This window comes from Protopterus annectens, chromosome 17.part0 (genome assembly GCF_019279795.1).
Source record: "Protopterus annectens isolate FY-2018-M chromosome 17.part0, PAN1.0, whole genome shotgun sequence".
NCBI lineage: Eukaryota > Metazoa > Chordata > Ceratodontiformes > Protopteridae > Protopterus > Protopterus annectens.
In genome coordinates this window covers 597,180,831-597,325,009 of record NC_056751.1, presented here as the reverse complement: position 1 = coordinate 597,325,009, position 144,179 = coordinate 597,180,831, and the positions used below count along the sequence as shown (strand labels likewise).

Here is a 144,179-nt window from a genome sequence, read left to right as displayed (position 1 = left end):
TCTTAACACAGACAAGGCATTTGGCAGAGTAAGATAGGATTTTATGAGTAGGGTAATGGAAGCATTTGGATTCCCTGATACAATAATAAGATTAATTAGGAAGATATATGAAGGATAGTGGCAAAAATCAAAGTGGGAGGGTTCTTCTCTAATATCTGAAAAGAGAAACCAGGAAAGGGTGTCCTTTTTCCCCTTTGTTATTTCAGTTACATTTAGAACCACTGGCAAATGAAATAAGGAACTCAGAAATTCAAGGATATCATTGGTATAGTAATCAAGAAACATTAGCTTTATTTGTAGTCAATATTTGTACCTGATAAAACCAGAAGAGGACATCTCAGTTTTGTGGAATGTTCTGAAACAGTTCCAAGTTTTTTCAGGATATAAAATTAATGAAGATAAAACAAAAGCTATAGCTGTAAACTATGTGCCCACATATTAATTGGTTCAGCAATACCCATATTTATGGGGACACAATAAAATTAAGTATTGAGGAGTATGGATTAAAAATGATTCTGTTATGGCAGCTAAGGATATGTGGGAAGAGATTAAACAAAAGATGATACAAAAACTGTATATGCCAACAAACCAAACAAGCACTCCTCAGCACAAAAATGTATAATGGAAAAAAAGCAGTGCTGTATTGACAGAACCTTTTAATAGTAAAACTGTAAGTGCTTTTGGAGAATCTCCACTTTTTCAGACCATAAAAAACTAAATTAAAAATTGCACATTATATATATCTAAACCAAATACAAAATAACCAATCAAAACATAAATAAAAAGTCACATGTAACATTATATCATCATCTCCTGCACAACCCTCTCTATTTCAATCTAGGTCTTAAAGAGACCTTACCATTTAACTCACCTTCCTTGTCAGCTTGTAAATGTAAAATCCAATATTGCTCCCTACTCTCAGTAGTAGTGCTAACATCACCTAATTTATCATTTGGTTTAACAATCTCCACCACTTTAAACTTAAACTGATGATCCACAACCATACCAAGGGCATGCTTAGCCAGATAATTCTTTATATTCCCTTGTTTTATATCCTTGACATGCTCTCTCCTTCTTTCCTTAAGACAGCAGTCTGTCTTACCAATATAACATTTCATACAAAATATGCACTGGGTTAAAACCTTACCAATATGAAATTTTATACAAAGTATGCACTGGGCTGAAAAAAACAAATGTTTGGTTAAACTATTAGCCTCTATCTTAAAGAAATATATCTTATTAGTGCAAGAATGTATAAAATAGCAGTCACTGTCTATAAGATGGCAGAAATTGCATTCACCACATGGAAATGTACCTATCAGATAAAGCTGATGGTCCTTGCCATTCTTACAACAAAGTAAACGTTCAAGGGATTTTTTATTCTTAAACCTAAAAGTTGGGCAAGTACCTAGCAAGCTATTGATCTGATTGTCAAAAAGTGAGAATTTGCCAATTCTTCCTGACAATATCACAAGTAGAGCCAATATTGCTTGAGTACGTCAAAGAGACAGGTATACTCCTTAATTCAAAACCATCCTCAACCATAGGATGACTATGTCTTCCCAAAGAACTTCTCTCAGAGAAGTAGGGTCTACCCCTCCCTGTCTGAAGAGCATTTAGATCTGATATGCCTCAGCTATCTTACAGGTGGAGTACCCCCTTTCTAGCAGCTCACAGCACATGGTGTCAATTTCAACATAAACCCTATCATCCCTGTTATTAAGTCTAAAGAGTCGCATGCCTTGGCCTCTAAATATGTTTTTATATACACGCAATGGATGAAGGCTCTGGTGATGTAGACTACAATTTCGATGACAAATCTTCCTATGCCTACCAGTGACAACTCGATTTAAAGAATCTCCTTCTAATTTAATGTCAAGGAATTCAATGATAGATTCTGAAGCTCTTACTTCAAACTTAAGAAAAGTACTTGTCTGATGTAGACATAAAACAAACTGATCCAACTCCCTACGATCGCTTGCCTACAGGATAAAGATGTCATCAACAAACCTACAATAGAACCTGATATGGGGAGTGAATCTATTACCATGTAGCACATATGATTCCCATTGTGCCATTATGCTGTTAGAGTAACTGCTGGCACATGGGGTTCCCATTGCTATCACAGATTTTTGATAATAGTAACTACCTAAAAAAGTAAAAAATATTGTTCTCCAAAGTAAGTTCAATGAACAAACCAATCAGATCTATCAGTTTGGTACTGTATTCACTATGAGTGGACAGAAATTCCTTAACATAATATATTCCTACTGAGTTGGGGATAACTGTAAATAACAATCAAACATCCATAGTGACAAATAAAAGACATCTTTATCCAAGAGAACATTCACTATATGTTCATATAACTGTGTCAGAAATTGTTCAGTATCCTGTAAAATTATGTCTACCCCTTTTAGTACTGCTTGAAGATGTTTTTCCACATATATAGATAAGCGTTCAGTCATTCATCCATGACCAGACACTATAGGTCTGAATTGTGGATGGTTAAACATCTCTGTGAATCTTCGGTAACCCTTGGAAGGTAGGAACTAAAGGAGAGTCAACTACACAATATTTGTACAAGTCTGATGTGATAGTGCAACTAAGCAAGGAATCATATAAAACAGAACAAACATCATTCCACATATTACTGCAAACATCCATGTCACATAGCATCTTTACAATACTATTGTTATAAAATTCAACATCCATCAAAAACTGTGCTCCTCCTTTATCTGCTGGCTTAATTAATATATTATCATCCTCACGGAGAGCCCTCAGAGCTGCTGACTCACCTGTAGACAAATTGAAAAACTTCTTCCCCCTCATGTCACTAGAATTGCAGTTAAAGCATTCAAGTCTCGCTCACACACACTGCAAAACACTTTGAGTGCAGGATTTAAAACAGGAGAAAAAGTACTGCTTTTCTATAAAGTACTTATGGGACCATAGTCTAAAACATTGTTTGTAACATAACTGTAGGAATCAGTCAGAGGTTAGAAAAGACTGGTAAGAGATATTATATAAGCAATTCACAAAGAAACAATGAGAGGACATACATTTGTATGGCTCCCACATATGCAACAAAGTCTAGTAGATTTAGGAGTTTTGCTTGGAGATATTTGCATATGTATTTTACATATCTCAAGAAGACTTCAAAGAATTTTTCTTCAGGTAGGTGGCAAATGTTGGAAGTGTGATGGAGACGAAGGAGGTAGCTGAGAACATATATGTTTTGGTAGTGTAGTGAGTTGGCAGACTTTAGACATTCCCTACAGAGTGTAACTAAGGAAATTATGCTCTTGACCTGGTGATCTGAATTGCCTAAACATAGTAAGGCCTCGTTAAGTTTAATTTTTTGTGGCTGCCAAAAATGCTGTTACTAGAAAATGGAAATTAAAGTCTAAACCAACTGTATTTAAAGTAAAGAATATTGTAACAGATACAACAAAATGGAAGTGGGATCTTTAGAAAAATGTAGGAATAAATTACATAGAAAAAATTAAAATCGTGGGAACAATACATGCAAAAAATATTTTGGAGGCAGAATGATTTTTAAGAGAAGGTAGGAGCTGAACAATCTATGTAATGTTGGAGTGATTACATTATATAAAATAATATATGTGATATATAATGTTTATAAATTTGAATTTGTTAATTTTTCCTTTAGCTTTATATAAATGTGCATTTGCCTATATTCCAAGTGATAATTCTATCTTCTTCTTCTTTCGGCTTTTCCCGGTTAGGGGTCGCCACAGCAGATCACTTAACCGCTCATGATTGGCAGTGGAGTTTTACGGTGTTGAGTTGCCAACCCAGCGCCCAACCTTCCACAGAAGGCACACACACGCACACACATGCCTAGGGCCAATTTAAAGTGTCCAATTCACCTACAGCATGTCTTTGGGATGTGGGAGGAAACCCAAGTGATAATTCAATAAAGGTGTTAAAAACATCATTTCCTCACTGTCCTTTTATTATACAGTAACTCTTCATAAAGTCACTTTCACAAACAACATATTGTCATAAATAAAACCGTATCCCATTTATCTGTTTCTCTTAGGGCCAGATTCAGGAAGGCTTACACGGAGTTTAAGAGTAGTGTAAGCCTCCGTGTAAGCCTCCTGATTCAGCAACAGCCCAAATCTCCGTGTAAGAGACAGCTAACACGTCTCTTACACGGAGTGGGCGTGGAAATGCTCAATACCTCATTTGCAGCTCCAAGATATGCAAATGAGGTATGTGAGCGATCCACGAAGCCCAAACCAGTCCGTGTAACGGACGTGTTAGCTGCAGAAATGTACTCAGCTGACAACTGAGTACATTTCTGCAAAATTAAAACGGAGCTATGTCAGCTCCAAATAAAGGGTGCATTTGTTACATTAAGCATGCCAATGGCCAAATATGTGGCCATTGGCATGAAAATGTTGCAAAAAAAGTTATATAACTTTTTTTTCACGGATTTATGTGTTTAACTGTAGCGCACACCAGCAAGCAAACGGGTGCGCTACCTAAAACTGAAAACCGAAGCTTATAAGCCCACAATTGTGGGATTTATATATTACATGAAATGTCAATGGAGGGACTTGCAGAGCAAAAACAATATGGCCTCCGTTTAGTGGTTGTCAAGGGGGGGAAGCTCCGTGTAAGATATGTAACTAAGCATTACTAGGCAATCCTATGTAAATGAGGGTTACAATACTGAATCACACTGCCACATAAGTAATGAGCACTTTCTGAGTAGTGTAAGAGTTAGAGAAGGGGAGGAACAGAGTAAGAGGTAGGTGACATCATGGGGGGGGAAGGATAGAAAGAAATGTACCAGATTGGAGGGCAATGTAAGGTAAGAGATGACAGACAGACATCAGGGAGGGAGGTGTGTCCCAACAGAACACTAGGAATGTCAAGAAATTGAGGGCATACGCTATCCCTACACTCTAAGTTTCTTGATATACGTGCATGCGCGCGTGTGCACGCGTGTAAGGCGGGTTCAACATGTGGGGCGTGTTGCAAACTGTTTACAATGGCTTGCGCTGGCGCACGTGTGTAAGGCAGTGTCTGCGTTTTAGCATGAATCAGCCTAGCTAACACCGTGTAAGGATGTGTGCGCGTGTAACACCGTGTAGGAATGTGTACACGCGTTTAAGTTACTGTGAGCGTGTTTAAGCCGGTGTGCCCCTCAGGAAACAGAGAGGAAATAGGAAACAACCAAAATACAGGGAAACTGCCAGAAGATACTACTAAAGTTAATTGGTGGAAACAATTAGAAGCAGGCAATTACACAGGCAGACTAGAAGCCCAACCCAGCACTTAAAACACAACAAAGAGCAGTGCAGGCTGTTTCTCACAAGAGATACTGCCAGAAACTAAGCTATCAGAGTTGAAACCTGAAAAAAGCTGAACTCAGAGCAGAAATGCTAGGGGCTGCCATAGCTGTTATAATCAGACATAGGCAAATTGCTGAGGGTGGTGATAATGCAGATGCTGACAGACAACCCAGAGTGAGGAGAAGGAGAAGAGTATACAGGCCTAGGGTCACCTACCATGGGTTACATGAGCTGGAGATAGTAGAGCGCTATAGAGTGGACAGAGAGCTCCTGCAGCAGATTGTTGAGCTGTGCAGGCCACGCCTCACACACAGAACCAACAGAGGGGAACCCATCCCAGTGGAAACCAAGGTATGTGTTGGCCTAAGAATACTAGCAACAGGTACCTTTCAGAGACCAACTGGCGATATGATGGGGATATCACAGGCATCAGCCTCCAGGGTACTGCACCAGTTCCTGGATGCCATGTCACCACATGTCAGTGATCATATATATGTCCCTAGTGACCGTGAGGTTGTGTCCAGCAATATGCGTCTCTTCCAGCAAATAGCGGGATACCCTGAGGTGCTGGGTGCAATAGACTGCACGCACATACGCATCAAGGCACCAGCCGGTGAGCGGGCTAGAGTCTACATTAACCGCAAGGGATACCCTCCATCAACTGCCAGGTCATGTGTGATGCCCAGGGCATAATAATGAATGTGTGTGCTGGCTGCCCTGGGAGCTACCACGATTCCCACATCTGGCATCTGACGCAGCTGTACCAATCATTTGCCAATGGGGACTTCCCACACGGACACCTAGTGGGGATGCTGGTTATGCACTTGAGCCGTGGCTGATGACACCCATCAGAAATGCACACACACCGAACAGGAACGCCATAATGAGGCACACGCACAAACACGTAATATCATAGAGCGTGTGTTTGGGCTGCTCAAGTCACGGTTCCGTGTCTGGACACGCCTGGTGGAGCTTTGCAGTACACACCAACTACATGTACCCAAATGATCATGATATGTGCTATGCTACATAATATGATCCTGCGGAAACAGCTGCAGCAGGACCAGCACAGGGCTGGGCCAAACATCCCCACCATTGCCAAGGCCACCACAGGCAGGGGTGACTTGGAGGAGGAACAACCTGACCTTGTCCCAGTAGGCAGAAGGAGGCGTGCCCAGTATGCCCTGGCCTTGGCAAAGAGGCAACGATAGCACATATGCTTGGTCAGTAGGAACACTGGGACCGATACCCACTCTGACTCACTCATACAGTAACAGGGATGCCTAACATGACACAACCTGCTTCCAAATGTACAGGGAGTGTAGTATGTGCATCCGACAGAGGCAGCCCTGCAGCACCACCCGAGGCATGAATGCCATGTGTTAAGTAATGTAATACCATGTATCATATGCACACCTGAGGACCATGACTAACATCCACCCTCACCAATCATAAACCACAAAACACAAACCCACCTCATAGCTATCACAAGGGATAGGAACCTAGATGTAATGCTACCCAAGGCCAAAGGTATAAACAGCAAGATGTGTGCAGTGTAAATGCACACAGTATAGGGAATGCACATATCAGTGCTGTAATAGAAAACAGGGTCAAAGCGCACATCAGCACCCTGACACTACCAGGGTCACACCTCATACAGTGATGTACATGTGCAAAGACATGGAACAAGATACAAAATGAGGGTGACTACCAATAAATGGCATGGATAACCACACACACCTGTTGTTACCACAACAAGAAGCAACATGCATTAGCCATGGTCAAACACCAATGGCTAAAACTGACTACTACTATATAGCTTGCTGCAGACCACTGTCCTAATAGCAGCAACTGCCCCAGGCCTATGTTCACAGGTTCACAGGTTCATACTAGGCTATCTGCCCTAGGGCATTTATAAGCCTAGACCAGAGTTCCGTGGAGTCTGCCGCACCTTCACTCTGACGGATAATTTGCCCATTATATTGCTGTGCCTCTGACAAGCTGTGATACTGAGGTTATCCCTGGGGCATACCTGCAATCCCCCATCCATTGATTAAGATCTCACTTGAATAAAGCCAGTGAGGTACTCAGCCTCACATGTACCAGGATGTTGTTCCACAGCCTAGGGACTCTCTGGTTGAAGAATCTGTCCCTCCAGCACATCCTATTAATATCTGTGTTGAGGTTTAAATCTCCTGCCACTGTAGTTCTGATGGATGTAGAGGTCTTGAGGTGAAGTGTGTACATTAACTCAGGTTTGGACATGGCCTTGGATGTCAGGCACAGGTCACCTCTGAGCAGACGGTAAGTCACGGAATCAAGCTGGAATTCCTCCAGTCGGGCAGCATAAGAAATATGTTTGAGACCCTTTCTCCTCCTGTCGAGGAATTTGTGGGCCCATCCAATTGCCATAGGTGTCAGGTCATATACATGCTGAATGGGGCATTGCACTCAATCAATGGTCCGATGAGTGAAGAGTACAGGGGAACAATGACCTCCCTGGATCTAGATGTGAATCCCTGCATGATAAGGTGGGCAATGTAGAAGTTCTACCTAACTACCCTGGCAACGTGAGTGTCAAACAAAAGGTTACTCTCAACCTGGGTGCCCAGGTCCCTGATAACCTCCTGTGTGCTTAGAGGATTGCCACCTACATGGGAACTAGTGGTAACCTTGTTTTTCCCAAAGGGTATGGCTATGCATTGTTTAGTGTGTAATGTAAGGCCATGGCTCTGGCACCAGTTATCCGTGTCTATGACACCCTTCTGAAGGATGTCTGTGTCAGATGGGTGTCCAACTATGGTTCCCAGTCTGCAGTCATCTTCAAACTTTGTCAGCCATAATCCTGCTGTGTTTGCTTGTACTTCTGAAAAGTAGATGCTGAGCAATAGTGGGCCCAGGACTGAGCCCTGTGGGACACCACTTGTGACAGTTGTGGAGTGTGACATGGCACCAGCAAGTCTGAACCTGTCTGTTCTGTCACGTAGCCGGTTTGCAACCCATCTTGTGATGTATGGGTTCACATTTAAGCTGGTGATGTTTTCAATGATACCCGAGTGGGGTATTGTGTTGAAAGCCTTTGCCAGGTCAAGGTAGGCTGTGTGGAGTGCCTTGCCCTTGTCAATGGCCTTGGTGTCTGTTATGAAACAGTCAACCAAGTTTAAAAGGCATGATCTGCCCTCAACAAAGCCTAACTGGGTTGGATCTAATGTCTGCAAGTCCCCTATGTCCTCATCTATGACTTCCATTATGATCTTCTCCATAGCTTAGCAGACCCTGCTTGTCAAGCTGATGGGATGGTAGTTTCCGTGGTCGGTGGAGGCACCCCCATGTGAAGTGGGTCCACCATTGACATATGCCACTCCTTGGGAACATATCCTGAGTTGAGGCTAAGATCATACAGCTGCCCTGACTGCGGGTTTAATTCTTGAGTGAGTTCATGGAGCACAAAACCAGGGACACCATCTGGTCCCATGGATGCTGCGTCCTTTCCCTTGGATAGAGCAGTTCCCACCTGAGCATTTGAGATGTTTGGGGTCTACAATCCTCTTTCATACATATCTCTCCAGTTGTGGTGGAGGGGTGGGGAGAAATCTGCACTGAACCTGTCAGCCAGTATGTTGGCAATGTCTGTAGGTTCAGTGATATTTACAGCATTCTGAGCCTATTCTGAGCATATCTGGGAGTTTCCTCCCAGGTGTGTAACGATGTATAAAAGGCCTCATTGTTGTCCCGTGAGCCCTTAGTGGGCTTACTACCAATATTCGCCTTGGATGATTTCATGGAGAAACTCAGTGTTTCACCTATATTGAGCAGGGGTGTCTACCCTTCCACGGATATCGCTCTATCTTGTAGTACCTCCTTCCTTGTGTTGTAGTGCTTGTTTATGGCTGAGGTCCACCACACTGGACGCTTGCCTCTGGTACAACGAGTCTGTGTTTTGTTTGGGATTGCCTCATCCATGCAGTCTTGAAGGTGCTGGTAGAAGGCAGTTGTAAGTGATACAGTGGCTTGGGTAATGGTGTCTGCTGGCTTGGGTCTTTGAAAGAGACCACAACAGTCATTAGAAGTGTGTAGTCGGCTTCTGAGAGGTTCTGCACTGTGGTCTTTTCTATCTGGGGTGGGGTGGGATGTGGACTTCCACTGAGAGTAGGTCATGATCTGATCTCACCAATGATGGGTATACCTCTGGTGTTGAACATTGTGAGCCCATGTTTGTGATGATGAGATCTACTATGTTGTCTCCTCTTGTGGGGATGGTGACTAGTTCTTCCATGGCATGTGAGTGTATGAACTCTAGGAACCTGTGGGCTAGAGTGTTGTGGCTGTAGTACTGATCCCAGTCTATATTTGGATAGTTGGGATCACCCAGTGTGATGGTGTTTGCAGGTACATGTATCCCGCCACTGTTTTCATGAAAGCTCTGTGAGGTACCTGAGTTTCAGAGGATGGCCTGTAACATGCTACAAACTTCAGAGCAGTCTTGCCTATGGTTAATTGCACCCGGATGGTGTCCAATGCATCGTGTGTTGCCACCAACCATGAGGTGAGGGTGTCCTTGATGAATATTGCTATTGCCACCCCTCATAGTGGTAATATGTGTACTGCATAGATACGAAATATTGTGCCTCTGACTTAGTAGTGACACATTATGACCACCTTACATAATTGAATAATGTGACTATGCCTCTGTCCAGTCTGTGCCCCTGTCCAAATGCAGCTGTCCAGATGTCTCTTGAAGAGAGTCAGTGAGGTACTCTGTCTAACATGAACTGGGATACTCTGCTAGAGTTTGAGATGCCTCTGAGTTATGACTCTGTCCCTTCAGCATGTCCTATACATGTATGTGCTGAGGTTCAAATCTTTAGCTCCCATGTTTCTGGTGGATGTGGATTGCTTGCAGTGGAGCATGTCTACCAAATCCTGATCGGACATGGTCTTGTATGTCAGGCATAGGTCACCTGTACGTATGTGGTATGACACTGAAATACAAGCTTGTTTTTAGTTATTCTGGAAGTATATGACATGTGTTGTAGATCCCTGATCTTCATGGTAAGGTACTTGTGGGGTCTCTCCAGCTGCTGCAAGTGCTGGTTGAGGTACATACCAAATGGGGCGTTGTATTCAAGCATGGGCCTGATAAGGGAGAAGTATAGTGGTACAATGACCTCCTATGGTCTGGATGGAATACCCTCCATGATAAGGTGGCCAAGATAGAAAGTCTGTCAAACAACTTTGGCAACATGGGTGTCACATGAGATGTCACTATCTACATGTGTCCCCAGCTGTCTGATTTGTTTCCTGTACTCATTGGGTTGCTGTCTATGTACAGATCTGTGGGTACTGTGTTCCTCCCAAAGGGGATGGCTACACATCAGTCGCAGTCAGTTTTAGGCCATGAGTCCAGCACCAGCTATCTGTCTGTGTGACGGCAGTCTGTAGGATGTGTGTGCTGGCTGATGTATTCACTATGGTGCCCAGGTTGCAGTCATCTGTAAACTTTGTCGGCCACAACCCTCCTATGTTTGCTTTCACATCTGAAAAGTAAATACCAAATAAGAGAGGTCCCAGGACACAACCTTGTGGGACACCACTTGTGACTGGCTTCAACCTGACAAGGCACCTGCAATGTTGACATTATGGGTTCTGTTTCTGAGCCATTTTGCAACCTATGCTGTGACATATGGTGTTATATTTCAGCTGTTGAGCTTGTCTATGAGGCCTGAATGGGGTATTGTGTCAAAGGCCTTAGCCAAGCGCAGGTAGGTTGTGTGGACTGTGTAGCCCTCATCAACGGCTCTACTGACAGTTTCAAAGTAGTCAACTTGGTGCAAAATGCAGGATCTGCACTGTACAAAGCTGAATTGGGTGTGATCAAGGGTCTGTAGGACACCAATGTCTCTGTGTGGAAGCTCCATAATGACCCTTCACAAAGCTTTGCAGACAAGGCTGTTTAAGCTTGTGTGGTGGTAGCTGCCAGGGTCTGTGGAGGCATCTCCTTTGTGGAGTGGGACCACTGTTGCCGTCGCCAGTGTTCAGGTACAGATCCTGTAGCAAGGCTAAGGTTAAATAGCATCTGCATATACAGGTTTATCTCCATCTGTAGTTCACATAGCATGCAACTGGGGATACCATCAGGTCCCATTGATGCTGTGTACTGCCTTTGCTGACTGCGGCTCTCACATGGACATCCAGGATGACAGTGAGGTTACATACAGCTGTGATAACTATCATGTCTTGGGGGTGAGGGAGGCGGTACATTGCACTGAACTGGTCTGCCAGGGTGTCAGTAATATCTGTCAGGTCCCTGGGATATAAGTTGTTGTGTACCAAATCTGAGCATATATGAGGGTTCCCACCCAGGCGTCAGACATAACTGAAGAAAGCAGTGTGGTTACCTTCATCGCCTGTGGTGATTTATGTCCCCAAGTTGAACTTGGGTGTCTTTATGTGAGAATGTAGCTTTCTACTACTGCTGATCACAGCTGCCTTACATTCTGGAGATGTAGCTCTGTCTTGCATTAGTATCCTTCATCTGTTATACAGTTCGTTTATGGCTGGGGTCCACCAGACAGGCCACTTTCCCTTGGTGGTGAAGGTCTCATTCTCATTTGTGATTGCATGGTCCATGCTTACTCGGAGATGTCCGTGAAAGTGTCTGTGCAGGAGTCACCATTGTGTGTTGTGGTTTCCACTGGCCCAGTGGGCTTAATGGATACCATCTCAGTCCGAAGAAGTGTGAAGTCAGCTTCTGAGCTGTTTGTCACTATACCCTGGTATCATACTAGCACTGACACAGGTGTAAACAATTCCCCAGAATCCATCAAACAAAATGGACATGCAGGCTTACAGATGCCCTAGGGGTAGCCTAGTATGAACCCATTATGATACAGATTGTACAGGACACTACAGATAACCCCAAGGCTGTTGCAAATGATGGTAGTAAGCATGTTGTTGATTCCTGGATATGCTCCGGATCACACAGATATTACAAACAACATACCAGACACACACAGGTATGGCCAACATACATCCTGACATGTGCAGTGCAAACCCCCCCCCATAATGCCAAATACCTTCCCCAGCAGACTGCCGCCTCCCTGACATTATGTCACCCTTACCACAGGGTACGCACTCCAAAGAGCAGTGTACAACAACAGTGGGTGTTCTCAACAAAGGTGTCTCCTGAATGGATAGGAAAACAACCACCACAGAATCATGAGAGGTTTGGTCTGCACAGCTATGGAAAGGACCAGCATGTACCACAGACATAATGATATTGTGGATCTATTGACACCCGACCCTACCCAGTGTGGGTTTACAAAGTGCAGACCCCACCCCTAAACATGTGTGACTCAGTTGAAACAGTACTTGAAGTCAGTGATGAGGGCAATGTGGTCCACACAGTGTAGCCGTACCTTGCAAAGCCTTCTGTACAATACCCTATGTGTTCCGTATAGATTTGCTCACCAGCTGATATATACACCCCAATGTCATGGGAGGGGTTGCAAACCAGACCAACGACAGAACTGACATGGTCAGACATGCAGCAGCCATGTCAGACTACAAACCACATATAACAGGCATCCCACAAAGCTTGGTCCTGGGACCTTCACCATCTGGTATATATGCCCCATAGGTACAGGCCAACAAGTAAGGACTGTGCTGGAACATGTTTGTAGAGGACAACAAGCCGCCTGACATATCTGATACACCAGCTGACACAAGCATCCCATAAAAGGGCCACATAGAAACAGACAGCTGGTGCCATAGCCATGTCAGCATGTTAAATGGTGAAAACAGTATAGTCAGCCTCTGTGGATAATCCAGTAAGTGACCACCAATTCCCACATAGGTGTCGACCCATGACATACCTAACATGTAATGCCAGAATGGGGACACAAGGTGATAGATATCCTGCATTGGACAAAAATGTGGCTGTAGGGTTAACAGCAACAATCCATATACCAACCTAATCATGAGGGTTATGACATCTAGCTAAGGGGAGGTCATTGTGGTTTTGCAGTTATCTTTCAGCAGCATTACAAATGACCACAACAGCGCCTGTGTGGTGTACCTCAGCAGATACATTCAGCAACTGTAAAGTCCACAACAGTACCTCACCAGGAGTATTAAAGAGCTGGAACACATGTAATGTGTCGCCTGATTAAACAGAATGCAGCTCCACACACTGCCATGCTGGCCACCCAGACACAAGCTGTGCCTGATGTAGAAAGCCATGTCCAAGCTGTCAGCAATGCACATGCCGTACCTTGTACAATGTGAATGGCAGGGAGATATGCACATGAGGGACCTGAACCCCAGCACTGACATACATAGGACAAGCTGTACTGCATTATCCATAACACAGAAGCCACCACCACGCATGAGTAAACTACCAGTACAGGTTATCCATAGAGTCACTCATTGATTCTACTCAACAGGGATCCTAACGAGTGGATGGGAGATGGTAGGTATACCCTGGGTATCAATGTTGTGTCACAGGTAGACAGAGGCACAGTATACAAAACAAGACATATGTCATGCCAAACTGCACTTATGATGTGTTGATGGACAAACACACTATCCAATAACCATTAGAAATGGCCTTGGGCACATCGGTAGTGTTTGCCAATGTACACCCATGTTGTGGAATACACTACTGCAGTTGGTTGAGGCCGTTGTAAGTAGTTCACATCTGAACATAATGCAACATGGTCAGATAGGTTCATAGGTTCATACTAGGCTATCTGCCCCAAGGCAGTTCTAAGCCTAGCCCAGAGTCTGGTTGCGTACGCCACCCCTTATATGGAAACAGTACTGTGCCCATTAGTTTGACGTGCCTGTCTCCAGCAGTGACACAGTGACGATCCCCTGGGTAAACCTATGATTTCCCATCCACAGGTCAGGATACCTCTTGAACAGAGCCAGCAAGGTGCTGTGACTCACATGGACCGTGATTGTATTCCACAGCATAGGGAGTCTCCGAATGATAAATCCACCCCTCCAACATGTCCAATGTACATCCCTGCTACGGTGTAAGTCACTTGCACTAGTGGTTCAGGTGGATCTGACGATTCTGAGGTGGAGCATGTCCATTAATCCCTGGTTGGACATGCTTGCATGTCATGCACATGTCACCTCTAAGCAGACAGTATGTGACTGAATAGAGCTGTAGTGTCTTCAATCTGGCAGCATATGACAGATGTTGGAGACCCTTCATCCTTTGTTGGGGACATTCAGGGTCTCCCCACTTGCTGGAGATGTCAGGTGAGATACATCCAGATAAGGCAGTGTACCAGATCACCGGTCCGATAAGTGAAGAGTACAGGGGAACAATGACCCACTAGATCTGGATGTGGATCCCTTCCTGATCATGTGGACAATGTAGAAGGTCCTACTAGCCACTTTAGCAATGTGAGTGTCATCAGAACAGTGACTGTCAACCTGGGTCCCCAGGTCCATGATAACCTTCCTGTGCTTAGAGGATTGCCACCTATATGGTAGCTTGGGGTTACCTTGCTTTCCCTGAAGGGTATGACTACACATGTTTTGCAAGTTGACTTCAGGCCATGGCTCTGGCACCAGCTATCAGTGTCCGTGAGCCCCTTCTGAAGGATATCCGTGTCTGATGCACTGTCCACTATGGCACCCAGTGTGCAGTCATCTGCAAACTTTGTCAGCCAAAGTCCTCCCATGTTGGACTGTACTTCTGAGAAGTAGATAACAAACAATAGGGGCCAAGGACTGAGCCCTGTGTGAGACCACATGTGACTGGCCTGGTGTCTGACATAGTGCCAGCAACTCTAACCCTGTGGGTCCTGTCCGTAAGACAGTTTGAAACCTGATCTTGTGACATATGGGTGTACATTTCTGTTGGTAGGGTTTCCTACAATACCTGAGTGGGGTATTGTGTTGAAAGTGTTTTCAAGGGCAAGGTAGGCTCTATGGACTGCCTTTCCCTCATCAATGGCCTTAGTTACTGTTTTGATAATGTCAACCAAGTACAAAAGGCATGACTTGCCCTTGATCAACACAAACTGGGACAGGTACAATGTCTGCATGTCCTCCATATCTTTCTTCATGAGCTCCAGTATGATCCTCTCCATAGCTTTGCAGACTACACTTGTTAAGCTTATGGGGCAGTAATTACCAGAGTCCATAGAGGCACTGCCTTTGTGCAGACATGCACAACTGGACCCTAAAGAGGCTGTTGTGCACAGTATGGAAATGTAAATCAGTGATAGGACTAAAGCCCAGGATAATGTCCACCACAGTGAAAGTACTGAACCACTACACTATACAGTACAACAGTGCTAGGTCAGTATGAATGGATGTTAACAATTGTATGTAAAGTATCCCATGCAAAACCTGCAGGCACAGTATAATCCCTGTTGTGTTCACAGGAAGCATCTGGACAGTAACTACACAACATGTCACAGAACACACAACCTTAAACAGGAGTTATTTTATGGAGTTCACACTCATCCACAACTGTGATGGGCTGCATAGTTCAACATATGGAAAGCTCACACTGGGCATGCTCACACACTTTGATAAATGAGACATCATTCACACAACATGCCATGGGAAGGCTGAAGTGGGCATGCTCACACACTTAGTTCAAATGTTCCTCTTAACAACTGTGAAAACACACCACAGGATGCACATTCCCCATTCCAAACAATGAAGATGTCAGCACCCTATAAGTAGATCAGTAGAAATGCTACCTCCCAGTAATCCGAATAGCGCACTCTGCTAATGCGTCTGTCTCTAGTGTCATAACATAGTTAGGTAGGGGTTTGAATCCAGCAAGTGGCATGTGTGTGTGTGAATGGGGGTAAGTGTCTGTATAAGTGTGTATGAGAAGCACATCCCTTTTGGCAACTGTGGAAACACACCACAGGGAGCTCATTCCACTTTCTAAACACTGATGATGTCAGCACCCTATAAGTAGATCAACTGAAATGAAATCCCCTAGTAATGTGAATAGCGCGCTCTGCTAATGCGTCCGTCTCTAGTATCATAACATAGTTAGGTAGGGGTTTGAATCCTGCTACGGGAATGTATGTGTGTTAGTATGAGTGGGGTTTGTGTGTGTGCATAACGCTGTGGAGGGAAGGTGCCTTTTGCCAACTGGGAGAACACACTACAGGGTGCACATCCCTCTTCGTAAACACAGATGATGTCAGCACCCTCTAAGTACAGCATTGGAAAAGATTGCTCCTACTAATGCAAATAGCACACTCTGCTAATGTGTCTGCCTTTAGAGCCATAACACATCTAGGTAGGGGTTTGGATCTTGCAAATGGAAAGTATGCATTTTACTGTGGGTGGGGTTGGTGTGTGTGCACAATGGTGGGGTGGGATGTCTCTTTTGCCAAATGGGGCTATGCACTGCAGGGTGCACATTTCCTTAACAAACAGTGATGTTGACAGCACCCTGTACAAACAGAACAACAACACAGAAGGTGTTGGTACCAATGATGCATGTAAGGTTACACTTCAACTAATGTCCACAAAACAAAGTAGGATAAACAAATGCTCCTTTTACTCTATCCAAACAACATGGCAACAGACAACTGCCACTACTCAGTATAGTGCTACATGCTACTGTAACATGCAGATGTACCAGAATATACCTAGATAGTGTTTTGAAGCCTGAATGTGGCAAGTGTGTGGATGTGGGATGTTACTGTGTGTGCATTTCCGTATGGAAAACATGTTTGAGATATTGGCAATATTGTTGCAGACAGTTTAGGTGCAGATATCCCCGATTCTCCTACACAAGTGGAATTAGTTATCACAGATGACTGTAACCTCCCTATCCTCTCACATGTCCAGGTGAGGGCCACCCTCAACATTGCAGGACACATAGCATCACTGTTACAGAATGGTATCCCTGGATGTGTGCTACATTCACCCCTGGAGGACATGGCACCACATTACAGACTAATATTACTCCCTGGCCATACTACAGGATGTGTACCTGAAGAGTGCCATACAGACACAGTGGTCCCACACCAATGAGGAGTAACCTCTACTGACCCTGGTATCTACTGCATCATATGCACAACTGGCCTTCTGTTCTAAGCTACGGAAGTTTCACGTATGGGCAACATGTACAGCAATGTTACATATGTATATATTTCAGGACTATGCACACAAAACCTATCTCATGGACAGAGCTAAAGATAGTGAACTATGATACATTTGGAGGTGTCACAGTAAACACAGTATTAACCTGCTACTTTGCATTACCTGTGTTTGTGGCAGCTGTTGCTGTGTCAGTGGTGCTTGCTTGCTGCTTGCTGTTTGCTACTCATGGTTCTGCTGCTGGCTGTCTGTATATTTTCTCTTCTCTCTCTGTCTCTCTCTCTCTCTCTCTCTTTCTCATTAGGTTTGTGCAATGACTGTATTGCATGAGTGGAGTGTGGGTACTGAATGCTTTTGTAGGTATCTGCATAGGTCCATGTGATGGCCCCTGCACCAATTGTAAGGCAGCATTTGCTAATTGCATGCAGCCAGGTGTGTGTTGATTGCATGTCTCACTGTGATTTCAGGACACTGCTATAAAAAGGTATGTGAGATAGGCGTTGCCCTTTCAGATTGTAGGGCGTGGACGATGCTGGTATGCTGTTGACAGTGTTCTGTGAGTGTGAAGGTTAGTATGGGAATCCAGTGATTTGGCCATTAAAACTTTACCTCACATGCTTTGGATGGTACATCTCCTATATTGCCTTTATACTAATTCCTACTATTGACTGTTATATTTATTTTAGCAGAGTGATTTTGTATGGCTGTCATGGCTTAGTGGTAGGTCAATAAGACTAATGTTACCAAGGTCCTGGGTTCGAGACTGGCAGTGGGAATTTATTTTTGTCTCCAGACTTTCAAAATGAGTACAAGACCTGTCAATCAAAGTGCCATAAAGGCACTTTTAAGCACTTTAAACCAGGTCTGCACTCATTAGCAGAAGGAGGCGTGTCCAGTATGACCTGGCCTTGGCAAAGAGGCAACGCATAGCACATATGCTTGGTCAGTAGGAACACTGGGACTGATACCTGCTCTGACTCACTCATACAGTAACAGGGATGCCTAACATGACACAACCTGCTTCCAAACGTACAGGGAGTGTAGTATGTGTATCCGACAGAGGTGGCCCTGCAGCACCACCTGAGGCATGAATGCCATGTGTTAAGTAATGTAATAACATGTACAATATGCACACCTGAGGACCCCAACTAACATCCATATCCACGATATGACCCTGCGGAAACAGCTGCACATCATACAGTGATGTACATGTGCAAAAACATGGAACAAGATACAAAATGAGGGTGACTAGCAATAAATAGCATGGATAACCACACACCCATGTTTGTACCACAACAAGAAGCAACATGGAATAGCCATGGTCAAAAACCAATGGCTAAAACCGACTACTACTATATAGCTTGCTGCAGACCACTGTCCTAATAGCAGGAACTGCCCCAGGCCTATGTCCATAGGTCCATAGGTTCATACTAGGCTATCTGCCCTAGGGCATTAATAAGCCTAGCCCAGAGAGTTTTGTGGCTTCTGCCACCCCTGCAAGTTGATGGATAATATGCCCATTATTTTGCTGTGCCTCTGTCAAGCAGTGATACTGAGGTTATCCCTGGGGTATACCTGCAATCTCCCATCCATTGGTCACGATCTCACTTGAACAAAGCCAGTGAGGTGCTCATCCTCACATGTACCAGGATGTTGTTCCACAGCATATGGACTCTCTGGGTGAGGAATCTGTCCCTTCAGCACATCCTATTAATATCTGTGTTGAGGATTAGGTCTCCTGCCCTTGTAGTTCTGATGGATGTAGAGGTCTTGAGGTGAAGCATGTTCATTAATCCTGGGTTGGACATAGCCTTGTATGTCAGGCACAGGTCACCTCTGAGCAGACAGTAAGCGACTGAATACAGCTGGAATTCCTTCAGTCGGGCAGCATAAGAAATGTTTGACACCCTTTCACCTCCTGTCGAGGAATATGTGGGCCCATCCAATCTGAATGGGGCATTGTATGCAATCATTGGTCTGATGAGTGATGAGTACAGGGGAACAATGACCTCCCTTGACCTAGATGTGAATCACTGCATGATGAGGTGGCCAATGTAGAAGGCCTTCCAAACTACCCTGGCAATGTGAGTGTCAAACAAAAGGTCACTGTCAATCTGGGTGCCCAGGTCCCTGATAACGACATTGTGCATAGAGGATTGCCACCTAGATGGGAAGTAGTGGTAACCTTGTTCTTCCTGAAGGGTATGGCTATGCATTGTTTAGTGTGTAATGCAAGGCCATGGCTGTGGCACCAGTTAGCCATCTCTATGAGACCCTTCTGAAGGATGTCTGTGTCAGATGGGTTTCCAACTATGCTTCCCAGTTTGCAGTCATCTTCAAACTTTGTCAGCCATAATCCTCCTGTGCTTGCTCGTACTTCTGAAAAGTAGATACTGAACAAATGTGTGCCCAGGACTGAGCCCTGTGGGACACCACTTGTGACAGCTCTGGAGTGTGAACTGGCACCAGCAACTTTGACCCTGTGTGTTCTGTCACTTAGCCAGTTTGCAACACATGCTGTGATGTATGGGTTCACAATTAAGCTGGTGATGTTTTCAATGATACCTGAGTGGGGTATTGTGTCGAAAGCCTTTGCCAGGTCAAGGTAGGCTGTGTGGACTGCCTTGCCCACGTCAATGGCCTGGGTGAGTGTTTTTAAAACGTCAACCAAGTTTAAAAGGCATGATCTGCCCTTGACAAAGCCAAACTGGATTGGACCCAATGTCTGCAAGTCCCCTATGTCTTCATTTAGAATTCCCATTATGATCCTCTCCATAGCCTAGCAGAACAGGCTTGTCAAGGTGATGGGATGGTAGTTTCTGGGGTTGGTGGAGGCACGCGCTTTGTGAAGTTGGTCCACCATTGCTGTATGCCACTCCTTGGGAACATATCCTGAGGTGAGGCTAAGATTAAACAGCTGCCCTAACTGCGGGTGTAATTACTCATTGAGTTCATGGAGCACACAACTGGGGACACCATCTGGTCCCATGGATAAAGTGTTTTCTGCCTTGGATTGAGCAGTTCCCACCCCAGCAGTGGAGATGTTTGGGCTACAATCCTCTGGTACATACCCCCCCAGTTGGTGGGAGGGGGGGGAGAAATCTGCACTGAACCTGTCAGCCAGTATGTTGCCAATGTCTGTAGGTGCAGTGATATCAACATCATTCTGAAATAAGTCTGAGCATATCTGGGAGTTTCCTCCCAGGTTTCAAACATAGGTAAGAAAAGGCCTCATGATTGTCCCTGGAGTCCTGAGTGGGTTTACTCTCTAAACATGCCTTGGATGATTGTATGGGGGAACCCAGTGTTTTACTCACAATGAGCAGGGTGTCTTCCCCACGGATTACACTCTATCTTGTAGTAGCTCCTTCCTTGTGTTGTACAGCTTGTTTATGGCTAGGGTCCACCAGACTGGATGCTTGCCTGTGGTACAAAGAGTCATTATTATTTGGGATTGCCTGAACCATGCAGTCCTGGAGGTGCTGGTAGAAGGCATATCTAAGTGATACAGTGGCTTGGGTAATGGTGTCCGCTGGCCTGGGGGCCTTGAAAGAGACCACACCAGTGCTCAGAAATGTGAAGTCGGCATTTGACAAGGTCTTCACCGGTTCTATTCCCATCTGGGGTGTGGATGGGATGTGGACTCCCACTGAGAGTAGTCCATGATCTGATCTCAGCAATGATGGGTATACGTCTGGTGTTGAAGAGTGTGACCCCATGTTTGTGATGATGTGTTCTAGTAAGTTGCCTCCACTTGAGGGGATTGGGACCAGTTGTTCCATGGCATTTCAGTGTATGAACCCTTGGAACCTTTGTGTTAGAGTGTTGTGGCATGATTAGTGATCCCAGTCTATATGTGGATAGTTGGAATCATCCAGTAGGATGGTGTTTGGAGATACATTTATCCCCTTCAGTGTTTGCAGGATAGCTGTGTGAGGTACCTGAGTTTGAGCGGGTGGCATGTAACATGCTACAAACTGCAGAGCAGTCTTGCTCTACGGTCACTGGCACCTGGATGGTCTCCAATGCATCGTGTGTTGCCACCAACCATGAGGTGAGGGTGTCCTTGATGAATATGGAGACCCACCATCCTTCTTGGTGTTGTCGGGATGCTGGTGCCGGAATGCATGAGATGAGGTAACACCCGATAGTGCCGGGGTGCTGTCAGAAACTGTGAACCAGGTTTCAGGCACAGCACAGACATCAATGTGCTACATACTGAGAAGGGCATAGAGTGTGTGCAGCTTGAGGTAGAGACCTTGGGCATTGAGCAGCATTAGCCTTAGTGTCTTTCCTTTACTGTGTTCTAGGGTGGTAGGTGTAGAATCTGAATCTTGCATAAAAAAGGCACAATGGGGTGGCAAGAGCATCATCTCAACCGAAGCCCAGGGGTGACAGGTGCAAGCCATCCCTTGCAAATCACCATGGCCTGTCCAGCATCTCATCCCAGGCAGACCGACATTGGACCCCCTTAGAATGACACCATAGTCTAAGCAAAATACTGCAGCTGATCATCTTGTCTCTGTTTATGTGGCATCATACTTGGTGAAGGTAGGATACTGCCAAGGTCAGGGTCATACCTGCCTGGCCTACATAATCAGAGGGATCCTCTATGTCTCTTTCCATGTAGTCCAGGGAGGTACATCTCAGGTCGTTCACACCAGCATGGATTATGACTGGGTCAGACCTGTACTTGCAGTTTAGTGACCTGAGTGCTTGCATTATGGTGGATTCCAGTACCCGATAGGCAGCTTACTGTGACCTCCTCTGTACCTGATCTGGTGAGTGGGACATCAGTGTGTCTGACTATGGAGTCACCCATGACAAGTGTGTCTGGCATTGTGTTTGGCCTTAAGGGCTGTGACTCTTTGGCACACCGACTCTGTGGTCAATGTGTTGCATGTGCTGTGCCCTGTGGAGGCAGTTGTGTGAGTGTCTGCTGTGGTGGCCACCGCCATTGGTAGACCTCTGATCAGAGCCTCCGAGAGTGTCTCTGTGTGTCTATGTGTATGATCTTAAGTTGTGACAGTGCCATGTGAGACTGGATTAAAGATGTGTGTGTGGTTACCTTCACCCTCTCTCCAGTCTTCCTAGTCCTATGCTGAGAGAGCTCAGCCTCCACTTTGGCTATATAGTTGCATCTCTCACATGTATGTGTGTTTTATGGCAGAAGGAGAGGGTTGTCAGTGTACATGAGGCAACTGTAACAGTGCCTCAATATTCCCAGGTTCACCAGCTGAGCAGGACAGGACACTAGCAACTGATTCCTAGACATGCTAGAAGGAATAGACAAAACAATGTTGGAATACAGGGAGATATCAAGACCCCCAAGCCACATCATACTGTTTGATTGACAATAGCTACACATACACTGGTGTTTCATAGTGTCATAGTGTACTACTAGGCTATCTGCCCTAGTGCATGTATAAGCCTAGCCATAGTGATGTGGCTATTGCCACCCCTTATAGTGGTAATAAGTGTACAGAATAGATTCTGACTATTGTGCCTCTGACTTAGTAGTGACACATTATGACCCCTTACGTCATTGAATAACATGACTGTGTCTCTGACTAGTCTGTGCCTCCGTCTCATATGCAGTTGTCCAGATGTCTCCTGAAGAGAGTCAGTGAGGGACTCTGTCAAACATGAACTGGGATACTCTGCTAGAGTGTGAGATGCCTCTGAGTTATGGCTCTGTCCCTCCAGCATGTCCTATACATGTATGTGCTGAGGTTCAAATACTCAGCTTTCATGGCTCTGGTGGATTTGGATTGCTTGCAGTGGAGCATCTCTACCAAATCCTGATTGGACATGGGCTTGTATGTCAGGCATAGGTCACCTGTAAGTATGCGGTATCACACTGAACAAAGCTGGACTTCCTCTATTCCGAAGCATATGACATGTGTTGAAGAACCCTGATCTTCATGGTAGGTACTTTACGGGTGCAAAGGTGCAAAAGGCAGGATCTGCCCTGTACAAAGCTGAACTAGGTGGGAACAAGGGTCTGTAGGTCAGTAATGTGTCTGTGTAAGAGCTCCATGACTCCTCCCATATCTTTGCAGACAAGGCTGGTTAAGCCTGTGTGGTGGTAGTTGCCATGGTCTGTGGAGGCATCTCCCTTGTGGAGTGGGACCACTGTTGCCGTATGCCAGTGTTCAGGTACATATCCTGTAGCAAGACTAAGGTTAACTAGCAGTTGTATATATGGGTCCAGCCCTTCTGGAGTTCACATAGCATGCAACCGGAGACACCAGCAGGTCCCATGGATGCTGTGTACTTGTCTTTGCTGAGTGTGGCTCTCACATGGACATCCAAGATGACAGTGAGGTTACATACAGCAGTGATAACTATCTTGTTTTTGGGGGTGAGGGAGGGGGTACATCGCACTGAAGCTGTCCGCCAGAATGTTGCCAATATCTGTCAGGTCACTGGAATATATGTTGTTGTGTACCAACTCTGAGCATATCCGAAGGTTCACAACCAGGTGTCTGACATAACTGAAGAAAGCAGTGTGGTTACCTTCATTGTCTTTGGTGATTTATGTCCCCAAGTTGACCTTGCAAGTCTTTATGAGATACTGTAGCTTTCTACTAGTGCTGATCACAGCTGTCTTCCCTTTTGGAGATGTAGCTCTGTCTTGCATTAGTAACCCTCATCTCTCATACAGTTTGTTTATGGCTGGGGTCCAAAAGACAGGACACTTTCCCTTTGTGGAGAGGGTCCTGTTTTCATTTGTGATTGTATGGTCCATGCTGTCTGACATCTAGCTAAGGGGAGGTCATTGTGGTTCTGCAGTTATCTTTCATCAGCATTAGAAATGACCACAACAGCCCCTGTGGTGTGTACCTCATGCACACACATCCAGCACCTGTAAAGTCCACAACAGTACCTCACCAGGAGTATGACAGAGCTGGAACACATGTAATGTGTAGTCTGATTAAACAGAGTGCAGCTCCACACACTGCCATGCTGTCCACCCAGATGCAAGCTGTGCCTGATGTAGAAAGCCATGTCCAAGCTGGAATCAATGCACATGCTGCACCTTGTACAATCTGAATGGCAGGGAGCTATGCACATCAGGGACCTGAACCCCAGCACTGACATATATAGGACAGGCCGTACTGCATTATCCAAAACACAGAAGCCACCACCACACATGAGTAAACTACCAGTACAGGTTGTCCATAAAGACACTGGTTGAGTCCCCTCAACAGGAATCCTAATGAGTGGATGGGAGATGGGAGGTTTACCCTGGGTATCAATGTTATGTCACAGGTAGACAGAGGCACAGTATACTAAACAAGACATATGACATGTCAAACTACGCTTACAATGTGTTGATGGACAAACACATTCTCCGACTAGCATTAGGTCAAGATACCTCTTGAACACAGCCAGCAAGGTGATCTGCCTCAAATGGACCAGGATTGTATTCCACAGCATAGGGAGTCTCCGAGTGATAACTCCATCCCTCCAACATGTCCAACATACATCCCTGCTAAGGTGTCAGTCACCTGCACTAGTGGTTCAGGTGGATCTTCTGAGTCTGAGGTGGAGCATGTCCATTAATCCCTGTTTGGACATGGCCTCGCATGTCAGGCACATGTCACCTCTAAGCAGACAGTATGTGAGTGAATAGAGTGTGAGTGTCTTCAATCTGGCAGCATATGACAGCTGTTGTGGTTCCTTGATCCTTTAGGTGGGGGACAGTCAGGGTGTCTCCAATTGCTGCAGATGTTGGGTGAGATACAGCCAGAATAGGGCATTTGACTTGATCACCGGTCTGATAACTGAAGAGTACAGGGGAACAATGACCCACTAGAGCTGGATGTGAATCCCATCCTTATCAGGTGGGCAATGTAGAAGGTCTTCCTAGCCACTTTAGCAATGTGAGTCACAGAAGAATGGCGAATGTCAACCTGGGTCCCCAGGTCCATGATAACCTCCTCTGTGCTTACAGGATTGCCACCTATATGGTAGCTTGGGGTCACCTTGCTTTTCCTGAAGGGTATGTCTACACATGTTGTGCACTCTGACTTCAGGCCATGGCCCTGGCACCAGCTATCAGTTACTGTGAGTCCCTTCTGAATGATATCTGTGTGTGATGCACTGTCCACTATGGTGCCCAGTGTGCAGTCATCTGCTAACATTGTCATCCAAAGCCCTCCCATGTTGGCCTGTACTCCTGGGAAGTACATGACAAACAATGGTGGCCAAGGACTGAGCCCTGTGTGACACCACCTGTGACCAGCCTGGAGTCTAACATAGTGCCAGCAACTCTAACCCTGTGGGTCCCGTCCTTAAGCCAGTTTGCAACCCATCTTGTGACATATGGGTTTACATTTCAGTTGTTAGGGTTTTCCACAATACCTGAGTGGGGTATTGTGTTGAAAGTGTTAGCAAGGCCAAGGTAGGCTGTATGGACTGCCTTTCCCCAACAATCATTCGGACAGTAACTACACAACATGGCACAGAACACACAACCATAAACCGGAGGTATTTGTTGAAGGTCACACTCATCCACAAATGTGATGGGCTGCAGAGTTCAACATATGTAAAGGCCACACTGGGCATGCTCACACTTAGATAAATGAGACATGTTTCACACAACATGCCACAGGAAGGCTGAACTGGGCATGCTCACACACTTGGTCCAAATGTTACCTCTAGCAAATGTGAAAACACACCAGAGGATGCTCATCCCCCTTTCTAGACACTGATCATGTAAGCACCCTATAAGTATCTTGGAGAAAAGGATTCTCTCAGTAATCCGAATAGCTACCGTGCTAATGCGCCGTCTCTAGTATCATAACATAGTTAGGTAGAGGTTTGAATCCAGCAGGTGGCAAGTGTGTGTGAAGCGGTAAGTGTGTGTGTAAGGGTGTATGAAAGAAACATCCCTTTGGCAACTGGGAAAACACACCACAGGATGATCATTCCACTTTCTAAACTCTGATGATGTCAGCACCCTACAAGTATATCAGGGGAAAGGACATTCCCCAGTAATCCGAATAGCGCTACGCGCCCCGTCTCTAGTATCATAAGATAGTTAGGTAGGGGATTGAAGCCAGCAGGTGTGAAAGGCGGTAAGTGTGTGTGTAAGTGTGTATGAAAGAAACATCCCTTTGGGCAACTGGGAAAACACACCACAGGATGATCATTCCACTTTCTAAACTCTGATGATGTCAGCACCCTACAAGTATATCAGGGAAAGGACATTCCCCAGTAATCCGAATAGCTACCGTGCACGCGTCCGCCTCTAGTATCATAACATAGTTAAGTAGGAGTTTGAATACAGCAGATGGCAAGTGTGTGTGAAGCGGGTAAGGGTGTATGACAGGAACATCGGCTTTGGCGACTGGGAAAACACACCACAGGATGATCATTCCACTTTCTAAACTCTGATGATGTCAGCACCCTACAAGTATATCAGGGAAAGGACATTCCCCAGTAATGCGAATAGCGCTGCTAATGCGTCCGTCTCTAGTGTCATAACATAGTTAGGTAGGGGTTTGAATCCAGCAGGTGGCAAGTGTGTGTGAAGGAGGTAAGTGTGCATGAAAAAAACATCCCTTTTGGCAACTGGGAAAACACACCACAGGATGATCATTCCACTTTCTAAACTCTGATGATGTCAGCACCCTACAAGTATATCAGGGAAAGGACATTCCCCAGTAATGCTAATAGCGCTGTGCTAATGCGTCTGTCTCTAGTGTCATAACATAGTTAGGTAGGGGTTTGAATCCAGCAGGTGGCAAGTGTGTGTGAAGGGGGGTAAGTGTGTATGAAAAAACATCCCTTTTGGCAACTGGGAAAACACACCACAGGATGATCATTCCACTTTCTAAACTCTGATGATGTCAGCACCCTACAAGTATATCAGGGGAAAGAACATTCCCAAGTAATGCGAATAGCGCGCTGTGCTAATGCGTCTGTCTCTAGTGTCATAACATAGTTAGGTAGGGGTTTGAATCCAGCAGGTGGCAAGTGTGTGTGAAGGGGGGTAAGTGTGTATGAAAGAAACATCCCTTTTGGTAACTGGGAAAACACACTACAGGATGCACATACCCATTTCTAAATGATATCACAATTATGTATGGCTTTTGATTACAGACATCCCATGTGTGTGGGTTGTCCCTCACAATAATGCATGACATTGATTACACCGGTTATGGCAATGAACACATGATGTATGTGTGTGCCAAATACACATATGTACCTGAGACTTTCAATATTTACCATGTGTGATGCCTGCCACATGTGAATACATGGTATTTGCACAGGGTAACATTATGACCGTGGTCTTCTGTGCAGATGCTGCATGTGGGATGTGTATATACAGTGTGAGATGTAGATGCTATCAGCCTAGTAGTGAGGGATGCACACCTGGTCTGGGGCATAAAGTCTACATGTTGTTAATGTACAGGAGCTGCATGTTCTCACCTTTTGTGGGAGTGGTAAGACAGTATTCCATAGCAATGCAGTGACTGCATGCTAAGAACCATTCAGCTATGGTGTTGTAGATACACTTATTCATTAGCATTCAGTAATTTGTCGGAATCCCTGGTGAGGGTCTGATGCCAACCAAGGTCTGGGTCTACCAGCCTGTGTCACTTGCTCAGTGATCCCTTCCATGTTCCCTATCACGTATCCCAGTGAGCGACATCCCACATCAGCTGTGGTGGCATGGACAATGACTGAGTCATATGTGTCCATGCATCAGACTGACTTGTATGTTGCTGTTACAGTTTGGCCATGTGTTTCCATCTCATACATGTGATGTACATCAATGGGTAGGGGATAGGGTTGACTGTGTACATGTGGCAGCTGTGACATTACTACATGACACACATATTCCACAACTGTGCCATAGAGTTGACTGACAACTGACCTTTGCACATGCTACCGGAGTATTGAGATTACATTGGTGATTGACAGCACATAGGGCCAATGGTGAAAAAGAGACATAGGTCCATAGGTTCGTGACAGGGATATCTGCCCAGGCATGTATCCACCTAGCCAGAATAATGCGTGCCTTTCAACATGCATTGTGAATGTGTCTTGCTATGCCCTTTTCCAAGGTTAGTATACTGTGCCTCTTTCTCACAGTGACACATAAGTGATACCCAGCGTAACCCTACAATGTCACATCCAGTCATTAATATCGCTCTTGAAGATAGTCACTGAGTCAGTCCACCTAACCTCTATTGGGATAATAATCAGCAATGAAGGGTGCCTCTGAGTTGTGAATGTGGCCCTCCACCATGTCCTATGTATATCACTCCTGAAGTTCAAGTATTTCCAGTGTGTATCCTGGTGGGATCTGGATATTCTGGGATGCAGCATGGCCATTACATGAGGGTATGACCTGGCCTTCTATGTCAGGCACAGATTGCCTATGAAGAGGCAGTATGTCACTGAGTACAGCTGCTGCTACTTTAACCAGTCAGTATGTGGCATCTGTTTGAGCACTTTGATCCCCTTGTCGAGGTAGATATGTGGTAGCCCCAGTTGCTGCAGGTGTCTGTTAAGGTGCATGCCGACAGGTTCATCATAGTCAATTATGGGCATGATGAGGGATGAGTAAAGGGGCACAATGTCCTCCCCTGGCCTACATGTGGATCCCATGATGATGTGGCCCATATCACATGCTTACCTAACCACTTTGTCCATGTTGTTGTCAAATGGTAGAATGCTATCAACCTGTGTACCACAAGGTCCATAATTCCTTGGTCTGCACTTACTGGATTAACACATATGTGGTACATTGTGGTCATTTAGTGTTTGACAAAGGGGATGACTAGACTCTTTCTGTCATTCACATTAAGGCCATGGCTGTGGCACAAGTCATGTGTTTGCAAGAGTCCCTTTTGGAGGATGCGTGTGTTAGCTGTTGAGTTGATTATGGTGTTGAGTCTGCAGTCACCTGTGACTTGCTGAGCCACAGTACTTCCATGTTGGCCTGTACCTATGACAAATATATAATGAACATGACAGCCCCTAGGGCTTTGCCTTGTGGAACACCACTTGTACCAGGTTGGAGGCTGACATGGCTCCAGCAATTCTACCATGTGTGTTCTGCCCTTGAGCCACTGTGCAACACCCATAGTGACATAGGGGTTAATATGTACACTGGTGAGCTTCTCTAGAATGCACAAGTGGGGTATTGTAGCCAAGGCTTATGCAAGGTCCAGGTAGGCTGTGTGGACCTCCTACCCCTTGACAGTGGCCTTGGTGACTGTTTCAAACAAGCAAACAGGTTTGATAGGCAGGATTTGCCATTGACAAAGCCAAACTGTGTATGGTGACATGTCTGTAGGTCCACAATATCTAGATATGTGAGGTTCTTGATGATTCTTGCCATAGCTTTGCAGACAAAGCTAGTCAGACATATGGGGCGAGTAGTGTCCAGGATCCCGTGGACGGCACCACGTGCATGTTGAGGGACCACTGTTGCTGTATGGCACTCTCTGGCCACATATCATGTATTAAGGCTGGGATTGAACAGTGGTGTTATGTCTGGGTGTAGCTCTTCTTGTGGTTCATGTAGGACACAGCCTGGGACACTGTCTGTGCCCATTGATGCAGTGTTTACTGCTTTGGGAAGGGCATCTCTTACCTGAGCATCTGTGATGTCAGGGGAAGCACTGTGATGCAGACATATGTTCCCTTTTTGTGTGGTGGGGAGAGAAGGCAGCATTGAACCTGTCCACTAGGATGATGGCAATGTCTGTGTGTTTTATATTTTGTGTGACATATTGTATTACCTCTGAGCATATCTGGGTAGTACCACCCAGGTTACTAACATAACTACAGGCAGCCTTGTGATTATCCTCAGTGGCTTGTGGAATCCTCTCTCAAAGATGGCCTTAGACAATCATATGGGTGCTCAGAAGTTGTCTTCCAATACTCATCAGTGGTGCCTTCACATTTTGGGAGGTTGTTGTATCATGTAGTGGCGCCATCCTTCTATTGTATAGTGTGTTTATGGCTGGTGTCTGGTGCCCAGGACATCTGCCTTTGGAGGAATTGGGCCCATGCGCTCATATGTGGCTTCATGATCCATGCATTCCTGAATGTGTCCACCACTGGGAATGCCTCTATACAGGTATCTGCAGTCTGGTCCATATTTTCAACAGGCCTAGGGCCTTTGAAGGTTTCCACATCATTTATGAGGGGTGTGCAGTTGCTTGACATGAGCTGTTGACAGACGTGCCGCCTCCAGACAGAGCAAGGGAGGGTCACAGTCAGCTACCTGTTGGGACTACCTCCTGGACCACATGGAAAGAGACACAGAGAGAGCTCTACAGCACCCTCTCAAACTCAGGTCTCCCACACAGCCTTCATGCTGACACAGGAGAGTTTAGATTACTCTGCAAACACCATCATACTGGGTGATGCCAGCTACCCAAACAGACTGTGTACATTACACAGCCCACAATACCCAAGCTCGAAGATTCCCATTGATCAGACATTCTTTGGCTATGGAACAGGTAACCAACCTTCCACAGAAGGGGCAGATATACTAGAGCTGATCTTTACAAACATGAGTAAAACTAATCACCATTGGGAGTATATCCCTCATTGTTGCAATGAAACCATATACTAATCACAGTGGTGTTCTGGATCGCCCACATATGCAAACCTCCAACACATCGATGTGTGTGTGTGGAAATGTCCCTATTAGCAACCGTGATAGTATCACACAGGATGCAGATCCCCTTTGAAATAGTGATGATGTCAGGACTGTATAACTATATCACCTGTAGTAAAGTCCTCCAGTAATTTGCATAGCTGCCTGCTAATGTGTCTTTCTTCAGTGTCATAACGAGTTAGGTGGGGTTTGAATCCTGCAAAGGAAATGTATGAGTGTGGTTTATGTGTGTGCACTATGCTGGGAGGGTTAACTGCCTTTGCCAACTGGGAGAACACACTACAGGGTGCACATCCCTCCTCCTACACACAGATGATGTCAGCACCTCTAAGTACAGCATTAGTAAAGGTTTCTCCAACTACTGCAAATAGCACACTCTGCTAATGTGTCTGTTTCTACTGTCATTGCACAGTTAGGTGTGGGTTTGAACCTTGCAAATGGAAAGTATGTGTTTTACTGTTGGTGGGGTTAGTGTGTGTGCACAATGATGGGGTGGGATGTGGCTTTTGCCACATGGGGCTATGCACTGCAGGGTGGTCATTACCCTCAACAAGCAGTGATGTTGATAGCACCCTATACAAACAAAACTACAAAACAGAAGGTGTTGGTACTGATAACACATGTAAGGTAACACTTGTTCAAGTAATGTCCACAAAACGAGTAGGATAATAAAACATTTCTTTATTCTATACAGACAACATGACTACAGACAACTAAGTGCCAGTACTCAGTATAGTGTTACATGCTACTTGAACATGCACATGCACCAATATACCTAGATAGTGTTCTGAAGCTTCCTGAATGTGTAAGGGGGCAAGTGTGTGGATGTGGGATGTGTCTGTGTGTGCATTTCCTGCATGGGAAGCATGTTTGCTGTGGCAATCAGGGTACTACAGTACCTGATGCACATTACATCTTCCAACTGATGAGGTTGCCTGCACCCTGTGAGTACAGGTAGAGAAGGGGATGCCAGTAGTAAACAACATAGTGCACTTCTGAAATGTGTACCTGTCATGTATCAACAGCCACCATGTAGGGTGATAAATAATGGGAATGGCAGGTGAGCTGCAGTGCATGTGTGTGGGTAGCAGGTGTGTATAAATGCATGTGTGACAGAACAGATACATGTAGCTGAATCTACATAACAGCACAAGATGCACATTGCCATAGTCAATGTTAGCATGTGATGGTGTGCAGCAGGTACACCCTTTGTTAAGTAGTATGGGTGCAGATAACAATTGAGGACATTCATACAGTTACTGCAGCAGGACTGATGGGATATACACAGATTTATACCGCAACACACAACAGCCACCAACATACGTTACCACTCTATACACATCTATAGTAGTCACCCTGTGCATCAGCAACGGTTTACCTTTACCCGCACCATGTTGTAGTATGCAGGAGGTGGCACAGTGTCATCATCCATGCACAGGGTGGGTTAGATATGCCCAAGCCGCCACTGGTAACACCAATTGACCGATGTGTGTGTATGTGTGTTTGTGAGGGCAGCAGTACAGGGTGGACCCGCTGTTGGTGCAGTGTGTGTGTGCGTTTGCCCTAGGTGTTAGGTTTCTGCATGTAAGCACCACACAGTCCCACATAATGGCTGCTACATGTACAGGGTTTTGTGGACAGCCAGCAGACTGCACCCGTCAGGTCATCCAAATCAGTGCGTTCTGTGGGCACGGACACGGCACCTGTGCCTGGTAGGGTGCAAGCACGGGTCGTATCCCGCACTTGTACTAACCCAGACTGGGTACCGTCATCGAAGCAGAGGTGTGTTGACTGGACACAGTTCCCTGTTGGGACTGTCCAGAGCCACGCACTGGTCTCCTGGGGCGCCTGATGATGACAGCACAGACCCAGCATTGCTGTGGGGCTGGTGCTGGCACTTGAGGCACGCCGAGGGCCTGCTCGTTCGCCCGCGCCACTGCCAGCTGGTGCTCTTGCTGCATACGCCACGCCGACGCCGCGAACGCGACACCATCGCCTCTGGCCCATGGACATCTGGTTGTGGAGCAGCTGTTGTATGCCCCCACAACGCCTGTCAACGCACATCTGTGAAGTTACGGATAGCATTCGCAACATCATGCATGCCGCCCGTCATGGCTATGCGACATGCTCTCATCTCCCCAGACCCCGTCTGCGTACCTTTCCATACGTGCCTGTGCCTGCATGACAGTTCTAAACATAGTGGAGGTTGACATACCTCCCTGGGCACGCCGCCAGAGGCAGTAACGCCACGGATGCCCCCGAGAACCCATGGGCTTACTGTCCGCGGTACCATTCGAGGCCTCTGCACATGGCTGCCGTGAGGATGCATGTGCCACAGGTACCACATTACCCTGATCTATGCCCACTGCTGACTGTCCATCACCTAGGACAATGGTGATAAAGGATGTAACGGCAGGATGACTGTGCGCATTGACGGGTTGAAAGCTGTGTACCGTCAATTGGCTGACCAATGGCGACCCAGACACACCTTCCTGCACCATTACAGACATTTCATCATCATCAGTACCTGGGGCACAAGATTCAGGTTCCCTGCTGCAGGTCACCAGAGCAGCACCAGAACCTACGGGAGGAAAACATGGAACACAGATTACAGTCTCAATACATATTTGAAAGAGATGAACTTCAATACTAATGCACACATTCAGAAATGGACACATGCACTCATGGACACTAACACACATGCACACTTGGGCACAGGCACACTTGCACACATGCACACCCCACAGTAAACACACACATCAATACCGGGTTACACTACTCAATTTACTACCTGTCAATTACAGTTATTGTGGACACAGTCACCAGCATGTCTACTACAGAGTTACACTACTCTTCCTAGTTTTATAAATTGTTTTACAGATACTGTTAAAAGACTCACCAGCATGTATGGCCTGCCTCGTGATACATGGGAGGGACCTGGAAGTGTGAAGAGAGTAATGTCAGTGGGCACATGTGTGCCATTTGTTTTGCACATGATACAGTACAGTAGTACACTAGTTCCCTTTATACACATCAGCTGCACATCATGTCTGTATATATATCATGATGACAGATACATACCACATGCACACCTTATGCTGCATGAAGTAACAGCGCACAGAACAGTCATATGTACATACCAGGAGTTAACTCTAATCTCACCCGTACCTCTCTTCAAACGCCAACTCAAATTGTACTTCCAAAACCACTGGCTTTGTTCTTCTTGGAGTCCAGGCTAATGTCCCTCTCCCTATGCTCTTTCACCTTTTAACCCTCATTGTGCATAGAAACTAGCTTCTACCCTGTTTCTTTCACCTTGATGTCCTTCTATGCTCTGACCTACTTCTCCCATCCCTCCCACCTCCTCTTGACTGTCTTCCTTCTTTTCCTCACTTCCCTTCTTGACTCCTGCCTCTTCCATATCATTGTATCTGTCATACTCCTCTACTTCTCTACCCTTCTGAGCCCTAACTATTATGTATATGGCTTTTTGCCTTATTGCATACCCATTATGCTTTAGGTAGGGTTGTTTTGAAACCAACGGTACATTGTGTATGACTATAAACTGTTTGACTTCCTTACATGTATGTTTATTTAATTAACAGGCTGGTGTACAATTCTATTATGTTGGCTGTCTGTATTGACAACTTGTCTGTCTGCCTTTATTACGCTATGTGTGGAGCTTTTCTCCACATGCCTCTACCTCGAAAATGAACCCTCTTCATATCCAGCTAGACTATATGGGTCAACAAATGTAAAAGCACAACAAATAAATGAATATGACATCTTACCTGGGCATCACGCCAGCTGTCTTGTTGATGTGTGGATCCAACCTCCATCATGATGCATGATGGCAGATGTTGTTCTGGGGGCTGGATCCACAACACTTAGCAGTAGCCCTCCTGTTCTGGTGAGGGGGATGTGGCCACCTCCACCTGTGGCAGCCTGTTGCTCGCGGATATCTGGCAGCACGCTGCATGACATTTCTTATCAAATCACTGCAGTGATAAAATCTCTACCTGCTTCATATGTCCTATCATGCATGCCAAACATCATTTATCCTGCTAACAAGGCTTTAAGCCACAGTTATGCAGACCTCCTGCTGGTTCTGGGTGGCAGCGTGAAAACAGGATGGGCATAGTCAATGCGCACTCAGGCTCTGGTGGATCACGCCATCCTCTGCAGCAGAGTACGCAGGATTTCTCTTAGGTGCCATGTCTATCTGGAAAGGTACACAAACAGGTTATCAGCATACACAGTCATAATGTGTACAGCTATTTTTGGAAGATGTATACCAATGCCACTACATCATGGATGTGGAAATGCTACATAGAACAAACATGATGTAATGTACTGTGAAAGAATGTGTAATCTGTAATATTGTGTACAGATTATCATTACACTGCTGTCTGATGCAGTCAGAAAAGGACTGCACATAGACAGGCTATATCTATATATGATATCACATGGCATCAGTATTGCCAAACCATGACACAATATCACAAACATCATGACAAATGTCAACAAAAATCATGCAGAATGACTTATCAGTATGTTGCACATACCTGATATGGCAAAACAGAAATGCAAGGCATATGACACTGTTAGTGATAGACTATGGACAACATATGTTGTCTGTCAGTTGTCCAAGTAAGACAGATGTTTACAAATTGCCTGTTGCAGCACTAGCAACAGGTTAACTGCCACAATGCATGGACAGTTGAATGTGTGTGGACAGTGTAATATGTTAATGTGTGTCATGCATACAACGAAACACAAGCATGACAGATAGATGTTATGTATTCACAAGGGACTGACATCCATTATGGACAGAGTTACCTATGGCCCTATCCTGAAAAAGACAACAGTATTCTTTCCTGAACAATTATATAGGCTTAGACACACACACACACACACACACACACACACACGCACACACGCACACACGCACACACACACACACACACACACACACACACACACACACACACACACACACACACACACACACACACACACACACACACACACACACACACACACACACACACACACACACACACACAGGTCATTGGCTTTGTAAAAATGTTTGTTCAAAAAACATATTTTACTGCCTGCATTCAATGATTTATATGAAAAACCACAACACAATTGTAAAAATGAAGTGAAAGGTATCGGATAGTATTGTAGACAATAGGCAAACCATATGACAACCTTCTGAGACAGGCAGCATGATATTTGTCTGAACACACAAAAATATAATTAGTACAACACTGAAAACAATGTGATATATCCAATCAACACAACTTTAGACATATTGAAATGTAATATATCTGCTAATAGCAGTATTGTATGTGTACAACTACATGCATTATCTTCAACAACAATCAGAAATCAGAAGGCTGAAAAAAATAACTTTGTGAATACGCTTGCTGATTATGAACTGCTACTATCAAATGGATATCTGCTGAAATGTCAGTCAACCTAGGCTATAACATTGTTTTTAAAAAGCAACCAAGGGGTTGGAGACAGAAACAATAGCAATGTTGACCTGCAAGCTGTGCTGATTATGAATTACTAGTGTCAAATGGGTACCTGCTCAAGTGTTTGTCAACCTAGGCTATAACAGTGTTTTTACAAACATACCAATGGTGTCTGAAGCAGATGCAATACCAATGTTGAACTGAAGGTCATGCCACACAGTCTATAAACAGCAGTGCTAACACTGACACAGCAGGCTATGCATCAATCATCAGAAAACACAGCCAACCATACATATATACCAAACCATGCATTATACACAATAGTAATAATAGCACTTACACTTGTATATAAAACATTCACCTTAAAACCTGTGTGACAGATACAAACAAAACAAAATGTCACTTAGGTAGTGCATGTATTGTTTAAAATGTATGCTGACAAAATGGATCAAAAATACATAATATATCAACACTATAAGTTTTATGCACAGCTGTAATGACAGATACCATTTGTTGATTTCACTTACCTTACTGATGCATGATGGATATTCCTGCATTCTAATCAATACACATTAATCAGTAGAATATGCATTTCAGTTCACAATATATGTAAAATAATCAACATACCTCTCTCCCTCCACTGCTTTTAAGCCTGTGCATCTGCTCGATGCATATCGTTCTGTTCCAACTGCAGTCCTCATTGTCTGAAATAAAAAAAAAATATTTAAAAAATGTATTCCTCAAATAACAATGACATGCATTTCTCAACACTTTTGGAGGCTGTTTTGCTGAAGAAGATTAGATAAGCACAATACTCAGTTGACATTTTTACATTCAGATGTTAACATCCTTGAGCACAGAGTGGAGGAAATGAGATCATGAGATTCAGACCTGCAACCACAATCTGCATCCAAACTCTAACCTTGAGACTTGCAAGCCTACCCTACACAACATAACTGAGAAATCATGTTTTCCTGGCAGTGAAAAGAGTTAATGTTATGGCAGACCTTCATAGCATTTTTAAATAGTATACAATATTAACCTAGTGACTGCTCAGACAAGTAAAAGGATTTATCAGGATGGAGTAGTACCACTCTTAAATAGCTCATATTAATGGAATGATACTGATTACAAAGATATCTGTAGGAATTTGACAAATAGTTATTTGTAACAACGGTCAAAATATATGTAATATAAATAAGTGTAATATGCTTTGGTAAATGAATGCTATGGGTATATGATATCAATATAACAGTTTAACATATGTGTGTCCCTTTTCAAGATTTGAACATACAGCACACAATATGGAGACATGCTGGCTTGTTTCTTTATAAGCTGAGCTAAAACTCAGTACATGCTACTCATAAACAAACAGGTACTGCTCTACAAACACTGTCGCTCAAAAACTGCTATTATTAGACCATTATGGATTACGGTGGTATTCATAGGCCAATGTGTTGTCACCAAGCACAGCATAAAACTTAATATAAAGTATTGCAAAACGTTTTTTGAAAAAATGATTTAGGTGAATTTAAGCAGGATAACATTTTCCCCTATGTGGTTTTGTGCCCACAACATGCCAAAATATAGACATGCTGGCTAGTTGCTTTACAAGCTGAACTAACATTCAACAAGCTTTTCATTGTAGAAAACAGGTACTGCAGATGTTTATTAGAAATCCTGCAATAAGCGTCACTGGAAATTTTCTCCATTTGTTAAACATCTGTTTGTTCTGATTTCCTGCCAAAGAATGTATCATATAACTGATTTTTTTTTGCAGTTAAAAGCATTCTCTAGAGTCTCCTTGCTCCTTTATCCATTTACAACTTTTATTTAGTGGCCCACTGCTGTTTTTCTGCTGTGATAAACATTTCTGTAGTGGTTTCTGCCTAAAATAGTGTAGCTAATAGCTGTAATAGTTATACTTGGTGGCTTTGCATTTGCCCTCCCCTACTGTAAATTTGATCTGGGACACTCCTCCCAGACTAGTGTCATTAGCTCATTTTACCTAATACAGAGAGAACATTTGAGAAGGACAACCCATTTAGGTTCTTTACCTTGAATTATCTTTTGTTCCTCCTTTCTCACTTTCCACTTTACTAAAAAAAAAAAAAAAAAAAAAAAAAATTTGCTAGACTCTCCTTGTGTTCTGACTGTGCTTCTTAGCTAATAAGTATATTTTATGGCACTTTTTAACTGTTCAGAGTTGAATAAAACAATAATTGAATTCAGTTCAGAATACAGTTTGAATAAATTCAATTTATTTAAGCTGTATTTGCTTTAATATTGCTACACACTCAAATGTGCTAGCTTGCACTGCACTTGAATTGTTTTTAGTGCTCTATTAGCTGCTTTTCTGTAAAAAAAACTATAAGCTTGTTTCCTGCCTTTCCTGTAATTAGTCTACTCCATATATATATTTGCTGTATCCAGGAGTGTTTGTAAGCTTCTGAGACCCCAAGCCTTTCTGTGTTGGAAGGAAGCCTTCTAGTTTATCAGTGGGAGTGGTAAGCACTAGGTAGCCTATCTACCACACGAAGAGTGGTTTTTGGCCCAGAAATTGTAGTTTATTGGTTGGTTGGGCCGTTTTTCGATCTCTTTCAACTTTTTGGTTTAACAGCCCACGTTTGCTCTTGTTTCCCACCTTTTCTGTAACTAGTTTAATCCAGATACAGATTTGCTGTATCCAGGACTGTTTGTAAGCTTCTGAGTGGTGCCAACGTCTGCTCTTCAATTTTTCCCTTAGATCTACTAGTTCTCTCCTCTCCTGAACTTTTACTAGCTTATTAGTCTCTAGCACTTTACCGGACTTCTTGTAGCAATTATTGTAGCACACAAAAGTGCTACCAGCACTAAACATTCGACAAGGAAACAGTTCCAGTACTTATTATTAATGTCCACCCCTCCAGGCATATCTAAAGGTCAGGTCCCTGTGCTTTCTCCTGTTAGCCCAGTGAACTTGGGCATCCTGAGGTAATGTAGCAACTGCCTCATGTACACTGACAACCCTCTACTCTTACCTCCCAACACACAGACTTGCAAGAGATGCACTTATATATCCAAATTGGAAGCCACACACTCTCCAGCCAAGAACGGAATAGCTGGTCAAGACGAGAAGGTCAACACTTGCAACACACCACATGGAACACACAGCCCTCCAGAACACACACCAGCACTACCATCACATAAAAACACAAAGCACACACCCACCCTCATGGTGGCTCTCAATAGAAATCTACCCAAACAGCAGAGACCTCCAAGGCAGAAATGCACTTGACCACCACAACACAACACTAATCACAAGACACATAACTCTTCTAAACAGTGTGCCACTCAGTCAAAGCTCCTAAGGCAAAACAGCATACCCAACACACTAGTCATAGGTGACTCGATAGTGAGGCACACAGATGTCCCACTCATTAGGTTGAATAAGGCGAAAGTAACAGTCAGCTGCCTGTCAGGTGCCAGGATCCACCACATAATGCATGCACTCAGATCCCTCAACAACAGGTACAAATATGACTCTGTCATTGTACATGTGGGTGTGAATGACCTGAGACGTACCTCCCTGGACTACATGAAAAGAGACATAGAGGAGCTCTCAGATTATGTAGCCCAGGTGGGTATGACCCTAGCCCTGAGCAGCATCCTACCATCACCCAGAATGATACCACAGTACAAGCAGAAAATGATTGATTTCAACAATTGGCTAAGTTTCTGGTGTCATTCTAAGGGGATCCAGTATCTGCCTGGGATGACATGATTGACAGACCTTGATGCTTTTCCAGAGATGGCCTGCATTTGTCACCCCTGGGCTTCCAGATACTGGCCAAGGCTCTTGCCACCCCTATAGTGCCTTTTTTAGGTGGTGTTCCAAAGACCAAATTACCACCGTAACAGCTACAAACAAATGCAATCTGAGGGTCCTTATGCTCAATGCTAGATGTCTAAATCTCAAAATGCACTCACTGAAAGCACTCATTAAAATAGAGAACATCGACATTGGTGCTGTAACAGAGACCTGGTTCAAGGCAGCAGAAAGCACCCCTGCACTACCAGGCTATAACTCATTCCACACCTTTTGGCCACAGAACTTGGACTGAAGCTCAAAAGGTGGTGGTGTTTCCATATTCATAAAGGATGCACATACCTCCAGAATGGTAGCCCAACATAATGCACCAGAGATACTTCAGGTGCACCTAACATTGGGTAAGATAGCGATTCAGGTCATAGCCTGCTATAGGTCCCCAACCATGTCCCAAGACTCACACTCCACATTCCTAAGCACCTTGGAGAATATTAGGGTCCAATCTAACACTCTCATACTGGGCGACTTCAACTACCCCTCCATTAACTGGAAAAACTACTCATGTACCAATACATTTGCCAAATGTTTCCTGGAATTCATTAATTCCAATGCCCTGGACCAGCTCATTCTTATCCCTCCACTAGAGGTAGCAACATCCTTAACCTGGTCGTTACTAACATGGGTGATCATTACTCTACACCAGTAGTCAACTCCTCCCTGGTTAGATCCGACCACAAACTAATCACCTTGGAAATCCACACCCCACCCCACCCCGCAAAGGTAACCACCATGAAAAACCTCTCCAAAGCTAACTTTGGGCTCCTAAAAACAGAGATGGCTAACTTCACAGCACCCATGCAAATGGGAATAGTTGCATGGCTGCCGAATCATACACCAATGTGCTGTACAAACATGTACACAAATGCATGGATCTTACCATACCCAACAGAACCAAGACGCTTTCCTCCAAAAAAAGGAAGCCAATCTGGTGATCCCCTGTAATAAACAAACTCTACAACAGAAGGAGGAAACTGATATGGAATAAGTTGAAGTCCCAAGGCTGGAAAAACTCCCTTATCAGCTTCAACAAAAAGATGAGATACCTCATCAAATCCTCTAAAGCTAGCTATGAAAACAGAATTGCAGCAGATAGTAAAGACACCCGCAAGGCCTTCTATAGCTATGTAAAGAATCTCCACGGCAATACCCAGATTTGCTCTGAGCTACTGCACAATGGTACCACCTACACCGAGCCAACAGATATTGCCAAATTTACCCCTCTCTTCCCCCCCCAAAAGGGCAATCACAATACCAGTAGATTGCCAGGCACCCAGTATTACTGCTGCACAGGTTAAAACAGCACTGTCCAAGGCCAAGAATACAGCTTCTATGGGACCTGACAAAATCTCTGGCTGTGTTCTACATGAATTACAGCGTGAACTGGGACCTCACCTGTGTGCCTTATTCAATCACAGTCTCACCTCAGGCTTTCTCCCTAATGAACGGTGCACTGCTACAGTCATCCCTCTTCAGAAAGGAGGAGTTACTACAGACCCTGGGAAATATCGCCCCATTAGCCTGACGAGTCTGATATGCAAAGCTATGGAATGCATCATCATAGACCTAATAAACAAGGATATAAGGAATCTCTAAACTCTGGATCCCACAGAGTTTGGCTTTGTGAAGAGTAGATCATGCCTGCTCAACCTGGTCGACTTCTTTGAGTCAGTCACCAGAGCTGTGGATGAAGGCAAGGTGGTTCAAACAGCCTACCTTGATCTGGCCAAGGCCTTTGATACCATTCCCCACTCAGGAATCATAGAAATACTCACTAAGCTAGGCATCAACCCCTATATCACTAGGTGGGTTGCAAACTGGCTCACAGATAGAACCCACAGTGTGAACGTAGCTGACTCCAAGACAGACTGCTAACTAGTCATGAGTGGAGTCCCACAGGATTCGGCCCTGGGTCCTCTCCTGTTTGGTATCTACTTCTCTGAAGTCCAGACCAACACAAAGGGACTCTGGCTGACAAAGTTTGCAGACAATTGCAAGTTGGGAGCTATTATTAACTCCCCAAGTGATGTTGACATCCTACAGAAAGGCCTCACTGAGACCAATGACTGGTGTCAGAACCATGGCCTTAAGCTCATTGCCAAAAGATGTGTCATCATCCCCTTTGGGAAAAACCTGGTTCCTATGAATTACAAATCAGATAACAGATGCTCGTGAAACCCTCTTGCACGGCAACAAGGACCAATAGTACAAAACAAAGCCAGCAAGATGAGAAGGTGGAAAAACTATTTAATTCAACCCAAAGTACAAATCCTGTGGGTTATAAAAATACAATACATCCAAACCGGTTTTGGCTCAACAGAGCCTTCTTCGGTGGATACAAGTAGAAATGAGAACAATGCATTTGGAGAACATCTCATTATATATGTATATGCACACCTGATACATGACAATGTAACCAATCACAATAAGACACAATAATCAATTAAACATAGCATTAAAATTGGTCATTAAGACCTGGTGGAAACAAAGCTCCCAGTTTAACTATCCATTTTCTTTCTAGGAAGTTAAGTAACTCATGCCAACCATCTTTATCTTTACAAATCCCATTAATGTGATCAATGACCACAAATTTGAAATTAGCAGTAGTATGCTTTAAAGTGTGTTTGAATAACGCATTATTGGGACGTTTATTTTTAATAGCACTTAGATGTTCACATATTCTCAAGTGAAAAGCTCGAGAAGTTTGTCCCACATAAAATGCTGAACACATGCAGGTCACCAAATAAACGACCCACTTGGTACTGCAGTTGGCCCACAGCTTAATTTCAAAAACCTCAGAAGTATTTTGCTGGTAAATTCCACAGTATTAGAGACCCGCATGCAGTATGCACAATGGCCACAAGCAAAGCACCCCACTATGGGACCTCCTGTCAGGGAAATTTGATGGCTAACTGCAAGACTGCAAACACATATCCTGAATACAACTCCCTATTACATGCTTCCAGCCTCCACCCACAACATATCATCCAAAATATACACAAATCACAATTTTTAAGAGCAAAGAGGATCTGTTCTAACCAGGCATCTTATATCAAAACACGTGATGATTTGGCTTGCAGATTTTTAGAGAGGGGCTATCGTCCAGGGATTATTAACCAGGCGAAACAATGGGCTGCTAATTTCAATAGACCAGACCTATTACGATATAAACACCACAATAATAATGTGGATATACAGCCTTTACACCTTGTTACAACCTATGGACGCAATACTCAAGGTTTCATGAATATTATTCAGAGACATTGGAATGTCCTGTTGGCTGAAGACAGATTGCATCCCTTTCTTAGGGATAGATGTTTTTTCTCCTTCAGAAAGGGAAGATCTATAGGTTCTACACTTAGCCATTATAAAAAGTGTGTTTGCAGTCCTGCAGTTAGCCATCAAATTTCCCTGACAGGAGGTCCCATAGTGGGGTGCTTTGCTTGTGGCCATTGTGCATACTGCATGCGGGTCTCTAATACTCTGGAATTTACCAGCAAAAATACTTCTGAGGTTTTTGAAATTAAGCTGTGGGCCAACTGCAGTACCAAGTGGGTCATTTATTTGGTGACCTGCACGTGTTCAGCATTTTATGTGGGACAAACTTCTCGAGCTTTTCGCTTGAGAATATGTGAACATCTAAGTGCTATTAAAAATAAATGTCCCAATAATGCGTTATTCAAACACACTTTAAAGCATACTACTGCTAATTTCAAATTTGTGGTCATTGATCACATTAGTGGGATTTGTAAAGATAAAGATGGTTGGCATGAGTTACTTAACTTCCTAGAAAGAAAATGGATAGTTAAACTGGGAGCTTTGTTTCCACCAGGTCTTAATGACCAATTTTAATGCTATGTTTAATTGATTATTGCGTCTTATTGTGATTGGTTACATTGTCATGTATCAGGTGTGCATATACATATATAATGAGATGTTCTCCAAATGCATTGTTCTCATTTCTACTTGTATCCACTGAAGAAGGCTCTGTTGAGCCGAAACCGGTTTGGATGTATTGTATTTTTATAACCCACAGGATTTGTACTTTGGGTTGAATTAAATAGTTTTTCTACCTTCTCATCTTGCTGGCTTTGTTTTGTCCTATGAATTACCACATCGATGGTAGTCCACTGAACACAGAAGGCTTTATAAGAGATCTGGGAACACAGGTTGACAGCAACCTCTCTTTTGACCACCACATTGCTACTGTGGTCAGAAAGTCTTTCTATGCGGCACATCTCATTACCAAGGGTTTTGCATCCAGGAAGAAAGAGGTCATTGTCTCCCTCTACTCTTCCCTTATTAGGCCAATCATCGAGTACAATGCCCCATTTGGCATGTACCTCACTAGACACCTGCAACAACTAGAGAGGCCGCAAAAGTACCTCACAAAGAAGATCCTAGGCCTTAAACACTTGTCCTATATGGCCAGCTTAAAAAGCTCCAACTATTCTCTGTCTCATATTGCCTACTTAGACGTGATCTCTGCTTGACTTACAAGGCCTTGTCTGACCCAGCTCTGTTAGAAATGCTACATCTAAAGCAATCCCAATCCCTCCGCACCACATGTTCCAGAGACCTCAACCTCACTACCACAATCAACAGAACATGCTGGAGGGACAGGTTCATAACCCAGAGACTGCCCATGCTATGGAATAGATTTCCCATACATGTCAAACAGAGCACCTCACTGGCCCTCTTCAAAAGAAACCTTGATGAGTGGATGGGAAATAGAAAATTCACCCCAATCCAGTGGCTGTACTTGACAGAGGCACTGGGAACTAAGGTCGAGTGGTATGATGCCAGGTTAATCCTATGGGCTAGGCTTGTAAAGGCTCCAAGGCCATTAGCTTAGTACACACCTATGAATACAGAAAATGCATATAATTTTCACACCTCTCAAAGTGATGACAGAACAGTTATAAACACATAAATAAAAAAATAAGTTTAAGTTATGGTACGGCCATTAATGTTTACATTAAATAAATGTGTCTGTGCACCTCTTTAGGAAGAATGGTGTAAGTAAGTTTTATATGCATTTGTCTTCCAACTTGTAACAGTCTAATAAGTGATACAGTGGGACTATAATGGAAAACTACAAAATGCGCAGTCATCCGAGGCCTAGGCTCTGTAGGCATCTGTGATTCATGAGAACAGAAGCTATGTGAAATTATGTACTTAGATGTTGTAAAACATATGTACATCTATGACAGGTATGGATATTATTCAGTTATTAAATAAAATAACAACATGGGTATCAAACCCATAGTTAATAGGCAGCATTTACAAAGTTCACGGCTTTAGCCCTGTGAGCTAATTCTCTCAGCAGCTAATACATGGTTTTAAGAACATCTATATGATATATACGTTCCAAACAAACAGCTGTAAAATCCATAGCAATGCTAAGGTATAAGTAGAATATTGCTACTTACTGTAGGTATCTACGGGCTTCCTCCACACCTCGTTGACCCTCTTACAAAGCTCCACAGAATTACTCTGATGCAGGTCATCATACTGGTAACAAACCTGCATTCCAGTGTAGTAGATCCCTTTCCTTTGTCAATGTTGCCTCACAATTCAGTTTCACATTTCAATCAAAATGAAGTTCCTGGGCCAGGCTACCATTCTCTGCTCCAATCTGGCAAATACGTTCAACATCTTGACTGTCTTCTTGTCAGTCCAGTTGGGTCCATGGACACATCTCTGCCTCCTCAAAGTAGCCATCATGATCCTCAAGAAGAAGAAATCTGAAAAACACAGAAATGCTCATTGAGATACCACTCAGTTCGCAGTTAACAATGGTCTGATCAGTAAGTGTATGAAGAATTAAAACACAATTGGCGTAACAACGACAAAACAAGTTCCAAACAGTAGGCATGCCAAAAACAGACTCAGCTGAAGGAAATGCACTTCCTCAAATGTGTATGACTCCACAATCCTTTATTGTACAAAAGATTTAGCTCTTTCATCCACTAATATACGTGGACTTCATCAGAATAACAACAGTCATTTACACATCCCTTATATAAGCCAAACTGGCACCAAAAATCTGCAATAAAATTACTTTAGTATTAAAGAATTATGCATTAATAAATTAAAAACTTCGTAATAACATTTGCACATACATAAAATATATGAAGCGTCTATATGAAAGACGTAATGAATGAATAAAAATGTTTACTATTCTATTATATTTGATCGCATTTGTAAAATAGGTTTGATAGTTATGTAATCATTGAGACCAGGAAAGTTTAAAGCATCAGTAAGTAATTGCCATTTGGTCTCCTTATACCCTAACAATGTCTTAAAATTGCCTCCTCTTGGACCTATTCTAATCTGCTCGAGAATGGTAAATTTAAATGTATGATCATCCCCTTTTGTGTCAATATGCCTAAATAATGCATTTGTCTTGTCTTTCTTAGTGATGTTATATAGGTGGTCATAAATCCTGTTCCTCAAGCAGACCATACATTTGGCCATATATACAACACATTTGGAATTACAGTTCCCATATGCAAAAGTGACCTTAGTGTTGCTAACATTTTCTAACACTAGTCCTTCATCCTCTAAAATAGTAGGACATTGTCTGCAACTCCCACACTTCCTAGTGTGTCTGTTGTTGTACTTAATGCCAGCCCTATTGTGTTCCAATACACTCTTTAGATTACTACCCATTTTGTATACAAAAGAGGGTGCTGAACCAACAATTGTGTTTCTTTCGCTATCTGCCATCAATATATTCCAATTTTTCACCATAATGTGTTTAACCCTGTTCACATATGGTGAATATTCCAAGACATTAGCTCTGTTGTAATTCATATCATCTTTTCTCCCTTCCGAAGGAATAGTTTTCACTAAAGGTTTTCCTACTATGGGGGGTATTCCCTTCCCCATTCACTTATAACGTACCTTTTCACATCTTCTAACGCTGGAATGGGGTATCCTCTCACCTTGAAAAAATAAATTCTCAGTAGTATCCATTTCCCCAATCATATCATCATATTGGGAAGTCATCCAGGCAGCTCGTATACATTGCCCCTTAAAATGTTTCTCATAAGTTTCCTAGGATGATTACTACTATATTCAAGATAACTATTTGAAAAGGTGTCTTTTCTATATATTTTGGACCTGAATCCAGAAGTCGTATTGGAAATATACATATCCAAATACGCTATACCGCTGGTATTACATGTGTATGAAAATCGTAAAAATGTGATAGTATTATTGATGTAGGTCATGAATTCCTCAAAAATATTGTACGAGCCTTCCCACAAGATAAAAATATCATCCAAAAATCTCGAGTAGTGTCTAATGTGCTTGTAAAATCTACTTTGAAACACATGTTGAGTTTCCCAGTCTAGCATAACCAGGTTAGCAAACATGGGGGCACATGCTGCCCCCATCGCCACACCCCTGGTCTGCCTGTAATACTCACCTCAAAGTAGATAAAGCTGTTGTCAAGTACAGTGGACATCAACTCCAATATAAGGGGAACAATATCCCAGTTTAAAGTGGTGTGTTGTCTAATACTGTTTCAAAACCCTTCCAAGCCTGCTTCCTTAGGGATGCATGAAAAATGGTCAATAACATCAATGGTGATGTAATATAATCCTTGCTTCCAAATGTCAGGAGTAAGGCTACTAAGAAAGGCCCATGAATCTTTAACCATATGAGGGATAGTACCATATATATGTTTAAGCCAATAGTCAATAGCCATACCTAAGGGGAATGTTTTAGAACAACTCCCTGAAATGACGGGACTAAAGGGTGGGTTGGTGATACTCTTATGTATTTTCGGTATGCCCACTATAGTGGCCAACACAGGATGTTCCACTTTTAAAAACTTATATACCTCATTATTAATGCAGTTGTCAATCAAAAATTCCTCAATATACATGTCAATACGCCTATATGCAACCTGTATCTCATTAACAGAAACTGTTTCATAGTTACCAGAGGTCTGTAAGATCTCAAAAATTTTTCTATGTATTCTGAATTGTCATATAGCACCACCCCTCCATCCTTGTCAGGTTTCTTAACTCTGATGTTCTAATCTTCCTTAAGTTGTCCCAAAATCTCTGCCTCTTCATGTGATAAATTGTGCTTCCTGTTCATATGTTTTATATTGTTCTGCATGTTGTAAATGTCCTTCATAACCATTCTCTCATATACTGCAACATTAGGGTGTGTCATAGGAACATATGTTGATTTCCTCTTTAAGATGTCATTTTCTACATGTCTATGGTCATTTTAATACTGAATAGCTAAATTTACTTTTCTCAAATATAATTTAATCTCTTCCAAACAATATACAATATGAAAACCAGTGTTAGGGATAAATTTCATTCCCCTAGCAAATAATTGAAAATGTTCCTTTTTCAAAACTAATTCTGTACAATTGCATATTTTAAAAATCGTCTAAACTACTAACAATTCCATCATGTACTATAATGTCCTGAACGTTCTTATCATCCTTGTCCATTAATGTCACCAATGGCTGTCTCCCCATTGGTAATGCATCTGTTCCGTTTGCCCTCAATATGATCTCTCCTGCTTCCATTTCCAATCTTTCCTCCAATTCTTGTGTTGTTGCTGCTTCCACCCCCCCCTGAAAATGTTGATTATTGTTGCTACATTGATTGTAATTAATCTCCACTGTATCCCTATCATAGTCTCCGTCTCTGTCCATATTACCTTTAAAACCATTGTTTCCTTCCTCAATTTCCATGGATACATAGTGCCTTTCTTAAAATGCACATCTCTCGTAATTTTCCTACACTTTTTGTTGTACATAATGTGTGCTTTTTTCTCTGCAACTTCATACTGCTTAATATACAATTTCTCCCATTGACCATACAATAAATAATTTGTAATAATATTGTTTAACCTTTCAACCTCATTCATTGTTATACATAATCGTTCGTCATTTTTCTTAATTAAAAGTTTCATAAAAATCGAAGCCAAATTGGTTAAACAACTGATTAAACTCACTACATAGTGTTTCATTTATGTCAATACCTATAGGTGTTTTAAAAAATCTTAGACCCATAGGTACTATTTTCAAACTAAGACATTGATTTAAGTAAGCATTGTCAATTTTCAAACCCTTGATTATACTCAATTTTTTGCCAAAAAGGTAAATTAAATCTTTTAGTGAACCATTATTAACAATATCAGTCTCATCCACATTATTAGCTGTTCGATTAGAGTTCTTAAAATCATATTCATTGTTAAAAAATGCATTTAATTTAGTGCTGATGTCATGTTCTAAGACTATTGGAAGATAATGGGCACATGCCACACATGATATCATTTATTAATAACTATTGGGTGCTTACACCTGTGTGTTTTGGTGCATAATTGCGCGCAAATGGGATTCCAAAAACTTGAACTTTAATTAATGGTAGTTAAAGCTACGTACACACAAGATGCATTTTGATTCTGTGAGTCTGAATGACAGATACATTGGCAACTGGAAGAAGTTCTTTAATGGCAATTAGTAAATCTGTTAAAGCTAATAATTTCAAAAGATACATGTTTAAAATCATATTTACTCAAAATGTTAAGTTTAACAAAAGTTATTATAAGTTCCTGGAGTCATGTTGTCTAGAAATTTATGCATACGGGTGTTATTCTTGTAAATATTTTATTTCAGTCCCATATGCATTTGTATAGACAGACTTCCAATGCAAATAGCATATGGAGAAGGATTTATGGACCATCCACAATTCTTAATGGTAATTCCTTGCACTCTGTGCTCTAACTACAGAAAGCTATGGATTACAACAGTATACACATATAGTATGTGATGCTGATATTATATATATTTCTTAAATCATGTTTCCTAAAACAGTGTTAAAAGATGTGCAAGTGCTGTTACGGATATTTCTTCAATGGTGCTTCTTAACGAACATGTTATCAGTACTGTCTCAATATACTATGGATCTGTACTGGCTACAGTTCCTGCTGTACTCTGACATTTTCTGTAAGTTGTGTAAATGTTAAGTGATGTAGTATTTTCATGTGAAATCCAAGAAGATTTTGGTGGCATGATGCTGTTGTCTTTGGACCTCCCTTCAACTTATATGAAGTGTCAGGGATTCTAATCCCAGTCACAAACTATATGGATATTACAAGTTATGTTGATTTCACAGATGTACAAAGGAATTGTTGATAAATATTAACATGACATGTAAAAAAGTATCACAAATAAACAGATCTTTGCATTGCTCTGAAATGCATAGTGTTTAGTTTGACATATGCTGCTCACGGAATTAAATGTATACATGTGCTCAACCATGAATATTGTCATGTGCGTATCAATGCTTTTCAGATGGCCAATCATCCTAGAGGTAACAATTTTTCCCACCAGGGAAATGACATAACTATTGATGCTCTCTGCCAACATGGAAGGAGACTCCTAGGCCATTCAGGGGATACTGTTTGAAGAAACAAAATCTGGATGGACCTTACCAACATAATCAATGCTATTGGAGGATACAACCGATCCTGTAAGGCCTGTAAATGATGCTACTTGGACATGATTCTTCATGCTATGCTTAGGTTATGTGTGATGCTCAGTGTTTACATCTAGTGGATACTTGCCATTAGATACAATCTGTGTGGCTGTAGTGGGGCAACACCCAGACATCAATGCTCAGTCTGTGTACTCGTACATATGGCTTGTCATGACTCAAATGTTTGGGTCAGATGCTGCCATGTAGCCTGGGCCTGCACTTGTAGTTGCACCCTACATTGGCTACAGCTGTGACTTCTGTCCCCTATGTCCTCCTGCTCCTCCTCCTCCTCCAATAACTGTGGGATGCCCTCTCCAGACATTTGTGGTTCTTGGGGTAGTTCACCCACACCTGCAGCTGGAAGAAGACCATGTGCTTGGGTTAGCATGTTGTGCAACATGGCGCACACTGTTATCAACTTTGCTGCCTTCTCAGGTATGTACTACAGTGCACCCTTGGATGAGTCCAGACATTTGAATCTAGCTTTCTTACACCAAACATACACTCTAATGTATTTCTGGTTGTTGCATATGCTCTGTTGTAGGCCTTCTGTACAGGGTTGGATGGTTCACAATATGGGTTCATTAGCCATGCCTCAAGTTGATAATCACAGTCACCTGTTGTGAGGAATAAAAACATTTTTGGTCAGAACAGATATTATTGAATTCCTTAAACTGCATCCTAGCTATGTTTCTGTACTTACCCAGTAGCAATCCCTCAGGTATTTCATCTTGCTGGAATGCAGCCCTGAGTCCACTTTCGCTCCAAATGGCAGCATCATGGACACTTCCTTGGTGTGTTGTCATGATGTCTGTTATGCTGCCATCTGCTGCACACATAATTTGGCAGTTGATGGAAGGCCATCCCTTTCTGTTTGTGTCAGTCTGCTACTGGAAGTACTGGTGTCTTGACAGGTATGTGTGTACAATCTATTGCACGAAGTACATGGGGGAAGTTTGGCATTTAGTTTCAGTCCATGATTTTGGTAGCAGTTATTTATTTGGGACAAACCTTCCTACAGGATGGCTAAGTCATTTGAAGATTCAATGACTGCTCCTAGCTTACAGTCATTTGCAAACATAGTCATCCAGAACTCTGTGGTATTAACTTTTACTTCAGAAATGTAGATGCCAAACAGGAGAGATCCCACCACTGAACCCCACAGGAATCCACTGGTGACTGGTATCTTTGTAGAGGTAACGTCCCCTATTTTGACTTCCTGCATTCTATTTTTGAGCCAGTTGTCAATCCAGTGGAGGACATAGGGGTTCATTCCCAGTTTATTTAGCTTTTATACTGTGCCTGAATGGAGAATTGTGTCAAAAGCTTTAGCCAGGTCAAGGTATGCGGTGTGTACCATTTTGCCTTCATCCATTGTTTTGGCGACCTTTTTCAAGCACATATATTCAAAATCAGTAGCTTAGAAAATGTTATCATTATTCTAAAATTAGAGTATGTTAAAGAAAATACATTTTGCTGTATGAAAAGTAGGCGTTGCCCCTGTAAAACCTGTGTGCTGTAGATCTAGCTGTCTAGTATGTGACACTTCACATAACCGTCACATCTTACACTGTCAGACACTTCACATTTAGCAGCCAAGGCATCATTCAACAATTCATGTGACTGTAGTGGGAAGCCAGGATTCTATTTTCCAAAAAGGCTTCACCAAGTAAGTGCTCAAGCGTTTGTGTTTTAAACTGTGAGTAGTTCAAATGCATCTACACACCAATGTTCCCCCACCAGCAAATTAATATTTATGCAATGCATGATGTTATCAATACCAGTGAATCTCTCAAACTAAGCATGCTTCTTCTAGGCAGCACTGCCACATCAGGAAATGGCCAAACCACACTCTAAATCAAAGAAGTCTGTCGATCAATAACAATTCAAACTGGAAATCTAATTTCATCCATCAACTGCATAGCTGCACTCTCCCTTTCATCAACAAACAACCACACACCTATCATTCTACACCCATCCAAACCAAATGAGCAAAGCAAAACATCTCTCTTGCAGCTTGCATGTCCACCAAAACCATCAAACCATCCAAATCAATTAAAAAAGGGGGAGAGACAAGCAAACAATCCACCATCACAACCACCACTGTCACACTACAGTCAACCACTCAACTTTAAAATTTACCACAAAGTCTTTCTCTCTCCTCTCCGATCTCAGCCATCCAACAAAGAAATCCATAGCTACATTTCAAATTGCAACCCTATCTAAATAACAAACCCCAAATAATACACAAAATATAAATGATAAAAAGATAGAGCAACAGAAAAGGAAATTATAGCAGAGCAAAACAGGAAGTCTTGTACAGAAAGAAGCCAGACCCAGACAAGCACACAAGAAACATAAAATTCACCTTGCAGCTCTACACAAAAATTATAAGAAATATAACTCTTTTCCTCTCTTTTTTCTCTTCCTTTTTCCTTTCCTATAGCTTTCTAAAATCATTTCACTCCCAGACAGATCACTATATAATTATTTTGCCAACCATGGGAAACCTGTATGCAGTCCAGTCTACATTAATGTTAATATATAATTCTATATATATGATTTTATATGTTATTTAACCCAATCTTACTAATATTTTCTAATAGGCATATAAACAAACATCAAAACACATATTCATGCATGCATACATACATACCTGCATATATTATTAATTTTATACTAGAGACATAAATAGAAAACATAGAAAATTAAATTAAATTAAGTTACCTTATTCAGAATGCATCCAGGTCTCCTATATGTTTACTAGAATAAATCATTTGTATTTAATATTTATCTGTTTATAGATTTCATAAACAACTATTAAAATACTTATATTAAAGTCATTTTTCTTTTAGTTTCTTTTTCCTTTCATTGTTTATCCATTTACTTCTTTCCACCTGTCTTTTCAGAGAGCTATTATTCCATTCCATATCTTCCACATGCTCTATAATTTTTTTTTTTGTTAAAGATCACAGCATTGTTAAGGTCATCAAAAATTGTAATGTCGTCTGATATGAATATCTTAAGCCTGGATGGAAATAGCAATGAACTTTGATTTGTCTCTTCTTTAATTCTTTAATTAACAGAAGAAAGCTTTTTCTCCTAGACATTACTGTGGTTGAATAATCATTGTCGAATCTGATTATTTTGTCCTCTATTTTGATAGGAGATTTTGTTCAAGCTGTTTTCAAGATTAATTCATTGTCTTGAGAAGAAAATAATCTCACAATGAGAGATCTTGGTGATTTAGGATTTTTAGATGAAGATGGTATAAAGATCTATAGGCTCTTTCAATTCTTTATGGCATTGCCTCTGGTAGAACAAGAATCTTAGGAGGCCAGAATATTAAGAAATGTGTCATACTTCCACCTTCTATCTTATCAGGTAACCCAAATATTCAGATGTTGCTCCTCTGAGATCTGTTTTCTAAATCATACAATTTGTTCAGAAGTAAAATGTTTTGTTTCAATAAAAATTCATTATTGTTTTCTTCTTCTGCTAATCTCCCTTCCATGTCATTTAAAGCAATGTCTATTTCTGATATATGAGCTTTCTGTTGATCAAGAGACTCCTGTATTCATTCCATTTGTTTTGAATATTTTCTCTAAAATTGTCCAGCTTGTTGTCTATTTTGCCCATTTTCAATGAAAGCTCTTGAATGTTAGCTAAAACTACCCAGAAATGTTTCCTCATCATAGTCTCTTGAGAATTATTTTTTGTGAGATCTTTTGAACAAAAGTTTGACAGGAAAGTGATATAGAATATTAATATTTTGTCGATGTTATCTTTCTGTATAGTCCAAAGTAATAGGTTTTGATAAAAAATTCAAATAACATAACTTAGAAATACATTTTCTGGTCCAAAAATAAAATAGCAGAGATCAAAAAGTGCTGCTAGCCTGTCAGCATTCCGGACGGAACTCCGACTTCAGAGTTTTATTAAAGCATTCCACTGACCCATTAATTCATTAGTGGTACACTGAAGTTCTAAACTGTTTTACTTTAAAACACCTGTAATGTTGGTGCATTACTCTAGATATAATGGGGCTTCTTGTTCCATGAGTATTTCTTTGGATATTACTACACAGGAAAAATTAAATACTAGGTCTTTTGCTATTGACTTGGTGTGGGCTTTTTGCAGGGGTACTGCTTCCTGAAATGTAATGCTATAATCAATAATTACTAGAATGTATTAATAGTCATTACTAAATGTTACTAATAGATATAAAAGATCCATGTCTATCCAGTTGAATAGCACTTCTGTAAAAGGTATATGCATTAGCACATTTCTGAAACTGGGATTTAGTGCCATCTTTTGATATTCTAGAGAAGCTGTAGAAAAGAGCTCAATGTATGGAATCAGCCATAGACATATCTTCTCATTGTTTCTTTGTGAATTGCATATCTAATCACTCTTTCCAATCTTTTCTGACCTATTCTGATTGATTCCTATAGTTATAGTGCAATATTTTATAAGTCCTTATAATTATCTCTTTTTAACAGGAGCTTCTGTTCCAGATTTAATTAAAAACTCAACCAGTCCAGATCTTTCACTTAGGATTCCACTATCACTTTTTATTTGTCTATATTCTGATACCAATCCCTGATAGGGAAGTTAAACATTAGCCTGCAATCCAAATGTCTTCTTTGCTTCTTCCCATTCTATTACCTTTCCCTTTCTAATTATTTGTTCCCAATACATTGGTTCCTTTGCCAGCTTCACCCAGTAAATTACAGCCCCTTCTCCCTATTTTCTGTACCGCTAATTGCAGTCATCCCGCCTTTCTCTATTCCCATGTTGGCTTAGTTCCTAGTATAATTTCTGCTACTTTATGAATGAATATACTGTGTGACTGCTGTTATTCTCCTTAAGGATATGCATCCAAAATCCCATTATTTTATTTCTTGAGTTACCCCAGTGTCATTATCACCCCTTTCTACTTTGAATTGTAGCCTTCTGTTTGTGTTTTATGTAAGAACTTTAACTGTGTAGCTTTAAGATATCCCTTCAAATTAGGTAATTCTGTGGAAGATGGGGAGGGGGTGTTAAAGATCTGGAAAACAGCTGTGGTGGGTGTAATACCAAAAGATGGTTGCTGAGCCTCATCTACCTGTAACCTTGGCATATTTAAGTCTTCCATAAATATTTCTTTAAGAAAATTTCTACTAATGTAACATATTTTCTTCTTTTATTGGGTGGATCAACTCATCCCACGTGACTCTTCACCTCTTCTCCTCACAAATAAAATCCTTCAACTCTTTATTAATTACTATTCACAACTTCAGTTCTAGTTGATAAAAATGTGCCTGACCTGTGCATACAACGGGACTAAAAACATTTTACTGCTTGTATCTTATCTATATCAGTAGGCAAGAGCTTACAGTTTCTCAGTTGTTTGTATTATCTTTTGTTTAGTCTCTTACCAAATATCCTTAGTTGCCGTAACAGAATCCTTTTTAATCCATACTCCTAAATACTTCATTTTATCATGTCCCCATAAATATGGCGATTGCTGAACCAATTCATGGATGTGTACAGAGTTGATAGCTATAGTCCTTGTTTCATCTTCATTAATTTTATATCCTGAAAAAACATGGAACTGTTTCAGAATGTTCCACGACAATGAGATGCCCTTTTCAGGTTCTGTTGGGTACAACATAATATCTGCAAAGAAAGCCAGCTTTTCTTGAATACTATACCAATTATATCTTTGAATTTCTGAGTCCCTTATTTTCTTTGTCAATGGTTCTAAATATAACACAAGCAACAAAGGGGAAAGAGGACACCCCTGCCTGATTTTCTGATCAGACACAAATTAACAGACAGGAACCCTCCCACTTTGACTTTGGTCTCGGATCCCTCATACATCCTTTTAATTAACCTTATAATTGTATCAGGAAATGCAAATCCTTCCATTGTCCTACTCATAAAATTTCAGCTTACTCTGTGTATTTTCATACAATCTGCTTCCTTCTGGATTATCACTGTTCTATTAATGTTATCATATATTTCCCTCCCCTCCACAAAATGACATTGGTCTAGATCTATCAATTTTGGCATCACTTTTGCTATTCTTTTAGCCATTATAGACATAAATACTTTATAATCATGATTTAAAAACTTACATGTTACTATATGAAGATGGATCAGATGGGTCTTTACCTTCTTTATGGATTACAGCCATCACAGCTCTTTTCCAGATCTTTATCCCTTTCTGCCCCCCCCCCAGCTTCCATCAGAATACCATCTATTCCTGGAGGCTTTCCTGCAGATTGGTTATAATTCACCATTTTTATCTCATCTCCTCCTATATTAAGTGTTAGTTGTTGACCCTCATTTACCTGTAACCTTGATATATTTAAGTCTTTCATACATATTTATAAGAAAAGTTTTATTATTTTAACATATTTACAATATATATATATATATATATATATATATATATATACACACACACACACACACACACACACACACACACACACACACACACACACACACACACACACACAAAAGGGAAGGAAGGAATTCAACATCACATACTGTTATACAATGTAAGGACTACACTGAATCATCAAGATAATCGTATACGATTAGCACATTAATAGTCTTGGTATTTTAAAAGTAACATTTCAAGGCTATTCTCAACCACTAAAAGTCTTAGTATGATTTATAGATCTTATTCTGATCACTTCTTTATCAGTTTTACATAGTATTGCTGTTAAATTCAAAAAATATTTAAATGTAGGCACTGACTTTGATTTCCAATGTTTTGTAATAGCTTTGCTAGCTACTGCCAGTAAAAAATAGAAGATATTTTGTTGTTTGGCTTTAACAGATAAAGGAAGTGGAATATTCATTAGTATTATTGATCTAACTTAAAGAAAAATTATCAGACCATAACCCCTTAAAAACATACTTATCTCTTCTCAATATACATTTAATTTTTCACAATCCATAAACATGTGCATCCAATCAGCTTTTAAACTTAGAGATTTTATATGAGTAAAAAACATTCCATATATATATTTTCACATAAAACCTTTCCTGTATAAACTTGAAGAAGTTTGACTAACTGATTTAAGTAACAAAGTTTTCTTACGACCTATTGGGTCACTCAATCTACTACTATCTAAAATGTTCCAGAATTTTGTATCAAAATTATTATTATTATTATTCATAATTAACTTATATCACTCAGACAAGCATCTTTCTTTTGTAGGTCAATTTACCTTTGATGATAGCATTCATATATTCATATGGTGGAATAGTGTTCTGTTCTTCTTCAATCATATTATCTGCAACTTTGTTTAATTTCTTACTGATGGATAATATTAACTGGTTAACAAATTCATCCAACTTACAATCTTTCATTAAATATTCTGGTAACTTAGCCTTTCCTTTTTCAAAGCAATCAGACCACAATACTAATCAATTCCTTTTTAATAAATTCATTTTAACATTGTTCTGAGTTTCCTTAAATCTAGAAGAGTGTGCAATGGGAAAACATAAACATTTTTTTTTATTTTAATGGAGTTTTAAAAACATATTTCTTAACTGATTTAAGAACTGATTTCATATATGCAGAGTCTAAAGATTGAAATGAGTTTCCTTCTAAGGTAAATTGTATTACCTAGATGAAAGGATGGTTACATACTTCTAATTTATCATATTTGATAAACTTAAAAGAATTTAATATAATCTGCTCCTGAATGGTTTTCAGTTGACTAGTATAGGTTGGGTCTATCCAAAGTATAACTGCATTAAAATTTGCAGCAATAGAATAAGATTCTACATCTAGGAAGCTCATATAATCTTATATGATTTCTATAAGTAATTCACAGCTTTTTTTAGGATACCATAAGAATGAAGTTGACATTTTTTCCATTTTCTTTCAATTTTTTTGGTCAGGTATTAAAGCTATGGAATTATATATACTCTGATGGACCTCCTGCATAACTGCAAAACAAACAGTAAAAGAATTACCAATTCTAAAGACTTAAATCTTGCCTATGATATAAATAGGACCTGCTAGAGAGATAGGTATGTATCCCAGAGACTACCCTGTCTATGGAACAGGCTCCCCATCCATGTGAAGCACAGTTCCTCCCTAATCCAATTCAAGTGCAACTTAGACAATTGGATGGGAAACCAAAAATTCATCCCTGGTTTGGCACCTATGTCTCTGATACAAACAGGTAACCTGTAAATGGTTCATCTCCCAGGCCCATGCTTACACTTATCAAGGGTATCGGAACTCATCAGAGATTTGGGATGCATGGCTAGGCTTAAAAAAAAAAAAAAAGGTCCTTCTGGTTGTTAGCCTAGTAAACACCTGTGAACCTATAAATACCTATACACACACACACACACACACACACATATACATATATATATATATATATATATATATATATATATATATATATATATGTATGGGTCTACTTCATAAGATTGACAGACCATTTGATCGACATTAATTTGGTCGAAAGACCATTTGGTCGACAGCCAGGATTCAAGGCAAAAACCTGGGAATTGCCCCCCTCCCCAATGTTGTGCAACCCTGGAGTTGATATATATAGTTTGAGGGGACAGAGCCCCCCAAATTGGGGGGGGGGGTGCTGGGCAAAGGCCCCCACCTATTTTTGCTTAAAATGTGTAGTTTTTGTTGTATTTTCATGTTTTAAATGGAAACAGGTGCTTTTCCCCCCACATCCCCCAATATGGGGGCTGTGCCCCCCACATCCCCCCAACTATATATATCAACTCCAGGGTCACACAGCATTGGGGAGGGGACAAATCCCTGTTAAGTGCATTGAATTCTGGTTGTTGACCAAATGGTCTGTCGACCAAATGAATGTCGATCAAATGGTCTGTCGCTCTTATGAAGTAGACCCATATATATATATATATATATATATATATATATATATATATATACACACACACACACACACACACACACACACACACACACACACACACACACACACACACGCATATATATATATATATATATATATATATATATATATATATATATATATATTTAGGGTCCCTATCAGTTCACCAAAAAATCAGTTCAGCAAATGGCATTTTCAGTGCAATTGCATCAAGCATGCTGTTTGTCGAATTGTTCATACTGAGATCGCAGTACAGTGAGAATTGGCAAATTTGCAATTAATACCCACTGTAGTGTGAACCCAGAGTTGGTATATATGATTAGTGGGGGGGGGGAGGCACAGCCCCCTACAAGAGGGGAATTTAATGAATGGCATTTCTGATGAAATGTCGTTCGTTGAAGTGACGGTTCGATGTACTGATATAGACCCTATATATACATATATATGTATCCTCAAAAGTAAAAAACACTCACTCCATTTTTAATAAGAAGTAACACTTCAATTATTTTTTCACAATTATTACTAATAATATTATTCACATCTTGATATATTTTTATTCCTAAATATTTTAGTTCTTTCTTTCCAAATTGTATTTATATTTATCTTAAAACGTACTATCCGGTAGTTGATTTTACACTAAAGTTTCAGTTTTATTATTATTAAATTTCAGCAGCAATAATCTTGAAACTTTTCCATTTTCTCATCTATATCTTTGAATAATTAAAAACTCTTATAGTTAGTAAAATAACATCTGGAAAAGCTGTGTTTTAGTTTGACAATCATTGATTATTGAGAATCCATCATTTTTTTCATTGCTTCTTATACTATTAGCTAATTGTTCAATAACTAATGCAAATAGTAAAGGGGACAAGAGACACCTTTGTGTTGTCTTTGTTTAAGGTGAATCCTTGGGAAATGTAAGATCCAATTTTAACATATGCTTTGGAGTATCTATACAAGTTTTTTTGATATTCCAATAAATTGTCCCAGAAATGCAAATGCTTCCAAAGTTTTAAACAAGTAGTTCCACTCTACAGAATCAAAAGTTCTCTCAATGTCTAAGCTAATTAGGGCTAGTTTCTTGTTCATTATTTTGCTAAATCTAAGACAGTTACTAATCTTTTTATATTATCATACATTAATCTACTGACTATAAATTCTATTTGAGCTTTATCAATTAATCTAGTATATCTCTTAATCTTGTAGCAGAAATGGAAGTAAATATTTTATAGTTTACACTTAATAATGAAATAGGTCTATATGAGGAAACAAACTTATTATTGTTTCCTTTTTTTAAGTATAGGTGAGATTACAAAAAAATTTCCACGAGGGAGGAATTATTTTGTCACTTTGAATTATGCTCAAAATGTTACTCAGTTATTCTATTAAGGTAATAGGCTTATTGAACAGAGATATTTGTTGGTTATTACATTTATTAGCAACACTTTTTTCTTTAAATACTTGTCAATTTTGTAATCATCAGAATTATTTTTATCTTTATTATGATCCTTATTGAATTTTTTAAAAAAATATTAAGCATTTCTTTTATGTCTCAAGTAAGCGTATTAGCGTAAGGATTCAGATATTATTCATCTGTGCCTTTTTTGCTTAACATCTTACTTCTATTAGTTAATCTATGTAGATTTTTAAGTCATAGCATAACTGTGCAATTTTAAATTTCCACTTTATGCATTAAAACTTTGATATTTTGTCATTAATTTTTAATGACTTCAGAAATATGTAATTTATTTGTTTTTCAAACCTCACTTTGTGTATTTCTAAAAACTCTTTATCCCACTCTTTCCTTTTATTATTAGCCCATTTTTCCATTCTGTCTTTAATAAGCATTTTTAAGGAGTCCCATAGTATGACTTTACTAATCTGATCATTATCATTCAAAGATAAAAAAAAAAATTCTTCATTTGTTCCTTACGGTAGCACTTAAATTTTTTAAATTTTATCATATATACTGGGATTCTATAAGTAATCTGAAATCTTCTTATATCTATTAATATATTAATACTTAGTGCATTACGATCAGATAAAGGACAAGGAGTAATTTTAAAATAATTCACTTTATTAAGTAAATCTATACAGGCATAAATCCTATCAATTCTACTTTGTGCCCCATGTGCATAAGAATAATGAGTGAAGAACAATGATTTACTGTCTCATTTACTATTAAATCAACTAAATTATTATTACTAATCCATCTGTGTAGTGCTTTAGCTGATGCCAATATTTTAGCTTTCTTCTGTTCACTTATATCTTCTATACTAGATATGCAGTTGAAATCCCCTGCTAAAATTAAAATACCCTTCCAATGACTCTGTAGTAAGTTTAAGTGATCTTTAACCACTCTTGCACCTATTTCAGGGATTAAGCAAAAATTAGCTAGTGTATAGAGTTTACCATTATATTTAATTATTACAAATGTATACATTCCTTTGGGATTGTTAATGGATTTCATGACCTCAGGCATTCCAGTAGATTTTCTTCAAACTATAGCAGTCCCTCTCCTCTTTTTGATAAAAGAAGCAGATGACAACATTTTGTAACCTACGTTATTTAAATATTGTATATTTTTATCTAACAAGTGAATCTCCTGAAAGAATATAATGTCTCCTCTATTTAATGTTAGCTATCTCAATAATGATTTCCTTTTTACCATTATTTAATCCATTTACATTAATAGATAAATGAAAACTGTTCATACTATGTATTTAAAAAAGATTTATTTTAAAAGATAATATGAAACATTTATCCACAATATTAATTTAATTATACATAAGACTCTAATACATTCCTCCAACACTATGTTAACATTTCACATTTTCTGAATTCCTCCTTTCTGCAAGCTAAACTACTAAAACTTGTAAAAAAAAAGACAGGTCTACAACTATAACTGCATATATTCTTAGTAACACACCTATCATGGATACCAAAGTTCCTAGTTTGCCTACTAAATAGACAAACTGTTATATTGTATCTCTACCTACCAGTACCTAAAAAATCATCAAAAAGCTATCCAAAAGCTAATGTGACTTACAAATAACTAATATAATATTATATATAAGTACAAAAATAATGAGATTGTTAATTTAGTTATATATTTTGCCATTTAAAACCATTCCTCCCATTACTACACAAAACTTTAATAATCCCCTTCTATTATTCACAGATATTAAATAATCAAACAAATAGTGCACTGTATACCTAGTCATAGAATAGTAGTATAAATTATCCATTAAATATTGCTAAATTATTTGCTCATTCAACATTATTATAACTAAATCTCTAAATAAATAAGTAGAACAGAGTGGGACCTGAAGAGATAATGACATCTGTAAACCTACAGGTGATGGGTATTATACAAAAGGGAAGTCAACCAATGCACATATATATTTATTATGTTAAAGGATACATACATATCGTATAGATCTAACAAAAGCTCTGAATTATTTTTAAAGTACAAGTGTCTGTATCTCAAACTTGTGCAACACTCAACATGACACTATCAAAATATTTAAAATACTTTAGCTTATTAAATTATTTCATAAAAATGTGCACATTACTGAGGTCAAAGAAAATGTGTTGTTATTTATATGGAGTCAAAAAATATTTGCAGTCTATATTGTACTCAGAAATTACAATGTGCTTAATTCAAATCCTATTCTTTCACAAGTTCAAACATATTGAACAAATCTGTTTTACTTTCTATCAAAATAGATATACTGATTCAGCAAAATATCACTCAAATTTCAGCTCTGACTTATGAAATTAATTATTTCAGGTAGTCTTAGTGAATCTCATAACATATAATATGTAAAACCTTCAAAGTTCACATGACCAAGCTTTATATTTCAGCTTTCAGATTACTTTCAAATATTTTTATATGATTTTCTATGTAAACTATATGAGATCTACATTTACATTTCATCCACATGCAGATATATGTAATACATACCTTGTGTCTATATTACTTCATTGACAAGTCATTTCAATGAAGCTGATTTCATCAACCCCAAATCAGAGAACTGAATTTCCATGAACAAGCTCATTGAAAAAAAAAATTCAACAGGGAATGTAATCACCTGGCCAACATGACATCATAACACAAACCACAGTATATCAAACCCATCCAAGTGAGGGGGCTTCACCCCCACATCCCCCCAATGTAGGTGCACCACCACACCTCCCCTAAATATATATATACCAACTTCAGGATTACACTATGGTGGGAAAAAGTGCAAAGTTGTGTGGTTGGCCAAGTGCTTCCTTTCCCTGGTGAAATCTTTCATGGTAGTGACCGTTCATGGAAATTCAGTTTGCTGATTTGGGGTTGATGAATTCAGCTTCATTGAAATGACTATTTGATGAAGTAATATAGACCCACATATCTTTCTTATAAGCAGTTTATTATTTAAATATATTGTATCTGTCTTATATTCCCACTAATATTCTACCTTATTCTATATAACCTGTATTTCTAAAATCTCCAAAGTCCTATTTAATCATTGTCTATTATAGATTATAGTATGTGTATAAATTTCTTAACTTACTGATACTGCTTTTTTATTAATTGTACATATTAGATGTTTCATTCCTTGTGCATTAGCATATTATTCATAAGATGTTTACTCTTCTTGTAACGCCCCTCTGAGCCAGTAATCAATAATCACCACTTCACCAGTGAGGGATGTTCACTTATAACAAAAATAGATACAGACAGTATTTCCAGCTGCAGCTCTCTGCACTAAGCACAATTTCCCTTAACAATACACAGAGAACACACAGAGTCCTGGGGCTGGGTCCCCCTTTCTCCAGGCCCAAACAAGACTCCCCACTGACACAGTTGTAGGGTTAAATCTGCCACCACTTTATCTGGGAAAACCAGTGCTCTCTGTCACTGTTACAAGTAGCTGACACACACACTCTTACACACACACACACACACACACACACACACACACACACACGGGAAATGCTGGCACAGATTTACCAGCTATGCCTCCTCTGCCCAGACTATAAGGTAGGTACTGCCACCAGAACACTCCAAAGCCAGCTACTCTAAGGCTCTTACAATAGTACCCAAGTATACTGAGCAAATTAATACTAATACAAATGGTAGTGTTTGACCAATTCAGTAAGGCTTTCAGGAGCAGCCACAGTGTCACCAAATAAATATATGTACTCTCAAAGGTTAAAATAATCTCTAAAAGAACAGCCACAATGAAAGGTTTAAATATATTTAATAATAAATAATAAAAGAAAGTGAAAATACTAAATATATATTTACAATAAACACCAGAGTTTCAATCACAGAAAATATTAAAAATAACACAGATAGAAAGATTCACACAGATACATAAAAACAATACTTAATTAATCTCACTATATTTTCTTGACTGATCTAAAGAATTACTATTCCCTGGTTACTTACTAAAATAAGACAAGATGAAGTGGGTGAGTTGTCTTCCTTCCAGTCAGGTTTCACAAACAGACTGCTGAGAGCTAAGTAGCATCTCTCAGTAATATTTAAATATCATTTCAGTGTTGGCTACAGAATGATCATCACATCTGGCCATCTGACTCTGGTTCCCACACTACCCTCTTTACTAAAAACTTGAGCTAGGATCTTACACATATGTGTTATTATACAAAGACATAGAGCTTTTCTAAGATGTGTTAAAGCATCTGGAAGTTATAAAACCATTTCAAAAACTTCAGCCCTTCCAGAGTAGCAATTAGTTCACCCCTCAGAACAATACAGTAGGATTCCTAGTCCTGGTTTTCACAGACATTTTGTCTCTGGCTGCGATCAGAACTGTAAGATACAATCTTTATAGCCTAAACTAGGTAATTTAATTAAAGACTATTTTTTCAAAGTTAGCTGGACTGAGATTAACCTCTTCTCTTCCAGTATCTTCTATTACAATATATTCATTTCAACAGTTACAATACAGTCTGACATACATGTGTATTTCCTTTCTGTCCAGCAGGACCCACTGTTGGTACATTTTTTAACACAAGCAGCTTTACAAATACATTTTCAACACAAGCACCTGTACAAATCAGTTTGATATACAAATGACATATAATTCTTTACAAAACTCCAGCTAGCTATGCTGGCGTGTGTTGCACATGCCCTGCCCTCTTCTCTCTGGCAGGCACTAGTTCACATTGTCACACTTCTTATTACATCTAACATTACAAGCAATCTTGACTATATGTAAAATAATTCCTGCTTATTTAATCTGAATGTGTGTTTTAGCCACTGGGAACTGTTGTTCTGATCTAAGCTTCATATCCTGACATTAGAATTTGATTACAGTATGTGAAGATGACAACTCAAAATACACAGCAGCTGCTAATTTCCTTGGTACATTTCTCATTCATAATTCTTTTAAACTTCATCTAACTTTACTTCTTTCCATTAATATGTATGGTTAGAGTTAATACAACACATGCTATTAACATTCAGCAAAATGTAAGCAAATTATCTGTCAGCAACAACTCAACATAAAACATTACTATGGCTTTTGTTTTACAAATTCTTCACTTATAAGAAAAGAAAAAAGATTTTATTTTGAGTAGATTTCTCACATATATACTTGAAAAAAAGAAAAGAAAAAAGTTCCTTTCTGTTTTCATAAACATCAGTGATGAACTCTGACTCAGATTTTCTTCAGAACAGCTCAAGACAGGAAGCAAGGCAAGCAAGAATCCACCATTCTCACTCAAATAGAACATTATTTTGTTCTCAAGCTTTTTTTGTGTCCCTTGCTTCATAAATGACATGTGAAAGGTATGTCTTAGATAGGTACAATGAAAACAAAATCACCAGCACTTTAGCACTTCTAATTAGCATATTACTTAGATCTGACAGTCATTTAATCTAGCAATGTATACACTAAGCAAAGTTAAACAAATAAAACAAAATTATTAACTTTTATAGTCAAAGTTTCCAGTTCGATTGCCTATAATTTAATGACATTCTCTTGCAGGAAGCATTTGTTTAACTTTAGAAATACACTTGTAAGTTTAGGTAAATGAAATATATTCAGGTTTTCACTGTAAATACAGTAAAACAGTAAAACTAACCATTTATATTCATCACCATGAAAAATGTTTTAGCTTAAAGTATAAATACATGCTGACATATGTTTTGAAGCTTAAAGTCCAGTACAAACCTTTTACTTATAAGGCGAATCTATTGTTTCAGAAAATAAAAGTCCTGCAATTGGAGAATAAAGGTCACTTGTTTTTAAGCTTTTTCATTTTAAACAGTTTGCCAGGAATTCGGCTCACTCTGTCTCTTGAGGGATGTACTGTTCCTCTAGATTTCTTCAGTATTATTAAGGATTTTTTGTTAACAAAAGTAAATGCCTTCTCCAGTGTGTCAAATATTTTGGTTCCTTCAGAAAGAAATAATCTGATCTTTTCAGGAAACATTAAAGTGGCTTTAATATTGTTCCTTTTAAGATCATTGATCAGTGGTAAACAGGATTTTGCTTTACTCTTTACTTTACTGGAATAATCATTGTCAAATCTGATTACATGTTCACCCATTTTAATAGGGGCTAGACCATGCTGTTTTTAATATTTGATCTTTTTCTAAGCCAGACCTAAACTTAACTATAATTGAAATGGGTGGTGAGTTTTCCTTCTTCAGATGTGCTCTCAGGGATCTATGTACCCTTACACTTTCAAAATATACAGTTTCAGGTAGATTTAATGTTTTATGTATCCAGTTTGTTAAAAAATTATTATATTTTCTCTCTCATACTTTTCAGGTATACCATAAATTCTAAAGTTATTTCATCTCAGTCTATTTTCTAAATCATCAACTTTATTTACGAGCCAGTTTTTTTGTTTTAAAAGAAATTCAATCTGAGGCTCACCTTTGGTTGTTCTCATTTATAATCATTTAAAGCTTCTTCCATGCTACTGATTTGTGCATTTTGCTGTTTCATAAGAATTTCAAAATGTTCCATCTTCTTTCCAGCCTCTTCTTTGAAACTTTCTATTCTGGTATCCAGTTTGTCTATTTTAAGTAATACATCCTGTATACTAGATATTGTTGAATGGATGTCTTTTTTTAACAGAAGAATCTTAAGTACCATTTCTTGAGTGTCTCACACTGAAGCCTCTTCTCTCTTAATGAAGCAGTTGAAATTCTGGCAGGAAAATTATAGCTTTTCATAGGTTCATAGAAAGTTACTAGTCTAATGGCCCTAGAGCCTTTACAAGCCTAGCCACATTTATCCAAAGTTGTCCCAATTGTCGGTGGTTAGGTGAGTGAAGTTCACAGAGGAAAGGGTCTATGGTAGTTAATACTGACTTCCTCTGTCCAGGATGGACATGGGCATCACCCCAGGAGTGAATTTGCAGTTACCCAGTCATTGATCTAGGTTGCAGTTGAAGAGGATCTGGGATGGGCTCTGTTTCAAGTGAATTTGAAGCTTGTTCCAGAGAAGTGGCAGTCTCTAGGAGATGTAGCTATCTCTCCAGCATTACCTGTTCATGTCAGAGGCTAGGTTAAGATCCCTGGAATGAGTGACACTTCTGCAATTTGATTTACAAATGTGTAGCATTTCCATCACAGCTGGGTCAGAGAATGCCCTGTAAACTAGACACAGGTCACCTCTTAGAAACATGTAGGAGGCAGAATACAGTGACAGGGCTTTCAGTCTTTCCATGTAAGACTTGTTTTGTGTAACCTGTAATTTTTGGTGAGAAACCTCTGTTGTCTCTCCAGTTGTTGCAGGTGTCTGGTGAGGTATATGCAGACGTGAGCATTGTACTCAATTGTTGGTCTGATGTGGGCCAAGTATAATGAAATTATAACATCTTTAGATCTAGATGAGATGTCCTTACTTATAAGATGCACCACATAGAATGATTTCCTTACTACTGTGGATAAGTGGGGGTCAAAGATCAGATTGTTATCTTAGCTAGAGAAAGTTTAAATGTTTTAAATAATGTAATGTTTGACTTTTACATTATTACTTATTATTCATTATTTTTGGTGTATATATGCTGTTCACATTATTTTAGGGATATGGTACAGCATCCATTTCTAACACTCTGTTGAAAGATAAATAGGTAAATAACACAGGCAAGCGTCGACAGAGTGAGAAATAACATCCAATGTGTAGAAAATCCAAGCAATCCAGTCTTCTGAAACAGATAAATCAGTTTATTGCACAGATGAACCACGATAAGCGCTTTCACTAACTAGTAGCTTCTTCAGATCACAAACAGGAAGCACAATAGCCATGTGCTTTAAATATCTGCATGTTAATTAATCAACCCAATTTTAAAGCAGAAGCGCCATAAAACAAAACTTAAAAACTAAATATATGAACATAATATCATTGACATCTAAAGTAGACAATAGTATATACATATTCTATTGAAAATTAAAAATTAAAAATTAAAATAACTTCATTCCATAAAGAATGTAAAAGCATATTATAAGCAGTATACTATCAAGTATAAAGGTATATGCAGCCTAATACATAAATGCATGTGATAGTCATATTAAATAAAACCTTAATACATGCAAGTAATAATGCAAGGCAACTTATAAACTAAGCAAGGTAGATACCATCAGAAACATGATAGCTAACAATAAAAAATAGTCATATGCAGATCGAGAGAACTATTATCAAACAAAGTGATACTTGTTATAGTAAAGTCAGTACATGAATGTATATCTGCATCTGTATAAAAAATGTATATAAGTGTAGTGTCTAAATATATATATCTAGATGTAAAATATGAGTGCATATGTACAAGAATAAATAAATAAATAAATAAATAAATAAATAAATAGAAGAATAAATTATCTAGAAGTATGGAGCTAAAAACCTTAACGAAACTGCAATGTGAAATAAATATGTTGCCCAGAAAAAATGTATATGTGCAAGTATCAAAATACATTAAAATCTAAAATCTAAAAAATATCAGAACTTAGTATGCCTACGCTTCTTTAAATGTGGTCTGATAGATGCCCTTTCATTTAAACCATGACCTCTATCAGCTCTCAGCAAAATTATCCACCTACTTTCTCTGTCTTCAGTATGATTCATAATATTACCTCCTCTTACATTAGCATTCATTTTCTCCAGCACCCTAAACATAAACTTGTGTTCAGGACTTGTTTGTGTCACATGCTTGGCTAGTGCATTCTGCAGATTACCTTTCCTTATATTATAACAGTGTTCCCTTATTCTATCTCTTAGTACCCTATTCGTTTTACCAACATAGAAACATGAACACAGTTCACATACAGCAAGATATATGACATCAGGTGTCATACAGTTGGCATTAACTCGGTGTATATTTCCCTCTGTGTATCCGGATGTACAAATACTATACTAGAATCTATTAAGGAACAAAAATTGCATTGTCCACAAGGTGTTGTACCATAACTAAAGCTCGGGTGTATACCTTTGTTTGGTGGATAACAAAGCAGTCTTTTAAGATTCTTCTTATTCCTGTAGGTAAAAGATGGAGAATCACCTACAATCTTTGTCAGTATGTCATCAGTATGTAGTATGTTCCAATTTTTGGAGATAATCTCTCTGATTTGTTTATTATCTGCTGTATATGAAGTCAGAAACCTAACTTTTGCATTAGTGACTTCTTTGACATTATTCATTACTAAAGGCTTGGGCCCAAAATATGGGGTACCTAATGTTGAACGTAGACTTAAAGCATTATCAAACTGTAAATCTACCTCCGTAGAATGATAGCCCCTCTCAGCAAACTTCTCTCCTAAATCATATAAGTCTGCCATAAAGCCTTTGTCATTGGAATTCAATCTAGACATTCGTAGGGTCTGTCCTTTCACTATGTTACTGAAAACATACTTAGGGTGCATACTAGTTCTGAATAATAAAGTATTCCTATAACAGGGTTTCCTAAAAATTCCAGTGTTAAACATTCCACATTCAAGTTTTTCGATATATAGGTCTAAAATTCTATTTTCAATAATGAGTATTTCATTGTAAATTTTAGACATGGTGTAATATTATTCAAAACCATATTGAAACTAAGCAGTTCTTCTGTATTACCATCCCATAAAATAAACACGTCATCCACAAACGTCTATAGAATCTTACATGTTTCTTAAACATATATTCTTTAAATAGAAACTGTTCTTCCCAGTAGGCTAGGAACATGTTGGCGTAGCTATTGGCACAAGGAGTGCCCATAGCTCGCCATCTAATGCTGATAAATATTATCAGTGAACATAAACACATTATTTTCCAGCACTAGCTCAAGGAAGTGTACCAATAAGTCAATTAAAACATTACCATAGGTACTATGTTCTGTGAGATAATTACTAACGTAAGCTAGACCAAGGTCGTTGGGGATGACTGTGAACAATGATTGTATGTCAAAAGTTACTAAAATCAGATTATGGATGGTATCCATTTGATTATTAAAATAGTACAAATCTGTTAGAAACTGTTTAGAATCACGTAGTACAAATTCATTATTATTTAAAATACACCTTAAATGTTTCTCAATAAAAACTGACAAGTGCTCCGTAACCCATCCTTGCCCTGAGACTATTGGTCTCATGGGTGGCTTAATACTTTTGTGTATTTTGGGTATTCCATGTATAACTGGGATGGTAGGCATCTTAATATATAAATAATTAAACTCATTTCTATTTATTAAGTTACTTCTATAAATATCAGTTAAAATACCATGTACATACGCACATTTCATAAACCTTAGTAAAATCAATTCTTGTATAAAACACATCACTTAGCATAGTATACATTTCATTTTGATAATCTATGGTATCAAGTACCACAACACCAGAGCCTTTATCTGCTGGCCTAATAGTTATATTTAAATCATTTCTTAAGTTATAGAGGCTCCTTCTCTCCTGGTATGACAGATTATTGTTAAAATTATTCGATCTCTTTTTATGAAAATACTTATAAATCTCATCTTCTGTAGTGCGTAAATATGCTTCGATTAATGGATGATTGACTGGTGTATAATCGCTTAGATTCTTAAACATAAATCTATCATTGCTAGTAGTTGATTCACTATCAATCTCATTGATAGAAGTACCATTATAAATGTACTTGAGCATAACATTTCTGCAAAACATTCTAACATCTATGATGGTTTCATCTAGCATACTATTGCTATGAGGGATGAAACTTAGTCCTTTGACTAATAAATTAATGTCATGCTGTGATAGCGGAACACTGGACAAGTTAAAAACTAAATTTTGTTGTGGTTTGTCCACATTTTCTTTAGCGTTGTGTTGGTGAGTGACTCCCCTGAAAACTTCCTTTTTTGTCGCCAGGAGAAGAATTTAAGCAGAACACGCTCGAACAGTCGAGGGCAACAAAAAAGGAAGTTTTCAGGGGAGTCACTCACCAACACAACGCTAAAGAAAATGTGGACAAACCACAACAAAATTTAGTTTTTAACTTGTCCAGTGTTCCGCTATCACAGCATGACATTAATTTATTAGTCAAAGGACTAAGTTTCATCCCTCATAGCAATAGTATGCTAGATGAAACCATCATAGATGTTAGAATGTTTTGCAGAAATGTTATGCTCAAGTACATTTATAATGGTACTTCTATCAATGAGATTGATAGTGAATCAACTACTAGCAATGATAGATTTATGTTTAAGAATCTAAGCGATTATACACCAGTCAATCATCCATTAATCGAAGCATATTTACGCACTACAGAAGATGAGATTTATAAGTATTTTCATAAAAAGAGATCGAATAATTTTAACAATAATCTGTCATACCAGGAGAGAAGGAGCCTCTATAACTTAAGAAATGATTTAAATATAACTATTAGGCCAGCAGATAAAGGCTCTGGTGTTGTGGTACTTGATACCATAGATTATCAAAATGAAATGTATACTATGCTAAGTGATGTGTTTTATACAAGAATTGATTTTACTAAGGTTTATGAAATGTGCGTATGTACATGGTATTTTAACTGATATTTATAGAAGTAACTTAATAAACAGAAATGAGTTTAATTATTTATATATTAAGATGCCTACCATCCCAGTTATACATGGAATACCCAAAATACACAAAAGTATTAAGCCACCCATGAGACCAATAGTCTCAGGGCAAGGATGGGTTACGGAGCACTTGTCAGTTTTATTGAGAAACATTTAAGGTGTATTTTAAATAATAATGAATTTGTACTACGTGATTCTAAACAGTTTCTAACAGATTTGTACTATTTTAATAATCAAATGGATACCATCCATAATCTGATTTTAGTAACTTTTGACATACAATCATTGTTCACAGTCATCCCCAACGACCTTGGTCTAGCTTACGTTAGTAATTATCTCACAGAACATAGTACCTATGGTAATGTTTTAATTGACTTATTGGTACACTTCCTTGAGCTAGTGCTGGAAAATAATGTGTTTATGTTCACTGATAATATTTATCAGCATTAGATGGCGTAGCTATGGGCACTCCTTGTGCCAATAGCTACCAACATGTTCTTAGCCTACTGGGAAGAACAGTTTCTATTTAAAGAATATATGTTTAAGAAACATGTAAGATTCTATAGACGTTTTGTGGATGACGTGTTTATTTTATGGGATGGTAATACAGAAGAACTGCTTAGTTTCAATATGGTTTTGAATAATATTACACCATGTCTAAAATTTACAATGAAATACTCATTATTGAAAATAGAATTTTTAGACCTATATATCGAAAAACTTGAATGTGGAATGTTTAACACTGGAATTTTTAGGAAACCCTGTTATAGGAATACTTTATTATTCAGAACTAGTATGCACCCTAAGTATGTTTTCAGTAACATAGTGAAAGGACAGACCCTACAAATGTCTAGATTGAATTCCAATGACAAAGGCTTTATGGCAGACTTATATGATTTAGGAGAGAAGTTTGCTGAGAGGGGCTATCATTCTACGGAGGTAGATTTACAGTTTGATAATGCTTTAAGTCTACGTTCAACATTAGGTACCCCATATTTTGGGCCCAAGCCTTTAGTAATGAATAATGTCAAAGAAGTCACTAATGCAAAAGTTAGGTTTCTGACTTCATATACAGCAGATAATAAACAAATCAGAGAGATTATCTCCAAAATTGGAACATACTACATACTGATGACATACTGACAAAGATTGTAGGTGATTCCCCATCTTTTACCTACAGGAATAAGAAGAATCTTAAAGACTGCTTTGTTATCCACCAAACAAAGGTATACACCGAGCTTTAGTTATGGTACAACACCTTGTGGACAATGCAATTTTGTTCCTTAATAGATTCTAGTATAGTATTTGTACATCCGGATACACAGAGGGAAATATACACCCGAGTTAATGCCAACTGTATGACACCTGATGTCATATATCTTGCTGTATGTGAACTGTGTTCATGTTTCTATGTTGGTAAAACGAATAGGGTACTAAGAGATAGAATAAGGGAACACTGTTATAATATAAGGAAAGGTAATCTGCAGAATGCACTAGCCAAGCATGTGACACAAACAAGTCCTGAACACAAGTTTATGTTTAGGGTGCTGGAGAAAATGAATGCTAATGTAAGAGGAGGTGATATTATGAATCATACTGAAGACAGAGAAAGTAGGTGGATAATTTTGCTGAGAGCTGATAGAGGTCATGGTTTAAATGAAAGGGCATCTATCAGACCACATTTAAAGAAGCGTGGCATACTAAGTTCTGATATTTTTAGATTTTAGATTTTAATGTATTTTGATACTTGCACATATACATTTTTCTGGGCAACCTATTTATTTCACATTGCAGTTTCGTTAAGGTTTTAGCTCCATACTTCTAGATAATTTATTCTTCTATTTATTTATTTATTTATTTATTTATTTATTCTTGTACATATGCACTCATATTTTACATCTAGATATATATATTTATTTAGACACTACACTTATATACATTTTTTATACAGATGCAGATATACATTCATGTACTGACTTTACTATAACAAGTATCACTTTGTTTGATAATAGTTCTCTCGATCTGCATATGACTATTTTTTATTGTTAGCTATCATGTTTCTGATGGTATCTACCTTGCTTAGTTTATAAGTTGCCTTGCATTATTACTTGCATGTATTAAGGTTTTATTTAATATGACTATCACATGCATTTATGTATTAGGCTGCATATACCTTTATACTTGATAGTATACTGCTTATAATATGCTTTTACATTCTTTATGGAATGAAGTTATTTTAATTTTTAATTTTTAATTTTCAATAGAATATGTATATACTGTTGTCTACTTTAGATGTCAATGATATTATGTTCATATATTTAGTTTTTAAGTTTTGTTTTATGGCGCTTCTGCTTTAAAAGTGGGTTGATTAATTAACATGCAGATATTTAAAGCACATGGCTATTGTGCTTCCTGTTTGTGATCTGAAGAAGCTACTAGTTAGTGAAAGCGCTTATCGTGGTTCATCTGTGCAATAAACTGATTTATCTGTTTCAGAAGACTGGATTGCTTGGATTTTCTACACATTGGATGTTATTTCTCACTCTGTCGACGCTTGCCTGTGTTATTTACCTATTTATTTATCTGTTTATAAGCAAGCGTGCTGTGGCAGTAACCAGCATTTTTATTTATATTCTAACTCTGTTGAAAGAGGTTTATGTTTTTAAAGTTTATTTTCGTTATTTACATTAACTCCCATACAAGGCAACAGTGGACTATCATTTGATGTTAAGGCATGTTTATGAACAGGCTTTGTTTTTGTTCACTTTCTTTCAATGTTGTCCAATTGTTTATGTATGCATTATACTGTACCTTTAAGGAGACCTGTATGTAAGAAAATAATGTATGCAGCCCTTTTAGATTCTGATGAAGTTCCTATTAGGAATGAAAGAGCTAAATCCTGAAAATCCTGAATAGAGTATCTGACTTTCCTGTTCGTTTTTTTTTTTTTTTTTTTTTTATATACTTGGTGGATTTATCTGCAGTTATTTTGGTCTCCCTCAGAGGTTGAAGGTGTTTTGTATTTGGTAACTTGTCTTTTATTCCATCCACTGTTGTTTTGCAGATTGCTATCAACCTGAGTAGCCAGATCATTTTCCACTGGGTCTACACTTAAGGGGGTGCTGTCTATAATGTAATTAGTAGGGATGTCAGCTTTTCCAAAGGAAATAATAATACTTTTTTTGCATTAAGCTTTAACCTGTGGCTTTGGCACCAATCATTTGTCTGCATTAACCCTGTCTGCTGTATATTAACATAGTTGGGGGACTCAATGATCCCTCCCAATTTGCAATCGTCAGCGAACTTGGTCAGCCACAGGCCATCCAAGTTTGCCTGGACTTCTGAGAAATAAATTCCGAACATTAAATTCTGAATAGTAAGGGGCCCAGCAGAGAACCCTGTGGTATGCCACTGGTGACTAGTCTTTTGCTAGAAGTGAAGTCAGTCACTTTGATAGTGTGTCTCCTGTCAGCTATCTACCTGTTAATGGAAGGGTTGATTCCCAACTGGGAGAGTTTCTCTATAATACCCGAGTGGGTGATTGTGTCAAATGCCTTAGCTAGGTCAATTTAGGTGGTATATACTGTCTTTTCCTCATCCAGGATCTTTGTGTCTTTCTTGAAGAAGTAAACCATGTTTAACAGGTATGATCTACCCTTTACAAATCTGAACTAGGTTGGGTAAGGAGTTTGGATATTACCTATGTCCTTGTTAATAAGGTCCAGAATGATTCTTTCTATGGCCTTGCAGATGAGGCTAGTTAAGCTTATGGTCCTCTAATTCCTAGGGTCAGTTAATGGTCCCCTTTTGTGCAGAGGAATTACTGAAGCTGTCCTCCATTCCACCAGAACATAGCCAGTTTTCAAGTTGTGGTTAACAGGGATCCAGGTGGGTCTGCTAGGTCATGTTTTAAGTTGTTTAAAAGGCAATCTGAGATGTTGTCTGGTCCCAATGATGCCTTGTTTTTGTCCTTGGAGAGCACAGAGGTGACCTGCTCTCTTGAGATAATAGGCTGAGGAATGGTGGCAGGTATACTATGGAGAATGACTGGAGAGGACAGGGTGAAGTTTGCTCCAAATCTGTCAGCTAGTAGGTTTGCTATTACCTCTAGTTGAGTATGGGTGGTGTCATCTACAACCAGTTCAGTGCATAGCTGGGTATTCCCTTTTAGATTTCAGATGTAGTTAAAGAATCTTTAGCTAGGGAGGCTATTTTTGCTTTGTAATTAGCTTTGAAGGACTTGGCAAGATTTCTAATTTATTTGTTTAAGTTAGAGAGAGATTTATCCCTCTGCTGAGCCAGTTCCCTCTTGTTCTTGGACATTAGTTTCTTTATTTTCTTGTATAGCCTGTTTATACTAGGGGGTCTACCAGGGTGGCTTTTTTTCAGCAATACCTGGTTTTAATCTGGTCAGATACAGCCAATTCTATACAACTGCTTAAGTGGTTATGCAAGGCATTGGTGTACACCTCTGCATAAGAGTCTGCATTATCTGAGTTTGAGGGGGCTTTGAAACTTCGCTGAGCAGGAGGTAATTTGTCTATGAAAAATTCTTAAGTGTTTTTGAGCTTGATGGAGTATGTGATCTTATAATTACATCAAATGAGACTGATTTATAGTCCGATCTTACCAGGGAGGACATCACACAGGGGGAGAGGGGGTGCTACATCAATGAGACTGATTTATAGTCCTATCTTACCAGGTAGGACATTACATGGGTGGATGCAATGTTCTCTCATGTTAGTGAGTACTATTTCCAGAACATTTGAGCCTCTTATGGGTGTGCTGACTAGCTGTTGCAGAGCATTTGCATTGACAAAGTCCAAGAATCTCTCAGCCAGCAAGTTTGTGGTTTTGTATGTTTCCCAGTTGATGGTAGGATAATTAAAATCCCCCATGATTAAGTTGTTGGCCTGAATGGCAAGTGACTCCAATAAGTCCAGGTATGCAATATACTTTTCCTGCTTCCTGGTGGAGGCCATACAGGTAGCTGTGATGTGGTAGGGAATTGGACATAGAGTAGCTCAAGCGAGTCATACTGTTTGACCAGTCTTGAGGTGTACTTATCCTTAATGAAGATGGATACACCTCTTCCTTTGGTTCTTTCATGCTCAGTTTGTGGTCCGAATGTTGGGAAGGCATTGTAGCCCTGCACAACTGGGGTGCTTTCTGTACCTTTGAACCATGCCTCAGTTGCTGCACAGATGTCAGCATCTTCCAAACTGTGGAGTGCTTCCAGAGTGGAATTTCTTGTTTATACTCCTCTCATTAAGCAGCAGTACCTTGAGTTTACCTAGAGAGGATTTTATTATGTTGGAAGGTTGGTTATTTTGACACTGCCTAAAAAAGGCAAAATAGGGGTGGTTAATGCCTTTGCCAGTATCCAAAAAGCCTAGATGACACAGGTGCAAACCATTTCTCGCAAAGTAGTGTGTCCTGTTGACCATGTCTTCCCAGGATGACAGATATTGGGTACCCTTGGACTGACACCAAAAGCTAATCCAATTGTTAAGGTCAATCATTTTTGTTTGTATTGTGGCATCATCCTTGAAGAAGGTAGAATGCTGCTTAAGGCTAGGCTTATACCTGCCTGTGACACACAATCTGAGTGCTCAGTCATGTCTCTCTTCATATAGTCCATTGAGTTACATCTCAAGTCATTCACCCCCATATGGACTTTGATGAAATCATACCAGTACTTGTGGTTGAAGGACTTGAGTGCTTGAATGACTTGACAGACCCTGGCACCTGATAGGCAGCTAACTGTAACCTTATCCGCAACCGTAAACTTATCCAGTCTGGTGAAAGGAACATCAGTGGGTCTCACAATGTAATCACATATAACCAGTACATTAGGTTCTGTGGTGTTATGCCTTATGGACTTATTTGTTGAGACACTGGTGCATGTGTTGTTATGTGTTGTGGTTGTTTTTTGCATTGTCCTGTCTGTAACTGGTTCCCATTTGGGAAGCCTCTACTCTTTTGTTATGTTACTAGTGAGTACCTCTACATATGTGGGTTTATGTGTCATGTCCTAATTTAGTGTGGGAAGTGTGTGTGCTGACAACAAGTTTGGTATTTAATTTGTCCTTATGTGAGAGTCTTTCCTTCAATCTCATAGTGTAACTACATCTCTTACATAAAGTATTAGTTTGTTTCAGGAGTAAGTGGTTGTCAGTAATAAAATTATTTGTTTGTTTCAGGAGTAAGTGGTTGTCAGTATACATGAGACAACTGCTACATTGCCTCTCAGGATGCCCATGTCTATCAGGCTGGCCAGAGAGATGATGGGAAACTGCCCATCCATGATAGCAGGCTATTACTGTATGTTTTATTAGGGAAGGCAATGGGTTCATTTGACAGGACTGTACTGGTAGTGCAGAGACTCCAAGAGGGACCTACACTTTGTGTAGGCTAAGGTTGATCAATAAGGCAACACTGCTCAGTGCACAAGTGAGTTGCTCCTAGAGCAGCACAAAAGCTTGGAAGGGTTTCACTGACAGCTGTTTAAAGAAAAACTGAGCTTCTAGGTTTTTGTGTCTATACATGGCACTGCTAACAACAGCTATGCAAAGAGCAGCACTGCACAAGTGCAAAGTTTAAATACAAGCAAAGAGAAACAAGTGTTAAGCTAACTACCAATCAGGAAAGCACACGATAAGCCTTCCACCAGCAATCTCCAACTCAGACAGGTTAGATCAGCACACTTCTGCCACAAGGGTGCAGAAAAATACCTTCTTAATGTGGAATAGCTGGCTCAAAGAACATGAAGCTATAAATCTTTTCTCTGACTATTAGTGAATAAAATTAACTAACGAGTATCTCAAAATTTTAATTTTTTGATTATATTTTCTGTCAGGGAAAAGTTTTCATTCACAGAGCTTTCACCAGTTGCTGCTCTCAGTTAGCCATCTTGGCCACACCCCTTCCATAAATATTTCCATTTGTGATTTTTCTTGATTTCCCCACTTCTCTGCTTTATACAAATTTTCATAAAATTTCCAAAATATCTTTAATACCTCTGCAGGATGTCTGGTTATTTTTCTTGTTATAGCCCCCTATGTCTGGCAACAAATCACTCTACTTTCTGTTGCCTAGGTTGTTGTGTCAAAGGTTTTTGTGCTTCGGAGTTATTATCAAAAACAGTTGCCTTTCAGCAGTCTTTCCAAACTCAGGTATGTTATCCAGTTACCCCCTTATTTTCTCTTTAGCACTCTGCAATTGCACCTCTTATTGTTCTGTGAAATTCCCCCTATTTTGTAATACTTTAACCTATGTCAGCCCCTCTAAATAATTGTGATTACTTTTTAAACAGTGCTCTTTTTCTTTTATTTCTACCCTATTTTAAAGTCTGTTTTCATTTTATCACACTCACTAGCTATAAGTTCCTGACTACTATCTATCTTCCCTAATAACTCCTGGATAATTTCCAAAACCCATTCCTTGAAATTCCTCTCTTTTTAACATGTAAGTGGGGAAGTGCCAGTGTCTCATCTTTATTTTGTTATTCTGTATTTTCATCTTAGTAATTATTGGCACATGATTTGAAATAGTTATTGGATGTGTATGAAAGTTCTCAATTAAATACACATGTTCCTGTGAAATATAATTTATGTCTAGTCCAGCCCAGGTATTGTCCCTAGGGAATAATATGTAAATTCTCTTTGAGTTTCTACTACTGAATTCACATCGTTCATACCAAATATTTTCATAAATTTCTTAAGAAATCTGCCCTCTTTTGTTATATCTTTCCTTCTAGGCCCCTCGAGATTTATCTTCATTGTTGCAATCAAATCCGAATCCCCACCTATAAGTAATATTCCCTACTGAAAGCTGATTATTTCTCCCAAAATTTTCTAAGTTCCATGATAGCAGTTTTAGGTAGAATATAAGTACATGCCAGACTAGCATAATCCTCATCCCTTGTCAGTAGCACCTTACTACCACAATTTTCTTTCTCTTCTATCACTACTGGAGCTCCTCTAGCAATTAATGTAAGTAGTCCTCTTTTCCTTTGTCTCTGATATTCTGTAGAATATCTATCCTGAAATCCTTTCCTTATCAAAATTCACATCCTCATTTCTTTCCAAATGTGTCTGCTGTAGCATTGTTATTTTCAGTCTGCATTTCTTTATATATTTAAGTATTCGTTCCTTTTTGTCTATACCATTCACATTCCAAGATAATATGGAAAGTGTCACCGTTATGGTAAAAAATCATTAATCCCGCCTATAACATATGGCAGCTTTTTAAAATGTCTGTTTCTGGCTTTTGAGGTACACACACCTATTATTGTTTGGCAGGTTACATTTTTATACATTTTTTATCATAAACATTGAAAGCTATGTCACATTTTACAAGATTTGTTTGTTTTAATAAAAACCCTCAAGTAAAAATCCAAACATACCCCTGGAACACCCCATAACCTATTAAGTTAATACAAACACACACATAACTATGTACATCTTCAAATAATGAAGTTTAATCCTCCTAGTAGGAACAGTTGTGCCTAATAGACAGATGTGAACATAGGCCCTAATTAACCTGAAATTGAGGTTATCCACGGTAAGACACCTTACTGCATATACTTGTGCTTACATTAATTGATGTCTATTCTTTTTTATCCTTATTCCCCTAAGTGAAAACAACTCGCATGCTTTCAGAAATCGTTAACTTTTAGCCTTGAAGAAATCAGTCTTCTCTCTTTTATTGCCCTATTATCAGCTTGTCTCCATGAAAATGTAAGAGAAAAAAAAATGTAGTATTCTGCTGCATCCTGAGAGACAAGTTGAAACATTTATTACTAAAGGAAAACTATTCAATATATTTGGTGTGCTCTGTCAGTCTCCACTTAGTCATCCATCTTTATTTTAATAGCTGGAATCTTCTGGCAAGTTTCATTTCATGCACTATGGGATGTTTTGTTTTTTTCTTTTAGTTTCAGTCACTCTTTTCCTGCAAAGTCAGATTCTTCTCATGAACAAACATAATATGCTCTTCGGTATTTCGATTACTCTGCACTGCAGTCTCAATGAATTTCTCTTTTTTTCCCCTAAAAGTATAACAGTTTTTTAGGGAAAAAAAACTCATTTTCTCTCTCTCTCTCTCTCTCTCTTTGGTTTGGTAACACAGAGAGCAGCAATTTTGTTTCTTTGCAAGTAAGGTAGTTAACTCACAATGTGTTTGCACTTGCAGGCATCATTGCAGGCATGACAGTTTAATTTGATATATTTTTACCAAATTATGCCTGCCACACCCACCAGTGTAGTATATTGAATATACTCTTTATTATTTAAGTGCAATTTATTTACAGTGCAATTATGCCAACTAAAAAACTTAATCCAGCTTAATAAGGAAAACAAAACTATACAAATCAAAGTCTTTCAGAAAAAAAGCAACAGTCCATGTAATTCTTTTTCCTAATGCTGCTGCTCAAAATACACTGCCTATAGTTCCCAGTTTTAGCCTCCTGAAAAAATCCTAGGTAATATCCTGGTATTCCACTGGTAAATCCACAACTTCTGGTTCTCCATGGGCAAATCTATACCTTCTTCTAGTAGTGGTTTACCCCAGAGTGTCCTCTCTTGGTTTTGCCAGTCCCTCTCAACAAGAAGCAAATGGCTGTTTGTGTTTAGACTACAAGCCTTCCTTTTAATAGCAGATAAGGAGGTGTTGTAGCAAGCAGCTGCTATAGTTCATTTCACAAACCTAGTGCCAACATGTTTCAGTTCAGACCACAAATGCAATATCGGTATTCATTTCTGAATGCCAGTAATGCACTGAAACCCAATTAGCTGCCTCATTCACACCTAGCTGTGTTTCTAGGTGTTGCATATTTACCTAACTGTTACAAGGTTTCATTACAACCACTTACTTGCTTTACTAAATACCTTGACTAGAGCAGTGTTTATACAGTATTTGCCTTTAACCATATATTGCTTACAACTGTGCAGGTCATGTATTGATGCTACTTTGCTTGTATATTGGATTATACTTTTACTTGCTCACAGTATTGTAATATTTGAAGTTATATATCTGTTTTGTTTGCTGCATACCTCTCCAGTTAACCCTGTCAACTTCTACTTCCTGCAACCCATTCTCTGTACTCTAAAGCCCTCCATTTCTTTCTCACTCATATAATGTCTTCTGAGTCTTCCTTTTCACTAGGCTGCACCTCCGATTAACTCAACAGTACAGAATACACCCCCGACCAGTCCAAAGCCAAACATGTGTCTTCAGCTCATATAAAAAGACTCTGTAAAGATTTTAACCTGTTATGTATGTTAAATCCTGATTTATTTCTATAATTTATCTGGGTCTTAATGGCTACTGCACACCACCAAACCTAAAATGTTGCTGTTCTCCCACCCCATTTCTACTTTCTACAGTCTCAAGACAGCTGTTGATCTAGTCCACATTTCTCCTATCTCCTGGTCTTTCTGCTTTCTTTTACCCATATCTAGTCACCTTTTCATCTATAAATAAATAATTTACTGTAAGTTATAAGGACAGCTGTAGCATCTCTCAGCTACTACTTACAGCCACATTGGTTGATTGTTTTTTACAGTCTGCCATGACCGCAACCTGGTCCAGCCCACCTCTATTCACTCTTGCTACGCTAAGGCTCACTTCACTCCCCCACCCTGCCCCCAAAATCTCAACCACACCATTACAACTCTCTCGACCAATCACATATCATCACATACCCACCACACCCTCTACTCCAACTCACTACAACCCTTACCATATCACATCCACCTATCTATATCCCTCCTTCTCCCTGCAGTCAATTATCTCTTACTATCTCTTTTCCCCACAATACTTTTTCCACACAAATACAGTCCTACTCTCAAATTCTCTCATCTCATCTCCTGACTAACTCTACTTTCTTATGACCCATATCATACCACTTCTTACTTCCTCTGCCTTTAACTGCCCACAATCATCTAACACCACAACTACTTTTAACATTTTTTCTCTACTAAAACACATTACTACCACTGCTCTCTAATCCCCTCACTCCATCCTATATATCCCACCTCTTCTATATGACATTTTCACTTCTACCTCTTCACAAACTACATCTCCCCATTTTCCTCCATCACAATGTCTACATCTCCACAAATCCATCACCTAAAAATTATATCACTACACACAATTAGCTTCACCCTCCTTATACTTGCCAACCATCTAACATCCTGTCAATACTCACTACATAATTACCACCCCTTCCACAAAATAACTATCCCCCAACCCCACCAAACACCACATACTTACTTCAAAACTGCCTCTCACTGCTACAACACAACTTATATTGGTTATTTTCCAAGCAAATGTTTCCATGTCAACTCAAAATCTCAAACAATACTTATGTACAACAAGCTCCTATCTGAAATCACAAAAATTGTATTAAACTATACCTCATAACTAAAATTCAGCAGTGATATCCATCCCAACCCTGGCCCCACATATCATCAACAACAACCCTGTCCTCCTACATTACACCCTTATTCTGGCATTCTGGCATTCCTATCCCCCAAAGGGTCCAACTTCCTGCTTCTTAAGATGAACCTAAGCAGCATAGTCAACAAGGTCCATGATCTCCACACCTTACTTTCCCTACTTACTTTCCATACTTACTGAAACCTGGCTAAAACTAGAAATTAAGAATAATGAAATTCTCCCCCCAGGTTATAACCTACACAGACAGGATTGTGCAAACAAGTGTGGAGAGGGGATACCCATAATGTATAAACAAAATTTAGAAATAGAACTTATTGATACAAACAACCCCAAATTTAGCAATGTTGAAATACTATTTACCAAACTCAAAACCAGCAGCAATAACCATTTAATAATAATTGTCATTTACATTCCACCACACAATACCCCCAACACAGTTGAGGAAGTACTTCACTGGATATCCCTACCTTTCACCCAAAAAAACATCATAAATGAGTGACCTTAACACTGATTGCCTCTCTTATAACTCTGAAAATCCCATCAATTTCATAAACCTACATGGCTTCTCACAGGTTATAAAAACAGCAACTATAATAGACAAAGCCACCAAAAGGCAACCTTTACTAGCCTGGACCCTCGACAACAAACTATCACTAATCTTCCAATTATATTTCCTCCCTGGTAGCATCATTGATCATCTCTCCACTTATCTGCTCAGGCATCATCTTAATCCCCCCAGACAATCCTGCTTCCACCTAATTCACAACAAAAACAAATTCAATGTCCAAATATTTCTTTCTCTCTTACAACTTTGCAATTGGACACCCCTCAAAACTCTTCCACTCGACATTGCTGTACACTATTTTAATACCACCTTCCTTGATGTCTTAAATAGCCTAGCCCCCTTCCAAACTACTAGAATAAAATCCCACTATACACCATGGCTAACAAATGACACTAAAAATGTATTAAAACAAATAGACAAAGCCTGGACACTTTGGCATACCAATAAAAATCAAACAAACCTAGACCTATACAAACATCTTTGAAACAAAGCCAAATCCCAAATCAAATCTGACAAAAAAAAATACTATTCTGTTGCACAGCAACAACACTATTACAATCTCAAGAAATTCTGGTCCACTATAAAGAAACTTGTACATCCAGGAAATGCAGCCACCTCAACGTCTAACATTGACAGCATTGCTACACAATTTAACACTTTCTTTACAAATTCCATTCAGTCACTTATCAACTCTCATCTCAATACCCCTCCATATATCCCAACTCCAGCCAATGAACACTGCAACAACTTCTCCTTCAAACTGTATAAACTCTCACCATAAAAATTACTCCCCAAACTCAAACCCACAACCCTGGCAGCAGATAACCTACCTTCAGAATTCCTACAAATAGCAGCAGATAAACTACCTTCAGAATTCCTAAAAATAGTAGCAGAAGCTATTGCATATCCCATCACTATTCTGATCAACCACTCTATCTTGGAACAATATATTCCCTTAAGTTGGAAAATCTCTTATAATATTTCCTTGTACAAAGGGGGCAACTCTACTGAATTCTGTAACTACAGGCCCATTGCCATCTTACCACCCCTTTCCAAAATATTAAAAAGAATGTATCCACATGCAGCTTTTTAACTACCTACTATTTAATAACATCTTACCTAACACTCAGTATGGATTCTGCCCACACCATAGTACCACAGCTGCCCTCCTAAGTTTTACTAACATCATAAACCAACATAGAAACCATGTGAAACTTGTTTCTTCCATCATCTTAGATCTTTCCAAAGCATTTGACACTGTCTCCCATCAGAAATTACTTGATGAAATTTCTACTCTCAAACTTAACCACTCCTCTGTAGTCTGGTACCATAGCTATTTAACTGTCCGACAGCACACTGTCAAATGGCAGCAAGTCTAACTGCAAAGTTGTAAGAGAGAAAGAAATATTTGGACATCCTTACTGCTTGTCAACATAGGGGTGCCCCAAGGTTCTATTCTAGGTCCTCTACTTTTCAGTATTTTCACCAACAGATTCCACACATCTGCTCCCTTAGCCTCCATCATTCAATACATAGATGACTTAACACTTATCTGTGCGGCACCTACCCTAAAACAACTTGTAACCACAACACAGCATTCCTTCTCAGCAATTGAATCATGGGTAATTCTGAATCCTTCCAAGACTAAACTGATGCTCTTTCTTCATACCAAATCACGTGAGCCCCCAACTACATTCCAAATACACTTCAATAATGCCACAATATCCGCCATAACCCAAACAAAATTTATTAAGTGTACTAACTGGCAATAACTTGAAATTTGACTCACACCTATCACAGTCCATCAAGAGACTCATATTTAATTGGGTTCACTGTATAGAATCAAGCCTTTCCTTATTAACAACACTAGACTGGATATAGTCAGAACACATCTTCTCTCCACCCTATCATATGTCTCTCCTATCTTCACAAACCTAAGTAATACTGATCTATCTAAGCTCAAAACCTGCTACAATAAAATAGCAAAATTCACTACCAACTCCCCATATAGGTTTCACCACTGATCTGCCTTACATCACCTAAACTGGCTAGAATTACCTTATCACTTAACTCTCACTCATCTCACTCTGCTCACAGACTAGTATACCAACCTGATAAAACCTTGTCCTTCAACTAATGCTTCAACCTTACAGTAACACTTGACTAGTCCGATCATCTTATAAATGTCTAATACAGGTCACCAAAAGCAACAGTAAAGCTGTCAACTCTCTCTACTCTAACTACATCTCCAAAATATGGAATACTATCTCTTAATACGTCATAACCACTGCCAACTTGTCTCTTCAAAAAACTCCTAAAAGACTTTCTCAGTAACAATTGGCTCTACACAAGTACCAGTCCTGGCTAATGTCTTTCCATTGTCCAGCAACTCTACTTACTCTACTCTATTCCCATCCTGTCTTACTTACTCTCTTCTGCTGCCCTCCATGCCCTTCATATGTATCTCTATACTTATGTCCTTTATTACTCTTACCTCCTATCCTTCTTCACCCTATTTATCTCAATTCTCATTTCAACCTACAAATTTCTCTTTAGTTACTACACTTCAACTAGAACATACCAACTCCCTCTGTCCCCTCACCTCTTCACCTATAGCTCATCCACTTCTCTACCTCTCTCATATTACTCTTCTACCTCCCACTTCCTTGTTCTTCTACTAGGTCCATCTCCTCCCTCCTCTCCTTAGCTATCTTCCCCATGACAATCTCTCTGCTTAAATGTCTTCACTTCAAAATCTCATCCCCCTTCTCTAGACTGAATCATGTATTATGTTCTTACAAGGACCTTAAAGATTGTATTCTTATAGTGATGTTATATGAATTGTATGTACAGCCTGCAAAACTTTGCAATCACTTTAATCTCTGTGATTGAATATTCACTTATAATGCATGTATCTTGTGTCTTGTGCTTATGAACGAATTTCTGTAATTGTCTCTGGAGCTTTTCTCCCCAGACCTCTACTGAAAATGGACTCTCTCCCAGTTGGACCATCCTGGTAAACAAAAGTAAATAAAATAAAATAAAGTAATATTATATTATATAATATGACTGAAGGCTAATAGAACATTTTACTATCATAATATAGAGTACATAAATACTTTTACATAAGTGAAACAGTCACATTCAGTCCATCTGGAGCTAAGACAAATGGTTTCATTTCAAATCTCTGCCAAACCGCAACAGTTCACCAAACTGTCATTTTGGAAAATAATCTTTAAAAAAGGCAGTATTACTTTGTTCTACAATTAAGATTTCAAATGCATAGCCAGTATACTTGATCATAATGATTTAAATGTAGCTTTGTTACATTTGCACAACAGTTAAGGAAGCAATAATTATCTTGCAGAAAGATTCATTAGAAACTGTCATTACACTGAAACTTTGGCACATTTTACAGGTGCATGTTTATCAGTGTGTATGTGTGTGTGTGTGTGTGTGTGTGTGTGTGCGTGTGTGCGTGTGCGCGTGTGCGTGTGTGCGTGTGTGTGTGTGTGTGTGTGTGTGTGTGTGTGTGTGTGTGTGTGTGTGTGTGTGTGTGTGTGTGTGTAAAAAGAAAAAGAAGGAGGCAGAGATGGATACTAACCGAACCTCACAGCAACATGCTTATAAAAACCTTGATGCCTCAGGATAATACTTTTAAATGAAAAAAAGCATTCCTACACCCAAGATCATTTGGTCTTGGGCATAAGGAGAAAACGTCCATACCCCCAAAGTTCATTAGTCTTGCAATTAGTGCACTGCAATGTGTGTGTGTGTGTGTGTGTGTGTGTGTGTGTGTGTGTGTGTGTGTGTGTGTGTGTGTGTGTGTGCGCGTGTGTGTGTGTGTGTGTGTGTGTGTGTGTGTGTGTGTGTGTGTGTGTGTGTGTGTGTGTGTGTAAAACAGTGAGAGAGAGAGAAAACACGCATGCATGTATGTACGTTTTTATTTGTGCATGTACATACTTGCCTTTGTGTCCATGTGTGGGTGCACTTAACTCTCAGTTTCCCCATATAAATTACAAAGTGCACCTACTGATCTATTCTTCTGCTTTTATATGATTACATCTAAAATAAGACGCAAGTTACCAGAACAGCTTGAGAAAAAGCTAGATTCTAGCTTCCTTCCATTTCACCATTCTTTTCTACAGATGGCTGCCCCTTAGATCTCAAAGTCTCTTGCTCATATCTTTAATATGTCACGCATTACTGCTTTAGTCCCTTCTCAGTGCAAGCATGCTGTAACTATCCCCACCACTAAAATCCCATATCCCCCAACAGCTCAGGATTACAGGTCCATCTTTATTCTCTGTCCAATAGTAAAACTACTTGAGAGAGTTATGTATGATCAAATTACAGAGCATATAACACGTATGGGATAGTCAGTATCCACCAGCATTTGATCATACTAGACTAAGTCCACTTACAGTTACTTATTCCTTGACCAATACAATATATACCACTCTGAAAAATAAGCATCTTGCAGATGCTATATTTATCAGTCTTGAAAGAACATTCAAGAGAAAGCCATTCTGTTCTAATCAGAAAACATCATTCTCTTTGCTTCAGTTCCATTACATTAGCACGGTTCTCCAGCTACATTTCCCAAAGAACCTTTTCCACTGGCAGCACCTCCGACATAAACATTTCTGATACATTCACTTCTGAATACCACAAGGTTCATTTCTGGGTCCTTTCTTATTATCACCATTCATGAATGACTAAACTATTTGTATTCACTGTTCATTAATGACTAATCTGCCTGTATTCAGTTATTACCTATTAAGCACATGATATTACTGCGCATGATTCTGACAGACATAGGACAGCATTATCCTGATCTGGAACTGATGGACAATAAATCTGCTTACCTTTAATGCAACAAAGACTGCTACCATGATTTTTATGACAAATAAAAACAAAACATAACAAACTTCCAGGTGTACATTTTAACTTTTAATAATAACCCAGTAAAGCAAGTCAATCAGTAAAAAGTACCATGAGACTCTAGAGCCTTTGCTATCCTTCAGATCCAAAACAGACACAAGTTGCAACATAGTTATTTGACCACTGAGGCATGGTACTCAATCTCCAATTATCTAACTATCTAGCTGGAGCTGCTATTGCCCCAAATTTTCTTGTCTCCAAATCAGAGTGCACTCTTACTGTGCCTGTCACTGTTCTCAAGTTCTGTCAAAATATGCATCACATTCAGCACAAACAACTGTAAATGCAATCTGCAAATACATTCACCTACCCTCATGAAGCCAGCATCATTGTCTTATATTTTGTCCTGCAGTCATTTTTGATGCAGAACGGGCTAAGGAGGAAATACAAATTTTGTCCAACAAGGGGCGAGCCATCAAACAATTGGGGACTGTGCTTCTCTTTTTTCTGATAATAAAGCTCATAGAGAGACATTGCCAGTGAAATCGTTTCCAATGTTCCAAAGGAAATGCTGGAGACAATAATGTTCTAGAAGAATTAGGAATACCTTCCACTTGAACCAGAGTCTGGGGTTGGGAGATGGAAGTGAACAAGAAAAAAAACAGCAACAATGAAATTAGTGAATAAATGTGAGACTATAAAGCAGCAATCCAATTTGTGAAATATGGTTTTACAAGAAAAAGTGGAAAGATTGTACTTTTGTTGACTTTGTTAAACTTGTGGGGGACTGAAAAATGTATAGCCCACTTCGTGTCATTAATGTTTGGAAGAACACTAACGGGAGGGGGAAAAGAAAAGAGTAACTGTAAGTAAGATACTTTTTGTTCTTAACAGTATTTCTATAAAACATTTTATGATATAAATTGCATGTTATTTGGTTGGCATTTTCAGTTATTGCAATATCTAATAAAGATATTAAAGTAAGCAAGTACCTTTTTTCTTTTTTTAGTTTTAAACAATGTAGGTATTGAAACATAAAAGGTGAAGAAAGTCTGAACAAAAACATGTTTAAGTTAATATTCTCTAATCTTGGGTTGTTGAGGTGGGGGAGGGGTATAAAAGTGTACATCTCAGTGTAAGAATTCTGGAGGAAACCAAAATTAATGGGGAATAAAGGCCCAAGACCAAGAACAATTTTTAAGTATTGTTCTTATAAACTTATAAAGTTGTTAGAATAACAGGTTATGCATTAGCATGCTTTTTATGAAGCATATGAAGTTTGAAAAGCAAATATTTATCATTATCTAGTGTCTTCAGCCCCCAATGATTTACCATAAAACTGCACATTTTATGAGGAACTGACCACCAAATACAAGGGAAAAATCTGGACATTCTGCAAAATTCTGGATAGTGGAAACATACTAACTAGATATAGTAAAACGTTTCTTGAGCATTTTAACAGTGGTGGCCAGCTGTAAAAAAACCAGGAAAACCAAAATAAAAAAAAAAATTTAACCAGTGGACTCAGATTCATAGTGTGTGTGTGTGTGTGTGTGTGTGTGTGTGTGTGTGTGTGTGTGTGTGTGTGTGTGTATAAAATGCCCCAGTTAACTATAACTGGTGACTACAGAGTAACTGAGGCTCAAATCCTGAACCTTGGGTGCAGGTAGCAAGAGCCTGAATTCCCTGCCCACCACCACTTGTGAAAAGGTTTCAGATTTTTGCCTCATATTTTGTTCTGTTCTGTTTCTCATAAAATCTGTGGTTTTCTGGATTTTGAATTAATTAAATAATGACAGACATTAAATTTTCAGACTTCATATTCTTCAGAAAGTACACGGTAACACAAAATATTTTATTCTAGCAATTTTTGTATGTTTATAAGATCAATATTTAAAATTTCTTCCTATTTTTGGGGCTGTATTCCCCCATTATTGGTTTTGTCCAAGTGTTTTGTGCTAAGAGGCTGAGAGCTATGGTGAGAACTGAATTCACTAAATGATAGCCATTTAAGTTTCAGTCTTCCTGTCTTTCAAGAAACAGCTGATTTGGCATAGTGGTATATTGCTCTGACTGTATGCACAGGGTCCTGGGTTCAAGACTTGGTAGTGAAATGCATGGGAGTAGCACAGCATTTTATTCTAGCAACTTTCCAAGATTATACAAGCAATGTTTAAAATGTTTCCCTGGTTTTTGGGCTTTTGTCACCCCACCCCAATATTTTTTTTCCAGATTTCTTGTGCTCGTGTGCTGCAACGTTGAGAGAGACAGTTGAGTGTCAAGTGGATTTTACAAGGAGCTAAGAGATTCAGGAGAAAAGAAGTTTAGTGCTGCTTATGGTGAGTCTGTTTGCATTGTTAATAGCACAACAGGTAGTGTACGTCCTTTCAATGCAGAAGGCTGTGTGTTCTACTCCCACAGTATGTGGATGCATTGCTTATATTGTGCTGTGTTGTATTTTAAAGGGGGTGGATGATGCAGTCCTGAGAATGATCTCTTTAGCGGGGATATCTAGTAACTATGAAACTGTTACCAATTTGCCATCCATTCCCTATTGCAATATTACTAGCTTATCATTTTTTAATGTAACATGGGCCATTTATTCCTCAAGGGCAACAGGCACTTTAATTGTAGATGAAACAATGAAGTATAAAGTTGTTTGCTAGTAGCAACCACTTCATTAGTTACAGATCTCTTTAATGTGGAATTATTTAGATGACTTTTACTTCTGCAGAGATTGCGCATATTTACTGATACTGGTGGATTGTAGAAGTTTGAGTAGACTTTTATGATGGAAATGCTCTGAACTGGGCAGTTTTGTCATTATTGGTGCATGCATTTTGTTTCATTGTTTACTAGAAAAATGTTCAAAACAATAAATTTATAATGCCCTCACACAACTGTACTGTATTATATAAAGAATGTAATTTAATACAATCAGGAAGGTGTATCAAAGAACACATGTATATTTTGTGTGCAAGAGGCCTATGATTTGAAAACAGCCCAAAGTTAATCCTTGTCTGCCACTGGTCAGATGTATTTTCTCTGAATGTGGGTTTCAATGCTGTTTCAATGAATGTGAGTTTCAAGGGAGGAGAAGTTTTAATGCTAAGTCTATTTTCATTGTGAGACTGCATTGCTTTGTTTAGCAAATGTCTATTAGTGTTTGTGCTGTAAAATATAAAATAAAACTTTTAAAGGAAATCCATATCATTATGGAAATAAAGCAGTATTCACATTACAGAATTTATGGTAAATGGGGTGAAACAGACAAGTAATGGGACATTGGAATGGCTGCAGGCGGGAGGCCCCATTCAACCATGATTTTGTGAGGGGGGAAGGGCAGCAAACTCAAAGATAGCCCCTGGCTGAACTATACCTCTCAACTGTCCAGATTTTCGCAGAATTAATACATTTTTGCTTCTTATTTTTGGTTTGTTCCTCATAAAATGTGTGGTTTTCTGGCAAATCATTTAGGAATGAAGTCACTAAAAATTACAGAGATTGAGTTTCAGACTTCATACTCTTCAGAAAAAAATGCATGCTAAAGCAAGACCTGTTATTCTATCAACTGTCTAAGTTTATACAATAGCAATTTTTAGTACTGTCTGTATATTCCCCTCAATATATTTGGCCTTGTCCAGATTTCCTGGATTAAGAGGTTGAGAGCTATGTGCAAATAAATTGCTTTATAGAATTAGGTATATTCAGACCTCTCAACTGTCCCCAACTTTGGCTCAAAGTGTTACTTTCCCCCAATAATCCCTCTGCAAAATGGTAATTTTAGAAGAAAATGTGGAGGGTTTACAACTAATTAATAATTGTAATGATCAGAGTTATAGATTACTTTTATTTCAGAAATGCATGTAGATTCTCTTACTTTGTCAGCTGCTCAACTTAACAGTACTAATATTAAAAAAGTGTCTCTTCTTTGACAGGTTCTCGGCTGTAGTGTGTGTGGCTATTTTATATTTTTGCATCGCATTTTTGGTCAGTTTTTTAATAAAATTGTGGTTTTCTGGCAAATTAGTGGAAATCATTAAAGACTGAAGTTAGAAAATAATGATAGACATTTGAGTTTCAGATTTCATACTCTTCAGAAAATTCATACTAATGCAAGACCTACTATTCTATTATCTTTCTAAGTTTATAAGAGCAATATTTAAAAATTGCCCTTATTTTTGGGCCTTTGACCCACTTCTATTTATGGCTTTGTCCAGATTTCTTGCTCTGATGTTGAGAAGTATGACAAATGTGTCAGGGCCATCACTGTCAGTCACAGATATTTCAAATCGTGACATACATCTTGCACCCCACTCCCCCAGGTAGTGACTCTGGATGTGTCCAAGCAAGGCAAGGAGCAGTTATGCAGTGTAAGTGTGCAGAGTATCTCCCATCCAAGGTAGACACAAGTACTACAGTGGCTTTTCATCTGTCCTTGATTTTGCAGAATGTTCTGTTTTTCTGTCATATTTTTATACTGTTGATTTATGCTTCTTATTATTCAGAAAATGCATGTTGTTGCAGCGCCTGTTGCTCTGTGTTTAAGTAGCAATGCTTTAATGAACATCAGAGGTAAGCTTGTCTGAGAGTGTAAGATGCAAGTAAGCTTTAAAAAGCATACTGTTAAAGAATTACCAATATTGAAAGCCTTTTTTGTTGCCATGGAAAGAATATTTACATAACTAGATAATGTACAAGCCTTAGGTATTGAAATGCATATGACAGTATTTGTAATTAAGGTCAAGATTACAGTATTTTCAGAAGCTCACTACATTTTTTGGAGACTTGCAGTCATCTTTGCAGGCTTTATCAGTAAACTAAACAGAATGCCAATCTATCATGTGTGGTCCATAACCTGTGCAGTAATCCTTTAAGCAATTTATCTTGAGCTTGTTTCTTGTTTGCTGTTCATTTTCTACTTTGATCATGTTTTCCCCATGAAACAAGTAGACAGTTGTCAGGCAGCAGGTCTTTTTTGGATAAGAAACATTTTTACAAGTGGGGGTATCACAGAGATTGCTACTTTCAGCATGTTACTTGGTACTTTTATAAAGCTGAATATAAATTATAATTAGAACCGCAGTGCAAGAAGTGATTTGAGTTGAGTGCTACTTGTTTTTTCATACTTGATTTTGACTGGCATTCCAGTAATGTTATTTAAAAATAATTAATTTTTTCATGCCTCACAACCTTTTTTTTTCATCTAGCTATTATGTAAGCTGTCATGTAGCCAATGCATTGAAATATTTTTTTCTTCTACGCTTCATTTTGTCTCGATTGGACTCTCATAATGATGGAATGGCACCCAAGGCAGTGTATTTAATTAAAGTCCCATTTTTTGTGGTTTTGAGCATAGCTCCGCCCCTTTCTAGTTGGTCACACCCCTTCCCATTGGCCCTACCTATTCAACTGTCTCCCTGTAGCTTCCCTGTGACTTGAAGTCACTAGCCGCCACTGCATTTTAAAAAGTCCTATTTTAGCTCATGCTTTATTGACAAGAGCTAAATCAGCCAACCATATTCCTTGCTAAGCCCCGACAGCTTCAGAGAAGATAAACAATACTTTAATGAAATCAAAAGTAATAGCAATCAAAGTTGTAAGAAACTTAAGCTAACTTGTAAATTTGTGCATAGTTCTCTTTAATTCCTATTCATACCCATCACTGTAAATCTTTGTAACTCCTAGTAGCTTTCTTTTATCTATACTATGTGCACTAATCTCTTGTCAAAATAAGTGCAGCTGTGTAATCATTGTAACCTTTAGAAGTGCTGTATAGTTACTGATAACTATTTTGCATCCATCCATCCATCCATCCATCACCCTTTTTCCCATTTTTCCACATGTGGTTGGGGTGTTACTTCAGCAGTGGTAATCATCTTGAGCCAAGTTTCACACTGCCAGGCTGGTACTCTCTTAATTTTCTGCATTATAAATCTACATAATTTTTGTAAAATATTCTGTTGGTACAAAGATACTTACTGTATAGTTGTCTTATTGTCTATATGCTGAGAAAGGTCTTAGGATCAGTCCATTCAACCAGTTAACAAAATCAATAATTAAATAAATTAATATTACTGACAGCTTCCAAAAAGACTATGTACTGAGCTATTTATCGGATAAAAGTAGGTGAGATCTGGAGAAGCTTGTTTAATCAGTTCAGCTTCAGCCAGTCAAAATGACTGCCACTCACTTGCTGTACTATAATATTTGACTGAGAAAGTACATTGTTCACTACTGCAATAGCTAAAGCTTTATACATTATATCCTACAAAGGATATAACAGCCAGCAAGCTTCCAAAAATTCAGGGCACCTTTCACCCATCCAAACTTAGTCAGCTCGAGCTGAGCTGACTAAAAGACATATTTGGGCACTAAGCCCTTCAGAGCTTTCTTACCAGCACAGTGGAAGGCTAAAGCCCTAACAATGACTATGCTAAGAAAATAAAAATAAAGGTCCTCACCCTGACATCAAAATGGTACAAAAATAAGGGGGATGCATGGAGGGAGTAGCTATTGCAGCAGTAATGATTCAAGCAGCTCCTGCTATAGTAATCTTACTTATACAACTGTACTATGATCATCAAATGGATCACTGCTGCAGTAGCCTTACCAATATGGGTAGATTGCCATAGGTTAGACTGGCTGGGAGGAAGATCCAGGAGCCAGTGAAAAATGATGCTAACAAACAAAGCCTGTCCCAGACCTGGAGAATGAATCTAGTTTGTAGTGTTTTGAAAAGGTATGCACAGAGCATCAAGCTGCTGCTTCTAGAGTACTTCTAGAATTCAACTATTTCCAAAAAGACACAAATTAAGCTAAAGCCCTGCTAGAATGAGCCTTGATCCAGTCTGGAATTGTCTTGTGGTGAGTATAACAAAAGGTAACTGCATAACACAACCACTTGGAAATACTCTTTTTTGACACTGGTTGATCAGAGTTCTAAAAGATTTTGTTCTGTCAAGATAGTACCTGAGTTGTTTGTGGACATCCAAGAGATGGAGTATCTTTTCTCCCTCTCGTTTTTTTTTTTTCTGGACAGAAGTCAAGGAGATGGAGAGCATGTCTCAAAGTAAACTTGGATACAACTTTAGGCATAAATGAAATATTATTTCTTAAGAAGACTCTATTTTTATGGAAAATGAGATAAGGTGGACCCAACAAAAGAGTTTCCAACTCAGATGCTCTTCTTGTAGAGGTCAAAGGAATTAGCAACATTGTTTTTCATGCTAAAAGCTGACTCAAATGGAGCAAGAGTTAGGTTTTCTTGCACATAAAATTAAGATCCCAAGAAGGAGCCACTTGTCTATGAGCCTTGGTATGCAGCACCCCTTTCATAAACTTTTTCAGATTAGACTGCATTGAAAGAGGTAAATCCATGGGCAGACATTCTGAAATGGATGCCAAATGAACCTTGAATGAGGAGTAAGGCAGGCCAGAGGATAGTAACTCACACAAATAATGTAGAACCAGGGAAACACTAGCCGTAAAATGATGTTTATTATTTCCAGTTATTGTCAAATATGTGAGATTTGTTTGATGATGTCCTCATTTAAGACATTCAAGTTGTCACTTCTTTATAATCCCATATAATTGTACTCCCTACAGGAAAACATTTTCCATTTACTGATGCAGGATTATTTAGTAGTAGGTTTTCTTGCCTGCTTTAACATCTGCTGCATGCCCTCAGAAATAAAGGGCCTAAAGGTATTAAGATTCTATCATCCAGGTCATCAGTCACACTTGTTTGGGGCCAGGATGTATCAAACACTCCCTGTCTTGTGTGTGTGGGTCAAGTCTTTAAGAGAGCTTGTAGTAATTGTCCCTGATCTTTTCCAAAAGGAAGAAGAAGAAGAAAAAGAAGTTATGTCTTACCATAATGTTCCAATTGTGTTGTCGATCTTCACTAATCCTTGACTGTGGACTTCCTTCCAAGCCTCGGAGCCAACTCGGCTGTTTATTTCAGCTCGCGCCTGCCAAACTCTCAAGCTAGGCTTTACTCATAATGCTCCTCTCAAATTACCTCAGATCGAGTTTGCCTAAAATAGTGGCAGACAGTTAGCAAATAAGAGTAAGAGACTAGATATGTGTACTTAATATGAAGTCAGTTCTGGAAAAAATTCAATCCACTAAGAATCTCCGGCTGGGGGAAGGAGGGGGGGATGTCAAGGATTAGTGAAGATCGACAACACAAATGGAACGTTATAGTATGATATAGCTTCTTTATCTGATGTTGTCAGTCTTCACATAATCCTTGACTGTGGGACAGAGTCCCTAGCTACCTGAATCCTGAGAGGTCTCACGGAAGACTATTCCTAAACACCATCAAACCAAATTATGCTCGTCCCCTAGAGACCTGATCTAATTTGTAATAAGTGATAAAAGTATGAGGAGAAGGCCAAGTGGCTGCCACACAAATGTCATGTAAAGAAGCTCTGGTGTGAAAAACTGCAGAAGTTGCCACTGCTCTAAGTGAGTGGGGTTTTATTGGATGTGAAAGGCTGAGTCCTTTTGATTGACAGATAAATGTGACACAGTCTTTGAGCCATTTCACCAAAGTAACTTTGGAAACTGGGTTATCTAAAGAATGTGAGGAAAATGCAACAAATAGATGGTCAGATTTTCTGAAATCCTTTGTTCTGTGGAGGTAAAAACTTAGCTGTCTTTGGACGTCTAGTGAATGAAAGGAATACTCCCCTTTACTACAAAAATTAGGGGAAAAGACCAGTAGTTGAAGTGTCTGATTAATATTAGATTCTGAGACTACCTTTGGTAAAAAGTATGGCTTAGCCCTAAGGGAGACCCTGTCTTTGTGAAATATTATGTAGGGTGGTTTGCAGGACAAGGCCTGAAGTTGAGATACTCTTCTGGCAGATGTAATAGCCATTAAAAGTAAAGTTTTACAAGACAAAAACTTTGTCACAAGAGGCTGATGGTTCAAAAGGATGAAAAGTAGGGAACTAAAGAACTAATGTGAGATCCCAAGGAGGAATGTGTTCTTTAAATGGACGTCTTAACATTAGGACCCCCTTTAAAAAGGCTTTACAAAGTTTGTGCGACATAAGGGATGATCCATCAAACCCCATATGAAAGTTCAAGATTGCCACTAAATGGACTTTAATTGTTGAGGAAGAGGAACCAGACTGATAAAGATTAGGTAAAAAATCCAAAACTTTATGAACAGAGGTTGAATAAGGATCAAGTTTGTTCAAAAGGCCCCAAGTTGCAAATTTTTCCCATTTACTTTGATACAGTTTCCGAGTCGAAGGTTTGTGATGGGCCACAATGATTTGATGGACAGGAGGGGAAAGTAAAAGATGCCTGGCAATCATGGGAATTGGAGAAGCCACGCCGTGAGCTTGAGATGATGGAGGTTTGGATGAACCATGTCCTCCAGATGATACAGTGGATCTGGAGCTGGGTCCAGTATTCATGGTTTCCAAAGAAGATGAGGCCAAAGGAAGGGAAAACAAATTTGTCAAGGCCAAAGGGGGCAATCAGGATTATTGAGTTCTCCGACCTCTTGCCTTTCTTTAGAAACTGGGATATCAAAGGAGTTGGGGGAAATGGATAGAGAGGACCAGGGGGCCAATTGTGGAGAAGAGCATCTCTGGGTGACTCCTCCAGAGAGGGGATTAGGGCAAAGTAACTGCTGCACTTGTTGTTTAGCGGGGACGCAAAAAGATAGCAACAAGGTTGGCCCCATGATGAAAAATCTCCTTCGCCAGCACAGGATTGAGAGACCACTTGTAAGGCATGAGAATGTTCTCCTCAGTTTGTCCACTATCACACTGGAGCTCCATAGAATGTGCATTGCTGTGAGAAAGCAGTTGGATGAAATCACCCATTGCCAAACTCTGCGGACTTCTCGACACAATGGTAAGATTTGTACCCCTGTTTGTTGCTATACCAGACTACTGACATGTTGTCTGTCTGAAATGCTACTGTTCCTAGAAGAAGAGCATCCTGAAATGCTTGCTACGCTAACAGCACTACCCTCATCTTTAGAATATTGATGTGCAAGTTGGCCTCCAGTTGGGACCACGTGCCTTGGACCATCCTTCCCAGGTAATGCCCCCCCACCCTATCTGAGAAGCATCCGTGGTCACTATGGCTTGGGGTTGCAGAAGGATGAATGGTCAGCCTGAAAGAATCTCATTGGAGTGGAGCCACCATGAAAGATCCTGTTTGCAGCGATTGGTAATCAAGATGAGGTGAGACATTGGCTGATCTATCAGAGACCACTGGGAGGCTAGCAACCATTGTAAGATTCGCATGTGGTATCTTGCTAAGGGAACAAGAGTGATTGAGGCAGCCCTCGAGCCTAATGCTTGTAGGATTAATCTGTCTGGAACACTTTTGCTCTGGATAGTTTGACTGACCTGAGATCTGATCCTTTGTAGCCTTTCCAGTGGAAGTGAAGCGATTCCTGTAATTCTGTCCAACAGGGCACTGATGAATTCTTGTTGTTGCAAGGGTTGAAAATTTGACTTTTCATAATTTATTGTGATTCCTAGAGATGCACAGAGATGCAGAGTGTAATCTCTTGCCCATTCTATTTGAGACCTGGTGGTAGCAGTGAGGAGCCAGTCATCAAGGTGTGGAAAAACTCAAAATCCTTGCAGTCTGAGATGAGCTGTTACCACTGCCATGCATTTGGTGAACACCCTGGGGACTGAGGTGAGTCCAAACGGCAGTGCTCTGAATTGGAAATGACTGGCTCCCAGCCAGAAGTGCAGGAACCTCCTGGAGCATTTGTCCATTTTTTATGTGGTAATACACATCCTGGAGGTCTATAGAGCACATCCAATCATCCTTTTCCATAAATGGACTGTACTGAGACAAATTGAAATTTTGTTTCTTGTACTGCCTTGTTGAACTGGCTGAGATCCAAAATGGGTCTTTAGTCCCCTGTTTTTTGGGCACTAAAAAGAACCATGAGTAAAACCTGGATCTTATTTGGTCTGGTGAGACTTTTTGGATGACTCTTTTTCCGAGCAGTGTTTGAATTTCTGCTACTGCTGCTTCCCTGTGATTGGGTGGAACATCCGGGAGTCTTTTTTAGAGTTTTGAACTTATAGAAAGTGGGATATTGTAACCTCTGGATATAATTTCCTGCACCCATTTGTCCGAAGTTATCAGCTGCCAGGCAGATTGATGCAGTGATAACTGTTCCCCGACTGCCTCCAGAGGAAGACAATTAGGCCTCCATTCAGGAGTGCTGGTAGGAAGTACCAGAGAAGGAATCTCTGGACCCTGGTTCTGCAGGCCACTTCTGCCTCTAGGGCGATGTCTTCCATTACTTCCCCCCTCTGCTCTGGGGAATCTCTTTGCCACATGAGTCATGGAAAGGCCCTTGTGATTTTTTAAACCATATTTCCCACTTTTCTGGTTCCTAGAGTAAGGCTGTTGAGGAGTGGAGAAATGTATGCCTACAGCAGAAAGAGTCTTCCCATCTTTCTCACATCTGGCCAGACTGTCTTTTACCTTAGGGCCAAAAAGGGATGATCCATCAAACAGAGCATTGATAAATGATGCTTTAAATGGCTCCACAAAGTCACACAAGTGCATCCAGGAGTGCCTTCTAATGGCTATGCCTGAAACCACCACTCTTTTCATCCCTTCAGCTGTGTGGGCAATCAGCCTCATGGACGAGTTAGAAATTGCTTCAAGGGTGGTGAGCTGAGAAGTAACTTTGTCCCATACCCCTTCACCTACAGCTCCTGAGAGGATATCTGACAGCCCTTTGATTAGATCCCTCTGTAACCTTGTAAAGTGTGCCATGTAGTTCAAGAACCAGAGAGCAAAGGTCAATGAAGTGTAAACACACTTCCCAAACCTATCCATAGTCTTAGACTCCTTGTTAGGAGGATGGATAGTAGGACTTTCCTCAGCAAGTTCCTTCTTAGTGGCTGCCGTTATCACCATGGCATCCACGGGTATACCCTTAAACACGGCTGTTCTTCTTTGGGGGTGGAAAGGATCCAGTCAGGTCTCTTGGGGATAGATTTGAATGAGTTGAGCATCTTCCATGCCAGCTGAATGATCAGGTTATTAAGCTTGTCACTGGGCAGAGAGATCCAAGCGATAGAAGGTTGGGCATGAAAAGCCTCCAGTTATACCAATTCCTATGAAGAAGGTTAGAGGGAAGACCAGCCACCACTCTGCTTCAGGACCTCTAGGATGTCCCTGAAGGAAACATCATCAGGGGTGACTTGGAGGAACCTTCTCCTTCATCAAAGTCGGTATCTTCGGTGAAGGACTCCTCCAGGGAGTCTAAGTGCTTCCTCTTGCACTTTTTCTTTGCAGGTACTTCTTTGGGGGATATTCCAGGGAAGTGTTCAAAAAGGGTCTTTCCTGTGGCTCTTGTGCCCTCTGTCCAAGGGTAGAGACTGATGGAAGCTCAGGTCAATGAGATGTAGAAGTCTGGCCCGACAGGGATGGCAGAGATGCTGAGGGCCCAATGGACAAAGCCTTCTCCATGATTCAGAAGGTCAGCCCCCCCCCCCCCCCCATAGAGGGATGGGAGCCTGGAACCAAATTATACTCCTTTGGAACCAAAGTCCCACCCTGCACTGAGGATGCAACCCCCGAAACCGAAGCCGGGGTCGATCCAATGAGGATCATGGAAGGCTGAAAAATTAATGAAGTTGATCCATAGGGTCTATATTATATGAACGAAACTTCATATACTCGAATGTTTTAATGAGTGAAAATTCCGAAAACTGAAAACGATATTGTAGGGGGCTGTGCTCCCCACAACCCCAGCTAAATATGTATACCAACTCCAAGATCGCACTACAGTGAGGAAAGGACAAATACTCCAGTCTTCACTGTACTGCGATCCCACAGCACGCATCTCGATGTCCGGAGTTTTCGCTCATTAGAGCATTCGATTATATGAACTTTGCTCAAGGCAACCCTCGGTTCTGAAGATGACCTTTCTACTGGAACTGAGGCAGTTGAAGCTGGGAATGTCAGAACCATGGGCTCCAATGACTCAATAGGAGCTAGAAGAGGAATAACGGATGCTGTCATAAAGGGCCAGTCCCGGTGCTGGTTTGGCTAGGAACTGAAGACAATCCCCTTGCTGTAAGGAGCTGATCCACCACTCTCATAATGTCCAATTCAGAGAGACTCTTGGTGGACTGAAATGAAGCAGTCAAGGGAGACCTAGGGGGTCTCGGATCGACAAAGGGGCTTGGTGGTCTATCCTTGAATGGGTCAGTAGAAGGAGACTATCTGGATCTTGGAACAAAAATAACATCAGACTTCTCCAGTACTGATGAGTCTCTTGGTGCCAAGGCAGCTGAAGTTGACTCCAAATTCTTGGTAGGTGCCAAATCTTTCTTGCCTTTCGGTGCTATGGAGTTCTTCAACACTGAAGGCTGCTTAGAAACCTTTTTATGTGGTTCCAAAGTGCTAGGAACTGAGGAAGGTCACTTCTTAGAAGAAGAGGATGATGATGATGATGATGAACTGTCTTCCATTTTGGACACAGAAATAGCCCCTTCAAAGTCACCTTTTAACAGTTCTTTAAGAATAAGTTTGTTTTTCCCATTTGGCAAGTGTCCTAGTGGAAAACCATGGCAAACTGAACAGTTCTCCTGCTGGTGAACTTTACCTAGGTAATATACACAACACACATGCCCGTCTGAACTGGGCATTTTCCTCTCACATTTCTGGCACCTTTTAAACCCGAGGTACTCTTAGATGACTGGGCTGGGAATTCAGACTTATCAGCCATAATGAAAATAAGCACACACACACACACACACACACACACACACACACACACACACACACACACACACACACACACACACACACACACACACACACACAAATGCACTCACCAGAAAAAGAACAGCGAAAGCTTTTTATTTTTTAAACGGGAAAAAAGAAAGGAAATCCCAACAATGGTAAGACAGAATACCTGAATAGGTATAAAAAGTACCAACAATTGTACTGAGGAAAGAACTGCCAATGGTAGTGTTGTAGAGTGAGGAAGCGATCAATACGCACGCTATTTAAGATAATGAGAGGAACGGGTCGAGGGAAAATATACTAAAGATAAAGGACAGACTTATAAAAGAGAAAAAAGGATATTTTTAAGGAAAAAAAATACTTAAACTGTAAGCCAAAGCTTGAGAGCGGTCGTACATGTTTGACACATGAAGCAGTAAATGAGATCTGGGGTAACTTTGAGAGGAGCATTATGGGTAAAGCCTAGCACGAGAGTTTGGAAGGCACAAGCTGAAATAAACAGCCTAGTCGGTTCTGGGGCCCGGCATCCAAATCTGCCTTTTCAGTTAGCTCAGCTCTAGTTGACTAACAGTTTGGGTATATGGAAGGTGCCCTGAAGCTTTGGTAACTGGCCACTTTTTATATGCTTAGCAGGATATAACTCATATAGTTAAGGCTTCTGCAGCAGTGATTGATATAATGAACATCAATGTGGCATTTCTGTAATTTTTGTACTGTAAAGACAGGGTTTGGGTTTCACTGTTGAGAAGTTAGATTTGTTTATGTTTAAGCTTGATTAGTTTTCTTTGTTTCAATACTATGATTTGTTTTGTTACAGAGACTCCTTGAGTAAAAGTAACACTCTAAATTTGGTAAAATAGATCAAGTTTTGTTATAACCAGCAAAAAAAGTCAAAGATTGAAGATCCATTAACTTGTATTAAATACCATATTTTATCATTTGCTATTACTATGAGCAGGGAGTCAGAGTTAGAGAAAGATTTCTGAAGGGGGTAAAACAATGTTAATTCAGAAACAATCAAGTACTGTCTTTCCAAGTGTTTCATTAAGTTGCATTTTAGTAAGGTTTCTACTAGACATTAACAAAAGAAAACAAAAAATAAGTATTTTTCCATGGGCCAATGCCCTTGTAATTTGCATCCCCTTATTTATATATGCTAATGCCATAGTCACACAACTACAAAGAAAAATGAAAAGACCAGACACTTAAGAGTCACTGCTAGCAGGCAAATAGAAACCACACTGACAGTGATTGCCTAAGCAAAAAGCAGTTTGGCATTTCATTATTAAGAAACAGAAAATGACAAGTTAAACCTGTCTACTTTACATTTGATCAAGTACAGAAAATGTAGAACTGATCTACAGAGGATCACGTAGAACCAAAAAAGCTTTAAAATGATCCCACAGCATTTTCAGAATACTTTTTTATAGTCCCTGGCACTAGGTGACCCTCAGCTTTTGATCAGTGATCACCTCTGTATCTCTTCCTTCCTACCCAGTACTACACCCATGAGATGGGACACCATCATAGGGAAAAGGTGATTAGAGGTCTATAGAGAAGGAAACAGGTGGACCTCCTCATCCAGTACTATCCCCCTGGTGGGGCTGCAAGTGGATTTGGAAGAGGATTGGGGACCTATTAGAATGGAAGAGGCTGGTCCCCTGTAGTGTCATCCTGCAATAAAACTCAGTGTTTTCTCCCCTTATGTGTTGATACTTTTTCAATGAATTGTACTGGTAATGAGATATGGCTTCAGAAGTCATGTCTGTCCAGCCTTCCGCAGATCCAGCCTGGCAATCATTCCAAGCTCCAGTATCTAGCAATGTTTGAAGAACAATCTGCTCACACCAGCAAGGGCCCTCCCCGAGATAAGCCTGCTTATCCTCCTTATCAGTTCTCTCAGATGCCTGAAACACTAATCTAAATTAAGTCACCTGGGCTGTAGTCAGAATGTTATCCATTTATCCCACAAGGCTACTGGACACCTTCCACACACCCAGACTTTCAAGCAGCTCAAGCTGAGATTACTAATTGGTGAGTTTTGGGGCAAAGCCCTTCAGAGCGTTCCTGTTAATAGGAAGAGGGAGGCTGGGTCTGAAAGGACAATGCTAGGAACAATAAAAAATAAATGTCCATACCCTGGGATAAAAACACACCAAAAAACAAAGGGATGGGGGGAGGGGCTACTGCAGCAGTGATCATTAGAACATCTACTGTTATGATAAACTCAACTTACACAACTGTAATAAGTTCATACTGATCACTGATGCAGTAGCCTTAGCTATATGGGTAGATTACTTTAACTAACTATATTTGGGAGGTGGAAGGAGAAGGATCCAGGAGTTCCAGGAGAATGGTCCTAGCAAAGCTTGACCTGGACCTAGACAAGGCATCAAGCTTATAGTGCTTTGTAAAAGTATGTGCAGAGGACAAAGTAGCAGCTTCTAGACTACATCTAGAATCCAATCCTTTCCAAACATCCATTGATGAGGCCAAGGCCCTGGTAGAGTAGGCCTTGGCCATGCCTAGAATAGTTCTGTAATGGTGAGCATAACAAAAGGCAATGGCCTTAGACAATCATTTGGAAATACTCTGTTCTAACACAGGTTGTCCCTTCTTCTTGCATTCACAAGAAATAAACACTTGATTCGAATATATGATAGATTTAGTTCCATCAGGAAAGTACCTGAGTTGTCTGTGGACATCCAAGGTATGAAGTATTTTGTCTCCCTCATTTCTATTTTCTGGAATGAAACATGAGATGGATAGTTTGGCTTAAAGTAAACTTGTTATCACTTTAGACATAAAATAAAGATTAGTTCTCAAAGAATCCTCTCCCTATGGAAAATGAGACTGGGTTGGCTCACCATAAAAGCTTGCAATTCAGATACCCTTCTTGCAGAGGTCTGAGCAATCTATAAAACTGTTTTCCATGTTAAGAATCTTAAGTCAGCCAGATTAGCGGGTTAAAATAGAGCAAGTGTTGTCTCCCCTATCAAAAAATTAAGATTCCAAGAAGGGACCACCAGATTTCTTGGAAGCCTCTTATGCAAGCCCCTTTTAAGAACATTTTGACATGAAACTGGTTTATAAGAGGAGGATCCATGGGCTGACATGCTGAAATGGCCAATAAAGGAACCTTGATTGAGGAATAAGAAAGGCTGCTGGCTATTAACTCTTATACATATTGTAAAATCAGAGAACAGCTAGCCCTGAATTGGTGTTAGCTATGTTGTTGGCACAAACTAGAAAACCTTTTGGCTTTCTTGCCTTCATTAGTACCTGCTGCACATCCTCTGCAAACAGGTGCCTGAAAGGAATTAAGACCCTATCATCCAGGAAGTCAACTGAAGATGATTGATGTCAGAGTGTATCAAACACCCCTGTTCTTCTGTGAGTAAATCCAGTCAGTAAGGAAGCTTGTGATAATTGCCCCTGGCCATTTCCAAAAAAAGGGAGTGTGACACAGCCAGCCCAGCTGAAAGTGTCATTTGTGAATAGTAATATGATTTGTATGCTTGCCTTAAAAATATAAGAAAACTATATGCTCTATACTGAGCTTCAAGATTGTAATCACAGTGCACCCTGCTTGAAAAGAGCAGAAATGTGTATAAATTATATGCCAATGCAAATGTATGGTTTCATAGAAAATCTGGAATATACAGAGTTAACTTGCAAACTCTGAGAAAATAAATAAAGAATTTTACGAGTGTGTTTACCAGAGCTAGAAGACAGAATGTCTGCAGCTGGAAATTCTTTCTATTGTTTGAAACAGAGGTAATTACAGATTTCCAAGGTAATTGTTTTACGACTTCCAGTTTCTGGCAAGCTTCTAAGAGAGAATTGTCAGCTTCTAAGAAATAAATACTTTTCATACAGACATGTTAAATTCTGTTGGTATCTGTTTAGCCTGGGAACTAGATGCAAGTGTCAAACAGTGATGTCTTCTAGCTAACCCAGCAGTAATGTGTATTATTAACTTAAGAACTATCTCAGAGAGAAAGAGTGCATTTTGTATTTCATTCTGGACCTGCTAAGAACTCACCAGCACTTTGCCTTGCTCTGCAAGTAAGTTATTTAGAACTTAGTTTCTCTTAGAGATAGGACTATAGCAAGAGTAGTCCTGTGATTGTGAACTCTATTGTCACTGTGCTGAGTTAAAGCATGTTGTCTTGTGTTTTATTATTTATTATTAAATATATTTAACCCTTTTAATTGTGGCTGGATTGCTTACAGACATTTAAGCTCTTAGAGTACTTGCATATGTATTTGGTGATAATGTACAAGCCACTCCAATAGCCTTTAAGTCTCAGTCACACTTACCATTTGCATAATAGTAACATTACACAGTAGAATTGGTCACCCTTTGCAAGGGCCTTAGAGTAGCTGATAAGAGTGGTTGGTAGCTGTCAGTATTACCTTATAGTCCGGGCAGAAGGGGGCACAGCTAGTGAACCTGTGCCACCCTTCCCCAGGAGTGTCTGTGTGTTTGTATATAAATCAAATCTCAAAGTGTGTGTGTGTGTGTGTGTGTGTGTGTGTGTGTGTGTGTGTGTGTGTGTGTGTGTGTGTGTGTGTGTGTGTGTGTGTGTGTGTGTGATATGTATGTCAGCTACGTGGACAGGGACACGAAGCACTGGTGGGAAAGAGAGGGTGCTGGAGGTTTTGGCTTGACCACTTGGCTAAGATCTTAACCTTAGAGCTGTGCCAGTGGGAAGTCTTATGGGGATCTGGAGAGAGATCTCTATACTGAGCTTCAAGATTGTAATCACAGTGCACCCTGCTTGAAAAGAGCAGAAATGTGTATAAATTATATGCCAATGCAAATGTATGGTTTCATAGAAAATCTGGAATATACAGAGTTAACTTGCAAACTCTGAGAAAATAAATAAAGAATTTTACGAGTGTGTTTACCAGAGCTAGAAGACAGAATGTCTGCAGCTGGAAATTCTTTCTATTGTTTGAAACAGAGGTAATTACAGATTTCCAAGGTAATTGTTTTACGACTTCCAGTTTCTGGCAAGCTTCTAAGAGAGAATTGTCAGCTTCTAAGAAATAAATACTTTTCATACAGACATGTTAAATTCTGTTGGTATCTGTTTAGCCTGGGAACTAGATGCAAGTGTCAAACAGTGATGTCTTCTAGCTAACCCAGCAGTAATGTGTATTATTAACTTAAGAACTATCTCAGAGAGAAAGAGTGCATTTTGTATTTCATTCTGGACCTGCTAAGAACTCACCAGCACTTTGCCTTGCTCTGCAAGTAAGTTATTTAGAACTTAGTTTCTCTTAGAGATAGGACTATAGCAAGAGTAGTCCTGTGATTGTGAACTCTATTGTCACTGTGCTGAGTTAAAGCATGTTGTCTTGTGTTTTATTATTTATTATTAAATATATTTAACCCTTTTAATTGTGGCTGGATTGCTTACAGACATTTAAGCTCTTAGAGTACTTGCATATGTATTTGGTGATAATGTACAAGCCACTCCAATAGCCTTTAAGTCTCAGTCACACTTACCATTTGCATAATAGTAACATTACACAGTAGAATTGGTCACCCTTTGCAAGGGCCTTAGAGTAGCTGATAAGAGTGGTTGGTAGCTGTCAGTATTACCTTATAGTCCGGGCAGAAGGGGGCACAGCTAGTGAACCTGTGCCACCCTTCCCCAGGAGTGTCTGTGTGTTTGTATATAAATCAAATCTCAAAGTGTGTGTGTGTGTGTGTGTGTGTGTGTGTGTGTGTGTGTGTGTGTGTGTGTGTGTGTGTGTGTGTGTGTGTGTGTGCGCATATGTATGTCAGCTACGTGGACAGGGACACGAAGCACTGGTGGGAAAGAGAGGGTGCTGGAGGTTTTGGCTTGACCACTTGGCTAAGATCTTAACCTTAGAGCTGTGCCAGTGGGAAGTCTTATGGGGATCTGGAGAGAGAGGGAGAAACCAGCCCCAGACTGACTGTGATCTCTGTGTGCTCTTACGAGAAATTGTATTTTACAGTGTGTGTACTGTTCGTCCTCCCAATGTGCATGCCCCTCACTGGTGTTAGTGGTGAGGATTGAGGCTCCTTGATTACAGGGACAGTGCACGGGCATCACAGGGAGTACCACAGTTGCCTAGGAAAGAAGAGAGTCACCACAATGATCTTGGGGGATTCCTTCTGAACTTTCAGAAGTACCCTGGATATTAGTTGTAAGGGTAGAAAAGCATGTAGGAATATTCCTGTCCAAGGTAAAGAAAAGGCATCTGTCTTCCAGGCTTTCTTACATGGAGTCCTGGAACACAATCTTACCAGTTGATTGTTCATAGAGGAGGCAAGGAGGTCTGCTTGTGTAACTCCCAGAGATTGAAGGAATCTTAGAAGACCCCATGATCTAGTTTCCATTCATGAAGGTCTACCCTGGTCCTGCTCTGCTTGTTTGCCCACAATTTTGCTTTGACAGAATGTGGGATGCCTGTAGTGTGAGACTGTGCTGTGAAGCTATCTCTCAAGCTAACGTGGTTAATCTGAAAATAAATAAGATCTGGTTCTCCTTGCTTGTTGAAGTACCACATGACTATGGTATTGTCTGTAACCATGTGAAGAGGTTCCAGGGACCAAAGAATATTCACTGAGTTGACTGTCTTGATTAGGGCGAGCACTTCTTTGATATTTATGTGTTTTCATCTGTCCTTGGTGTCCCACATACCCTACACTTTTATCCCTTCAGAAACTTCTCCCCAAGTAAAGTCTAAAGCACCTGCGGTGATTGACTGCTTTGGAGTAGGGAGGGAGAAGATGAGATCTGAATTAAGGATATCTGTTGTCTCTACCAAAAGATTTCTATTCTGACAAACCTAGCACTGGGTGTTGATGCTGGGAGCAGAGATTTCAGATACCACTGTATCTTTCTCATGTGGAGTCTTGCTACAGGTATCATAAGAATCAAAGATGCCATGAGACCCAAACTCCTGAGGTATTCCCTTGTAGTGACTAAGTTTGAGTGATAAACCTTAGAAATATATCACAATAAAGACCTATTTTTCCTGTGGAAGAAATGTTCTTTGAACCGAGGTGTCTAGTTGACATCTCTGGAACACAATCCTGAGTGAGAAGTCAAGAAAGACTTTTGAATGTTCTCTTGGAATCCCAGCTTTGTGTAAGAAATCTCTCACCCAAGAGATAGATTCCTAACACTTCGAAAAAGACTCTGCAAAGATTAGCAAGTCATCTAAATATGAAAAAATGTGGATACCCTGTAGTCTGCAATGAGCTATAACTGGAACTAGACATTTTGTAAACACTCTTGCTGCAGTGGATAGCCCAAACAGTAAGGCAGAGAACTGAAAATATGATCCAGGCACACAAAACCTTAAGAAACGCCTGAAGTCTGGATGAATAGGGATGTGATGATTTGATAAGCATCTTTTAAGTCTAGTTATACCACGAAACTTGAAAGAGAAAGATGAGGTAACAGGTTGTGAAGTGATAACATTCTGAATTTGGGCACTATCACAAACAGGTTTAAGAAAGAAAGGCCTAGACCTGGTCTACAACCATTTTTTTCTTTCTTTGGCACTAGGAACATCCTTAAATAAATTCCCTTCCCCACTTGGGAAGGAAAAGCTGGTTCTATCACTCCTTGTGGCAGCATTTGATAGAGAATGGTGGAGCAAAACAGACTGATCTGCAGGATAAGGAATGGCCCCCTGAAAAGGAGGAATTTCTTCCCACTGCCATCTGTAATCCTGATTAATAATTTTCAGAATCCATTCGTCTGAAACAATCTGTTGCCAAAGATAAAAATGGAGATTCAGACTTTCTGGAAGAAAAAAATGGGGCCAGGGTTGGAGGGGTCACAAGGTCTCTTGAACAGTCATTCATACTTGTTGGACTGCCCTAGGTTTTGAGAGGTTCAAGACTTTCTTTTGGAACCCCCTTGCCATTGAATTTTCTTGAGACTGTTCATTCTGTTTATTGTTTTGTTTTGCCAAAATTGGATGAGAAGATAAAAAAATCCATTGGACAACTTGGAAAATAAGGGCTGAACAATCTTAGAGATTCTGTGGATCAGCTTGCCTCTTTCGTCACACTTTTTGACCACCTCTGCATCAGAGATGCCAAAAACTAAACCTCTATCCAAGTGAACATTTAAAATTTCATTTTTAACATTATCTGGGAGGTTCTGAGAATTTAGCCCTGCAAACCTCCTCAAAATAGTACCAGTGGCCATAGCCCTGGAAGAAGTATCAACAGAGTCATACACACACTGGAAACAATCAATGAATAGTGACGTGTGCAACAGAAGACATTTAAGTTGTTTAATGCAGATATTCCCTCACAAGAAGAAACTGCAGATAAAACATCCCTCATACTATCACAATTTGTCAGAACAAACTTTAACATGTGAATCTGACCATTCAAAATTCTGAAAAGCAAAGTTGCACAAGAAAAACCTTTTCCCATACTTATCAACAACTTTCCTGTCCTTATCAGAAATAATATGATTAAAATTAACTAAGTGCATAGCAGCAGTGGGATCAACTAAAGCTATAACTTCTGGGTCAGGTTTGGGACTGGTGTATATAAAAATTTAAAAAATTGAGGAACTTTATACATCCTTTCTGTATTTTAGGGGCAGCTAGATGACTATCAGGAAAACTGCAGGCATAACACAAACATCCTCTAAAGCAGACAGAGCAGGAGGAATGGGTGTAGGCTCTGGAAAATCCTTCTATAACAACTCAGTATTTTCTGAGGGGATGAGCAACCTCAATGTACTCCCACTTAAAACACTGGCACATTCTAGCAATAGTCTCAGAAAAAGAGAAACCTACACAGGGGGAATCAGAAACTGAGCTCTTCTGTGAGTCTGAATCTGAAACATGTGGGAAAAACCCTGTAAACCACTCCTATCTAAATAAATCTGAGGAGTAGATAAGTGTTTGGCTTTCTGTTTATTTTTGATAGGAAAAATGGGGCCAAGTGTGTTACTGATGGCAGCAGATGCTTCCCCAAGGATGAGCACAGCATTCTGACACAACAAGGAAACCTTCCCTTTTCCTTCTCCCAGGACTGACAAGAGTATCTCTACCTTGTCCATTGAGGGAACCCCAACAGCTGCAGAGGACATGGCTAACCCTAGTCCATAGTGGCTGTAGGTGCTACACCAGAGGGATCCAATGTAAAAGATGAGTCATCTGCAGTACAACAAATGGCCACAGCAGAGTCACCCACCTGTGGCTAAAGCAAATTGCTAGCCTGCTGTGCTGGCAAAGCCTGTTTATTTATTTTTTACCTTTTTGTGACTGAAAGAAGGACTGACTGTGGGATCGGTAGTCTGTTCCATGGTCAAGCCTAAAATGGTGTCTCTTTCTTGGGGAAGACAAACAGCAATTCCCAGTAAACACCACTGATCAACAAAAGTTATTTTTGTTACCGAAAAAAAAAAATCAAAAGCACTTTAAAACACTATGCCAGACCCACAAAAGAAAAATAAACACAATTTCTCCAAAGAACAAAAATGTTTTCATTTACTTTACAATACTTTACAACCGACAGGAAAAAATGTATGCTTTGTTTAAAAGTAGGTTACAGTCGCAAGACAGTCCATTAAAGGAAAACACTCCTACCTTTAAAATAAGTTTCCAGAAAATGAAATTAATGGAACATTAAAAAAAGCAAGAAAATGGAAGTTTTTTTCTTCCGCAAAGGGAACTTATCTGCCCAGCAAAGGAAAAGCAAAAGTTGACTGTCGATCCTTGAAAGCCTCAGAGGAACATACTCTTCAGTAGCAGTAAAGCTCTGAAGGGCTTCTGTGCCTAAACTTGTCTTTTAGTCAGCTCAGCTCAAACTGCATGACAGTTTGGGCATGTGGAAGGTGCCCTGGAGCTTTGGAAGCTAGCCAGCTGTTATATCCCAGGCAGGATGTAACCCACATAGCTAAGGCTACTGCAGCAGTGATCAATATGATGAACATCAATCACAACTGAAAGTACACAGAGGCTCTGAAACACAGGCACAATGTAATACCTTTTACTGAACCAACACAGGTTTTGCAATTACTCGAAATTAAAGACTAGCTGCAGGCCTTTGCCAGGAGTTGTAATGTGTCTCGCATAATAACATTTTCAGTACAAGTATAAAATGCAGCACCCAGAGAACAAGAGTCTTTGCTGAAAAGAAAGGTCTTCTGTTGCTGCAAAAAGCAAAGAAATACAACAGCTTGTATTCTACAAGTGAATCCAAGTGGCAGTAGAATGGCAAGAGGGACATGAACCCATTATCTTTATGCCAGTGCAAAAACATTTAATCTGTGTTGATTTGTTTTCAATGAAAAGTGAAAAAAAATACCAAAAGCTCTTCACTGACAGTAGAGAACAGCCTAGTAGAACAGGTAGCCAACAGACAGAGTACACTACACTGTACTACAATGTACACTACACTACCTTCAGTGTACTAAATTACAATACCCTACCATTGTGGTATCAAAGGTATAACACCCCTGCTGTATTCCGTTAATATCCTTGCAATAATGTCACAACTTGTTAATGCAGTTTTAAGAAGAATTTATGAGACAATGCCAGCTCATGAAATAAAATACAAGAATAACACTTTTTATATTTAAACAGCATAAACTTACTAGATTTCAATGTCCATTTTCAGAGGTGACTCAAGATCGTAGGGCTAATTGGATGATTCACTTGGTAATGTACATATGAGGTTGTAGACCATACAAGAAAATGCTGTGATTTACAGTCCTTGTGGAAGATTTTTTTTTCTCACCTCAATTTGGTAATTGCTTTCATTTTTTGTGGAAGGTTGGTAAGTCAGCACTGTAAAACAGAGATTTTTTAGAATTTTTTTAGGGGGGTTGGGGAGGAGTGAATGCAGCTGAATAAATGGAAGAAAGAGCATCTGTTTGGGTAACATAACTGAACACATAGCTAGCACTGACAGGATATCTCTTTTTACAAGTATCAGCTACATTTCAAGTCTGCATTTAACTCAGAAGGGCCCACATACATAATGTTAACTAACAGCTGCCCTTTAAAACGTATTGCTGCAAACTGTTCAGTATATCTTTTGTTTGCCAAGTAAAAAGCAGGTTCTGACAAACTCAATATTATAAACAGCAGAATATTGTGAAGAATATTGCATAGGTAAACAAGCAAAACAACTTACAGATTCAGCACTGCTCTTTACAATAACAAAAAATGAGTGTGTGTGTGTGTGTGTGTGTGTGTGTGTGTGTGTGTGTGTGTGTGTGTGTGTGTGTGTGTGTGTGTGTGTGTGTATTTACTGGTGTATTTGTGAAGTCTGGAAAGAGGCTGTTGAAATCACACAGCAAGCAAAGATTAACAAGCTAAGATTGCAGTTTTGTCTCTAGCAGCAAACATCTATGCACTGTGTGACATTCTTTGTCAGACTTTTAAATATGCAACTTTGTTTTTCCCTTAGTGTTTAAAACAAGCGCTAACTCATTTCTTAATTTTTCTGCAGCCTTATATATTTGTATAAATGTAGTTCCTCCTACCCCACACGCCTTGGCAAGATCAACAGTACAGAAAGCAAACTCTTCACAATTGGTACAGAATGTAAACTCTACTAGAATTTCACCAGAACTAAAATAAATCACAATTCTTTAAAACAGTTAGATTTCAGCACTGGATGTGCAGCTTACTGACCAGATGATATTTGTTTGAACAAAAGGGACTGTTGTTCAGATTTACTTCACTCTGAAGATAAACTGTTCAAGTCCAGTCCATTTCCTGTGTACTCTGCAAAACTGGAATGCAGGGTGCCACTTCTACATCACAGAAACTCCTTCAGCTGTTACCAAGGAGACCAAGCGTTAAAAAAGCAGACAAGATTTGGTTTTCTGCTTGGAACTGCTTGTGACAGCTGTACTCAATGTCCTTTCATGTTGGGCAGCTAAAGTACATGTTTTAAAACAAAAAGAGCATATTGCTGCCTTACACAACTTGTTTAAAAAGGAAAGAAAGAAAAAACACTTTATTGTATGAATATGGATGTCCATGATCTGGAACAGAACTTTGTTTCTAGACTAGATTTTTAAGGAATCCCAACTTAATATTATATTTTTGCACTACTATTCTGTTAATTTATATTGGTGTTTATTGTTTTTTGTCAATAGGAAGAAACAAAACTATTTTGGTTTTATCTAAGTAGATGATCCTGAGTATCTATACCCAGAGGCTAACTGCAGATACATTAACAAAACTACAATATCTGACCAACTGTCTTAATGTATCATGTACATACCAAGTGTCCACAATAAATCAGTTAGAATTGTTCCTTTCTAACATATTCATTCTCGCTGATGTGGACTGCATGAAAAACCAACTCGACATACATACATACATACATTTATGTTTTTTTTCTGTTAAAAACATTGGGTCCCAAAAGAAGCCAAAGATACAATTTTTGGAGTTGAAGTATATGGCAAAACTGTATGTGATATCCCCACATTGGGCCAGTAATCAAGGAACCTGAATCCTTACCACTGACACTGGAGAGGGATGTTCACTTGGAATACAAATAGATACACTCAGTATTTCCAGATGCAGCTCTCTGCACCAAACATAATTTCTCCTAAGAGCAAACAGGGAGCACAGTCAGCCCGGGGTCTTTATTTCTTTATATCTGTCACCCTCCAGGGCCCCAATAAGACTCCCCACTGATACAGCTGTAGGGTTAGGTCCTCAGCTGAATGTCCAAGCCAAGTCCTCCAGCACCCTCTCTGTAAAAGCAGTGCTTCGTGTCCCTGCTCCAAGTAGCTGACACACACACACACACACACACACACACACACACACACACACACACACACACACACACACACACACACACACACACACACACAAACACACTGTGAGATTTGATTTTTCATATATACACACACACACACACACACACACACACACACACACACACACACCTGGGAAAGGCTGGCACAGGTTGTGCTTCCTTCTGCTCAGAGTGTAAGGTAGTTATCACTGTCACCAGACACTCCACAATCAGCTACTCTAAGGCCCTTAACAAAGGGTGTCCAATTGTACTCTGTAATACTAATACAAATGGTAGTAGTTGACCAAGATAGTTAGGCCTTCTGGAGTGGCCCACTTAGAGTCACCAAATAAATATAAGCACTCTCAAAGATTAAATACTTTCGAAAATGACCAGCCACAATAAAAGTTTTACATATATTTAGTAATAAATAATAAAAGAACATGAAAATACTGAATATATATTTACACCAAACCACAGGGTTCAAATCACAGGAAATATTGAAAATAACATTGATGGACAAACTCAGACAAATAAAGAAAAACAATATCTAAACTAAGCTTCACTATATTTTTCTGATTGAATCTAGTAGAATTACTATTCCCTACTTGCTTAACAGAGCAAGACAGATGATGTGGTGAATGATCCTTCTTGTTGTCAGGCCCAAGACAGAATACTCAATACTGAGAGATTTCTCTTTGTAATATCTAAAATTTCTAAAAAGGCTGGCAGAATAACCTCATCTGATCACTTGACTCGAGGTTTTCATACTATCCCCCTTTGAAGCTTGAGACAGGATGTTAGCATAGATGTGATAAGATGCATATCTAAAGTTTTGCTAATGTTTATGGCAGTGCCTGGGGTTTCCCCTCTTTTTACTGAGCTAATGAACAAAGGATTCTCCCTGACATGCCATCTCCCGACCTATTTAGAGCTGTGAGATAAGCACTTCCATGGCCCAACAGGTGGTCCAATTAACAGTATTTTTCTTAAAGTAAGAGTTAAGCTAGCTGTTTAACCTCTTCTCTTCCAGTATTCTTTGCTAACATATACACATGCAGTCTGACATGTATATTCCTTCTCTCTCCTGCAGGACAGACTGTTGATACATTTTTTTAACACTAGCAAATTTTTAAACACATTTTGATTTTTAAATGCCATACAGTTCTAAACATTTGCAACATAAGCATCTATACAAATCAGTTTAATATTAAAGTATCATACAGTTTAAATACATTTTTAACATAAGCATTTGCGCAAATCAGTTTGATATTCAATGCCATACAGTTCTAATACATTTGTAATAAAAGCTTCTTGTATAAATCAGTTTGATATTCAAAGGACATATTCTTTAGAGATCTCCAGATAGCTATGCTGCCACTAGCCCATATCATGACATCTCTCCTCCCTTCAAAGACTCAAGCTAGTTTTTCAAGTGATCCTTAAGAAATGTGGCTTGAGAGAAATAAGCCTATCTGGGAATATGTTACCCCATTCTCTGTTTTGAAAACCTATAAGTATTGGCATTGCAGACCCCACCACAGTGCTGTCATGTCATACGCTTGCAATCCTAAGCTCCACCTTAATAACTTGCCATTTTGCTGGCTGGCTCTATGTAGCTATATTAAGGTCTTGTGGTCTGTAACTACAGTGAATTTCCTTCCATACGGATCAGGCTGAAATTCCTGCAGTGCCCATACTATGGCTAAACATTCCTTTTCTACATATGCATAAGATTCCTCCCTAGGTTGGAGTCTACAGTTGAGATATACCACTGAGTGCTCTTCCCCCTCTTAGGAAACCTTGCTAAGTATGGCCTCCACCCCATGGTTTGAAGCATCCACCTGCACAACAAATTTGTTGCTGTAATCTGGACTGGTTAACAAGGGGGGGTCCTCTCAAAACTCCTTTAAGCTTCTGGGATGCCTGCTCACATGCTACGGTCCACACTACCTTATCTGGCCTGTTTTTCCTTGTCAGGTCTGTGAGGGGATGAGCTGTTGTACTACAATTGGGACAAACTTTCTATAGTACCCCACTGTCCCTAAGAATGCCATCACTTACTTTTTGGTAACAGGGGCAGACCATGCCTGAATGCCTTCCACTTTGGCAGGTTCTAGCTTGATCTTACCACTCCCAACTCTATCTCCCAGGTAAGAGACCTCTGCCACACCCACCTGATACTTACTGGGCTTAATGGTCAACCCTACCCTTTGCAGTCTCCCCATTACCTCCCTGACATGCTGAAGGTGCTCTTGCCAGGAATAGCCGTAGATGCCAATATCATCCAGGTAATCAAGGGCATAATCTCCTGCTAGGATATTATCTGCCAGCCTCTGGAAAGTTGCTGGGGCATTTTTCATCCCAAATTGCATCTTCGTAAACTCATATAAGCCAAAAGGAGCCATTCTAGCATTGGGAGTCAAGGGCACCTGCCAGTAGCCCTTAGTCAGATCAGTAGTGGCCAGAAACTTAGCCCCACCCAGCTTCTCTAAGGCTTCATCTGGCCTAGACATGGGGTAAGCATCTGACTCTTTGTGACTATTTAGTCTTCTGCAGTCCACACAGAACCTGATGCTGCCATCCTTCTTTGGTACCAGTACCACTGGTGAGGCCCAGGGACTGCTGGACTCCTGGATTACTGCCAGTTACAACATCTCCTGTGTCTCTTCCCTCACAGTCTGCCTGACTCACTGAGGCACCCAGTAGGGGGCCTGCTTGATAGGTCTTTTGGGCCCTGTATCCACATGGTGCTGCACCAGGTGGGTGAACCCTGGTTTCCCAGTGCACATGTCCCCAAACTCATGTAACACTGCTCGGATTTCTCGAACCTGGGTAGAGGATAACCGCTGGGACATTGCTACCCCTTCCACTAAGGTGTCAGTCCGAGCCTCACTGAGGAGATCAGTCACCAGATCCCCCTCAGGCTGCTCCTGCTATCTAAATAAATGAAATATCCCAAACCAAAGGGCAACCAACAAAGAATTCGATCCAAAATACGATCACAACTTCAAATGCAAAGGCCACACACCAAACCTTGGAGGAAACTCCTTTTATTTCACCGACTGAGCGCTTTCACCATAAAATGGCTTCTTCAGAGTCAGTGTATTACAAAAATCTTATACAATATATAGTCAATTAATAACCTCATCAAGTTATTCAATTAATTAATTAGTCATTTAAAACAACAGACCTCAAAAAAACTTTTTAAAGTTCTTACACCAATTCATTAATCACAAAAAACATACTTGTTTACAAATTTATAAAATCACAATTTTTAATTTTTAATTTTACTTTGAAATAGAATGTTATGAATTATATAATGTGTACACATATATATGTGTTATATATTTTTTACAATGACAGTTTAAAAGTGATTAATGAATTGGTGTAAGAACTTTAAAAAGTTTTTTTGAGGTCTGTTGTTTTAAATGACTAATTAATTAATTGAATAACTTGATGAGGTTATTAATTGACTATATATTGTATAAGATTTTTGTAATACACTGACTCTGAAGAAGCCATTTTATGGTGAAAGCGCTCAGTCGGTGAAATAAAAGGAGTTTCCTCCAAGGTTTGGTGTGTGGCCTTTGCATTTGAAGTTGTGATCGTATTTTGGATCGAATGCTCCTGCTATCTACTGCAAATACTTAGTACAAGGGCCTCCCTATCATGGTAAGGCTTCATCATGTTAACATGGTACAATTTGTGCTCCTGCTTCCTGCCTAGCAGTTCTACCATGTAGTTAACATCACTGACCTTCCTTACCACTTTGAAGGGTCCTCTCCCAAGCTGCCTGCAGCTTATTGTGTCTGACAGCAATGAGCACAGTGTACTCTCTGGCTCAAGCATTTCTGCCATAGCAGATCTTTTCCTGCTGTTGGGCTCCTGCCAGATTCCCCTAGGCCAAGCCCATGAGCTCCCTAAGCCTTGTCCTGAGATTTAGGACATATGCCACAACAGACTCCTCGTGGGATTCACACACACCCTCCCACTCATCACAAATCAAATCTAAAGGTCCCCCTCACCCTATGCCCATACAGCAACTCAAAGAGTGAAAAAAACATGGCTTCCTAGGGTACCTCTTTGTAACCAAACAGCAGATGGGGCAAATATTTGTCCCACTGTCTCTCAAACTGGTCTGCAAATGCCTGTAGCATGGTCTTTAGTGTAGAGTTTACCCTCCCCATGAGACCATTAGTCTGGGGATAGTAGGGAGTGGTCTTTAGATGCTTCACCCTACGGTGCTTCCACAGATAAGCCAGTAGGTCTGACATGAAATTGGCAACTCTGCCAGTTAGTATTTCTTCTGGCAAACCTACCTTGCTGAAAATCTCTAGCAAAGCATTTGTCACCTTCTCTGTCTCAATGGAGGACAGAGCCACCACCTCAGGGTAACTAGTAGCATAATCTATGACCATTAGAATATACTTCTTCCTGTGGAACTTGGGGCTTTATGAAAATTATTGACAGACACTGGAACATTCTTTTGGCAGACCATAAATTATATAACATTCTCAGGGACAAATGTTACTTTTCCTTCAGAAGGGGACGTACTATGGGGTCATATTTGAGCCATTATAAGAGGCCTTTGTCTGATATCAAAACTTCTACTCAATTTACTCTTACGGGGGCACCAGTGGTTGGTTGCACCCCATGTGGGCATTGTAAATTCTGTATTAGAGTTTCACGTACTGTTGAATTTAGTAGTCATAACACCCCTGAGGTTTTTGAGATGAATTTTTGGGCCAATTGCAGTTTTGAATGGGTCATCTATTTGGCGACCTGTACTTGTTCTGCGTTTTATGTGGGTCAAACTTCCAGGGCTTTTCGTCTTAGAATCTGTGAACACATTAGTGACATCAAGAACAAAAGAGGTAATAATGCATTATACAAGCACAGTTTAAAACATACCACGGCTAATTTTATGTTTAGCATTATTGATTGTATTAGGGGCAAATGTCAAGATAAACAGAAATGGCATGAGATACTTACTTCCAAGGAGAGGAAGTGGATTATCCGACTGGGTGCTCTGTTTCCACCTGGTCTTAATGACCAATTGTAATTTATTAATCAGGAATTGTGATTGGTTCTTTGCTATTGCCAGTTTCTATATATGTATAGTTACTGGGTTTGTGTCTTCATGAACTCTTATATTTTGTATTTTCACTGAGGAAGGCTCTGTTGAGCCGAAACCGGTCTGTGTGTGAGCTATATTCTATGTAGCCATGAGGGATTTTTTCCTTCTCTCATGAATAAATATTTCTCTTACAGTTACCAACAGCTGCTGGCTTTGTTTTTTGGTCTCTATTTGGAATATTTGCCGTGCAGTATCTTCCGTGCAACCTTTTGGATGTACTCAGAGGACCCACAATATCCATAACTACAATCTGAAATGGCTCCTTGATCACAGGTAAAGGCATCAAAGGAGGTTTGACTTTGCCTCCTGCCTTGCCTAATTTTTGGCACTGCTCATAGGTCCTGCAGTACCCTGCTACATCCCTGGCACTCCCAGGCCAATAAAAGTTCTGCAAAATACATCTTTTGGTATGCTTTATGCCCATATGACCTGCAAAAGGAATATCATGGGCTATGGCTAGAAGTGCCAGACAGTAGGTTCTGAACACTACCAATTGCTGTATTACCTCACCTTCTAACTCTTCCTCTGGGTCCACTCTCTATACAGTAACCCTTTGTTCCAGTATACAGACTCCCCTTTTCCTTGAGAATCAGGCACCTACCTAGCTACATCCCTCAAGCCTTGTAATGTAGGGTCTGAGAGCTGAGCCTTTCTCAACTCTTTCTTTGTGATTTTTCCCAGTTGCCCTTCTGCAGGAAGTCTGGTATCTTCTGACAGCAGTGCCTTACCAACAGCCTAGGTAATACCACTCACCTCTGCCCTTGCAGTTGTGACTTTTCATCAGGCTCACTGCTACAGGGTAGCTCACTTCCCGAATTAGCCACATCATCAGTCCTGGCTTCAGTGGTGTGGTCTTTGTGGGTCTCCCCCAGACTACCAGACCCACATGCCTGTCTCCAAGCCTGACTGTGTGTCACTGCATGTACACAAGGTGCATTATCAAAATCATTCCCTATCAAGACATCTGCAGGGATATCCTCAAATACACCTACTTTCTTGATTCCTTTTCTATCCTCCCAGTCAAGATGAACCCTGGCCAAAGGCATTTGGAATTGGATCTCTCCTAAAGCTCTGACTGGAGTTAACTGCCCAAACAAGTACTGCTCCTCTTTAACCACTGCAGGCTTCACAATGGTTATACCAAAGGCATTGTCTCTCTTGGTAGTGGCCTGTTTTTCATCCAGTAAGATAGGATACAAACACTAGTAGTAGTTTGGTACCCCTATTGTCTCCAGACAACTTACCGCTGGCATTCTGTTATTCCCACTTGCTGGCTCACCACCTTTTGATCCCCACTTTGCCTCCGTGGACATCTATATGCTACATGGCCTCACTGGTTACATTTAAAACATTTAATCCTTGATCCTGGCCATGTACCTGAACTAGTGGATTCCCCTTGTTACTGGTTCATAGGTTCATAGGTAGGTACTAGGCTATCGGCCCAAGGGCCTAAGTAAGCCTAGCCAACAAGGTTCCCTGGCTTACGCCATCTAAGAAAGTTAATTTCCTGTGCCCCTGTCAAGCAGAGCCACAGAAGTGATCCCCGGGATGTATTTCCTATTTCTCATCCACTCATCAAGTTTCTTCTTGAAGAGTGCTAATGAGGAACGTTGCTTGACATAGATGGGTAGCTTGTTCCAGAGTATAGGAAGTCTCTGGGACATTAATCTATCCCTCCAGCATGTCCTGTTTATTGTGGTGACAAGGTTTAGGTCCCTAGATCATGTAGCTCAGAGGGATTGGGATTTCTTAAGGTGTACCATGTCCAACAGCTCTGGGTTTAACATGTCTTTATATGTTAGGCAGAGATCTCCTCAGAGTAGGCGATATTCTACAGAGTAAAGCTGGAGTTTTTTGAGATGGTCAGTGTAGGGCATCTGTTTGAGGCCAGTAATCCTCTTTGTGAGGTACTTCTGTGGCCTTTCCAGCTCCTGCAGATGTCTTGTGAGATACATTCCAAAAGGGGTGTTGTACTCTATAATGGGTCTAATGAGTGCCGAGTAGAGGGGGAATAATGATCTATTTTTTCCTGGATGCGAACCCTTTTGTGATGAGGTGTGCTACATAGGATTTCCTGACTACTGTGGTGATGTGATTATTAAAGGAGAGACTACTGTCCACCTGGGTCCCAATGTCTCTTATCACACATTCGGCATTAAGTAGACTGCCATTTATGTGGTAGTTCATGGGTACAGAGTTTTTACCAAAGGGGATGAGAATGCACTTTTTGGCATTGAGCTTGAGGCCATGCCTCTGACACCAGGCATCTGTCTCAGTGAGGCCCTTCTGTAAGATGTCCATATCATTTGGGGACTCGACTAGGGCTCCTAGTTTGCAGTCATCTGCGAACTCCATTAGCCATAGGCCTTCTGTGTTAGCCTGTACTTCAGAGAAGTAGATAACAACAGGAGAGGTTCCAGGACTGAACCCCGTGGTACTCCACTTGTCACTGGTATGAAGTCAGATTTGGAGTCTGCAACTTTTACAGTGTGGGTTCTGTCAGTGAGCCAGTTGGCAACCAATCTTGCGATATAGGGATTTATACCTAGTTTACTGAGTTTAGCTATAATTTGTGGTACTTCACTTGCCACTGGTATGAAGTCAGATTTGGAGTCTGCAACTTTTACAGTGTGGGTTCTGTCAGTGAGCCATTTGGCAACCCATCTTGTGACATAGGGATTTATACCTAGTTTAGTGAGTTTAGCTATAATTCCAGAATGGGGGATGGTGTCGAAAGCCTTGGCGAGGTCAAGATAGGCTGTGTGAACCACCTTACCCTCATCTACAGCTTTGGTGAGTACCTCAAAGAAGTCGATCAGGTTCAGAAGGCATGATCTGCCTTTCCCAAACCCGAACTGGGTGGGGTCCAGAGGTTGGAGGTTACCAGTGTCTTTGTTTATGAGTTCCATAATGATACGTTCCATGGCCTTGCAGGCCAGGCTCATCAGGCTAATAGGGCGATAGTTCCCAGGATCAGTGGTGGCTCCCCCTTTGTGAAGTGGGATACTGTTGCTGTGCACCATTCATTGGGCACTAAGCTTGACGTGAGACTATGATTGAACATGGTGCTTAGGTGGGGAGCCAGTTCATTCTGAAGTTTGTGTAAAACACAGCCTGGGATGTTGTCCATGGATTCTGTGTTTTTGGTTTTAGAGAGTGCAGCATTTACCTGCATAAATGTGATTACAGGGACTCTGCATTCTTCCTGTATAGATATGGGCCCTTTAGGGGGTGAGAGGGGGGTAAAGTTAGCACTGAACCTATCTGCCAGGATGTTGGCAATATCAGTTGGTTCTGTAATTTTCGTGCCGTTGTGCTGTAACTCAGAGCAGATCTGGGTGTTGCCATTGAGATTCTTGACATAGCTATAGAATGCTTTGTTTTTTCCCCTTAGAGTCAGTGGCAATTTTGTTTTTGTAGCTAGCTTTGGAGGATCTTATAAAGGATCACAGCTTCTTACTGAGGCTGACCAGGCAGCTCTTCCACTCATGGGATTTTACTCTCTTTTGCAACAGTTTCTTCCTTCTGTTGTAGAGTTTGTTTATGGCAGGGGACCACCAGATTGGCTTCCTTTTTTTGGAGGATAGCGTCTTGGTTCTGTTTGGGATAGCATGATCCATGCACTTGTGTAAGTGCTTATAGAGTGCATTAGTGTAGGATTCAGCAGTCGTAACTGTATTGTCCATCTGCATGGGTGTCATGATGTTCGCCATGTCTGTCTTAAGAAGCATGAAGTTGGCTTTGGAGAAATTTTTTTACTGTGGTTTCCTTAATAGTGGGCGGGGGTGGGATGCAGATATCTAGGGTGATTAACTTGTGGTCAGATCTGACCAATGAGGAGTTGATTTTAGGTGTGGAATACTGGTCACTCATGTTGGTAATGACTAGGTCTAGGATATTGTTGTCCCTGGGTGGGGGTGTGGATAAGTTGATCCAGGGCATTGGAATTTATGAATTCCAGAAAGCGTTTAGTGAAGGAGTTGGTACATGAGTAGTTTTCCCAGTTAATGGTGGGGTAGTTGAAATCACCCATTATTAGGGTGTTTGGTTCAACCCTAATATTTTCCAGTATATCAAGAAAAGAGGATTGGGAATCCTGGGGCATGGTGGGGGATCTGTAGTAAGCTACAATTTGGATTGCAGTTTTTTCCCAGAGTTAGTTACACTTGGATAACCTTGGATGCATTATGCTGCACAACTAGCTTGGAGGTGTTGAGATCCTTAATGAATATAGACACACCTCTGCCTTTGGTGTTTTGGTCCAGGTTAGATGGCCGAAACGTGTGGCATGAGTTATAGTCTGGTAATGCAGGGGTGCTCTCTAGAGCCTTGAACCAGGTCTCAGTCACTGCACAGATATCAATGTTCCCCATTTTAAGGAGTGCTGCGTGTGAGTGCATTTTGAGATTTAGACTTCTTGCACTGAGTAGCATTCCCCTCAGTTTTTGCTTGCCTGTTCCTGTTACAGTGGTGAATTTGTCATTTGAACCTTGCCTAAAAAAGGCACTATAGGGGTGGCAAGAGCCTTAGCCAGTATCCGGAATTCCAGGGGCAAAGAGTGCAGGCCATCTCTGGCAAAGCATCGTGGTCTGTTGACAATGTCATCCCAGGCGGAATAGATACTGGATCCCCTTAGAATGACACCAGAAGCTTAGCCAATTGTTGAAGTCAATCATTCTGTCCTTGTACTGCAGTATCATTCTGGGCAATGGCAGGATGCTACTCAGGGCTAGGGTCATACCTGCCTGGGCTACAAGATTGGACAGCTCTTCATGTATTCCAGGGAAGTACGTCTCATATCATTCACACCAACATGGACAATGACAGAGTCATATTTGTACTTGTTGTGGAGTGACCTGAGTGTGTGGGTTATGTGGTGGATCCTGGCATCCGACAGGCAGCTGACAGTAACCATCTCCTTCTTTAGCCTGGTGAGTGGTACATCAGTGTGCCTGACTATAGAGTCACCTATGACTAGTGTGTTGGGTATGTTGGTTTGCCTTATGGGCTGTGGTTTATTGGCACACTGAGTCTGTGGGCTATGTGTCATTTGGGTTGTATTGGGAGGGTGGAGGTTGCTTGTGTTTCTGCTTTGGAGGTCTCTGTTGCTTGAGAAGATTATTATTGAGAGCCTCTGCAAATGTTTTTGTGTTTCTATATGTGGATTTTAGTGGTGTAGGTTTAGTGGGACTATGTGATGAGTGTGGTGTGGTGCAAGTGTTCACCTTCTCCTCTTGACTGACAAGTCAAGAGGAGAAGTATGGTATGTATGGTATGATGACCATCTTGATAAAGCCTGGTAGGAACCAGGCGAAAGCGCTTGAGATATTCAATGTTTTTTGGGTTTTAAAGGTTATTAAAAGACTTTAAACTACAGTTTGCTGCAGCCTGTCATTTCTCTGCTGTGGACTTTGCTGTTGGTGTTTGTATTAGTTTCTGAGAGACTTGTTAATGTATGGTATGAATTAAAGCCTTGTAGTGCTGGGATGCTCTCAGGAGCCTTGATCCAGGTCTCAGTCACTGCACAAATATCGATGTTCTCCATTTTAAGGAGTGCCTCGAGTGAGTGCATTTTGAGGTTTAGACTCCTAGAATTGAGTGACATTGCCCTCAGTTTTATGTTAGCTGTAGTTCTTATGGTGGTGGGTTTGTTTTTTTAGTCTTGCCTAAAAAAGGCACTATAGGGGCAGCAAGAGCCTTGGCCAATATTATTAAATAAAACTCTCAAACCAATAAAACAACCAGTGAAAAAAAACAAAATGTACTAAGAAAAAACAATAATGGACTGAGCTTTGTTCCAGCTCAGAAAGCAGATCTAGTTGAAGTACTGAAAGATCTGAGACTGTTTGGCAGAACTTTAACTTTGAAAGCCATGTTTGAAAAAGATATGACTGCCCAGTGCTTGTTTAAAAAGCCTAGTCTGTATATTCCACCGAATAATGACACTATAGATACCTTTGTAGAAATCTGTGATAAATAGATAAGGGAAGCATTTGCTAGTAATGTTAAACTTCAGTTTTTTAACATGTCCTATCATGAACACCAGGCACTACAAGAGTTGAAACAACTACCTTCTATTGAGATACGACATGCAGATAAAGGAGGGGGTATAGTGCTGTTAGATAAGGAATTGTATATCAAACAGATGTTGGTTTTACTTAATGATCATAATACATACAAATGCATGCCCATTAATATGGTCAAAGGGATTATAGATAGAGTATCTTTTTTAGTTGTTGACGTTTTGATCACTGGTATGATATCTGAGTCCAGCTTTAATTATTTTTCTGTTGAACATCCTGTGATACACGTAGTATATGGGCTACCAAAAATACATAAGGGCTTGAGAAATCCGCCAATGCTCCCTATTGTTTCTAGTAAAGGATGGGCCACAGAACCCCTTTCCATATATATTGAGAAAATTTTACATCCAATTTTGGATAGTTGTTCAACAGTTTTGAAAGATACTAATACCATTTTGAATATGCTCAGCTCCAAATGGAGAGACGTTGAGCATGGCTGCTATTTTGTGACTCTAGATATTGAGACATTGTTTACTGTCATTCCCAATGAATGGGGTATTGAGAAGGTGAGAGAGTTGCTTTGTGATAAGGGGATGGAGAATAATAAAGTGCGGCTGATTTGTACATTGCTTGACATTGTATTGGATAATAAGGTTTTTGTTTTTGGGGACACGTTATTTACAGAAGGTTGGCGTGGCTATGGGCACTGCGTTTGCCAGTAGCTATGCCAACCTTTCTTTGGTGAAATGGGAACATGAGTATACACTTTCTAGTGAACTGTTCTGTGGATCCATTGCCTGGTACATAAGATTTGTGGACGATATTTTTTTGTTGTGGCAGGGTTCTGAACAAGCTCTTACTAATTTCATTGTATATCTGAATGGGACTACGAGTTTTCTGAGGTTTACACACAGATATTCTCCTAATGAAATAGATTTTCTTGATGTTAAAGTCAGCAAGCATCGGTTAGATTCTATCAGGACCAGTTTGTATAGGAAGCCAGTGAGGAAGAACAACCTGTTGCACAACAATAGTATGCATCCGAAACACACTAAACAGAATATTATACAAGGATAAGTTTTTAGGATGATGCATCTACATAATGATGACAACCAGTTGCAACTTGCTTTGGATCAGCTTAAATCAGAATTAATTGAGAGAGGATATAAAGGGTATGACATTGATAAATGTATACCCGAGGTCTGGAGAACCAGGCATGATAGATGTAAACCTTATTATAATGAGAATATTGTTCCATTACAGATGGAAGTTAGTAGGAATGATGCTGGATGTAGCATCAACAATGTGTTATGGATGCCTTTAACCTTTGCTAGTGACATTAATGTGGTATGTGAGGTTATTAATAAGGACTGGAACATTTTGTCTACAGTTGAAGAGCTTAAAGGGGTGATAGTTGAAACACCTAACGTTACCTTTCGCAACAACAGGTCCTTGAAAAGCCATTTGTGTTATAGAACTGCTTATTTTACTCTCAGAGAGAATAGGTACTTAAGCATGCAGAAATTGTATGGCATGCAGACATATACACATGGGAGGACCTTTTACACATCCCAGTTTAGGCTTTAAGATTGACCCCAATATCTATGCTGACTGTAGGACCTGTAATGTTATTTATTTTAGCTATTGTGTTAAATGTTTTTCTTTCTATATAGGTAAAATGAATCGTTGCCTTGAGGACAGGATACTAGAACATTTTAGGGACATCAGGAATATGAAAGAAAACAGTGCACTAGCTATGCACAACATGAAGAAAGGCATGGACCACACATTCAAGTTTTTAGGACTTCAGATTGTAGCTATTAAAAAGAGAGGGGAGACTTTAAAAATACTACTGAATTAGTTGAACAAGAATGGATTTTGCGATTCCATGCTGACAAGCCTCCAGGCTTGAACAGCATGGTTTCACTTAAACCCTTTCTCAAGGCAAAGCCACTGAAGCATTGATTTTATTGATTTTAAGAGATGCAACACAGTGTTCCTTTAAGCAAGCTATGTTTTAATTGTATGATGCCATAATTAGTTTGATTGTTTTAGTATTTAAATGTGACGCTATTTGATTGTAGTCTGAAGAAGCGGTGTATCAATGAAAGGCCTTACTCCATTAAATGCTTTTGTTTTTAGCCTTGTTACAACCAGTGTTATTGTTTTTTCTGAGCCTTGGCCAATATCCTGAATCCCAGGGGTGACAGGTGCAGGCCATCTCTGGTGAAGCATTGTGGCCCGTCGAACATGTCATCCCAGGCAGACAGATACTGGATCCCCTTTGAATGACACCAGAAGCTTAGCCAATTGTAGAAGTTGATCATCTTATCCTTGTACTGTTGTATCATTTTTGGTGTAGGCAGGATGTTACTCAGGGCTAGGGTGATACCTGCCTGGATTACAAGATCGGAGAGCTCTTAAATGTCTCTTTTCATGTAGTCCAGGGAGGTACATCTCAGGTCATTTACACAGACATGGACTATGACAGAGTCATATTTGTACTTGCCTTGTAGTGACCTGAGTGCATACATTATGTGGCGGATTCTGGCACCTGACAAGCAGGTGACAGTAACCTTCTCTTTGTCCAGCCTGGTGAGTGGGACGTCGGTGTGCCTGGCTATAGAGGCACCTTTCACTAGTGTGGTGGGTATGTTGTTTTACCTTATAGGTTGTGGTTGTGTGGCACACAAAGTTTGTGGGCTATGTGTTGTTTGGGGTGTGTTGGTGGGAGGAGGTTGCTTTTGTGTCTGCTTTGGAGGTCTCTGTTGCCTATGCAGATTTAGATTTTTAATCAGAGCCTCCGTATATGTCTTGGTGTTTTTATGTGTGAGTGTTGGAGGTGTTGGTTTAGTTGGTCTATGTGTAGTGAGTGGGGTGTTGTGAGTTGTTACCTTCTCCTCTTGACTGTCTGTTCTAGTGTTGGTTTGAGAGAGCTTTGCCTCCAGATTGGCTGCATAAGTGCATCTCTCACAAGTGTTAGTGTTTGGTGGTAGGAGGAGAGGGTTGTCTGTGTACATGAGGCAGTTGTAGCATTGCCTCAAGATGCCTAGGTTCATCAGGTAGGCTGGAGAGTACATCAGGAGCTGTCTCCTGGACATGTCTGAATAAGTAGGGAAGTATAAAGACTATTCCTTTCTTAGCAGATACGGGGGTTGAGTGCTGGGGGTTATCTAGTGCTGCAGTAGGTTTAGAACAAGTGCTGGGCTGAAAGGTGTGGGCCTGAGTGCTTTAGGCTGAAAGACTGACAAGTTAAAAGGGAAAAACTAAAGAGCAGACTTTGTGGAGCCGGGGATGGTTCACCCCAGCAAATCGGTGCTGCACGATGCGCAAAACCGCGCAAATGCGGGTTTTTATAGCAGAAAGATGAAAGGGATAGAAATTAGCCCAAAATGGCCAATAAACTACAAATTCAGAGCTGAAAACCACTCCTCCATGGACAGATAGTCTGCTCAAAGCTCCCCACTCTCACTGGTGAACAGAGAAACTTCCTTCTATCAAAGTAAGGCATGGGTCAACACAGAAACTACAATACAGCCCTGGATTCAGCAAACTCTGAAAACTGGACTATACTAGCTTCAGAAAGGCGGGAAAGAAGTGTAGGATAGCTTATTTTTTTGCTTTTTAAGAAGTTAAGGCAGTTAAAACAAAATAAGCACTTTAAAGCACAGAAAAATGGCTATCGCACTTGAGTGTGTAGCCTACAACAGTAAAAACAGATTAAATGCTCAGAACAATTATTTTAAAGTGCAAAACAGTAAGTACAGTTAAACAGTTGCAATATGCTTCATAGTATCAAATAAACGCTAGAAACTGAGCGTTTAGGTGGAATTAGCAATTAATACCAAGAAACAAGCCAAAAAAGTACTTACATCAAACCAAAGTCTCTCTTTTCTCCTTCTGCTGCTGTAGGACTCTGCAGGTCACCTGGGCAGGTTCCTGTTGAGGTGGTACAAGTGCAAGAAAATGCGCAAATGCAAGTTTTTATAGCAGAAAGATGAAAGGGATAGAAATTAGCCCAAAATGGCCAATAAACTACAAATTCTGAGCTGAAAACCACTCTTCCAGGGACAGATAGGCTGCTCAAAGTTCCCCATTCTCACTGGTGAACAGAGAAACTTCCTTCTATCCAAGTAAGGTATGGGTCAACACAGAAACTACAATACAGCCCTGGATTCAGCAAACTCTAAAAACTGGACTATACTAGCTTCAGAAAGGCAGGAAACAAGTGTAGGATAGCTTATTTTTTGTTTTTTTTAAGAAGTTAAGGCAGTTAAAACAAAAAAACTGAGGGCAATGTTACTCAACACTAGGAGTCTAAATCTAAAATGCACTCACTCGAGGCACTCCTCAAAATGGAGAACATTGATATCTCTGCAGTGACTGAGGCCTGGTTCAAGGCTCCCGAGAGCACCCCAACACTACCAGGCTATAATTCATACCATACGTTTCGGCCACAAAACCCAGACCGAAACACGAAGGGCGGAGGTGTGTCCATATTCATCAAGGACATCCACACCTCCAGGCTACTTGCAAAATACGATGCCTCTGAAATCATCCAAGTCCAACTAACCCAGGGCAAACATTTATTATAAATTGTAGCTTGTTATAGATACCCCACCATGACCCAGGACACTCACTCATCGTTCCTGGGGACATTGGAAAAACTGAGGGTCCAACCAAATACCATAATAATGGGTGATTTCAACTACCCCAACATAAACTGGGAAAACTATTCTTGTTCTAACCCCCCTTGCTCAATGATTCCTGGAGTTCATTAACTCTAATGCCCTGAATCAACTTGTCAATGCCCCCACCAGGGGCAACAGCATTCTGGACCTGGTCATTACCAACATGGGTGACCGGTGCTCAATGCCCAAGATCAACTCCTTGCTTGTTAGATCAGACCATAAACTAATCACCCTAGATATCCACATCCCAACCCCATCCCCACACAAGGAAACCATTGTAAAACATTTTTCCAAAGCGAACTTCACGCTACTCAAAACTGAGGAGACTAACTTCACGATGTCCCTGCAGATGGATAACACAGTCAATACAGTCACAACTGCTGAATCTTACACAAATGCACTCTACAAGCACCTGCATGAGTGCATGGATCATGCTATCCCCAATAAAACCAAGACACTATCCTACAAAAAAAGGAAGGTGATCTGGTGGTCTCCTGCCATTAATAAACTCTACAACAGAAGGAAGAAACTGTTGCAAAAGAGAGCAAAAACCCAGGTATGGAGGAACTCACTGACAAGCCTCAGTAAAAAACTAAGATCTCTCATAAAATCCTCCAAAGCTAATTTTGAAAGAAAAATTGCCACGGATTCCAAAGACAACCACAACACATTCTTTAGCTATGTCAAGAATCTCCATGGCAACACCCAGATCTGCACCGAACTACAACAGAACGGCACAAAATATACAGAGCCAACTGATATTGCCAACATATTGGCAGATAGGTTCAGTGAAAACTTTACTCCCCCCTCACCCCCCCCCCAAAGGGCCTATAACTACACCAGATGGTTGTAGAGCCCTGGCAATCACAAACACACAGGTAAAAATGGCACTCTCTAAAGCCAAAAACAGCATCCATGGGACCAGTCTGGACAACATTCCAGGCTGCGTCTTACACGACCTCCAAAATGAACTAGCCCTCCACCTAAAATCCATGTTCAATCACAGCCTCACTATAGGCTATGTGCCCACCGAATGGAGCACAGCAACGGTTATCCCACTGCACAAAGGAGGAACCATCACAGACCCCAGGAACTATAGACCTATTAGCCTGACAAGCCTGGTCTGCAAGGCCATGGAGCATATCAACATGGAACTCATAAACAAAGACAATGGTAACCTCCAAACTCTGGATGCTACCCAATTTGGATTTGTAAAATGTGAGTCATGTCTCCTAAACCTGGTAGACTTCTTTGAAACAGTTACTAAGGCCATGGGCAAGGGCAAGGTGGTCCACACAGCCTACCTGGATCTCGTTAAAGCCTTTGACACTATCCCTCATTCAGGAATCATAGATAAACTCATCAACCTTAACATAAACCCCTTACATCATGAGATGGGTGGCCAACTGGCTCACAGACAGAACCCATACGGTAAGAGTTGCTGACTGCAGATCCGACTCCAAACCAGTGACAAGTGAGGTACCCCAAGCTTCAGTCTTGGGGCCCCTCCTGTTTGGTGTATATTTCTCTGAAGTCCAAGCGAACATCAAGGGTCTATGGCTAACCAAGTTTGTGGATGACTGCAAACTGGCTGCCATTATCAATTCCCCTGTCAACACAGACATCCTGCAAAAGGGCATCACCGAGACTGACACCTGGTGTCAAAATCATGGCCTCAAAATAATGCCAAAAAGTGCATTGTTATCCCCTTTGGAAAAAACATGGTACCCATGAATTACCAAATAGGGGGAAGTTCACTTAACACAGAAAGTGTGATAAAAGACCTTGGGACCCAAGTGGATAGTAACCTCTCCTTTGATAACCACATTGCCACAGTGGTCAGAAAATCTTTCTACGTGGCCCACTTAATCACAAAAGGGTTCGCATCTAGAAATAAGGAAGTCATCATTCCCCTCTATTCATCACTTATCAGACCCCTCATTGAATACAATACCCAGTTTGGGATGTACCTCACAAGACACCTACAACAACTTGAGAGGCCCCAAAAGTACCTCACCAAGAGGATTGCTGGCCTCAAACTATTGCTCTATGCTGACCGGCTCAAGAAACTCAAACTCTACTCGGTCACATACTGTTTACTCTGAGGAGACCTCTGTCTGGCATACAAAGCTATGACAAACCTGGAATTGTTGGGCATGCTCCACTTGAAGAAAACCCAATCTCCCCAAGCTACATGCTCTAGGGACCTAAACATCACCACAACAATAAATAGGACATGCTGGAGGGATAGATTCTTGTACCAGAGACATCCCATGCTCTGGAACAAAATTCCCATCCATGTCAAGCAGAGCTCTTCATTAGCACTATTCGAGAAAAACCTTGATAAGTGGATGGGTGATAGAAAATTCACCCCTGGGATTATGCCTGGGGCACTGCTCAATAGAGGGGAAGAAATTTAACAATACATGGGTGGTGAAAGCCAATACACTGTTGGTTAGGCTTGCTTTGGCCTCGGGCCAATAGTCTAGTAGCTACCTATGAACCTATGAACCGAAGTGCAGTCTTGGTTGGAGAGAGATTTACCTCCAGTTTGGCTAGATAAGTGCATCTCTCACAGGTTGTGGTATTGGGTGGTAGGAGGAGAGGGCTGTCTGTGTACATGAGGCAATTGCTACATTGCCTCAAGATGCCCAGATTCATCAGAAAGACAGGAGAGAACACTGGGAGCTGACCATTGGACATGCCTGAATAAAAATCTACTTTCCTCTAGACAAGTGAGGAAAGTGAGTATAAGCGCTGTTTTTCTCTAAGCAAGTGAGGAAAGTAAGTACAGCTCTGTTGAGGTGGTTTAGCATGCCCACATGGATTCCCTTATATCAATGTGCAACACTGGGTATCCCCTTCCTATGCAGTGAGTAAGTAGAGATCCCCTTTTTCTCCAACTCATCTGCAGAGTTGCATTCCCCATTTCTCAACCAGATTCTCATGTCCTCAGGCAAAGAACTAAGGGCTTGTTCCCTCACCAAAAGGTCTACTAGCCCTTCAAAAGTGGTGACCTGACACCCACTCACCCACCTATGAAAATAATTGCTTAACTCAGCAATATAATCACACACACTTTCATCTGCCTAGCGTCTATGCTCACAAAACTTTTTTATGTAAGCTTCAGATGTTAATTTAAAACATTCCAATAAACATTTTTTAACTGTATCAGAGTTTAAGCAATCAGTATCAGACAATTTAGAAACAGCAGTTACAACTTTACTATGAAGTAAGGGGTCAGGAAGTGTACCAGAGCCCTTAGTCAACATTATACTGTTTACATACTCTTTCAAATATACAAATAAAAGTATCAAAATGATCATCTCTGTAAACTGTGGAAGAAATTTACTGACCTTTGTTGCTTCTGGGATTCAGTTATTCCCTTCCCCATTACCTCCATGACCCTGGCAAAGAGCCAGCATCTCCCTCTCATGTTGACGCTGCTTCTCATTTTCTTCAGCCTCCAAATGCCACAGTCTCTCTGCTGATTCTAATTCCAAATGTTTGGCCACCAGTTCAAGTCTCCTTAACTCCAGAAGGATTTTAAGTACTCTGAGGAAAAGTTGAACTGTCCTGTTTCTGAGGGCTGCAAATTCCCATCACCAGACTGGTTATCCTCCTGAATGTTGGTCTGAGCTGGGACTAAGGTTGAAATCATTTCCTCTTTAATCAGGTTGACATAAACCAGTCATTTGGCTTCACACACCTTGGCCAACTGGTTGTCAGCTAGACATAATCCTCTGCTGGCATCTTTTCCTGCTCTCCCTGACTACTAAACTAACAAAAATAAATAAATAGAACTGTTTTGAAATGAAACCCTGAATGTTCACCTTGTGGCTGCTTGAGAGTACACCTTTAGTGACAACTAATTATAGATTACAGAAGTTCAATATCCACACCATTGATCACCAATATGTGATGTCCCAACACTGTGCCAGTAATCAAGGAACCTGAATCCTCACCACTGACACTGAAGAGGGACGTTCACATGGAATACAAATGGATACACTCAGTACTTCCAGATGCAGCTCTCTGCACCAAGCACAATTTTCCTTCAGAGCACACAGGGAACACAGTCAGCCCAAGATCTGGGTTTCTTTATATCTGTCTCCCTCCAGGGCCCCAATAAGACTCCCCACTGGTACAGCTGTAGGGTTAGGTCCTCAGTAGAGTGTCCAAGTCAAGTACTCCAGCACCTTCTCTGTGAAACCAGTGCTTCATGTCCCTGCTCCAAGTAGCTGACACACACACACACACACACACACACACACACACACACACACACACACACACACACACACACGCACACACGCACACACGCACACACACACACACCTGGGAAAGGCTGGCACAGATTTACATGCTGTGGTTCCTTCTGCCCAGAGTATAAGGTAATTATCACTGCTACCAGACACTCCACAATCAGCTACTCTAAGGCCCTTAACAAAGGGTATCTAGTTATACTGTGTAATATTAATACTAATACAAATGGTAGTAGTTGACCAAGACAGATAGGCCTTCTGGAGGTGCACACACAGTGCCACCAAATAAATATAAGCACTCTCAAAGGTTAAATACTTTCTAAAAGGCCCATTCACAATAGACATTTTAAATATGTTTAATAATAAACAATAAAACAGCATGAAAATACTGAATATATATTTACAGTAAACCACAGGAAATATTGAGAATAACACTGATGGATAAACACAGACAAATCCACTAAAAAACAAACTCCAAAATGGTCTTCACATATGAAAGAAACACAACAGAGCCGATAGCTGTGTGTAAAACTTTTTTTTACTGGAGCTGCTGGTACCTTGGCTGAATGCCTTCAAGGAATAACATAAGCTACAGCTGTACTCATTATATTACTATGCTGCTCCAGTCACATGATGTGTTCACAATTACTTAATTAACACTGACTAACAGACAAGCAAGCAAACAAGCCACCCTCAAACATAGTATAATAATTTACTATACATCTCTTGAATATATTAAAAATATTATAAATTTGAATTAGATATAAAGATTCACTTCCAAAGTCACACATTTAGATTGTAAAGTGCTGAAATTCAGAATAAATCCACTTTCCATCCTAGGGAGACTAGTAGTAACCCCCCCCCCCCAGCAAGATATGGTCTTGCCAGGATGCTGAAGAAAAACTAGCATCAGATCCCCCATGCACTTTATAAAAATGTTCAACAACCGGACTATCCAGATTTCTATTTCTCATGCCCCCCAATTGCACAAGAATTCTGACTTTCACCATATGTTTTGTTTGCCCTATATAGCATTTAATAGGAGTGCAACCACATCCCACAACATATACTACCCCATAAGAAGTGCATGAACACTTATCCAGAGAATTAAAAAGCTTTCCATTAATCTTCTTACCTGAAATATTCCTTATTCTTACACAAACCTTACATCTACCTTGGAGAAAGAACATAGTACAGCCGAAGCCCTCATAACCCTTTTGGAATTTAACAATTCCTTCAAATTCAAGAACCTGCCAAAAGAAAATGGAACTCTACTTGGAAACAATTCCTTCAACTGCTCATCACAACTAATAACCACCCATAAATCATTAACCAACCTCCTCAATGTCTGAGGAAAGGGTAAATATTTGGTCACAAAAAATATCTCCCCTTTATATACATCCTCCCTCAAACTACTAATGTGGCCAGTACCTCTAAATATATATCCACCCATACCATTTTCTGTTCCCAGCACCTTTTCCCTGGCTTTTCTCGATATACTCTGAGTGTAGTTTTGGGGATGGCTTGTTTGCTTGCTTGTCTGTTAGTGAGTGTTAATTAATTAATTAATTAATTAATTAATTAATTAATTAATTAATTGTGAACACATCATATGACTGGAACAGCATTGTAATATAATGAGTGCAGTGGTGGCTTAAGTTATTCCTTGAAGGCATTCTGCCAAGGTACCAGAAGCACCAGTAAAAGATGTTTACTCACAGCTATCAAATACAGAAAAACAATATCCAAATTAAGATTCGCTATATTTTCCTGACTGAATCTAGGAGAATTACTATTCCCTACTTACTTAATAGATCGAGACAGATGATATAGTGAATGGTCCTTCTTGTTGTCAGGCCTAAGACAAAATACTCAATACAGAGAGATTTCTCTTTGTAATATCTAAAATTTCCAAGATGGCTGGCAGAATGATCTCATTTGGTCACCTGACTCTAGGTTCTCACACTATTCCCCTTTGAAGCTTGAGACAGGATGTTAGCATAGATGTGATAAGATGTACATCTAAAGTTTTGCTAATGTTTATGGCAGTGCCTGGGGCTTCCCCTCTTTTTACTGAGCTAATGAACAAAGGCTTCTCACAGATATGCAATTTCCCATCTTATTCAGAGTTGTGAGATAAGCACTTCCATGCCCCAAAAGGTGGTCCAAGTCACAGTGTTTTTCTTAAAGTAAGAAGTCATCACACTGTATTTCATCATTAAACTGGTGGCATTACACCACCATGCTGGCCCAAGAAATCTTACTCCTGTTGGCTGTAGCAGGATATAGTACAGCTCATAGGAATAGATGATGTGAAGTGCTCTCTACTTACTTCATTACTGGGCCTTATGTGCTGTGATGATCTAGTGGTCCCAGTCCACTCTTCAGTCTGTGCGAAAGATAAAAATCGGCCCCTATAAAAATGCCTAAAACAAAACTTGTGGGTCTCATTTTGGTTGCACAGCTAGGCATGTAAAGGCCCAAATGTTCATTAGCCAAGTACACACCTTTGAATCCATAAAAAACATCCAGCCATTGCACCACCTTCCACTAGGATGATGTGCTTAAGTTTGACGCAACCCTTCTCCATTTTGCATAGGTCAAATTTATGTTGATATCCAAGGTTATGAGGTTTATAGCCACCTAATGATATGAACTTTGGCTCTAAATGATTGTCTTTGTTGAAGTGACACCCCTACCCCATGTGCAAACTGGGAAGAGGGATTGTGGATGGATGGATGCCACTATTTTCTAATCAGCTGCAATTAAGCCTTGCAAAACTGCAAAAAGAAAACTAAAAATATGTAAGTTAGCCTGCAATATGTATGCCTTCATGGCATGAAATATGTGTAAAATAATTACCTTTTTCAGTGAATGTGAAAGGAAAAGAAAATATATGGAATTTTTAAAGTATGACTTCCAACCTTCTGCTGTTAAACTCAGTATTATACCTAGATGTGTGACTTACATGTGAAAATGGAATTACAAGATCTTGGCTGCTCCTAGACTCAAGGAACTAAGGGCCATAACATTGCCATTAAGAGAGTCTTGAAAGAGAGAGTCAGTAAAGACCAGGAAGAACAGTCATTAGTATGCAAATATGGAACTATTCCATTGTCCCTGTGGGGGGGGGGGGGGGGGGGGCTGGATGAAAAAAAATGATATTAGCTATAGCTACCTGAACAAGACATTACAGCTGCACTAATACACTTGAAATGACCGAACTACCTGGACTTGTGATGTGAGTTTATTCTTTGAAATGTTGTTGCCTGCTGAAATACAGATAAGTTTATCTAAAAGTTCAGAAATTATTTTAGCTAAACATAGCCAGGAAAACGATAACCAGAAACAGATAAGTTATACTTTATTTCCTTGTGCATTTCAATATATCCACATATGCAACAGTCTAAGTTCATTTATTCACTTATTAAAAGGTTGTGGATGATCATTTTGTATGTATTTACTCAAAACTGGTGACAAACTGTTGATTTTTGCTTCTACTTGGGCACACTGCTCTGTACATTACTATTTGTGTTTATCATTGTTCTGCTTATTAACAAGAGTGGAACAGTACTTAAAAGGTTCCCAGCCTGGTAATTTGGTGTGGTGGGAGTTTTACCACTATCATCCAGGACAGAAGGCTGTAGTCTTGGAGAACATTAGCAACTGTGCCTTAATATTAATGCCTGTGTACATGACTGCACAAGCTTAATTAAACTACAGTGACTGTGGGTAAGTGAGCACTAGAAGGCACTGAAACTCAAAGTGAGTGGTAAGAAAGGTGACTGGAGAACAAGGACAAAAACACTGTTCAGAAGGGTGTTCAGTGTAGAGCCAGTTCTTAGGTGTGCATGGTGAAGGTCCATACCCAGTGCAACAGAGCATATTTTTGGTATGCTGTTATGGCCAAGCTGCACATAGAGAATTGTTTAATGGTTCATATTTGTATGCCTTGTTTATAGTTTGAACTGTTTATTACCAGTGGTGTGACACAAGACACCATAACCCTTGAGGCCACTCAGTCAGCTGTCAGTGGTAGGATTTAAACCTATTCTATCTGCCATCTTTCTGCCTTTACACTGGTTGGCAGCTGTAGAATTCAGATACCCATCTGAGAGTCTAATCCCTTCACACTGACTGACAGTAGTGAAATTAAAATCCATCCATCTCCCTGACCAACAGTCTATGAAGGGGAGGGTGTTAGCCCAATATCCTGCTTTACTTTTGCTTTGTAATGTCTGTTATTTACATTTTTGTTTACTTTTATTTATTTTACATTTGTTAACCAGGAAAGTCGGACTGGACAAGCAGTCTTTTTTCACTGGAGGCCCAGGGAGAAAAGCTCCACGTTATACACAACACAGATATTGTACACATACAGAGTTACATGTCACAGTATTTACAAAGATGTTTAAAACAGCAAAAGAAAAACACTTTAAAATTTGTTTAGTTTTGCAATAGAATGTTTAGAAAACACAGAACTCAGACGAGAAGAAAAACATATCTAAAATGATATATTTATATATCTGCCCCTCGTAAGCTTATTACTAACCAGGATTAGTACAAGAGCATATCCATGTATTAGTTAAGTATGATTTGAGTAATTTTTTAAAAGTTTGATGTGCTGGTAGTGGTCTTATGTTTAGAGGCAAAGAATTCCAGATTTTAGCTATGCAGTAAAGGGAATCACCAGTGGCATTATTAGTTTTGGTTATGTTTACTAATTATGTGTTACTGAAACGTAATACCCTGTTACTAGAGTAGTGATGTAGATTTTTTTTGTTGGTTAAGTATTTGATGGGCAATGGTAAGTTGGTTGTAAGATAGGAGATTGGGTAGTTATAGTCACGAGAGTTGTTTTAACACCAAGCAATGGTGAGATCTATAAGTAGAATCCTTGGCAAACTTTGCAATTTTATCATAGCAAACGTCGAGTTTTCCCAAGTCTGATTTCTTTATGCTGTTGAGATTGCTGAATCAGTATTTTTCACAAGAGATTTTGATCACCAGTCTTTCCAAAAAAAATCTAATAAATTTCAATTTTAACTATATCTTAATGCAACTGAGATTTTGAAGGGTAGAGTGAAATACTAACAGCCAGATCAACTGCTAACTTTGTTGCACAGAGGGATATAGCCCTAACAATAATTTATACGGTTTGAGTTTGATTAGTGTAAGCTAGGAAAAGAGAGGAATGATAGAGCAATGCTCATTTGCATCTCCACTGGGGAATGGGGAGGATTCTATGCCAGTAAGATGCACATCCCTTCAAAAATCATCAGTAGAGATTGGAGATTGGATGGAAAGCATCTGTTTTTTTAGGATGCAGGTCTGCTTGAAAGTTTATAATAGATAAGCATTTCTTGATATTAAATAAATTAATAATTGAGCAGATAAAAAAATAACCAGAGTAGTAATTTTTGGGACACATTTCTACTCTGAAATACATACATTCATAACATCTTCACATGTTAAACGTGTAACAACAAACATATATACAGTTTATAAATAAAGCAACAATAAAGTAAGGTGTATACATTCTTTTTATTAACTTTTACTTATTTGTCATTCATTTTACAATAGAAATCTTCACAAGACAAACTCATATTAAGATTTGCAAATAGAAACAAAGCCATCACTGACCCCTTAGTTAATCTTCCTGTTCATACAAACAGGCATCCTCAAACAGTAGGATCACCTCATCCCTTTGTTCCACCCCATTTTTGAGTTCACCCTCATGTGTCAGCAAATCTAACAGCCAAAGAATGAATGTACAGTGAAATTTTCTTCATCTTGCATTTATTGTGCTGAGCACTTTTTGGTCCTAACCACTTCCTTCAGAATTGTCACCTATTCCTTGTGGGAATCCAAATGTGACAAGCTTTTATCCAGTGTTAATGAGGGAGTATGTAAAAGCTTTTAACCCTTAATCTCATCCTGATATTTCCATCAACTCTGTAACCAGATCAACAAAACAACATTTCCTTGTGAAAACCAAGTGTTCTTTTCTTTCAGATAGATAATTACCCCAAAACTCCAGTAAGCAAGGGCATTTGCAAACATGAGAAATGGAGTGCCCCCTTGTGCATATCCCCTCTAACATTTGCTGGTGAAGGTATATGCCAATGTGTCAGACAGGATAGCATCAAGAAAAAAATGTCAGACCTCCAAATGGAATGCCACTGATTCATTTCCAACAAAATGTCAAATGCAGTGCCCCAAAGTTACACCATTCTTACCCCCATTGCCCCATCTTTTCTGCAATGCCACTTTGCATATGTGAGGGAACCTCTTGAATAAAATTCTCTACATATTCAAAATTACCTGTTTAAAGCATTTTTTTGGCCAGACCATTTGTCCCTTCTAAACTTGCCCCAAGAAAATCTGTGCAGATGTCTTCTCAGCAGATTTATCAGTTCCTGTTGTGAGATAAATAATACCACCTGCAGATATCTGTAACTGTCCCCTTCTAGTCCAAACTCCTTTGTAGTGGGTTCATATTTTTTTGATATCCTTAAAAAACTGAAATGGGAGAAAAGTACTAGGCCTCCCCTATATCTACTGTCTAATCTTGGCAGGAGGCAAAGACTCTCTACCTATCTTTGCCCTTCACGTCACTTTCCTTCTGCTTTTCTTGATAAGGTTTCAGTGTGAACACATGGGCACAGCAAACTCCCTTTTCTCTGGTCACAGACTTCAGATCATTTTGAGAAATCCCTAAAGTTTCACAGGGCAGCCAAGAGCTATAATTTCTTCAGCATTTCCCCTGTCTCTTCCAGGCTCTCCTTAAGAGTGCTGTGCCTAAAAAAAACCCCAGGGAAATGTCCATGTAACATCCCTCTATATGAGACAGCTGGATCCTCCAAATCCAAAACTTCATTAGCTGTCCTCTAAGAATCTCATCTATCACTACCCTACTCATCCTCTCATTTAGAATTAGCCTAGCAACCTTGTACTGATGATCCCGTTCTTCTGGTTACTTCCCAAATGTGTGACTACAGGTAAGTACAAGAGTGTAAACTGACCAGCAATCCAAGAGTTTTGTCTTAGAAATCTGCTCCTTCTTTATCGCCACAGATGAGGCCAGCACTCACAGGATTATAGCTGCTACCCCTGTCCACTTGTTAATCTCTCTACGCCTTGTCATCTCTCATGAACAAGACCCTGGAATACTTACATCCAGGAAGGACAGTTGTGCACCACCTTCCACCAGAAAAAAAGTAATTTTTACTCTTTTTCAAGATAGTTCAGTGACCTCAGATTTGGTGGTGCTGATATTTATTCCAACTGCTTTACACTCAGCAGGGAATTATCTGAGTGCATATAAGACATTATGGTAAGATGAGGCCAAGAAAAGAAAAACATCTACAAACAGCAGAGATACCACTTTAAGGTGACCAATATGGACAGCCCCCCAGGTATATCTGTATTAATACTGTGTGGATAAAAGTAAGAAACAGGAGTGGTGACAATGCATGCTTGGTGGAGTCTTGAATGAATCTGATTTATTGCCAAAGAAGGTGGAAACAGCTTTCACTGTGTCCATACAAGGACTTGACTGTATGCAGCAGCAGCAATGACCATGTTATGCCATAATCCTGCAGAACCTCTTGCAATAATTGCTAAAGCATGCAGTCATAAGTCATCTCCAAGTCCAGAAAGCAAATGGTAGGATAAACAAATTCTTACAATACCTCATATCACAGCAGAAGACTAA

General features: G+C 40.0%; 1 long non-coding RNA gene across 1 annotated transcript; it reads right to left on the bottom strand.

The window, feature by feature from the left end:
* Positions 1–37,185: 37,185 nt before the first annotated feature.
* LOC122791326 lies at positions 37,186–115,283 on the bottom strand. Its single transcript, XR_006363133.1, has 3 exons — positions 115,221–115,283; positions 45,858–46,172; positions 37,186–37,264 (listed from the first exon to the last, which is right to left on the bottom strand). It is a non-coding gene; the product is annotated as an uncharacterized LOC122791326 (long non-coding RNA).
* Positions 115,284–144,179: the final 28,896 nt, after the last annotated feature.